Below are 144,179 nucleotides of genomic sequence, written 5' to 3'. Positions count from 1 at the left end.
GTTCATTTGAAACTTTATTATGAAACTTGATAAAAGCGGGAAAGGACTCATCTTTGTGTGCAAGGAATGAAACCCATGTAAAACGTGAAAAATCATCAACAATGACAAGACCAAATTTCTTACCCCCTAGACTAGCAGTTCTAGTGGGTCCAAACAAATCCATGTGAATTAGTTCTAAGGGTTTTGACGTTGAGACTATGTTCTTAGACTTAAAAGAACTTCTTGTTTGTTTTCCTAATTGACATGCCGCACAAATTTTATTCTTTTCAAAGTCTATTTTCGGTAGTCCTTTGACTAGATCCTTTGTAATCAATTTAGAAATTAAATCCATGCTAGCATGCCCTAACCTACGATGCCATAACCAACTAGTCTCATTGACTTTAGGATTCATGGCTACAAGACATTGGCCATCCTTCATGGTGAGATCATCAAGATCTACCATGTAAACATTTCCATGCCTATGTCCTATGAGTATGATCTCATTATCAATTGGACTACTAATTATGCATAGTGACGATTCAAATGATACTTTAAAGCCCTTGTCACAAAATTGACTTATACTTAATAAATTATGTTTCAGTCCATTAACTAACAATACATTATCAATAAATGAGGAGGATGATATGGAGATTTTACCGACACCAATGATTCGGCCTTTAGCATTGTCTCCAAATGTGACTACTCCTCCTTCTTTTGATTCCAAGGTGACGAAGAGACTCTTGTCACCGGTCATATGCCTTGAGCAACCGCTATCAAGATACCACATTCTCTTTTTATTTTCGGCTGCAAGGCATACCTGCAAAATGATCATGTGAAGCTCTTAGGTACCCAAGTTTTCTTGGGTCCTTCGTGGTTAGTGTGGTTGGTTTCCTTAGGCACCCATACTTTAGTTATGTTTTTGGCTTTCACAAATGTACTCTTGTTAGTTTGGATTTTTCTTTGAATACAAGAGTAGACTTTATGTCCAGTCTTTCCACAATGAAAGCATGTAGGTTTTTCAGTTTTTACATCTTTCGCTTTTACAAAGAAATTCTTTAGATACTTTTGTTGTTTATTAGTTTTATAACCTAATCCGGCTTTATTAAAAACGGCTCTTTGATTTGAAAGAATGAGATTTAATTTTTCAGAACTTTGTGTGAATTTTTCAACAATTGGTTTGTACTTATGTACCTCATTCTTAAGATTCAAATTTTCTTTGACTAGTTCTTCCTTATCTTTTTTAAGAGATTCAACATTTTGTGCAAGTGAGGTATTAATATCGAATAGGGATTTTAATTTTAGATTTAATTCCTTAATTACTGTTTTTCCCTTTTCATTTTCAATACTAAGTTTTGAATTCTTAATTTCTAGGTTAGTAGTATTAATATTTTTAACGCTCTCCTTTTCAATTAATAGGTTTTCAATGTCTTCCTTTAGTTTTTGATTGGAGGCTTTTAATTCTTTATTTTTTGCTCCTAACATACTACAATCACCCATAAGTTCTTGAAAAGCTTCATACAATTCTTCTAAAGTAAAATTTATGGTTGGGTTTTGACATACCTCGTCGTCCTCGAACGCCATGAAGCATAAATTGGCGGTCTCTTCCTTCTCTTCCTCGGAGGATGATGTGTCACTATCATCCCATTTGCCTTCAATGCCTTCTTCTTCTTCTTTCCAAAATACTTGTTTTGTTGAGGGCATTCGGAACGAATGTGTCCCGGTCTCTTGCAATCATAGCATATGATTGGATCTCTTTCTTTTTCCTTTTCTTTTTCCCAATCATTTCTACCTCCAAATTTCTTTCTTGGGAAGGGTTTCTTCCTTCTCATGAATTTCTTAAACTTCCTAACTATCAACCCCAAGTCCTCATCTTGGCTTTCTTCTTCACTCCCACTGCTCTCTTCTTCACACACACTTGAGGTAGCCTTGAGTGCGATTGTCTTTTTCTTCGGCAACTCTTCTTCATGTTGCTTCATCGTGAGCTCATGCGTCATCAATGAGCCCAAGAGTTGCTCTAGCCCCAAGGTGTTGAGGTCTTTGGCTTCTACGATCGCCGTGACCTTTGCTTCCCATGCTTTTGGCAAAGACCTGAGAATTTTACTCACAAGTTCCGGGTTAGTGTAGGATTTACCCAAGCTTTTTAAACCATTAATTATATCCGTAAAGCGTGTAAACATGCATGTGATGGTTTCATTGGGTTCCATCTTAAACAACTCATATTTGTGAACTAGAATGTTCACTTTGGACTCCTTGACTTGATTTGTACCCTCGTGGGTAACTTCAAGCTTATTCCATATTTTCTTAGCGGAACTACATGTGGAGACTCTATTAAACTCATTTGCATCTAAAGAACAAAATAATGAGTTCATGGCTCTAGAATTGAGTTGAGCCATCCTATCATCATTCTCATCCCAATCCTCTTCAGGTTTGGGAACTCGAATGCCATTAACTATGTGTGATGGTTCTTGTGGTCCCTTGACTATAACCCTCCACAAGGCATAGTCTTGTGCTTGAATGAAGATTTTCATTCTAGTTTTCCAATAGGTATAATTTGTCCCATTGAAGAGTGGAGGTCTATTGGTTGCTTGCCTCTCGGCAGGAACATTGTTAAAGGGTGTTCCCATCTAGATCTTTGGCTAAGACGGTTAGGTCTTTCAAGAAATATAAGAGCACCTGCTCTGATACCACTTGTTGCCCAAAGATGGTCACCCAAGAGGGGGGTGAATTGGGTGTTTTAAAAAACTTTTTGACTAATTTAAGATTAAACCACACAAATATATAAACTAAAGCAAGGATAAAGGGATAAGAGAAGACAACCACAAGCACACGATTTTATAGTGGTTCGGAGCCTTCACTGCTCCTACATCTACTCCCCAAAGCGCCTTTGGGTATTTCCACTATAATCCAAGATTACAGTACGGTAGTTTTGCGAGTTCACTACCCAACTCGTTGTTTTACACCGGGCTCACAACAAACCCTAAACCCCCAATTTCTCTTAGGCTTGGGACGCCTTTCCCTTGTTCCAAGTCCCTTGACTTGAACAAACACCACGATAAAAGAGTGTACAAAAGAATATAAAAGCTCTAGAAAGCAAATATAGCACTTATGAACAATGAAACCCGGAAGAATCTTTTTGCCGTTGGAAGCGTGGGAGATGTTGATTCTTCCAAGGTAGACCGCGTAGGGTTGAGTGTGAGCTTTGATTCCCGAGCGCGCGAGAGTGGTTGAGCTTGAAATCACTTGGGAGACTTGAAAGTACTTGATTTCCTTCCTTGGATGCACTCACTCCCTTGAGCTTTTCTTTCAAACTTCTCTCTTGAATGATTTTGCTTTGGGTTGGTGAAGAGTCGTTGAGAACCACTTAAGAGGTCCCTTTTATAGCCCAAAAAGCAAATATAGCCGTTAGAGACAAAAAGAGAAGGATTTGAAATTCAAAATCAAACCTGAAAAGCTGTCAGTCGCGTCCCAGGCACTCCGGGGACGTCTCCGCTACAGCGAGAGACGTCTCACCTACAGGATTTTACTTTTTACTTTATCTGGGGTCGACTCGGCACTTTACGGGGACGTCTCGCCTTGTCTGTGCTTTTTGAGTGGGGACGACTCCGCTTCTTTGGGGACGACTCCACTTCTTTGTCTCCGAAAAACTTGCCCTCTGGAATTCCCTGAGAGAGTCGTCTCCGCTCTTTCAGGGGACGTCTCCGCTTGTGTCCACTTTATGCGTGGGGACGACTCCGCTATCTCAGAGTCGACTCCGCTTCCTTATCACCGCAAAAATCATTCTCTGGAAAACCCTGAGAGAGCCGTCTCCGCCATCTTGGGGACGTCTCGGGGAGTCTCCTTTTTGCTTGTGGGGACGACTCCGCGTACAGCGGGGACGTCTCGCGCATATCCCTTGAGAAACGTCTTTCTGCCGCCACTGAGAGAGTCGACTCCGCTTCTGAGAGAGTCGACTCCGCTAACGCGGGGACGACTCGGCAGGTGCCGGGGACGACTCCAAGTGTGCCAGTTCTTCCTGTTTGTGCCAGAGACGTCTCTGAAACTATCAGGAGACGTCTCGGCTGTCCCTGAACTTTTTCTTTAGCTCAAAATATTCTTCAATAAATTCATAAAAATTGTGGAAACTTGCCTAGACATTTCTTAACAATTTTCTAAGTAAAACACATGAATTCCTCAATCGAATTGTTAAGATATAATGGAATTTTACTCTAGTGTTTTGTATTCATCAAAATCCATTAGGGGGTCAACAAAAGGTCGGCGCCGGTCCGCAGCGACGGCCTCGACCTTTAATACTTTGGTTGAGCTCGGGAGTGCCAAGGCACCCATCATAAATCTCTGCCCCACTTGTTGGTACCTCAACTAAGCTCGAGGCCAACTATCGCGAAGGCCCCAACAACAGCACGATTTTGATCTACGGTCTCCTCGGAGATTGACCCCGAAACCTTTCGTAAATCCACGACCGGATAGCCGAATTCAAAGGCTCAGCTGAGTTTCTCAAAATACAAACCTGAGGGCCTGATGAAACCTCTTCGAGGTTCAAGAGCCGAACCTAAGGGCTTGGTAAGATTCGCATCCGAGCTCGAAGACTCGATGAATTTTTCTAAAATCTAAGCTTGGAGCTTTCCTTAGCGAATGCAGTCGAAACCTAGGCCCACGGGACTTAAGTTTACAAACCTGGCCGAGCTCTAGGACTTAGTGAATTCCCCTAGGATCTGAGCTGGGCGCCTAAAATGCTATCCTTGTCGGGGCTAAGCTTAATAGTTTAGAAAAAGTGCCTCAAACCTAAGTCTACAGAATCCAAGCCTGAGAGCTTAGCCGAACTAAGAAACTTAGAAGAAATTATTGAGAAAAGTTCGACGCGAACAATTAAAGTAAAAGTTCACTTATTGCGCAAAGGAGAGAAAGGAAGGCGAGTACAAATTGGCAAAAGATGTTCTTTTATTAATAAAAAGCCCGAAGGCAGGGGTACAAAATTGAGGGTCGGCCGAACAACAAGTTTGAAGGCCGACCTCGCTTACAATAAAAGAAAAACAAAAAGAAGACAAGTCCTAGGGGGCTGCAGCCTCATCGGTGCCAGGATCATCCACGACGATCACTTGGGGAACCTCGGCAGGAATCGGCTCGGGACCCCCTGTGGAAGGCTCAGGTGAAGCTCCGCCAGTAGTCTCAGCAACTCCCCCGGCAGCCTCCCCAGTAAGAGCCCCTCGAACCAATGGATCAGCCTCGGCGGCCTCGGGCTCGGCAACCTGTCCCCCGACCTCGGTTTCGGCGGCCTCCTCCTCATCCTCAAGTGCGGAGGGCAGATCGAACTCATCGCCGAATCCCGATTTTGGCCGGATCCCGGACAGATCGTACTGGGAGCAATACCGAGCCATTTATCTTCGAAAGTTTTCAAAGCCCCGGAGGAACCCGTCCACGGTCTCCTCCAACATGTCGCGGAACTCCTCTGACTCTTTGAAGAGTTCACGGCATTCTCGGCCTGTTCGAGTGCCCTCTTCTCTCGGGCCTCGAGTTGCTCAACCTTAAGGCGGAGAACCCCACCCTCATACTTGTGGCCGGCGGCTTCAGAGCGAGCCTCGGCAAGATGCGCCTCGAAGGTGCGCAACTCCGATCTCGCCAAAGCGTGCGCAGCCCGCTCCTCCTCGAGCTCGTCTGCCATCGCTCGCCGCCCGGCCTCAGTGGCCTCTCTCCGTGCCACTACTTCCGCCAGCGCGGCCTCCAACTCGGCGATCCTCTTCTTGGCCGGCTCTAGTTGTCTATAGAGTGGCCGAGACTCCTTCTGGCATTCCGAGGCGATGAATACCAGGGTATCAACTTCGTGGATGTGCTGCAGGAAAAGCGGCTATAAGTAAAAATTAAGAAAACACTAATGACTAAGGGCAAAATGAAAAGGTGACTTACCCGAGCAATGTTGCAGTAGGTCTGGTCGACGACCTCCTCCAGCGTAAAGGTCCAGAATTCAGCTCGGTCCGCCGAAAGCATGGCGCGGCGGAATACTTCGCGCGCGACGTCGGCGTCCCGGAAGGCCGAGCTCCCCTCGTGTATTGGAGACTCTGGCTCGACTGACTCCCTCCCTTCGGCCCCCGAAGAACTCGGCCCAGCCGAGCTCGTGACGATAGGGCGGGACCCCGGGGCCCCTGCTCGGCTCGAGCCCTGAGTGTCGCAGGCGGATGACCAGCCGACCCGCCCGCTGAGAAATGGGGGTGAAACAGGTCGGAGACGCCGACCCAGACGCCCCCCCGGAACCCGAGCTCGCATGCTCGGCAGCCGAGACTCTCCCCTGGGCGGACCCCGAGACTCCGGCTTCGGAACCCCTCACCTCGGCAGGGGCGGAAGTACCGACCGACTTGGACTTCTTTCGGGGCTGGGGAATAGCCCCGCCGGCCTCGGCTGCCCGCCTCTTCAGCCGAGAGAAGAGGGATGTGTTGCTGGTCGACATGTGGAGAATGTCTGAAACAAAGAAGGGAAGAAATTTTTTTAAATATCAGACCAACATCAAAAGAGCAAAGGAAAGAAACAGATCAGGCAAAAACTAAAGAATGAAGGAGCAGTACAACTGCCCTTACCCTCGGGATGCGCCGAGCTCAGGCCGACCTCCACCAGAGCTTCCTCGGTCAGAAACTCGGTCAGAAGGATGCCCTCTCGAGATCTCGCTGGGCATCAAAAGCCCTCTGATCGTCCACCGAAAGTCTGTTGAGCCTATTCAGGGCCTTCAGCCCGGGACGCCCCCATCTCGAATCTGTTGGGAATTGTATCCTAAATGTCAATCGTCAGCATATTGATGATTGAATATTGTAAATAAATTGACAAATTAATAAAGTATTATTCGGCATTATTCATCATTTCATCTTCAAATGAACTCTTATATGATGAAGTCCTTAGGACTTATGTTATGATAAAGGAGGATTTATCTTTGAGTCCTTAAACTTTTTCGCGACCAAATGATATGTTGTTACTAGGACGACAACATTATCGAGATTAGGTCGTTGTGTGACATATACGTTGGTTGTCCTCTTAACCAAGGAGTGTGGAGACACTGGTATGCCATACAGGTGAAGTGTAGGAGTACATTTCACTGAACGTGACCAATTCCGGAACGCTCTACTGTCAAGAGATGTTCCGAGTGGATATGGGTATAAGTTTGGCCCTCTGACCTGAGACCGCAACCTGTGACTAGCAAGCAACTCACTGTACTTTGGTACCGGACTACCTGAATTTCTAATTCAGTGACGGAAGGTCACTGGGTGCAGTCAAGTACTTGCGTAGTCAGTTGTGAGTCAAGATGGAATTGACCCCTCCTGCAAACAGGAGATAATGTCTTGTGACTAATTTAGCAAAACCTTGGCCAGGGTAATCTCAGTGAGGAGTCACGGGATATCTAAAGTTAATCACATAATGGATGTACTAATTATAGGGTTGACAGTGAGCTCTAAGTCATCCTGGCATTAAGAGTCAAAGGGATTGAATTATACAGTAACCATAGTTCAGGATTCCAGAATATTTGCTTCGCATATATTCGGCCTATTCGGACGTCGGGTACCATTGCTAGATGGTCACATCGATTAGTGTAGGAAGTCGTTCCTATACTACCGGCTTAGGTTCGAACCTATGAGGTCACACGCATAGAAGATTCCTGATTGATCAAGAAGGCTGATGAATGATTAAGAATCATTCAGGGGTAATTTGGTCAATTCGATTGGCAAATTATCTTATAAAATAATTAAAGTAATTATCGGAGGATTAATTAGTAATTAGATTGCTAATGAACTCAATTGGATTGAGTAATTAGACTAAGGATGAGCCAAATTGAATTAGATTCAATTCTGGGCTCAATCAGGGTTTTTGACCTGATTGGATTAGGTCTGAATCAAGAGGACTTAGGTTGACCAAATTAAATTAGATTAAATTTGTGCTTAATTAGGGATTGACCTAATTGGATTAGGTTCAACCCATGGTAATTGAATCATTCTAATTGTTAGGATTTAATTAAATTAAATGGGTTTGATCTGAAACTATTCGGATCTTGAAATCCACTTGTCACATATCCATGCATGGCGCCATAAATTGATTTTTAATATGATTAAAAATTAATTTAATTTATTTAATGGTGCCATGGGACACTTGGCAACATCAGGGACCTCTTTCATCATTAGATGGGTCGAAATGGAGAGATAAATTCATGAAAAGAATTGGATAAGATCAAATTCTCTCTCTTCATGACATATGCCATCCTTATCTTTATCTCACTTCTAATTAAGGTTGAATTTCGAATTTAATCACCACAAAATCACCACGTGACCCTCTAATCTGATTAGGGGCATGGGAATTTCGAAATTGAAAGAGGGAAGTGGCAACATGATGAATGGTTTTGTTGCCCAGATAGACAACCCAAGAGGGGGGGGTGAATTGGATTTTTAAATTAACTTAGCTAATTAAAACTTTGTGGATGATTAACTAAATACTATAGCCAGTTATTTAATTAAAGCTAAGTGCTGTGAGTAATGTGTGGGGAAGAAGATGAGAGACAATGCACTACAAACACAAAGTTTTATAGTGGTTCGGAGCTAACCCTTGCTCCTACGTCCACTCCCCAAGTCTCACTTGGGAATTTCACTATAACCCCCTTGGATTACAGCCGGTTGTTTTGCAAGCTCACAACCGAACTTGTTGTTTTACGAGCTCACAACGAACTCGGTCGGTTTTTCCAGGCTCACCGACTAGAACCAACCCCGATTGTTTTCCCGGGCTCACAATCAAACCCTTACACTCGTTGGTTTTAAACCGGCTCACCAACCAACCTTAATCCCCTTGATTCAATCCCCCGATTGAATCAAGTAAATACACGAGATAGAAGAAAACAGAAAATAGCTTCTTAAAAAGCAGATTTAAAACAATATAATCGTAAAGGAGTTAGAAGCCCTCAAACACTTTTAAGATGGTGAAGAGGTGTGGCTTCTGGAACTCCGGTCTCCTCTTGAAAGAGTGATCGACTTGAAAGCAGGAGGAGGAAGCTTTGAATGCTGGGAAGATGTTGGTGGAGCAGTAAATGCAGATCTTCCCTTTTTCTCGTTGAAGAGCACTTAGAGAGCTTGAAGACTTGAATGCTAGGAGTGGAATGTGTGTTCTCTACCTTGCTACAGTCTTCTGTGGCTATTTAAGCCAACCCCCACGGAAACTAGCCGTTACTCTGCTTTTTCTGGCCATTCTGCACACTCTGCGCAGCCTGACAATGTGACCGTTGGTGGGTTGGAGTCGACTCGCGCGATCAGGAGTCGACTCGGCTGTAGCAGGAGTCGACTCGAGCTTTTCCGGAGTCGACTCGGCAACTGTTCCCAGTTTGAATTAAAGTTGCCGTCTTGACTGGGAGTCGACTCGTCTTGACCCGGAGTCGACTCGTCAACTTCTGGCGCTGACCTGGCAATTTTGGAGTCGGCTCATCCTCTGTAGTCCATGGATCCAAATTTGAATTTTGTCCACTTGAGTCGACTCGACTGTCCTGGAAGTCGACTCGAATCTCAGAGCCCGAACTCCCGATTCTCTGTCTTTTGGCTCATCCAGTCTTGGAGTCGACTCGAACTTCCTTGGAGTCGACTCGGCTCTCAGTTTCCGAAAGTTGGTCTTCTGCCTTTTGACGTGAAGCTTGTCTTGGAGTCGACTCGAGCTGTCTGGGAGTCGACTCGAATCTCAGAGGCAGTAACATGGTCTTCTGTCTGTCGATGGTCGCACAGTCTCGGAGTCGACTCGCGTACTGCGGGAGTCGACTCGAATCTCAGAGTCCATAAAACACTCTCTGACTTTTTCTTTGTGTACGCTGGGAGTCGACTCGCGTTCCACTGGAGTCGACTCGAATCTCAGAGTCCATAAAACGCTCTCTGACTTTTTCTGTGTGTACCGCTGGGAGTCGACTCGCGTTCCACTGGAGTCGACTCGAATCTCAGACCTGAAAAACTGCTCTTCTGTCCTTCTGTCTGTTTTCAGTCGGAGTCGACTCGTACTGATCAGGAGTCGACTCGAGCTCGTGCCAGTGACCTTGATACGCTTGGAGTCGACTCGTGAAACTCGGGAGTCGACTCGTATCTCAGACATTGGTTCATGCAGACTTCTTAACTTATCCAAAATGCTATGAACCAAGTCTAGAGACACTTGGACAGGATTTTCACTGAAACACTCAATTGAATTCATTAGTAATCACAAGATATACTCCAATGCTTTGAGCTCATCAAAATCAAACGGGGTTTTAATCGATCACTCCACAATCTCCCCCTTTTTGATGATGACAAAACTTTGAGTATATGTAAAATGAGTTGCTCAGTAAATAATGAAATAAACTCCATAAATGAATTCAAATGTCTGATAATTTAATTTATCCAAGTTTGAAAGGAGTGAAACATTAAATTTTGGAGTTAAAGTTCCCCCTTTCATTTGGAATTATATAAGCCTTCATATTCTGCAATCAATTGTTTGGCTTATATGACATTAATGATTTAGCTTGATTAAAATTCAGATTCTCCCCCTCAACATATGCATTCAACTATGTTTTGATTTTCTGAATTTCCTTTTAATGCTTTGAAATTTTTGAACTAAAATTTTTGTTTTTAGAGGGAAAATCTGTCAATTTGTTCTTGAGTAGGATTCAGCTAATCTCCGAATATCCCTTGAATAGATTCTGGAGATTACTCCATTAGGAGCCCCAAAAGAGAGATAATGAGCCTCGAGGTACCGAATCTACTTAGAACAAATTTATGTGTGTTTTTAAGAGTTTATCGTTTTATTTATTTCCATTGATTTCTTTTACATATTTTTTAATATTTCTCCCCTTTTACATTTTATACTTACACATTTCTCCCCCTTTTTGTCATCATACCAAAAAGGAGGTAATCACACACAATCAATGGCACAAATGGCACAGTCAATCATCAAATGGCACAGAAATGAAGATAAGATGTCTACTCATTGTATTGATATGAAGGTGAATACATTTGAGCATACAATAGGTAAAGCAAGAACAATACAAAAGAAGACAAAACACAACTCAAAATCATCTATGACCTCCTCGAGGATGTGGCTCCCCCTCTCGAGGATACATCTCCTCCTCTGAAGGATGTGGCTCCCCCTCTCGAGGATACATCTCCTCCTCTGGAGGATGTAGCTCCTCCTCTCGAGGATGTGACTCCTCCTCTCAATCGGCTCTGCTCCATGAGGAGGGCGACTGCCTCTGTAACATGGCCCAGCTGCGTGATAATAGACGTGGTGGCTCTGCTATGTGTAGTGGAGAGCTCAGTCACCGACGTCTGAAGCCCAGTCACCGAGGTCTGAAGTGCGTCCAGCTTGTCGATGAGCACATTCGACAAGCGCTCGGCCCCCTCGGTGGTGGTGTGCATGTCACGGCGGATGTCATCCCGCATCCTCCTCGTGGTGCTCGTGACCTCGCTCATGCTGTGGAACTGGGCCTGCACCAGGGTCCTAATGTTGTAGATCTCCTGCCGCACCTCAGCCGTCATGTCTGTCACGGCTGTCAAGGATGGGACCAATGCTGAGGATGGAGTGGGTGCAGGAGTGGGAGCTGGCACGGAACCTCGGAGCTCCCGGAGCAGCTCGTCCCTCAAATCTCGGACGATCTCCTACCGCAGCTCCCGGAGCTGCTCTGGATCAATACGGACCTCCATAGATGGTGGAGCTGAGGAGGAAGGTCCGGCAGAGGTGGTAGGAGCAGGAGGAGTGGATGGAAGGTCTGGATGGTCTGGGGACTCTGGGTAGTCAGAATCTGGCTCAGGACTGGGTGATGGTCTGGTGGTCTGAGCGGTGAGAGTGGACTTCCTAACCCAGATCCCTTCTCTCTTCCGAAATCCCATCCTGTGCATGGTCCCCGTACCCAAGCGATCAGTCCATCGCAAGGCACGAGAGGGTTCCTTCTCAGGAATGGAAATTTCGTACTGCCTAAAGAGAAGAGTGAATATCATTCCGTATGGGAGGGAGAGCCTAGGTCTATCCAGGGGCTCACACATATACCTATAAATGAGCTTGGGGAAGTTGACCGGGGTGTCCTGAAGAATGTAAGACATAATAGCTAGGTCCCTCTCATTCACAAAATCAAATCTCCCTGTCTTAGGGAAGATGGACCTGGACAAAATGCTCAAAAGGATTCTCACTTCAATAGGAAGTGAGCTAGCAGATACCTCATCTAGGGGAGACTGAGGTGGATGCCCTAAGACGATCGTAAGGGCCTCAAATCTATCCTCAGGATGTGCAGGAGCCACCCCTACTAATGGAAGGTGGAGGATATGGGCAATGAGGTCCTCTGTGACACGCAATGGGACACCTAATACCGTGCCCTCAATACCTCCATCTCCCCGATGGACGGTACTGTAGAACTCTTGAACTAGGCCAGGATAGGTGGGAAGGTCCAAGGTGAGGAAGTACTCTAGACCCTGGGCTCTAAGCCTATCGCCTATGGTGAATCCTTCCCGGGAGAGATAGTCGAAAGTGACATACCTCCCGGAGGTGACGGCCTTTCCGGCCAACGGCCTAACATGAACCACCCTAGGCGGGGAACGATCCGGAGGAGGTTGCCTCGCGGGATCGTGCCGCGCCTTGGAGCGCCGCTCGGGACCGGCCACGGGACGGGACCTCTTTCTAACAACTCCCTTGCGAGGCATCTTGACCTAAACGAGATGAAAACCTAGAGAACGAAGAAGGATCGATAGAGGAAGCTCGAGACTGACCTGAAAAGACCTAGGAACGGACGGAAACTCAATGTCCGGCGAAGAATCGACGGGAAAAGGGCTTGGAGACGATCGAGGATGACCTAGGAGTCGGCTCTAGGGCTTTGTGAACAGTGGCGGCTTGAGAAAAAGTGTTTGCGAAACGACAAACCTAGGGTTAAAAAGTCGGATCCCGACTGCGAGTCGACTCTCCTGAGTCGCGAGTCGACTCGACCTCGAGTCGACTCCAGAAAATGCGCGAGTCGACTCTCCTTATGCGCCTGTAGACTTCGAGTCGACTCCCGACAATGTGCGAGTCGACTCCCCCTCAGCTGCCAACTTTGCGAGTCGACTCCCCCAAATGCGCGAGTCGACTCCCCCTTAGGAGCCGGCTCTGAAACTTACTCGAGTCGTCTCTAACCTTGGCACGCACTTAAAAATCATGCTATAACCGTGCCAAATGAGGGAAAATCACCTAGTTGGGATCTGATTTGATGATCATTGAATAGAAACTCTATTTTAACCTCATTTTAACCATCAAAATCAATTAATCTAGTGGAAACTCCCACTAGGATGGGTCAATCACTCCTAATCCCCTCCTAAGTACACTGAACCTCTCTTCACTTAGGGGTTTTGTGAAAATATCTGCTAATTGATTATCAGTACAAACAAATTGGAGAGTCACATCACCATTCAATACATGATCTCTTATGAAGTGATGTCTTATCTCAATGTGTTTAGTTCTTGAGTGTTGAATTGGATTTTTAGTTAGGTTTATGGCACTTGTATTATCACAATTAATGGGGATTTTATCTTGTTTAATGCCATAATCTTCTAATTGTTGTTTAATCCACAAGATTTGAGCACAACAACTCCCGGCTGCAACATATTCAGCTTCTGCAGTGGATAATGCAACCGAGTTTTGTTTCTTGCTAAACCATGAGATTAGGTTTTCTCCTAGAAATTGACAAGACCCGCTGGTACTTTTTCTATCAAGCTTACATCCAGCGAAGTCTGAATCTGTGTACCCTATTAAGTTTAGGCTAGATTCTTTAGAGTACCACAGCCCTATGTTCTTAGTTCCTATTAAGTATTTAAAGATTCTCTTAACTGCAGCTAGGTGTGATTCTTTAGGATTAGCCTGATATCTAGCACACATGCACACACTAAACATAATATCAGGCCTACTTGCAGTAAGATACAGTAAAGAACCTATCATACCTCTATAAAGTTTTTGATCTACAGATTTACCTGATTCATCTTGGTCTAACTTACATGATGAGCTCATGGGGGTGCTGATTGACTTGTTTTCCTCCATATCAAACTTCTTGAGCATCTCCTTGATATATTTGGCTTGATTGATGAAGATGCCTCCTTCAGATTGTTTGATTTGAAGCCCGAGGAAGTAGTTCAGCTCTCCCATCATGCTCATCTCAAACTCACTCTGCATCAAATCAGCAAATTCCTCGCAGAGGCGATTGTTAGTAGCACCGAAAATGATATCATCAACATAAATCTGTACTAATAACATATCCTTATTTTTCTTTTTCAGAAATAATGTTGTATCTACATTTCTCCTAGAGAATTCATGTTCTAATAGAAATTTACTAAGTCTCTCATACCATGCTCTAGGTGCTTGTTTTAGTCCATAAAGTGCTTTGTTCAGTTTATACACATGATTGGGGTATTGATGATTTTCAAAACCAGGAGGTTGTTCCACATATACCTCCTCATTAATAAATCCATTTAGAAAAGCACTTTTTACATCCATTTGATATAGCTTGAAGTCCTTAGAGCATGCATATGCTAATAATAGTCTAATAGCCTCAAGTCTAGCTACGGGAGCAAAGGTTTCATCAAAGTCTATACCTTCTTCTTGATTATAACCCTTTGCTACTAGTCTAGCCTTATTCCTTATAGCAATTCCATTTTCATCTAGCTTATTTTTATATATCCATTTTGTACCTATAATTGGATATTCAGAAGGTCTCTCTACTAGATCCCACACTTTGTTTCTAGTAAATTGGTTTAGTTCTTCTTGCATTGCATTTATCCAATTTACATCATTTTCGGCTTCTTCTATATGTTTGGGCTCAAAGTGTGAAACAAAAGCTAGATGGTTATTCAAATTTCTAAGGGATGCTCTAGTCCTAACGGGTTGGGATGGATCATCTAGAATTAGTTCCTTAGGATGCCCATGAGCATACCTCCAAGCTTTAGTTAGCCCATGATCCACTATAGGCTCTTGGTTTGATGATTCTCCTTCAATCAACTTTTGATTATCATCTTGTAATCCCATCTCATCTATCTTTTCTTCAAGTATTTCAATATCATCATCAAAATTAACCTTCTTACTAGATGAGATGTCACTAGAGTCATCAAAAACAACATGTATAGATTCTTCTATAACTAGGGTTCTTTTATTAAAGATTCTATAGGCTTTACTAGTTGTAGAATAACCTAGGAATATTCCTTCATCAGATTTTGGATCAAATTTCCCTAGATTATCTTTCCCATTATTATGTACAAAACACCTACATCCGAAAACATGAAAATAGTTAACCTTTGGTTTTCTGTTTTTCCACAGTTCATATGGTGTTTTCTTTATGATGGGTCTTAATAGAACTCTATTTAATACATGGCAAGAAGTATTAATGGCTTCTCCCCAAAAGTACTTAGGGAGGTTACTTTCACATAACATCGTTCTAGCCATTTCCTCTAGGGTTCTATTTTTTCTTTCCACAACTCCATTTTGTTGTGGTGTCCTAGGTGCTGAGAAATTATGGGTTATCCCCTTTTTACTACAAAATTCATCAAATAATTGATTTTCGAATTCGGTACCATGGTCACTTCTAATAGCTATAACTGAGGACTCTCTAGCATTTGTTACTTCCTTATGGAACTTCTTAAACATAGAAAATGCTTGATCCTTATGCGCTAGAAACATGACCCATGTGTACCTAGAGTGATCATCTACTATAACTAGACCATATTTATTTCCACCTAGGCTTGTTGTTCTAGTTGGACCAAATAGGTCCATGTGTAGTAATTCTAGAGGCCTAGAAGTAGAGACACATTTTATGGATTTAAAAGAGTTTCTAGATTGTTTGCCAAATTGACATGCTTCACATATTTTGTTCTTTTCAAATTTTAATTTTGGCAAACCTATCACGGAGTCTCTTTTAACTAGTTTAGTTATTGTGTCCATGCTTGCATGACCTAACTTACGGTGCCATAACCAACTAGCATCATTTTCTTTAGTTTCATTAACAACTAAACATTGGTTATGTTTTGTAAGGTCTTCTAGATCTACCACATATACATTTCCACGTCTCATCCCTTTAAAAACTAAACTATTATCATTAGGATTTGTTATAATACATAGTGATGGTTGAAACATAACATCATATCCTTTATCACATAATTGACTAATGCTTAACAAGTTATGCTTAAGACCATCAACATATCTAACATTATCTATAAAGGTAGAAGGGGTGATTTGAACTTTATCAATACCAATGATGTGACCTTGGTTGTTGTCTCCAAAAGTCACAGCACCTCCCTTCTTAGCTTCAAGGGTGAAAAATTGATCTTTATCACCCGTCATGTGCCTTGAACAGCCACTATCCAAATACCAGCAGTTTTTGTTGACCTTGGCTGCAAGACACTCCTACACAAGCAAATCATGTCATCTTAGGTACCCAAGTTTTCTTGGGTCCTTCATGGTTAGTCAAGTTGGTTCCTTTTGGAACCCATACCCTTTTATTTTTTCTTTTAGTTTTACTTTTCCTAAAATTACATGCATTTGCTTTATGTCCTACTATTCCACAACAAAAGCAAGTTATTTTCTTAATTTTAGTTTTCCCAGCTTTAACAAAGAAGTTACTAAGAAGTTTTTGCTTATTCCTTGGTTTATACCCTAAACCCGCTTTATTAAATACGGCTCGTTGATTATTAAGTATCATGTTTAACTTTTCAGAACTATATGTGAATTTTTCAACTAAGGGTTTGTATTTGTTTAGTTCTTTAGTTAATGTCTGATTTTCGGTTTTTAGATCATTTAGCTCTTTAGTTAGATCCTTGTTTAAGACTTGTTTATGGTTTTTGAGATCTGAAAATTCCTTTGTTAGTTTCTCAATATCTTTCGTTAAGGTGTTAGTCTTCTTAATTAGGAGTTGGTTGCTTGTCTTAAGTTCTAGATTTTCTTTGGTGAGATTATCTTTATCCTTAATTAATGAATCATGCTTATGAATATAACTTTGGTTAGTTACTTTTAGTTCTCTGTTTTTAACATTTATATTCTTATACTCAATCATTAATTCATTGAACGCATCATAAAGTTCATCAAATGTAAAATCAAAATGCGTATCGGAAATTACCTCATTTTCGTTGGCCATGAAACAGAAATTGGCCTTCTCTTCTTGTTCTTCATCCGATGATGAAGATGATGCGTCGGAGTCCGATAGGGTGGTGACAAGTGCCTTCTTCTTCTTGTACTTACTCCCCTTCTTCAGTAAGGGGCACTCTGCTCTTATGTGTCCCAGCTTCTTGCACTCGTAACACCCAATCCCCTCATTTTCTCTTTCCTTACCTTTGTCTCTGCGGTAGGAATTTGAGGGACCTCTCCTTTGATGATACGTCTTCTTGTGGTTGATAAACTTCTTGAACTTGCGCACAAGAAGTGCCTCACCACCATCTTCCTCATCTTCTTCCTCTTCACTGCTGCTGCTGCAAGACAGGTCCTTGTTAGAAGAAGTAGATTTTAAAGCTATTACCTTTTTCTTATGGGAGGACTCTTCCTCGTTGTGTTGTTTCATGGTAAGCTCATGCGTCATCAGGGATCCAAGGAGCTCTTCAAGTTGAAGCTTGTTCAAGTCTTTAGCTTCTTGGATCGCCGTCACCTTGGCTTCCCACGACCTTGGTAGACACCGAAGGATTTTCCTGACAAGTTCACTGTTAGTATAGTTCTTGCCAAGGCTTTTTAGGCCATTGACAATATCAGTAAACCTAGTGAACATGCTTGTGATTGTTTCATTTGAATCCATTTTAAATAGTTCATATTTATGAACCAAGATGTTTATTTTGGATTCCTTGACTTGATTCGTGCCCTCATGGGTCACTTCAAGTCTGTCCCAAATTTCTTTTGCAGAATTACAAGTTGAAACTCTATTGAATTCATTACGGTCTAAGGCACAATAAAACACATTCATTGCTTTAGAGTTTAGTTGTGCCTTCCTCATGTCATGTTCATCCCAATCCGTTTCTAGTTTGGGTACCTTAACACCCTCTACATATGTGGATGGGATGTATGGGCCATTCACTACAATGGTCCACATCTCATAGTCTTGGGCTTGGATGAATATTCTCATCCTAGCCTTCCAGTATGAGTAGTCGGATCCATTGAAGAAAGGAGGTCTTTGGGTGGACTGACCCTCAATGTGAGAAGATCCAAATGGGGTTGTCATTTTGATCTTTTAACTCTTGAGTGGAAGAGTTTTTGGTTCTGATACCACTTGTTGCCCAGATAGACAACCCAAGAGGGGGGGTGAATTGGGTTTTTAAATTAACTTAGCTAATTAAAACTTTGTGGATGATTAACTAAATACTATAGCCAGTTATTTAATTAAAGCTAAGTGCTGTGAGTAATGTGTGGGAAGAAGATGAGAGACAATGCACTACAAACACAAAGTTTTATAGTGGTTCGGAGCTAACCCTTGCTCCTACGTCCACTCCCCAAGTCTCACTTGGGAATTTCACTATAACCCCCTTGGATTACAGCCGGTTGTTTTGCAAGCTCACAACCGAACATGTTGTTTTACGAGCTCACAACGAACTCGGTCGGTTTTCCCAGGCTCACCGACTAGAACCAACCCCGATTGTTTTCCCGGGCTCACAATCAAACCCTTACACTCGTTGGTTTTAAACCGGCTCACCAACCAACCTTAATCCCCTTGATTCAATCCCCCGATTGAATCAAGTAAATACACGAGATAGAAGAAAACAGAAAATAGCTTCTTAAAAAGCAGATTTAAAACAATACAATCGTAAAGGAGTTAGAAGCCCTCAAACGCTTTTAAGATGGTGAAGAGGTGTGGCTTCTGGAACTCCGGTCTCCTCTTGAAAGAGTGATCGACTTGAAAGCAGGAGGAGGAAGCTTTGAATGCTGGAAAGATGTTGGTGGAGCAGTAAATGCAGATCTTCCCTTTTTCTCGTTGAAGAGCACTTAGAGAGCTTGAAGACTTGAATGCTAGGAGTGGAATGTGTGTTCTCTACCTTGCTACAGTCTTCTGTGGCTATTTAAGCCAACCCCCACGGAAACTAGCCGTTACTCTGCTTTTTCTGGCCGTTCTGCACACTCTGCGCAGCCTGACAATGTGACCGTTGGTGGGTTGGAGTCGACTCGCGCGATCAGGAGTCGACTCGGCTGTAGCAGGAGTCGACTCGAGCTTTTCCGGAGTCGACTCGGCAACTGTTCCCAGTTTGAATTAAAGTTGCCGTCTTGACTGGGAGTCGACTCGTCTTGACCCGGAGTCGACTCGCCAACTTCTGGCGCTGACCTGGCAATTTTGGAGTCGGCTCATCCTCTGTAGTCCGTGGATCCAAATTTGAATTTTGTCCACTCGAGTCGACTCGACTGTCCTGGGAGTCGACTCGAATCTCAGAGCCCGAACTCCCGATTCTCTGTCTTTTGGCTCATCCAGTCTTGGAATCGACTCGAACTTCCTTGGAGTCGACTCGGCTCTCAGTTTCCGAAAGTTGGTCTTCTGCCTTTTGACGTGAAGCTTGTCTTGGAGTCGACTCGAGCTGTCTGGGAGTCGACTCGAATCTCAGAGGCAGTAACATGGTCTTCTGTCTGTCGATGGTCGCACAGTCTCGGAGTCGACTCGCGTACTGCGGGAGTCGACTCGAATCTCAGAGTCCATAAAACGCTCTCTGACTTTTTCTTTGTGTACCGCTGGGAGTCGACTCGCGTTCCACTGGAGTCGACTCGAATCTCAGAGTCCATAAAACGCTCTCTGACTTTTTCTGTGTGTACCGCTGGGAGTCGACTCGCGTTCCACTGGAGTCGACTCGAATCTCAGACCTGAAAAACTGCTCTTCTGTCCTTCTGTCTGTTTTCAGTCGGAGTCGACTCGTACTGATCAGGAGTCGACTCGAGCTCGTGCCAGTGACCTTGATACGCTTGGAGTCGACTCGTGAAACTCGGGAGTTGACTCGTATCTCAGACATTGGTTCATGCAGACTTCTTAACTTATCCAAAATGCTATGAACCAAGTCTAGAGACACTTGGACAGGATTTTCACTGAAACACTCAATTGAATTCATTAGTAATCACAAGATATACTCCAATGCTTTGAGCTCATCAAAATCAAACGGGGTTTTAATCGATCACTCCACAGGTTTAGATTAGATCAAGCTTCATCATGTAATGGCACATGAACTTGAATTTTGAATTCAAAATTCAAAACCCCACAAAATCCTCCACAAATATGGGATGGATGGCATGAAGTTAGGTAGGAGAGCAACATTAAAAGGACCTCCATCATCTGGTGGTCGAATTCAAGGAAAAAAGAGAGAAAAAGAAGAAGAAAAAAGGGAAAAGAAAAGAGAGGAACCCTAGTTCATGCATGGAAAAATTCTGCATTCAATCTAGCTGACTTCTTCCTCCTCTAAGTCCATCGCGCCATTAGTGTTAGGGGTCCCTGATAAGAGTCTTTAGATCAGATCTAAGTCCTCTTCAATCCCTTTAAACCTTTCCTCCAAGTTCTTCCAAGAAGGCGGATCAAAAGTTGATAGTGTTTGGAAGATCAAATTTCAGCCTCAAGAAATTCTGCGCAAGCTAGCACTTCCGCAGGATTGGATCTCTTCAGGAACTTCGCGTGGACTTCTCGTAGAGGCCATTCGTGTGCGTGGCTGCGAAGTCGAGGATCAGATCCACAAGTTTCATCCATCATAAAAGGTATTAATCCTACATTAATCTTTTATTATGGTGTCAAGATCTAGGTCTGATTTCCCGAGGTTTTACCCTCTTTTGGGGCTCCTCACGGAGATATCTCCAGAATCCATTCAATGGATATTCGGAGATTAATCGGAATAGAGTTCTTAAGTTTCAGATCTGATAGTTAATCATGCATGAAAGTTTTAGCATAATTGTTTAGACGATTCCGGCATAATCCTATGTGTTCTTAAGGTGCTAATTTCTAGATTTGATCTTGTAAGCATGTATGAATTAAATTGTTTGATTCGATTTTTCCGCTGCGTTTTAAAACTTAAAAAGAACTACGTATGGCTTGATCCCCCTTATGAAGGGGTACGTAGGCAACCCGATCAGGTTCAGCCATGGTTTTTAAAAAAAAAAAAAAAAATCCGCATGCTTAACACCGAAGAACCTAGGATTCACTTTCAGAATCGAACCCCCATGAGAGCTCGGAAGAAAAAAAGAAAAATCTCCCCTTCCACTCATGAATTGAGGAAGGGGCACCTCGGAAGAGCGACATACCGCTCCTCCAGACGAAGTACAACCATTCTACATCCGTCGGGTTCGTCTTTAATATGAAACACCGGCGGAAGACATTCACCGAGGTCGGGATCCCGTGCACAAAGCAGAGGGACACGAACCCGACGATAGTTCTCCATGAGTTTGGAATGAGCTGCGCTGGGACGAGCTGGTACTCCACCAGCAGGTCATTCACAAACTCATGAAGGAGGAACCGCAGGCCGGCCCAGAGCGTATCAACGTACACTCCGATCCGACCTGGTGGAGGCCTAGTCACCCGGTCTTCCGACCCTGCGAGCTCGAGGCGAAATTCGGGTTGGAAGAAGAACCGGGAACGGACTAGCTCCAGTTCCTCCTCGGTCAGGGTAGACCCAACTTCACCGGGACCCAGACCCATCTCGAAAGAAAGAAGAAGAAGGAAGGAAGGAGCAAAAAACGAAGACAAAGAAGAAGAAGGAGACAGGAATTTAAAGAAAAGAAAAAAAAAACTTCCGAGCTAATGTGGGAAGACGACCTACTATAGGGTCACCGGAAACCGTCTCTGGATGCTGCCGGAAATCGCTTCTGAACGTCACCGGGAAAGCTCAGTCGCAACCGGGAGAGAAGAAAGAAAAGATGGCAGCAATAGCAAACAAGCAGGACCTTTCTAGGGCTAACGCGAGGGGTTTTATAAACCCTCCCGACGGCCCAGATCGGCGGAGCTGGACCCCGCCCTCCGTCCGGATTACGCCGCGTGTCGGCTCCGAAAGCCGAAGCAGCGCATTTATTTAGGACGGATGCCTCGAGTACGGAATCGAGGCACCGTCCTGTTGGATCTCGGGGCCTCATCATGAGCCTGCTACACGAAACGGCCTCGAAGAATGAAAGGGCGTCGCCCCCCACTTCCCCCATTAAAAGCACTCCGAAGCGCGCGGAGCGCCGGCATAATTTAACTCTCCCTGACCCCCATCACTGCAATAAAAGCAACTACTTCCTGCGTCCGAGCTCGCGAGCAACCCGAACTCGAAAGTCGGGGGTAGTGTTGGGGAAAATACAAGTCTCCCCAAGTACGTGGGCGCATCGCCAGTACGGGATTGGAAGCGCCCTAACCCGGACGTCCGACCTCGGACGGCCGACCTGGCGCCCAACCTCAGACGACCCACCTGGCGCCCGACCTCGGACGCCGGCGCCCGACCTCGGACGACCGACTTGGCGGACGACCAGGCGTCCAACCCTAGAACTCTTAACCTCGGAACGTCCGATCTTGAAAGGTATCCGATCCCAGAAATCGGACCTCACCGACTGCCCACTGCAGTCACGTCCTCCTACGGCCCGATTTGGGACCACACCCCGAGCGACTTATTCAACAATTAATGTGCATGGTCTCTGCAGACCTCCAGCTTACTCAACAATTAATGCGCATGGTCTCTGCAGACCTCCAGCTTACTCAACAATTAATGCGCATGGTCTCTGCAGACCCCCGACTTACTCAACAATTAATGTGCATGGTCTCCGCAGACCTCCGGCTTACTCAACAATTAATGCGCATGGCTCCTGCTGTCTGCGGATCTCCAGTCCTCCATAGCAAGTCAGCTCGGCTACGTTCAATCAACCGTGACAACTCCCTGATTCCGACCTCATCCTCTACGACAAGGCATTAATTCACACGATCGTGTACTAATTCACGCGACGTGCTCAGTCATACGGCAGCCTGGCCCCGTCACGTCACAGGTAACCCGACACCTCTCTATAAAAGGAGAACCCCTCTACCTTAAAGGGGGCTGGACGCGGAAACTCTGGGTATATTATTGATTCTACTTATATCTTTCCCCTCTGACTTAAGCATCGGAGGGCCGGCGCCGGAAACCCCGGCCATCGGCTTGTTGCAGATCTACCGGAGGACGCCGCTCGCCGACGGACCGCCTCCTCCCGCCTATCCAGCACCGGAGCTCCTCCTTCTCAGCCGATCGTCGCCCCCGGGTCCAATTTCCAGCAACAATCACCATTAATAGATTGATGATGGTAAGATCTAGTACACAGCTTAGAATTATATTGATACAGGTTTGGTTTTCTAGCCATAATATTGTCATCCAACCTCTGATTGATGCTATTCAACTTGCATCGGAAAGTTTGCTAGATGATGGACACGTTGGAAGTATTTCATGCCAAAATACTATATGTGAATATATTTAGTGAATTTTTAAAATTCTGCTACTAATGATACATTTCTAAGGTTGCAAACATTTAAGCTCCATCGACACTTTGTGAGTCAAGTGTCTTCACATATTCATGCTAAGTCATCAATTTAGGCTTCTCAAGGTTACCCAAAATGGTCTAGGGATGACTTTTGAGGTAGGATATTTCTGACCTATAGGAATCTCATGGGATTGAAAATTTTGGCTTCTGAAAAATTATACTGAAATAGCTTGAATTGGCAACTTCTTCTGGTGCTTTTTGGGTTGATGAACCATAAGTGACAAAGTCTTCGTGTTAAATTTGTTAGACGTCTTTTGCTGAGGCCGAGAGTGATCTTCTAGCTTTTCAAGGTAAAGCTGTACATGTGCTGTCACATCCCTTGTATGTGACATCATGATCAAGTAGCCATGACCTGCTTAGTAGAATGTGGCATGTTTTCATGGGTAGGACATTACTCCATGATTTCTTGTCCCTTTCCCCATGAAAAATTGACCAAACACCTGCAACTAGCAATGAAAGTTTGATAACCAACCTAGGCAACTCTATAAGGTTTGTTGATTTCGATAGTTTCAAAACCCAACTTGTCAACCAATTCTTGCAAAGTCATGCAATCATTGGTGTCGCTATCTGCGATGACATTGATCAACTTATTATTGCAAATGGTGCAATGCTAGAAGATGTTCCTTCCTTGATAAGAATGTTCTTTCTCTAGAGCAGAAAGCACTGATTTAAGGATATGAGAGGAGCTGGATTCATTATCATCAAGGATAAGTGTCCCTTCTTTATCTTCAGGTTCTGGTTCTATATCTTCTTCTGCTACTTTAGTTTCAACATCGGTGACGGCCAAGGTCCTTTATGGGAAATTTGATGCATAATGGCCAAACTATTCACACTTTTTATAGGAGCATTGCTTCTTTTCTACCCTGACTCGTATCTTCATTGGTCTCTAGCAGGAATAATGTTCTGATCAAGTGCCGTTCAAGTGCAACTTTAGAGGCATTGTGCTGGAGAAGATACTCCTTTAGTGGAGCAGTGGTGGTGATAGTTGAAGAAGAGGATTCCCCCTTTCCCATCTTGAAGGCGAACTTCTTGCCTTGGGTCTTCACGAAGACTTCGACCCTTGAGGATAGAAGATGAGTCCTCATCAACCATCATTGGTTCTGGCACGAGCATCTCCTGCTAGATTTCAGGATGAAGGCCTTTCCTGCATAGCCTTCTACAGCTCAATCTCAACAAAGTTAGTTATGATTGTCAAGTCCTCTAGCTCATTGGTGTATCCTTAGACTAACATGCTGCCTCTCTAGGGATAGCATTCATAAGTATAATCATTGGGAATAACTGATGGAAAGAATTCTTCTTTTCATGCGTCCCTATGTGGCAATTCGTGGCTCATAGGTCACCACGTAATTGAGCTCTAGGGTTTCCCAGCAAAAATGAGGAGAACTCCTGAGCTTGGACTTTACAAATTGGACCTTTCTTATCTCAAGGATATCATGCCAGGCAAAGTAGCCATCAGTACAAAGGATCCAATCTTAGAAGGCAGCTAGATCTAAGGCTACAAATGGTGACTCGGGCTGACTTGTGACCCGTCTCGCCCCAACGTGCTTAGTCTCGATCCCGGGCGATTTAAAGGATTCGTGGGGCCAGGTCGGATTCTAACATTGGATCTGTTTTATTTTTTGGGTTGAATTTGGGTTTACTAAATTCTGACCCGACTTAACCCATTTGATTTTTGGAGCAATTTTAGATTTTTTATCCTATGATCCGACCCGAACTCGGTACACCGTTAGGGCTGGCGAGAGTGCTTAAAGGTCTCTAACTCTCTATTCCTCTAATCTTTTCTTATGTCTGAGGACGAAAAGATTGAAAGAGCCTAGTCTTGTGTATTATCGAATAGCATGAATTTTACATTAAATCTTAAGTTGGTTACATTAAATAGGAACAGTGTTCTTCTAAGAAGAAAGTTCAAACTAATGAAAATAAAATAGGGTATAACTTTGTTATGTCGAAGAAGATGTGTTTATGATGAGTTCTTTACCATCATTAAACTTTGCCGTATGTTAATATCAAAATTATATTTCATCATTTTGGCCTATGCTTTTCTAATAGTATATTTATAAAAAATAATAATCGATGGATTCTAACGAAATCAAGAATTATCATTGCCGGGTAAAAATAATTAATATAGGTGTAATTCTTTTTTACTAAAAAAAATATTGTATATATAAATATATTTTTTTTCTCGTTGCTAACTATGTTATTATTATTAAATTAGTTTGTAATGATATCTCTCTCCCCTGGCACTCGTATGGTCCTGCATAGCCGCTGACTAAAAGAAGCACAGGTCCATCTCCCACTGTCACCACCAGTTTCGCCACCGCGACCGTCGCCATGCCTTCGCTAGCCGATCGGTCTCCGCCGATCCTCCTCCTCCTCCTCCTCCTCCTTCTCTTCTTCTCCGCCGCCTCCGCCTGGAAGAAGGACGAGTTCCGGAACTGCGAGCAGACCCCCTTCTGCAAGCGCGCCCGCGGCCGCAAGCCCCACTCCATCCCCTCCCTCTCCGCCGCCGACGTCTCCCTTTCCGATGGAGCCGTCTCCGCCCGCCTCCTCCCATCCCAGCCCCTCCGCCAGGCCACCGCTGGCGACGACCCCGAGTCCGACCGCGATCCCCCCCGGCCCCTCCTCCTCCGTCTATCCGTCTATCCGGGCGGCGTCCTCCGCCTACAGATCGACGAGGACCCCTCCGCCCCCCGCCGTCGATTCCAGGTCCCCGACGTTCTCCTCCCCGACCTCGACAACCGCCGGCTCTGGCTCCCCCGCCTCTCCTCTCCCGCAGCCGGTTCCTCCTCCTCCTTCTACCTGGCCGACGGCTTCGAGGCCGTCCTCATCCACGACCCCTTCGAGATCCAAGTCCGCTGGAAGGGATCGGGCGAGCCGGTCCTTTCCCTCAACTCCCATGGCCTCTTCGACTTCGAGCAGCTGAGGGCCAAGAAGAACGATGACGAGGACTGGGAGGAGCGGTTCCGCGGCCACACGGACACCCGGCCCCATGGACCCCAGTCCATCAGCTTCGACGTCTCCTTCCATAGCGCCGACTTCGTCTACGGCATCCCCGAGCACGCCTCGTCGTCCCTTTCTCTCCGCCCCATCAGCGGCCCTGGCGTCGAGCACTCCGAGCCTTATCGTCTCTTCAATCTTGATGTCTTCGAGTACGTTGCCGATTCCCCCTTTGGGCTCTACGGCGCCATCCCCTTCATGCTCTCCCACGGCGCCGGATCCTCCTCCGGCTTTTTCTGGCTCAATGCCGCCGAGATGCAAATCGACGTCCTCGCTCCCGGATGGGACGACCCGGCCGCGCCGGCAAAGGGGAGGATCGACACTTTGTGGATGAGCGAGGCCGGGGTCGTCGATGCCTTCTTTTTTGTCGGGCCCGAGCCTAAGGACGTTCTGCGGCAGTACACCGGCATCACCGGGACCCCCGCGATGCCGCAGGAGTTCGCTGTGGCTTACCATCAGTGCCGGTGGAACTACCGGGATGAGCAGGATGTTGCGGCCGTGGATGCTGGGTTCGATGAGCATGATATACCATATGATGTGCTGTGGCTTGACATCGAGCACACTGATGGGAAGCGGTACTTCACGTGGGATCGGGTGCTGTTCCCCAACCCCAAGGAGATGCAGGAGAAGCTGGCGGCGAAGGGGAGGCATATGGTGACAATTGTCGACCCTCACATCAAGCGGGATGATTCTTTCTACATACACAAGGAGGCCACCGAGAGGGGTTATTATGTGAAGGATGCCACAGGGAAGGATTTTGATGGCTGGTGCTGGGCGGGTTCCTCGTCGTATGGGGATGTTTTGAATCCAAAAGTGCGGGAATGGTGGGCTGAGAAGTTCTCCTTCCAGAATTATGTAGGTTCAACTCCCACGTTGTACATATGGAACGACATGAATGAGCCTTCAGTCTTCAATATCCCTGAGGTATGTTACTGTGCAGCTGTGTTGTGACTTGTTAACTCTATGGTCTAAAACAGAACATAACTATGGGCATATTTCTAGAAAGAATTTACTTCTTTGTCATCAGGTTGATGTTGTGCCATATTTGAAGGTTGGGCAATTTACAAGGAGATGATAGACTGTCCTAATGGTGGATTGAATTCAAAGGCTATTGGCTTTTTAAAACAATTCTGGAATTACCAATTAGATCAGTATAACAAGGAGCGAGCAACATGAACCAACATATCAAATGCATCAGTCTTCTAGTCGAAGTGGTTCTCCCCCTAGTTAATCACACAGATGCTCATGTCCAGTGTTTGGTGACACACCTAAAACCCGACCCTTAGATGTAGAAATTTATGGATATGTGATTGATACACAAACTTAACCATCTGAACAGTCTTTACATTGGATTTAAATAGTATAGTTGACTGCAAAAGTTATTCTAAAACCATGGAGCAAATTTAAAAGGAAACAAATCCAATCATATCTCACAAAACTTTTATACAGCTTCAATTGGAATACTACTATCAAACTGTTAAATTTCCATGCAAAAATGACAAACATAGGGAAAAACTTTGCATTTTGGATTTTCATCACCTATTTTACCTTATTCATGCTGTCTATTTTTTACAACTGCAACAGCAGCAAAATGTTTGTATTTAGTGCAAACTAGCTTTATTAAAATGCATTTGTCACCATAATCGAAAAAATGATAACTACAAATTGTGGGCCTCCTAATTTTTCCACAATTTGTTGCTCACATTCCTGCTCACCCAATCCTATAGCCTGTAGCAGATTTTTATACACATTCAAACTTCCGATCATACCCTGGCGGGGAACTTTTAACCAAAAGATGATCCATATAAGAAGGTTACCATGGTTGCATATTACCAGAGATAACCTACCATGTCATAAAAAATTGAACATATTAATACAGATTTTAGCAAAAGTGAGAATTGAAATGAGATTTACTCATCAAGTTTCAAATCCATGAAATGAAAAGCTAAATAAGTAGAAAGTCATCTCAAATGTATCTTCTTAGATACAAGTTTTGAAAGCTCGACTATAGTTTTGCTTTTTGCTAGTCTTTGGGATTTCAGTTTTGGCAGATTCGATGGTTTTAGAGGTTTAACTCCAAGTTTCGGACTTTCAATCAAAAAAATAAGAAAAATCAATAATGGAAAGAATAGGAAAAATTTTATAAAAGAAAAACTATTATAACATTTTAGATTATTTTGTATTACATAGGTTCATTACTTGTGTAGTTTCGACAATTCATGGCTCAAGTTGATGTTACAATAAGTGAAATTAAATATACTGGTGTTTTATGTTGTGAGTTATGTGTAACTCCTTGAGCTTCAATTTTTGCAAATTCATTATCATTTTTAGTTGAACTCACAAATATATTGAATTTGGCTTTTTTTTAGCATTTTTGTTGTTAAGCAATTGTTCAATCAAATGCATGTAGTCATAAACTATTATATTTATTTTATATAAAAAATATTAATAGGATGAAATGACTTGCAATGAGTTCTTCATGTTATTCTTTATAAGATACTATAATAAGTGTTCTTTTCTGCATGGCCGGCTTGTCAAGTGTTAAACCTATTAGCCATCTCCTCTTTTAACTCAAGAAAAAGAAATAAAAAATACAAAATCACAATCTTCTATCTAATATAGCTGATGTACTTAAATAAATAAATGAATAAAACTCAATGTATGTAAACACTAACATTAAACGTAGAAAGGTTATGTAGGCTAGTTTTGGTCGGTTTTACTGAAAATGAAACCCATTCTAGTTAGTTTCAGCAGAAACTGACCTCACCAAAATGAACTAAAACTCATAACTTGAGGTCAGCATAGGTTCATTCTCAGCTGAAAAGGATCAATTTGGACCAACACTTGAAACTTTGCTTAGATAATATGTTGTTGGAATTTTTGTACCACTGTTTATCTTTATGCTTTTGAGTACTTGCTGAAGAATAACTGGGGTTGAATCGAAGGATCTTGTGTTAAATCTAAATTGAACAAAAAAACAAAAAATCGGTATCACATATTTTTCAATTTGCTCCCTCACCCATATAGAACAGTGGGTTTTTACAAAATATGAAGTATAAGTGTGGTGCATATTTACTTCCATTAGAACATAGTTTGTAAAAATACGAGCAAACACATGGAGCGTCAAAAAACAGTTGTCTCTTTTGCTCTAGAGTCTTATAGAAAACCATATAATTAAATGTAGTTTTGATCCTTAGCCTGGATCTTCATGTCATATGAGTTTTTACTACGTGCTATATTTAGACTACAAATGTAACTCTTAACCTATTTCCTTTCACTGGTCAGTAAGTTTACTGTTATAGACCTGGTTATTTACTACATCAGACTACTTCAAACATGGAGTGTTGCCTTTTTGACTCAAAATGAGCTGTTTGGCATTTATTCATTCAATTGCTCTTTCTTTTGGCATTTAGCCATATCAATTTATCAATTATCAAACACTATGCTGCAGTGCCTTGTATGAACACTATGCGTATGTGAGTTTCCAGCTTTAAAGCAACATATTTTATTAATGCTGCTATCTAAAAATTATATTTGGTTTTATCAGATTACCATGCCGAGGGATGCCATACATTATGGAGATGTAGAGCATAGGGAGTTACATAATGCCTATGGATACTACTTCCATATGGCTACATCAAATGGACTTCTAAAGCGTGGTAATGGAAAGGATAGGCCATTTGTCTTGTCAAGGGCTTTCTTTGCTGGAAGTCAACGATATGGTACAGTTTGGACTGGAGATAATTCTGCAAATTGGGACCAACTCAGAGCTTCAGTTCCCATGATTTTAACACTTGGTCTTACTGGCTTGTCATTCTCTGGTGATTAACTTGTTCAATAGACTTAGCTCTTGCCTACTTTTCGATGGACTTATCTGATATTTGCATTTTTTATAGGTGCGGATGTTGGTGGATTTTTTGGCAACCCAGAACCTGAACTCTTAGTGCGTTGGTACCAATTGGGTGCTTACTATCCTTTCTTTAGAGCTCATGCCCATCAAGACACTAAAAGACGGGAACCTTGGTTATTTGGGTAATTTATTCATAGATGTCCCATGGAATCTGTATGTCCGAATTGATGTAGCTTGCTAGTATGCCATATTATTCACAGAGGCTTAGCAACTGTGAACTTAGGTTGTCATACCAACTTAAATCTTGCTTTAGCTTTTACACTTGCTCCCTGACATTTTTTCCTAGCTATTCAAGCAATCATCTTTTATCGCTAGAGTTTGACATGGCATACTATTATTTTGTTATTTCTTCATTCATTTCTTTTTGTTTGATGTACCATCAGCGGATTCACTTATGAAGTGTAAAACTACCACAAATAGGTGAAATTTACTTATTTTTGAATTTTGAAATTATTTATATGGATAAATGTTACTTTCTGGACCAAGGATCACTGAACTGGTACCGAAACTCATACCGGTCAGCGGCCGGTACAGTACGATACTGTTTGGTACCATACTGACACACGGAACGCAATGGCGTGCCGGTTTCGAGCCAGCACACTAATTTTTTTCAATATTTTTTAAGTTTGAATTAGTGGTAATAAATTTTTTTCAATGATTTGAAGTATAATTTGATGTTTCTTGATTTGTTTTGATATTTTTTGATGTTTCAATGGTCCTGATACATTCTAAATGATGCATCTTAATGTTTTAGAGTGATGCAAAATATAAAATGATTAATAAGATGTTGCATGCTAGAAGAAGCAACATAAAATATCCTAAAATCAATTAGTGAGATACAAAATATAAAATAATATAATTAATTACGTATATTTAAATTACAATATACATACTGATTTCTAAAATCTCGTCGAGTGGCGATGTCCCTTGTAGATATCTAGATTATTAGCATAATCAGGAGGCATATCAGTTCACACTTCTAACCAAGCGGCGTTATAGTCTTGTACGCTCATTGTATAAAGAACACGCTCTGGATTTTAACCAATCTTGGATCTCTCACTGTAGCTCTGGCTCTGAGAGGTGTCCTCTACATCTCAGGCCTTGTCACTACTTAAAAAGAGGGAGGAGAGAGGAACTAGTTTGAACCCGTGCGAACCGCTCGGTTTACACAAGTTCCATTCCAAATCATCCGGTTCGAGGCTGGTTCTGAATACCACAGCCGCACTGACCCAATCCTTGCCAGTTTCGCTCGGTACAACCCAAACTGGGCGGTTCAGGCTAATTCAGCAGGCCTTGTTTTGAATTTTCAACAGCACTGCTTTCTTGCATTGGCCCTCAAATAAGCTATTGTACCATCTTATGTTCACTTTACTCATCAAGTAGTATAAGTAGCTAACTTGATTCTGCACAAGATTTACTAGGTATATTGGCCCTAACCCTGTACCAACCAATATGGTTGAACAAGTACTTTTGGGCCTTAATAAGCCTAGTATATATATAATTTGCAGCCGAACCACCCAGATTGTGCCAGACCGGGGCAAATTGAGGCTGAACCTCTTGGTGTTGAGTAGGAAAGCTATAATCCGCCTACTTTGTTTTCAATATCATGTGAAGGCGACATAGGGAGATGCAGCGAAGAGCTCTCCAAGTGCTAGATTGTGCTGTTTTGCTTTGTATAAATGCACAAATATAGTTGTCAGTTGTCTAATATAATTTTTATGATAAGTTATATGAAAATATGTATTACACCATAAGACACATTTAAATAGCAATGCGAAACTTCAATACAGATAAGATAGAATGATTCTAGTGTTTAAATCACTACATTTACCATATTTTTGTAGAAAATGATCGCTGCATCAAGAAAAAAAAGAAAAATTGGAGGCTAATAATGGCTGTATTAAGGGTTGGTCAGCCCAAGGTTGATAAACAACAGTATCTACTGTACTGACCTGGAACCTGCATGGTCCAGTCACTTGATATTTGATACCAATTGCGCATCATAATAGATTTCATGCATCAGTTATGCATCAACTTTGGAATATCTAAACAAACCCTGCTAAAGGTTGTTACTTGTCAGAGCTATTTGGATCATTCCAAGGAATAGACTTATACTAGCAAGGTAAGTTGGGCATCTTAGAAGCTCCCATTGGTTCATACTAGCTAGATTATTGATCATTTCTTGGATCGGCGATGGTTTATGGAACACATCTATTTTGGGAATCCTATCCATCATATCAATCTTCATCTTTATGTGTTACTTTCAAGGAATGTTGAACCGGCCCGTAACGGCCGGTTCGGCCCGTAACAAATCGGTTCGGTTTCTGATCGGTCCAGTTCGGCGTTAAAAAGCGGTACTAGCCTGTACTGGCTGGTACCGGCTAGGCTATTTTTTTCTTTTGGGCTTTTGGATGCGTGAGTCAGGCCGAACCAGTGGTACCGGTTCGAAAACCGGTAGCAAACCGGTCTGGTGGCCCACCGGTATGCCTACCGGTACCAGTTCGGCGATCCTTGGTTACTTTAATCATCTTACCATTCAAATGAAGAGTAATGGTACCACCTTTTGTTCAAAGGAGCTTTTTGTTTAATAAAATGTTTTTAGACCTATTTGCCTCATATAAAGTTAAATGAGCCTCATATTTGGATTCTGGTCAATTTTTTCTTGCAGTCATTTTCAAGTAATGTCAGATTTTTCTTGCCTTGGAAAATGGCATAGGCAACCGCTTAGACTACATAGACTACATCTATATTTTTATGTTTAATAACAAGACAACAATCTACTTGACCAGTGTGTTAAGTGGACAATACTTATGAACAACCAAATGCTTGAAATTGGTGGATCTAGGTTTGGGGAAAAAAGCCTTTTGTCTTCAAGGGAGCCCAATGCAATTTGTAACATTTGTAATGATGAAGGGGACCTTGTTTACTTATAGTTTGTTTGATGACAATTATTGGTACTTCAATCTATTAAATCTGTCATTTTAGCCTTTCCATGTTGACTCTTGTTTCTTTAACAGCTAAATTTGTGCAGAAATTTAATAGAAAGACACCTTGATATTAACTTTTAAAATGATTTAATGGTGTTAAGCATTTCCAAGGGTATATATTTTTGTGTTCACCAAATAATTTGTAACGTTCTTCTATTTTTGAAATTAAAGCATAATCTTTGTTGGCCCTAAAATTAACAACCAATAGGTCACAAGGTCCGCCGTCTTGGTACCGGACCCGTACTGGTACTACCCTATTATAGTGTTGGTACACGGTATGGTATGGTAAGGTTTAGCATACCGAATGTCGGTACAGTAGGGCACCACGTACTGGTTCAGTACTAGTACGGTACCGATTGTTATGGCAAATCTTGGTAGGTCATATCATGCATGTAGTGAACTTACGGATCTAACAAAGAAATAAGAAAACTCCTTTTTTATGGTATTATGGAACACAGAAGTTTTGAGTCTGGCTTGATTGTACCTTTCAAAAGTTGGAATACACTCACAGACTCACATATAAATAGTAAAATACCACCACGATGTGGGAGGGAATGAAAAAAAACTTTAGTATCAAATTTTAATAAATAGGATTAAGATAAGTAAAAATTAAAAATAAAGATTGAACTATTAGTATATGAAAGATATTATCTAACAAAAGTGTGTATATACATACATACATATATAGATATACATACATACATACATACATATATATATATATATATATATATATATATATATATATATATATATATATATATATATATATATATATATATATATATATATATATATATATATATATATATATATATATATAACAACAAGCAAAGTACTATCTTTATATATGATGGAAAGTCTTGTAGGGCGGCACATACATGTTGGACTCCGAGGCCGCCATACTATGCCTACAAAGGCTAGGAGTCTAGTGCCTCCTAGACTCCAAACTTTCAGATGCCTCGCTTCTCTCTCTCTCTCTCTCTGTGTGTGTGTGTGTGTGTGTGTGAAAAATAGAGTTCAGCATGTGCTAAACTTTTTGCTCATGACTGGGAAATCTCATCCAAGAGATATTCTTTGCATATGCATCGCACATGATAGCCACTAGTTCTAGCAATTAAAAATATAATTTGAAAAATAAATGAAGGCTTTGAAGAAATAAGTTAATATCTTATTTCTAGGAAAAATCAATATTATTTTATCCGAGATATGATAAAAATAACAATTGTTAATAGGCATAATGTGATAATTGTGCAAGTTTGAAATGAATAGGACTGAGGTTGGTTTCTAATATAGTTGGTTAAATAAATTAATGTGTTGGACCATGTAAAGATTGTTTGCGTTTGGTTGTCCATACTTGAACAGGCTTTACGTTTCATCCAAGAAGAAAAATGTGTAGGAACAAGGAAGAGGAATGATGCTTTTTCCTCCTTTTATCCTTTTGCTTATCTCACTTTCTATAGAGGGTGGTTTCACTTTCCTAGTTGGGGATGGAAAGAAGGACAGACGTAGGAAATGATTGGAGTTAGTAGGAAAAGTTTGGGTTGGGCTTGATTGTTCCTAGCTTAAACTAACCCCATTGTTGTATACAATAGATGAAGCCACAGGTTTGACTAAGAGGAACGACATTTTTTCTCCTTTTTCTTCTGCTTTTGTCTGAATTATGAGAGGGTAAGGAGTTACAGCCATTCACATGTTCTCTTGTGTACAATCCGTTAAACTAGTAGAAACAAAATGCGATATAACCTTCTGATGGAATAAGGTTATAATTTATCCATTACAGTGGTGGATCCTTTGGCACTTCCCTGCTCTGTCATTTTCTAGGACCAATGCTCACTGCTATTTTACGTATATTAGTTCCATCTCTACACTTGCTTTGCATAATTATGATCTAGAAGTGTTGGGAAAGAAAAACATATCTTTGTATGGGTTGCTGGCATGCAACTTAGTGTTAGTTTAGTTGGGCAACAACTTTAGCAGATTCCACCTCAAGCAGCTGATAGCAAAGGTGAAAGGGGGTTGGACTGCCACAGACGAAGGCTTAACCAGCAGTGACTAGCTGACATTTAAGTTCTTTAGTTAAATGACAGTTTATATTACCAGTATCTTCATCGAACACTACTTATTGACAGACATGTCGGTGACTGTTGGAATTTTGGCAAGGAAGTTATATATTGTCTGACTTGAGGGGTGCCCAACATGCTTTTGCACATGTTTCCTCAATTGGTGTCATTGTGTTTCTCATAGTTATGAATATTAGTTGGAATCAAGGTTCGCCGTCTCGGTACTAGACCTCGTACCAGTGCTATGCTAGCACAGTGTCGGTACGGTATGGTACAAATTTTTTTTGGCGTACCGAGTATTAGTACGCCACATGTACCAGATACAGGTACCGAACCGATATGTTACGATACGCCCCGTACCGTCTGGTTCGAACTGGTATGGCATACTATGGTTAGAATGTTATGTACATTAAGATACTAAACACAAGTTTGCAATCTCTACAACAAAGAAGTTGCTTAGTTCAATGATTCTCATCTATGTCATCAACGCATCAGGTTTACTTAACTAGAAATGGCAGCCCAATGCTTATGGCTCCTACAATTTCGGGATCTAGGAAGGGTGTACATAGCCTTAACCCACCGTACAGAGTGGGTGCTTCTATGTTTTGAATCCGTGACCTCCAGGTGCTAATGAAGCGACCTTACTGTTGCGCCAAGGCTCACCCTCTAGACATAACTAGAAATCATCTTTATTTTTTATTTTTTACCAATTACTTCTGAAGGCTATGTTTTCTCCCTATTTTGAAATATTGCTATTTGGATCACTAAAATAGTAGATGGGGAATTGGAAGTCATTTATTCAAACTAAAGGCTAAAAGCCCCAATCCCTGCCTCTTCCTAATTTACACATATGCTTGCGGGAGTCAAAGTTTTTCATCCATGTTCAATAATACATATTTCAAAACAACCAGAGACCTACTTTAGGTCAAAGTTTCATCCATTGCCATCATAAATTATCTTGACTCAATATGTACTTAGTTCTTTCAATTCTCACTACATCAAAATCTCATGTAGAATACTGTGCAACTCAACTATGCATTCTGTGTGTTTCAATGTGAACCTTCTTTTGCAGTTGGTCTCATACAACTATGGAGTTATCATAATTAAACAAAAGTATCATATAGTGTGTTAGATGCATGTTGCAAACATGCCCAACAAATCCTTTGCTAAGTTATTCTTGTCCTCTAGTTACTATTAAATGTATTTCATAGCATATATTTTGCTGAAAATTCTTTGCTAAGTCTTTATTGCTGAAAATTTTAAAGACACCACTCTCTCTATGTATCTATGTTTCATGCTTCCAACTTTGTTGAAAATTGTAACATAAACTATTGCCTATATATAATAACAGGGCCTTTTGTTTCAATAGGATTCCCCTATGTTGACCCCAGCATGTCAATACTTGACATTGAGGTCTCTTGGTGCTCCGGCTGTTCTTTTATCGTTGGCCATGCAAGGGGTCTTTCGAGGATTCAAGGATACAAGAACTCCTTTATATGCAACTGGTATGAAAGCAAATGATATTCTTTCTCTATTTCCAGCAAATTTTTGTAGTGCTTTTTTTTGTTGCTGAAGAATGGCCCTCTTACATCAACACATATTCCTATTGATTGGTTAAGTCATACTGTACTTTCATATTTCAGTTGCGCATATATGAACCAAAATTATAATGTCTACCTAGGTTATACATTATCCAATAACATGGAAGCAGGCCACGGATGTGAATGCTTAGCACTGAAATAGTAGATATCATGCATCTCTTTAGGTATTGAATATTCAAACAATGCTTAAGAATTTCATGCAATTCTGCTGATATTCTCTAGAATCAAAAGCATGACTTGCAAGTTGTCCATTGTTTAATTATCCAAGTATTCAATTTTTATCTATAACATAGATGTGTATACGATTACCTAGAAGGGCATCTTCACCACCATGACAACCAAATTGTGAATAAATTATTAGTTAATTATGCAACTTTTATTGAATGCAGAATGTAGACGAACAACAATTATATCATAAGTATATCCAGCATTATGTCTGCAGTTAATTATCTTTCCATATGCTAGTCTATTTTTGGCTTTCATTTCTATCTTTTTTTTTTGTTATTGAAGTAGCCTTTTGTTTCTATCAATAGTCGCTATGCCATCAAACTGTCCCTTGTTGTCCAGTCAGCTCACTTCAATCCTGTATATTTTTTTTAGGCCTATGACCCTTCAATTGTATCATATATCTCCTTAGAAACACATATTGTCTCATTGCATATAAAGAAATCATTTAATTTGACAATCCATTTCTTTGTTCTTTTGAGGGAGTTTTGGCCTAGATTGGCTTTACCTCAAGAGTATGCTAAATTATTTCTTCTTCCTCCAGACCAAAGTTTGCCCTACCGGCTCGTACTGCCCCATACTGATTGTACCGGTAAGGTAGTTTTGATTCAATTTATGAGTTGTTTATATGGGTCAAAATGAGCGGAACCATCTCGTACCACTTGATACGAACCTGCGACACTGGTTTCGGGTGGTACCATGGTTAGGAGAAAGGTTTGCTAAACCAGTATTAGGACTTGTACCAGTGACCGGTTTAATACGGTATGGGTCTGTATGTGCTGTGTCGGAGCATACAGAAATAGGAAGAGGGAGGGGGAGAGGGACAGGGAGAGGGAGAAGGAGAGGGAGGAAGAGAGCGGAAGGGAGAGAGGGGGGAGAGAATGGAGAGGGAGGGAGAAAGGCAAGGAGAGAGAGAGAGGCTAAGGCCTTTGCACTTACTTGAGAGAGAGAGAGAGATGAGGTCAAGGCATTCGATGACAAGGAGTGAGGGCTTGAAGTAGCTTTAATCCATGGCCGAGACTTCATGATGGGGACAGGGACTAAGATAGAGGGGGAGCTGACCTTGAGCATCGCAAGGTGGAGAGAGCGAAGAGAGAGCGCGAGAGAGACCTCAAACGATCTCGAAGCTCTCGTTCATCCTGAGGGAGGTGAGGGATCCTTTTATAACCCAAATTAAAGAAATCAGCAAATTGTCTGGGCTGGCATCGGTTCGGGTTGGTTCAACATTCCTTGAAAAAAATGTTGGGAGCTTGTATTGGTATAGGGTGTGTGCCATCCCATAAAAATCAATAATGTATCGGTACAATTTTCGGTACTAGTTTTGTAGGCTTGCTTTAGACTCCTTCCATGGCATTGATGAGCTGAAATAATATAAGAAATAAGATATCCCAATTTATGTTTTTGCTTTGATGGCAGGCTTCTCTCTTGACCATAATTTTCTCATCAGGAATTTGACACCAATTCATGGATTGTTGATTACAACATTCTTAACTTTGATGATCATGCACTCATTTCATAATAGATCCTCTTTAGGTTTGATTCCTACCTCAACTAAATTCTGATCCTTGTTCACTACCTAAGGGCCTGTGGCAATTCTGATTTTTTTTATTTTTTTATAAAGGAAGAATGGTAGATTAATTCTCCTTTTACTTGAGTTGCCCTCATGAGTTTGCCCTGTTTGGAGAGAGCTACAGACAAGAAAGTGAGAATGTAAGAAAGTGTGTATGATAACATTTTTTTAGTGATAATTTTTCCCATAATTTTGTTGCATGCCAATTTGTATGAGGTCATGGGGCTTACCTTTATAGCTTCCTCATATTCTTTAGTTAAACTAACTACCTTCACACCCCCCCACACCAACTCCCTTCCTGCCCCACACTCCCTCCCTCCCTCTCCTCTCCCCACCAACCCAGCTATTTATTTCTCTCCATGTAATATTTTAAAGGAGACACACGAAGAATGCCAAGTACATTTGGGTGTATCAATCAATCCTTTTACGTTGAACTATCTCATGGTGAAACATTAACCTGAAAATTTTTACAAGTTGATGAGGACACAGTTATCATACAATCATTCACTTTAGATCCATACATGTATTGCACGTGCCAAGTATTAGTAAAAATATCCACGTTGCCCACCTAATAAGGATGGATATGTTCTGTTGCTTAATGTTTTGCACCACCATTAGTGTCACGATCCAAATTTGGACATAATTTATCGCGCCCCAGATCCGACCCGTGACACGGTCGTGCTACTGTAGGGTGTTGCCCACAATAACACGAAGCCCGTGATAACAATAATTCTTATATGTAATATGATAAAATTTCATCAATTTCATTTTCAATAGGAAGCAGGTACACAGCATCTAAATCAAGTATTTGAGTCTGCAAGATTACAAACCAAACTCATTAATATGGCTACATCTATGAAATCTTGTATCTATGCTTCAAACCCCATTTTCTTTTGCTCTTCTTCGCTCCTAGCAATCTTATTTAACTGAAAAAACATAAGGAGACAAATGAGCTATGTGGCTCAGTAAGCAACCATGCACCATCTTACCAAATCAAGCATCAGTGTTCCATGTCAATGCATCATTTCAAGAAAATAACAGTTATAGCAAAGTAAAGCATTTTATAGACAATATACTCAAAACAAGTCATAAAGCAATACATGCTCCAGCCATGCAAGTTCATAAAAATGATAATGCAATTCATATAAAATGCTGCCATCTATCCATGCTTTATAAATCGTGCTCTCAAACGAATGTGCTGCTATGGTCACTATAATCCCATGACAGGGCTGTATTCGTAGTTGACGAGTTTTCATAATTCATATTCATTGCCAACTTTAACCCATTGGCAGAGGGCCGTATTCGTCGGATGCTAGCTCCAGGGTGTCGACTAACCTCTATTTCTAGAGGCGGGCATAGCTATCTGAGAGTTCATAAATCATTATTCTTTTTCATAAATCATACCTTCATAAATAGGTTAGAAAATGGCAAATGACATCGTAAAGTTTTAAAATGCATAATCATACCACAAATATTATTTTCATGCAATTTATCATAACCATAATTCATACCCAATTCATGAAGGACGCAATTTAATCAAATTCATGAATCACATGCAATCATATGCTTGATACTACTTTGGAGAAAATACATCATAACAAATATATATTTCTTTATTTTATACTTATATTTAAACAATGATTTGAAATCAATAAGATTTGTGCCAGGGTTACTTACCTTGATCCGTTCCCAAATCTCTAGGCTCGGATGATAAATCCACTATACCTATCAATATCATAGGAAACGGATTATTTGCCACTCGCTTTTTTTATATTATTACTATTATTATTTTATTTTATTTTTATTATATTTATTTATTATTATATTTATTTATTTATTATTCATTCATTCAATATATATATATTTATTTATTTTTTGTTCTTTTTCTTTTGTTTTCCTTTTCTTCTTTTCTTCTTTTCTTCTTTTTTTTCTTTTCTTTTCTTCTTTTTCTTCTCTTTCTTTTCTTTTTTTTTTTCTTTTCTTTTTTTTTCTCCTTTTCTTCCCAAATCTTTTTTTCCTTCTCCTTTTCTCTTTTCTTCTCCTCCATTCCCGATCCGCCTATTTTCTCCTCTCTTCTCCTTTCTCTTCTTTTCTTCTTCCCTTCTTTTCTTCTTCTTCTTTTCCTTTTTCTTCTCTTTTTTTCCTTCTACTTCTTCTCTTCTTCCTCTCTTCTTCCCAAAGCTGCTTCTTCTATCTTTCTTTCTTTCTTTTTTCTTCTCCTCATTTTCTCTTTTCTTCTCCTCCTACTAACCCAAGGAAGGGGGAAGATCCCCCTGTCAGAATCGCGCAGGAGGGGCCGACCGAGGCTGGTGAAGCCTTGACTGGCCAGCAACGCCCCGTGGCGACCGCGACTCGGCCTACAGCGACCGACCTCCCTTCCTCTTCCTCAGCAGTAGGGAAGGAATGATGCTCTCCTCGGTCGGAGCACACAGAAGAAGCCGGCCGAGGCTGGCGGCGCCCACAGCCGGCCAGTGGCGCCCGCAGCACCCGCCGGGCACCTGCGGCCGAGGATCCCAGTAAGCCTTTCTTTCCTCTTCTTCTTCATCCGTCTCCCTTCTCTTCACCGAAGGGAAGAGGTGAGGGCCGCCCTTCTGTCCCACCGGAGAGAGTAAAGGGGACGACACTCCGACCCGACTGCAGTCCCGGCCGATGGCTGGTGGTGGCTGCGGCCGAGAGCCGTGGAGTCCGTTCTCTGTTTCATCTCAGAAACAGAGAAGAGGGAAAGAGATTGCTAGCCTCCACCCTAGGTCAGTTGCGGCCGAAGCCCAACAGTGCTTGTGGCCGAGGGCCGGCGACCTTGATGACCATATGTACGCCTCTCTCTCTCTCTCTTTGTTTCTTCTTCTTCCCCTCTATTTCTTTTCTTTTCTTTTTGTCTACTATCCCGAGTAGATCAGGAGGAGAGAAGGCAGGGAAGAGATCGGGACTCTTACCTAGTTCCGGGAAGAAGCTGCGACCACCCACTCCGGCGGCATAGTAAGGGCTCTGAAAACCCTAGCCGAGGATGGAGGGAGAAAAAAAGAGCGGAAGAGTTGGAAATGACTGGGATGGTGAGCGATCGGGGTTCTTTCTTTTTTTTTAATAGGGAATATTCGAAATGGCCTAGCTCGTTCATCGCCATGATGCTTGCGGTGGTTGAGCGGGATCGGAAGCCATTCAAGAGGCAGCGGAGCTGTTTTGGCGTCTCCGCCTCCGTAACGCGATCGCGATCCTCTATTCTATATTTTTTTGGGCCTAGCCGACTTCAGCCCTTTTTGGGGCCTGTTCTCATGTTCTCCCCTCCTTAATAAAATTTCGAGGCCTAGCCGACTTCAGCCCTTTTTGGGGCCTGTTCTCACGTTCTCTCCTCCTCAATAAAATTTCGTCCTCGAAATTTGAAAAACCTTGACCTTCTAAATTGAGGGATGCTCATCTCATTATGTAACATAATCCAAGATCTCGTTCTCCTCAATTAAAATCAGTGTGATAGGCAATTTGGATCAATTATCAAAAATTTGATATAAACTAGCAAGATTAGCACTAGATAAGTGTCTAACTAAAATCTAAGATTAATGCAGGTTCACTCCAGATTGGATTGGGATTAATTCACAACAAGATTGACTAAATTGTATTTGGGGTAGAACATGAAATAAAATGGATTCGATACACTTGTTATGGTAGGATGCTGATTCACAAAATATAATGACCAACCTTAATCAGAGTCAAGTCATTAGATGGTCAGGAATGGAATTCACAAAATGAACATGTAATGATGATCATTAGACAACAATGGTCTATCTCAAAATAATTGGTATCAAATCACAAGAGCAAGTCTAAGAAGACAAAGTATTGATGGCTGATGCTATGGTTCAATATGTCACGAGGCTTAATTTATAACTCATAAACTATGGACAATAACGCATGGTTTATTTGGATACTTAAAAATTTAGATCATATCTAATCAATGATCAACCCACCGTAGTCATGAAATGCTCAAGACTTTACTTAGCATACCAACATTAGAAGAATCTATTAGAGAGATAACATAGTCATATCATGATTATCCTGAGAATCAACAGTATTCACCTTCCCTTATTAACAAAATCCTTATTTATTGAAAAATCAAGTCTTCCATAATATATTTCAAAATACAGTCAATGTTTTTGACTAGTTTAAAAATGACTCGAACCACCATACTTTCGTTGCACAACTCTGATCATTATTTTCCAAAATTTCTTAATGACCCCATATCATCATCCCCCCTTTTTTTTAATAATATCCAATCAGAATTTTTTTTATCCTTACTTCCCACACTAGATCCAATTCAAGCTAAGCCAACTCTAGATTCCCTTGACAATTTCATTCTACAATTTGATTTTGATCTCTTTTTTAAGAATATTATTTGTATGCTCTGTAAAAATTCTAGATTAACTTACTCATTAGCATATTCAACCACCTCAAATCTTTACTTCTAGATTAAACACATTGAGGACTCTCATGAAATTCCGCTAGGATTTCACCTATGGTGATACAAAATCCATGATCAATATGTAGCCTTTTTTATATAATATATATATATATATTCAACTCACAAAAATCTAATAATCTGGTTTAAAGATTTAGCTCCATGATTTTACCTTAAGATCAAATCCACCAATAAGGATTTTTTTTTTATTTGCAATATTGCAAACATACATGATCTCGTAAATCTAAAGAGGTCAAATTATCTTAACATGGAGGATCTTCTCAAAACATCATAAATTTATTAAGTATTTCATATTTTTAGTTATAGTCATCCTTTTTTCTTCAGCTCTTTTTTTCTCCAAAAAACTAAATTGTTCCAATTCCCCCAATTTTGAATCACATCCAAAATTTGCAACATGATTTTTTTTGTCAAAGCATCAACTAATATTCATTTAATTGATTTATCGCAGGATCATAAACTATTGCTCTTTATCCATAGTAGAACATTTGAGCCTAAAATATTCTTCAAGATTGATAATTATTCTCAGAATTTACTAAATGACTTCCAATCAAAATACCAATTTGCCTTGTAATTTGAAAAGATCTAATTTTCCATATTCCAAGTAAACAAAGGAAAAACTCTTAGATCTCATTCTGAAATATATTTTCTTTCTATATAATGTTTCATGCATGATTGTCCAAGCCTTAAACAACTTATGAATGAATCCTATCTTGCCATCAATATTATTAACTTCAAACACAGTACCGGGTATCAAGTTGAACTTCCAAAATCACTTATATACTAATAAACAAATAATTACAATGTACTTTAATATTCAATGGCTAGTACTCCACTTAATATTAGTCAAAATCTAATTTAATCATAATCTAAAATACAAATTACTTCATCGAGAAATCTCCAAAAAAATAATTTATTCACATTTTGGCACAGTTTGCTAGCATTCTGATTCTGCATTTCAAAATTCAAATAAAATAACACCAATTTATTCATAACATAAGTAAATAAAGACATTTGTCTTCTTTCCTAATTTCTATCCATTTCTCCAACTTTTCGACGAATCTTAACGATCCTATAGCTTAAGACCTAATACCTCTATTTTTCATAATCTCTTACAGTTCTATTGGTTTTAAACCTGTGCTCTGACTCCAATTTTGTTACAATCCCCAATGATCTTAAACCTAAGCTCTGATACCATTAAATGTCACAACCCAGATCCGGACCCGATTTGCCACGCTCCAGATTCGGCCTGTGGCACGACCGTGCTACTACAGGCTATTGCCCACAGTAACACGAAACCACAAAATCAAGTCATGACAAAGATAGTATTTATTTATAAAATGTTTTCCAAAGACATCGGCACAGAGCTTCTAAAATCATCCGGAATATCCAAAGTACATCACCCCAAACCCTAGACTTCGGGCTCTCTGCTCCTAGCATCTTACTGATCTGAAAAAGAAACCGTATGGAGTGAATGAGTTTTATGACTCATTAAGTAATTATGTACTATCTTATTTGATTAAGCATAATATTTCTCATGCCAATGTATCATTTAAAGAAGACAACAGTTATAGCAAAGTAAAACATTTCATAGACAATATACTCAAAACAAGTCATAAAACAATGCATGCTCTAGCCATGCAACTTCATAAAAATGATAATGCAATTCATATAAAATGCTGCCATCTATCCATGCTTTATAAATTATGCTCTTAGACGGATGTGCTGCTATGGTCACTATAATCCCATGACAGGGTTGTATTCGTAGACGACGAGTTTTCATAATTCATATTCATTATCAACTTTAACCTATTGGTAGAGGGCCGTATTCGTTGGATGCTATCTCTAGGGTGTCAACTGGCCTCTATTTCTAGAGCCAGTTATAATTATCTGAGTTCATAAATCATTATTCTTTTTTATAAATCATACCTTCATAAATAGGTTGGAAAATGACAAATGGCATCTTAAAGTTTTAAAATGCATAAGCATACCACAAATATCATTTCCATACAATTTATCATAACCATAATTCATACTCAATTCATGAAGGATGCAATTTAATCAAATTCATAAATCACATGCAATCATATGCTTGATCCTACTTTTGAGAAAATACATCATAACCAATATATATTTTTTTATTTCATACTTACAATTAAATAATGATTGAAATCAATAAGATTTGTGCCCTGGTTACTTACCTCGATTCGTTCACAAATCTCTAGGCTCGAATGATAAATCCACTGTACCTATCAATATCATAGAAAATAGATTATTTGCAACTCTCTTTTTTATGTTATCATTATTTTATTTCATTTTTATTATATTTATTTATTATTATATTTATTTATTTATTTATTATTCATTCATTCATATATATATTTATTTATGTATTTATTTATTTATTTTCTTTTCTTTTCTTTTCTTTTTCTTTTCTTCTTTTTTTCTTTTGTTTTCTTCTTTTTCTTCTTTTTCTTTTCTTTTCTTCTTTTTCTTTTCTTCTCTCCTTCCTTCTCTTCTTCCCGAATCTCTTTTTTTTTCCTCTTCTTTTTTCTTCTCCTCCATTCCTGATCCCCCCTATTTGCTCCTCTCTTCTTCTTCTCCATTCTCTTTTCTTCTTTTTGCCTTCTTCTTTTCTTCTTCTTCTTTTCCTTTTTCTTCTTCTCTTCTTCCCGAAGCTTCTTCTTCTTTCTTTTTTCTCTTTTTGTTCTTCTCATTTCCTCTTTTCTTCTCCTCCCGCTAACCCAAGGAAGGGGGAAGATCCCCCTGTCAGAATCACGCGGGAGGGAGGCCGGTGGAGCCTGCGACCGGCCAGCGGCACCCCACGGCGGCCGCGGCCTGGCTTTCCTATTTCCTCGGCTGCAGGGAAGGAACGATGCTCTCCTCGGTTGGAGTGCATGGAAGAAGCTGGCCGAGGCCGGCGGCGCCCATGGTCGGCCTGCAGCGCCCGTCGAGCACTCACGGTTGAGGATCCCGGTAAGCCCTTTTTTCCTCTTCTTCTTCATCTATCTCCCTCTGTGCCACCGAAGAGAGAAAAGGGGACGAGACTCCGGCCCAATTGCAGCCCCAACTGGGGGCCAGCGGCGGCTGCGACCAAGAGCCGTGGAGTCCTTCCTCTGTTTCATCTCAGGAACAGAGAAGAGGAAAAGAGAAATTGTTGGCCTTTGGCCCTACGACAGTTGCGCCCGAGGGTCGGGAACACCTGCGGCTGAAGCTTGGCGATGCTTGTGGCCAAGGGCTGGCAACGGCGACGATCACAAGTATGCCTCTCTCTTTCTCTCTCTCCGTTTCTTCTTCTTCCCCTCTATTTCTTGTTTTCTTTTCTTTTTGTCTGCTATCCCGAGCAGATTGTCATCATCGATGAAGGTCCCGTAAATCGGATCTATATACTTGAGCTCCGCTTCCTCCTGAATGCACTTTAGCCTCAACCACAAATTGTAGGCACATAAACAAGGTCGTTAAGGCGCTTTTGCGTCAAACGGTTTCTTTGTTTGTTGTGGATAAGGGCGAAGGTGGACCAATTGCGCTCACAGCCACTAGAGGAGACTGTTTGAGAGAGGATCCGGATAGCTATCCGCTTTAGATTTTTCGCGGACCCGCCAAAATGCACCCACAATTCAGCCGCAAAAATATTTATGAAAATTACATATATGATAGTTCCATATTAGTAACTAAGTAACACCAGGTGAATGTTTTTCTGATGTGTCATGTACCTGGATTCATATTGTGTTTGCTGACGACAGCCGCTCGTTGGCCAAAACTGTAGCTGCCCTCTCTAAATAATTTGCTCTGTGAAAAATAAGCATGTTCTACCATGTTAATAATTGAAGATGCCGGTATACTTACACATGCTGGTAATTACTAAATCATAATTACCTCTTCAAGACATAGGGCCGCTTTTTCTGGATCATGCTCCATCTTGTAAATCACATTACGCAAAGCATCCAGAAGTATTTCATCCATGCCAATTCCATCTATGCTGTACTGAAATCGGGGGTTTAGGTAGTATGCTGCACATATACGAGACCATCTTAGCATAATTATATAAGTACATTCATCACTATAATTGTGGAAATATAATTATATCTTAGCTTACCTGCTAGATGCAATTCCTTACCCATTTGCGCTTTCCACCGTCGCTTAATGATGTTGATGTACGACCGGCCATATGCTGGATCTGCCTCCATAATCTGATCCTTTGCCTTGACCATCATGTGATACAAAAATCCCATCTGGGGGTATATCTCGCTATCTACCGCTCGCAGCACTTCATATAATGGTTTGGTAGCCTTGACTATTGTAGTAGCCCGCTGCCAAAATGACTGTCTCGTCACCAAGTCTTCTATCTTGCTTCCTTCAGTGCCGGCATAAGAATATCTACTATCATACCACTCGGGACTGGCAAACATCTGACGTAGGGCTCCTCTCTTCTCGAGTATGCTATCAAGTGCGATGAAGTTGGTAGCAAACTGTGTGACTCCTGGTCTAAGAATCTCTCCCCCTGCATACTTTTTCATCAGTGAAAGGACCCAGTTATAGTTATAAATATACCTGGTAATGCGTTGGGCTGTCTCCACCGTTTGTTGCACCCTACGGATCTTTTTAATGTCCTTCAGCATGAGATCAATACAATGTGCAGCACATGGGGTCTAGAAAATATGGGGTCGCCACTCCATCAAAACCTGCCCGGCATCCTTATATTGCAGCCCATTATGCGTGACGACCTGCACGACATTCTCCTCTCCTACCAGATCAATCACATCCTCCATAAGTTTCAGCATGTACCCGGTGTTATTCACATAAGTCGAAGCATCAACCGACTTGTGGAAGGTCTTCGCATCACATTATATCAGGAAGTTGATGCTCCGTCTGGTCGGACCGGTCCAACCATCACACATGATGGTTAGTCCATATATAGGCTACTTGCTCTTGTAGAAGTCAATCCAATTCTCCAACTCCCCGTTATTGTTGTCAAGAAGCTCACCGTATATGTCCTTCGGGCCTGGAGGAACTATACCGGGATCGGCAGCTTGTATGGCGGCAATAACAGACCTGTAGTATGTATTGTCTCCCACATTCGCTGGGATGTGGCTGAAGTGAAACCAGGATCCAATAGCTCGCCACATAGTTTTCTTCTTATCCTTCATCCACATTGTGTCTACCCTCTTCTGCCTTGAATCTCTGCTGAGGAGAGCATGCGGATTTACATCATGAATTATCGTTCCTTCTGGAATTCCTCTAGATAACTTCTGTCGGTTACGAAAACTACCCAGCATAGATGCAATCTGGCCACGTTCTTTACCGATGCCCTCCCTGACTGAAGTTGTCCTCAAGAACTCTGGATCTTGTCTAGTGCTTCCATAACCGCCGCCCGACTCGTATGCAGAGGGCCCAAATCAAGCCTTATGCCTGGCCACCTCCTCCTGCTGCCACTAATCATCCAGGCTTGCCTGCACGGCCACCTAAATATCTGCCTCCTCCTCATCTAGATCCTCAACCTTCTCTAGCTTCCTAGAGTGATAGGAAGGTGGCTCTGCCGCTCGGTGATCAACCTCCGTCCTCTTCTTGGAAGCCCTCTCCTTCGCTTCTTTGACCTCAGCGAGATTCTGCCTCATCAGCACACGAATCTCGCCGGGACAATTCGGGCACGTAGCAACCTTACCGGAATTTTCGGCTAAGTGTTGCTTCAACCTGGTTATCCCTCCTTCCTTGAAAATCTTGTCGCAAAAGTTGCATTGAAACTGGTGTCGTTGTCCCTCTCTTCTAAGTCTTCACCCATAAGACCAGCCAATATCATGCTTTGTAGGGTTCGTTTTTCTTGATGGCTTCATTTCTACCATAAATGTACAACATATCAAAAAATTAAGTTAATGAAGTAAATTTTTGCATGATCTTATTTTTTAAGTAATTTCTAAACTATTTTTTTTTAAGTTACTTATTAACAAAATTAATGAAATAACATAGGACAAAAAAGCCGCACCTTAAATAGTCTCTGCTGGATTTTTTGGGTAGGACTTCCTCCTGAATTTGTGGGCTATCTCTCAAATCTTCTCTTCTCTGATTACTCCTCAGAGGCTCACTGAATTTGAGTTACTCTGAAGTTTGAATTGAATGCTCTCGTTCGGTTTTTATAACGGAACGAGTGAGGCCGAGGCGCAGAACCATAATCTCTCTCGGCCATCAAGATCCATTTTGAAAACTCGGCCACTTCTGCTGCTTTTGAAAAGAAAGAAGTGGCCTCTCATCCACTTCTTTTTTTTTAGAAAAAAACAAAAAAAAAGAAAGTGGCCGAGAGGCCACCTCTTTTCTTATTTTGACAAGAAAGAAGTGGCCGAGAGAAGGCCACTTCTTTGTTTCCTGAAAAGAAAGAAGTGGCCGAGACCATCAAAAAAGGCTTTTTTTTTTTTAAAGAAGTGGCCAGTTGGGCCACTTCTTTGTGAAACCACGAGCGGCGCGCCGCGCAGTGGCTTCAAAAACCATAGCGCAAGGCGCTGTGGTTCTTAAAAAAAAAAGCGTACCGGTGCGAACCGGCGGACCGGTACGAGGTTGGTACCAAGTGGTACCGGCCGGTACCGACCGGTACGGAGCACGTACTAGTCGGTTCTGCTAAAAAGACAATCCGGTACCGGATTCCATGCGGATCCGGTACCGGTCTAGGGCCGGACTAGTATGTACCGGCCCGTACCGGCCGGTACGACAGTCCATGGGTATAAGTGACCATGACCATGCTGTGATTTGAACTAAACCTAACCAGAAAAGGAAAAAGAGAGGGAAGAAGAAAACCTAGGATGCCTCAATGAAAACACAAAATTTCAAAGGAATGCAGTCAAAGTGGAAAGCTGTAGGATATAAAGTTTCACATGGAACATCAGGAAATATAAATAAAACTAGAGAGCTTTGCTTGGCACAAAAGTGTTTAGCAGTAAAACAACTTATGAAACAATACTCAGGTCATGAGTTTGAGCCCTATGTGGTCAGATATGGAGTGGAAGAGGTGTGTCCGGCACCTTCCCAAAGAATCATCGGTAACACCAGAGAAAAAGAAAAAAGGTGAAACATTGCCTGCAATGTAGATGTTCCAATAAGCTTATAGCTCCATTGATTCAACGTGATCCAGATTTGTGGATGACTTCTGCTGGTTGATTTGCATCAAATCTGCTTGGTTTGAGGATGCCTGAAATGGGCATATGGCAAGAACGGTTAGATTTCTTAATGATCAACTGATGTTCTTTGGTAGGAAACTCTGCAGTGCCATCCTATCAATAGATATTGATAATTCAGTCGTGCATAGTAATCTTCGAATTTATAAGAAGCTTTAGGAGCATGGAATCAAGCTCTGATAATATGAAACTGCTGGAGCAAGGTCCAATGGTTCCAAATTGCTGCAATAATCTATTTTGTTAGGGGAAATGCCAATTTTGTATTATCAAAAATGGCTACATTCTTATGCATAATCTGTTAAAAGTATACATAATACATGTAATGATGACAATGTTTCTTTGATAAGGACAAAGCTTACTAATTATGGCTTCTTTCAAGGTTTCTTAGATACTGGTACTGAACCTCATCCCATTTTCCCATCAGAATGGTATGGTACAGCACCAGAATTGATGGTCTGTACCAAAATTGAAAACATGAAAAATTGAAAGATGTTGGTACCGGCTGGTACGGACAGAGGTTTTGGTGTCCCGGGACCCATATTGTTGCCGGGTTCGTGTTGGAATGGTACGGTACCAATGTTACCATCCCTTTCCTATGGTTTTGTATCCGTGTTTCTTTTCTTGCCGCTACATTGTCCTTTATAATGGGTGACATTCAAAAATTTCTTCTCTTTATTCATAGTATTACTATTTTAATCAATATGTATGGATCAGGTGATCAACAAATGCACATTCAATTCAAAGGTATGGAAATTGTAATACCATTCTACTACTTTCTTTGTTATCATTGGCAGTTTTCTTATAACTTACAGCAGACATTACATATCTAATTGAGGATGATTAACAGAAGTGGAAAGTGCATTACTTTCATTGAGGAGATCTTCATGTATTAAATTTATTGGTACATTTTGACACTATTGCTTTTTAATTTTCAGCTGATACATTTTTATCTTTGCAGATAATTGGCGAATTGTTTCCCTTTATGTTTTCTTTATTAGTTCTGAATTCTACACTAGTAGTATTCAATGGCCCCATGTGTATTGAAAATTTATTTGTGGATTCTATATATATTTCTGTCTAACTCAAATTAATTTTCTCTGATAATTCAGTGGCTGGAGATGCGACCAATATAATCTTGGATCCCATATTTATGTTTACTTTCCAGTTAGGTGTCAGTGGCGCAGCTATTGCTCATGTTATTTCTCAGTAAGCATTAACTCACTATTTTCGCATGAACTTTACCAAACGATATATTTTATCTTTTTGCCTTATGCAAATCGATCAAATACCTTTTTTTCTTGTTTATTGATGATACATTGCTTATTTTCCATGTTTTCTATGTTGTAGATACTTGACTGCATTAATACTTTTGTGGAGATTATTGAGAAAAGTTGATGTGTTACCTCCTAGTATCAAAGATCTGCAGTTTAACCGCTTTCTGAAAAATGGTAAGAAGTTTTCCTTTTTAACTAGAATCGACGGTACGCTCATCACTGATTTCTTTGAATGTTATAGAATTTGTTCACCCATCCTGCACTAATGATAACTATTATAGGACTTGGCGCTTTACTAAAAGACTTGGATATTTATCATATAATTTAATTCTGTCTTCAGCTCATAGAAAGCTATGATACTACAAATCTCTCGTCATCTAATATTCTAATGAATAAACTCCCTTTATTTGATGTCCTTCCTGCACATGATTATTGAACAATCACATCTCTTATTACTTTGTGATCTTTCCTTCTCCTCAGTTATATTATGTCATGCAGTTTAACTTGCTCTAATGTCTTGAAACTGCCAGAATTTAGTGCTTTCTGGAAACTTTATTTTCATTTAGTTGTGTCACTATGCTTTGTCTCAGGTTTTCTATTACTTGCGAGGGTAATTGCTGTCACATTCTGTGTGACACTGGCAGCATCAATGGCTGCAAGACAGGGCTCAATTCCCATGGCTGCATTCCAGATCTGCCTGCAGATTTGGTTGGCGACATCTCTTCTTGCCGATGGATTGGCTGTTGCTGGACAGGTTGAGAATCCACTGTTTCTTATATTTGTTCGTTGCTTGATAAATATATACTTGAATATAAATACAAAGAGAACCTATATGCCGAGTTCTTTGTTATTATTCTTTGTCAAAAGCACTTATGCGTAGTTTCATAATGTTATCAAGGATACTTATTTAGATCATTGGTTACTCAGATGACTAGATAACTAATGGATTCAAAAGGTGAAGAATAGCCATTTACAATAGTAATTACACTTCCTGCTAATCCAACATCATCCTACCAGGGCATATTAATCATTCTTATGATAATAATTACCCATGGGAACATAGTTCGCCATACCGGGCAGAACGGAGCATACGGTACCGTACCAGTTTGGTACCTGTGCATGGTACAGAAGGCGTATCGACACTCGGTACGTAGAAAAGACCCTATATCATACCATACTGATACAGTGTTAGTGTGGTACTAGTACGGGGTTCGGTACTGAGATGGCGAACCTTGCTTGGGAATAAGATTTTTCACCTCTATTATTGCAAATATAGGAAAATCTAAGAGGCGTTTGGATGAACCCAAGTAACAGGAATCTTCTGCTTAGGGTGGTCCACTCACTTCAAAATCTCCTTAGAAACTCATCCTAGCATCCACTTCCTGGTTGCTCCCTTATTGGATATTTTTTAAGAGACCTGCTTCCTAGACCCTCACCGAAGTCCACTCCTTCATCCAAACCCACTTTTGGTAACTCAAGGGTGACCATATTATACTATATGAGCATAGCATGTTAACCTCCAAGCTCATTCTTGTATGGAATCTTAATGCTAGAGAAATTTTGCTGCAGACATGGTCTTTTTACACACACAAACTATATGCGCAATGTTTTTCCAGGGCTTGTTAGTACAGTGTACAAAATCTGCATGCCAAGTTGCCGACAAAATCCAACACCCAAAGAGGAAAATTTTATATTGGTTTTCTGGTTAAATGCTCATGCTTGGAGAATCATGGGCACCTAAAACTGAGACATACACCACGCACTCTGGGCCTGATTCCCAAAAAATTCACTGGATGTTCTGAAACCTTTAGGCAGAGTTCCTGTTGATTAGACATTTAAGACTGCCTCCCGCAAGCAATTCATTAAAAGGTTCATTCAGCTGGTCAGATTTATGGTATAATGTGGGGCATCACTGGTCCTAACTTTTATTGTAAACAAACTCAGTTAAATCCGAATCTTCACAGGCAATTCTTGCGAGTGCGTTTGCTCAAAGGGATCACTCCAAAGCAAGAGCTGCTGCATCCCGTGTTTTGCAGGTAAATATTTTCTAACCAATAGTCATTCACTTTTCCATAGTGCACATATTTTACAGATTTCATTTACTCTCAAGTCTCAACCAATAATGACTTTGCTATACTATGTTTTCCAGTGGAGTTTGATTCTAGGTCTGGTCCTGTGTGCCATACTTGGAATTGGCTTGCAGTTTGCATCAAGATTATTTACCAAGGATGCCAATGTTCTGCGACTCATGCATATAGGAATACCGGTATCTTAGCACCTTCAGTTTGGAGAAATACCTTTGGATGGAGTCTGTTACATTTGCATTTTAATCCAGGAATCTGTTGGTGCAATAAAACCAAATTTGAATGTCTTCAGAATCCATGCACCAATATGTCCTCCTTGAATATATTGCTGATGATAGGTTTCTGAGAAAATTCTATATCATCCAGTCTCTAATATTGACTAAATATTTGCTACTTTCATTCAGTTTGTGGCGCTTACTCAACCAATTAATGCTTTGGCTTTTGTTTTCGATGGCATCAATTTTGGAGCATCAGATTTTGCATATTCTGCATATTCTATGGCAAGTTAAGAGAACTGGTTTTGTTTTGTGATGGAGATAAATTTTCTCTACTTCTTTTACTTATGATGCTTCTTTATATTCAGGTCCTGGTGGCCATTGTCAGCATCTTATGCTTGATTGTCCTCTCTTCTAGTCATGGTTTTGTTGGAATCTGGGTAGCTCTAGCGATCTACATGAGTCTACGAACGTTTGCTGGTTTTTGGAGGTAAATTTCCAAATATCATTTGTGAATATGTTTTACATGATTGCTGGTTTTATTTATTTTTAAATAGTTAAAAAAAATAGTAACTGCATTTGCAGCCTACATAACAAATATGTACTATGCAGTCTCTTGATCACTAGCATACTGCAACCACCTTCTAAAACTGTGTGTAACCATAACCATAGCCATCCGGTCAGGGTCTGCTGAACCGACCTGTACCGGTCGGTTCAGCTCGTACCAGGTACAGGTCGGTTCAGCTCGTACCAGACCGGTACCGACTGGCACCGGTCCGGTATAGGGATATAAAACGGTTCCGACCCATATCTGTTCGGTTTGAGCTTCGTACCGGTGCGAACCGGCTCGGTTCGTACCGGTTCGCTGCTGAAATTTAGTGCCAGCGCTGTGGCACTTTCAAAGTGCCTCTGGCTGGCCACACTGGGGCACTTTCAGAAAAAGTGCCACACTGGGGCACTTTCAAAGTGCCACTTTGTGCGGCACTTCGAAAGTGCCGGTGCGGCACTTCGAAAGTGCCGGTGCGGCACTTCGAAAGTGCGGCACTTCGAAAATGCCGCGCTGTGGCAAAATGTGGCACTTTTCAAAATGCTACAGTGCCTCAACGGTTGGTTATAAAAGTCGACCGAATGCTAAAGCCAAATCCGTCAGCTTAGATGAAGAAAAGGCAGAGAGAAAAGAGGAGGAAAAGAAGAGAAAGGAGGAGGAAAAGAAGAGAAAGGTGTGAAAAAAAATCAGAAGGGTCGGAGAACGTCGTTTTTCTTGAAGAAAAATCCAGCAAAAACTAAATAAGGTAAAATTTCTTTCCCCTACATTGTTTTTTTAATATTTCATTTAAATTGCTTAAAAAAATTACGTCAAAAATTACCAAAAAATAGGAAATGATTCAATGATTCCATTTCGTCTTGAATTTTTTATATGTTGTCGATATATGGACGATGTTAATGGTGACATTAACTTTTGTTTTTACAGAATTTATATAATTTATAATTTAATTAAAAATTTAAAAATTAATTTTTAATTACAAAAAAATAGAAATTGAAAAAAATTAGTGTGGTCGTAGGAATGGAGCCATCAAGGAGAGGGCAACCCCAAGAGCATAATATTGGTTGGGAGCATGGGAAGATGCTCGGTGAACGGCATCAGTTTCAGTGCAATTATTGCCACAAGTGCTTCAAAGAAGGAGGAGTAACCAGATTAAAGCAGCACTTAGCCGGTAATTCTCGTGAGATATCTGCATGCTCGGAGTACCCACCGAGCACCCGTCAGCTGATGAGGAAAAACCTCGCTGAGATCAAAGCAGCCAAGGAGAGGGCTGCCAAGCAGAAAATGGAGGTGGAACGCCAAGCTGCAGAAGCACCTTCCTATCACTTGATGGAGTCACAGGAGGTCGAGGGTCCAGATGAGGAGGAGGCACAGATCCAGGCTGCCATGCGGGCGAGTCTGGATGATCGGTGGCAGCAGGAGGTGGCGAGGCATCGGGCTCGATTTGGGCCCTCGTTTTTCGAGTCGGGCGCCGGTTCTGGTGGAAGCAAATAAGATCCAGAGTTTCAAAGGACAACCTTAGTCAGGGAGGGCGAGGGCAGAAGACGTAGTCGGATTGCATATATCCTGGGTGGTTTTGGTGGCCGAAAGAAGTCTTCCAGAGGGATCCACCAGGTGCGTCAATCCATGATGTAGATCCGCATGCCTTCTCCAGGAGAGATTCGAAGCAGCAAAGGGTAGACACAATGTGGAAGGAGAAGAAGAATATGTGGCGAGCTATTGGATCCTGGTTCCACTTCAACCACATTCCAGCGAATGCTGCAGACAATACATACTACAAGTCTGCCATTTCTGCCATACAATCTGCCGGTCCCGGTGTCGATCCTCCAGGCCCGAGGGACATCTACGGTGAGCTTCTTGACAATAATAAGGAGGAGCTAGAGAATTGCATTGGCTCATATAAGAGCAAGTGGCCCATATATGGGCTCACTCTGATGTATGATGGTTGGACCGGTCCGACAAAGCGGGCAATCATCAACTTTCTGACATACTGTGATACGAAGACCTTCTTCCACAAGTCAGTTGATGCTTCGGATAAGGTGCACAACGCCTCATACATCCTCAGACTTATGGAGGAGGTGATTGATCAGATTGGAGAGGAGAATATCGTGCAGGTCGTCACTGATAACGGGCCGCAATATAAGTTGGCCGAGCAGGTCTTGATGGAGCGGCGACTACAAATTTTCTGGATCCCATGTGCTTGCACATTGCATCGACCTCATCCTGATGGATATTGGAAAGATCCGTAGGGTGCAACATACGATGGAGATAGCCCAACGCATCACGAGGTATATTTATAGCCATACTTGGGTTTTTTCATTAATGAGAAAGTATGCAGGGGGAGAAATTCTTAGACCAGGAGTCACACGGTTTGCTACGAATTACATTGCACTTGATAGCCTTATCGAGAAGAAAGGAGCCCTACGTCAGATGTTTGTTAGTCCCGAGTGGCAGAAAAGTAGATATGCCCAGGCCGGCACTGAAGGAAGCAGGATGGAAGACTTGGTAAGCAGGCAGTCATTCTGGTAGCGGGCCAATGCGATAGTCAAGGCTATCAAACCATTATATGAAGTGCTGCGGGCCGTGGATAGCGAGAGGTACCCCCAGATGGGCTTTTTGTATCACATGATGGAGAAGGCAAAGGCTCAGATCATGGAGGCAGATGTAGCCCATGCCCAAGAGTACATCGACATCATTGAGCGGCGGTGGGGAGCCCAAATGGGTAGGAAATTGCATCTAGCAGGTAAGCGATAATATTGATAATTATACTGATTGATATATTTGTATAATTATACTAAGATGGTGTCATGTATGTGCAGCATACTATCTGAATCCTCGGTTTCAGTACGAGAGTGGAATTGGTATGGATGATGAACTTCTTCATGCTCTGCATAATGTTATTTATAAAGATGGAGCCTGATCCAGAAGTCGCCGCGTCATGTATAGAAGAGGTAACTATGATTTAGTAACATATGTAAATATATCGGATCTTATATTATTGACATACTACAACAAGCTTCTTTCCACAGACCAAATTATTTAGAGAGGGCAGCCACAGCTTTGGACAGCGACCAGCTGTCATGAGCAAGACAACTATGAATCTAGGGACAATACAAATCTGCAAGACACCTCTGCATCTGAATTATCTTCAACTATGAGGCCATCATATATGTAAAATATAATTATCTTCAATATTTTTGCAGCTGAATGGTGGATTCATTTTGGCGCATCCGCAAAAAATCTTAAGCGAATAGCTATTCGGATCCTCTCCCAAACAGTCTCCTTGAGTGGCTGTGAGCGCAACTGGTCCACCTTCGGCCTCATCCACAGCAAACAGAGGATCCGTTTGACACAAAAGCGCCTCAACGACCTAATTTATGTGCACTACAATCTGCGGTTGAGGCTAAAATGCATTCAGGAGGAAGTAGAGCTTAAGTATGCAGATCCCATCTATAGAACTTTTATAGATGATGATGATAATCCTATGCTCGACTGGCTTGCGGCCCAGCAGCAGGAGCCCGAGCTTGATGAGCCAGGATCGCCTCGACGACCAGCCAGCATCATAGCCACCGAGGCCATGGTCGATCCACAGCAATAGGCTAAGCGCAACATTCCACGCACTCCTATAGCTGATATGACGTGGCTAGAGGGGAGCCAGTCATCGTATGACTGGTACGACGCTTCCGTTCAGAGAGATGATCCTCTCATGCGAGGACGAGGACGCTCTAGTACCCAGTCGACTCGATCAGGAGGGCATCAATCCCAGCAAAGAAGAAAAGGAAAGGAAATGGCCCCAATGGAGTGTCGAAGAGGAGACTTGGACCAGCAGCGATGAAGGTTTTGGTGGTGATGGATCTACTAGCCATGGAGGAAGTGGAGGACAGTATGGTACTACTTATGAGACACAGCCAGAGGGAGATTTTCGATACACCGGTGAGTCTCAGTTTACGCATGCTACACAAGATACGGACCACGGTGGGTCGTCTGATATAGGCTGGTCGGATACCATTTCATATCGAAGAAGAGCTCCTCAAGGTCGTTCAAGAGGCCAGGATGCAGCTGCAGATGATCTTCCATGTGGAGTCGGATCCATTGATGTATCAAGTTCCGAGTCTTCCTATTATCCGCGGCCTCAGCCAATCTATGGATATGGTGCATCGTAGTCATCTTTCGGTGGCTACTATCCTGCGCAGCCCGGAGGGTCTTACGGGTCGGATTTTGGTGCCGGCATATTCGGATGGGCCCCTTATCAAAACACCTCTCAGAACCAGAGCTTCAGCGAGAGATCCGAGAATTCTTATGACCCGACGCACATTCCTCGAGGATTGAGCATACAAGACTACAATGCCGCTTGGTTAGAGGGATGGGTTGATCTGCCTCCTATTATGCTGATGATCCGATCTTAACGAGAAGCATCGCCACTCGACCCGATTTTAGATATCCGAGAGTGCTCAAACCTAAACATAAAAACATCAAAAAAATATCCAAAAGTGAAAGAACTCCAAAAAAAAAAAACGACAATGAGGTCGAAACCAGGCCGAATGTGCCCTATCGGTACAATATCAGTTCGGCTCGGTTCGGCACCGGTACCGTACCGTTACCGGAGCCGACCGGTACGTCGGTACGATCGGTACCGCGAACCTTGCATCCGGTCTTATCTTGACTGTTAGGGAATGGCTTTAAGGATCTTTATTTGCCAAGCATTCCTATTTAGGACCATCTTTGGTATTATTTCAACCTTTCTGTTTCTGTTCTCACAGCTACCATTCATATTACTTGATGTCTTTTTCTTCTTTTCCTGCATTCTCTCCAATCCTTACTAAGGCCCCTCATATTTTTGCTGTATATGCATGTACTATCTCAATTGATTTTCCATTGTGTTGTCCTCAATTTGTGCAACTCGTACAGGTTGCATATATTCTCATTTCTTAATATAAAAATAGGGGATGCCTTAACATTCATGCATTGTCATGCCTATGATCCAATGGCATGCTCTGAGGGATGTGGCAATCTGCCGCACATGCAATAGACTGGGTCCCATAAGCATGCGAGGTGATAACCAGCCAAACAAAACAAATTAAGAATAGCCAATAACATGTAATAATTTCCAAAACTAACTAAAATTTTCAAACTTCAATTAGATGCAATGCCAATCCCGAAACTACTACAAACAATGCCATAACTATACCTTAAGCAATTTACAATATACCTGCAGAATAATTTAAATTGTTTAACTTTAAAGAAATTTTTCAAGACCACAAGGTCATGTCCAACAAAATTCAAGATCTCGCTCTATGGTCACATCCCAATCACAACTCATCACTTTCTAAACCTCAGGCTTTGAAAAGAGAAAAAAGACGAGCTAAAAAGCCTACTTCTAATAGTTGGTGCCATTAAAAGTGGTGGCCTATTTGTAGATTGCCTCTTTGATCTTTAACTCTTGATGGTTAGATCAAAGAGGGTTGAGTTCCGGGCTCTGATACCACTTGTTACCCAGATATGCAGCCCAAGAGGGGGGGTGAATTGGGTTTTAAAAACTTTTTAGCTAGAATGCAGTGGATTAATAGAGATTTCAGTTTGAAAGATATTAATGCTAAAGCAGTGAATGAATAATGGCAGGAATTAAAGAACAGAAGTGTAAAGAGACAAGCACACACAAACACAGAAAATTTATAGTAGTTCGGTGTAACCCACACCTACATCTACTCTCCAAGACTCTTGAAAATTTTACTATAATCTTCCTGATTACAGCACGGTCGTTTTTCGAGCTCACAATCCAACTCGTTTTTCGAGATCACAACGAACCCAGTCGGTTTTCACAGGATCACCAACCAAAATCTTAACCCGTTTATTTTCTGGGATTACAAACAACCCGGTCGGTTTTCACAAGTTCACCAACCAAAACCTTTACACGTTTGTTTTTCGGGCTTACAAACAACCCAGTCGGTTTTCACAGGTTCACCAACCAAAACCTTTTCCTTTGTTGAATCTTCTGATTCAACAACTTCCAATTCAGATTTGGAAGAACCTTTACCAGTTTCAGAACAATTGAAACTGTTACAATAGAATTAAAGCTAAGTAATAAATGATGTAACAATGTAAATTAAGCTTCAAAATAGATAAAATAATAAATGTAAATATAAAGTTTTGAAGATGGTCGTTGGCTGCAGCTAAAAGTCTTGATAGCACACCAACAACTCTATGTTGAATATCCCAACTATTTCCTTACACAATGGTTTTTCTCTTTGAGTTCTCTCTTGTGAGGATTTGATCTTTGGAAGCTTAGATTTTTGAGTCTAGATTTTCTCTTTTCTTTTCCCTTGTCGTTCTTTTGAATTTATAGGCTACATACTGACCAGAAAGTACCAAATAGCTGTCACACCAAGAAATTATCCATTGGCACCCAGCAAAAGTACTGTTGAAAGTAGCCGTTGGAGCTGTCAGGATAACAGGGGTCTGCTCTCCAAGTTCAGGGGTCGTCCCATGTATTGAGGAAGATGGCTTACTAAGCATAGGAGTCGGCTCTTTCCTTCAATCCATATTAAATTCCTACTCTAGCCTCAAATGGTCGACTCTTCAATGTCGGGGGTTGACTTATGTAGATAACGAGTCGGCTCTTTAACCACAAAGGTCGGCTCATTTCTTCAGTTCATATAAAGTTCTTGCGCTGGCTTCGAGAGTCGACTCTTCCATGTCGGGGGTTGACTCATGTAGATATTGGGTCGACTCCTAAAGCACAAGGGTCGGCTCATCTAGTTAGTCTCAGGCGGTGATTCTTCTCTGTTTCTTTTGAACTACACGAGGGTCAACTCCTTAAACATAAGGGTCGGCTCACGCAGTTTACAGACAAAATTTTCAGATTTCTTGATTTTGTTTTTCTTGATTCTTTGGAGTTTGTAGGTGCAATTTTCGTCTAGAGATTTAACCCTTCACATTTAAACCAACATCATTAGAGTACATATTTAACTCAATTATTTTTGTGATCATCAAAATTCATCTTTTAGGGTCAATAGTTCTGGTACTGGTTCGATGGACCTTGCATTTTACAGATATATAATGCAAATATTCTAGCTAGGTTATGATTACTTACCGAATGCTAAGTTCAAACAAGAAAGCCCTTCTCAAGCACAATCTTCTCTAATACATAGAAAGTATAGATAATTTCAAAACATAGCCACTAAAGCCCTTACCTGGTTAATAATGGTTCTAGAATAAAACTCTATAGTGATAAAATGAGAAGAAAAGCACAAATTGAGTTCAAGAATAGAACATATATGTAGTGGCAGTTGGCTCATTGTAGCTTATAATGTGACTTGGCCTTTGCATATGTTTATTATTGAGAAAGACAATCAAGCTTATTGTACAAAGCATAGTCATGAAGTGTTTAGGCAGTTGGGGAACTGCAGCTGGACAGGGTTTCTAAAAGAATATATTGGCTGAGTGACCCATCCGTAAGAAAACCATCCTAGTTGGAAAGTAATCAAACCCTAAGTTAAGGCTCCTATTTTGTGTCTTTTAGCAAAATTGTAAAACATCAATAAAAATTTGTTGGCAAGCTCTGAATACTGTCATGATTTATTTGTACCAAAGCTCTAATCTAGCCAAGCCTAGTCTATCATAAATGTAGCTCTATGCACGACCTAACCTTGGTCAATCGCTTCACTGACCCATGAGGAGTCAAGTGGTCCACTCAATCTTCTAGGCAATTTCCCATAATCGAATGGCTTGCTGATCTCCTTCAACTTGTAGACATATATATTTCAAGTGTCTCTTTTAGTGGGTATGCTCTAGTTTGTGCATTTATCTTTTGGCTTTTGCATCATGCATTGCAATTAGCATAAAGAATGAATTAAAAGAATCCAATCCAAATTACTATGAAATCAATAATCACATAAATACTGCTACCAAGCACTCAAATTTGAATGGCAACCATGACAAGTTATGCATTATCCGATCTCTATAAGAAGGATTGATGCCTCTTACCAATGCAAAAAAGTATAGCAAACAACCATTTAATGCATATATAGCACCAAATCCACAACTTTCCTCTCTACTCTTGCTGCGCTCCCTGTAGGCATAACTCTCTATCACCTTGTAATGGAGGCTCTTGAGCTTAGTGCTGCCATTGCTCTTGCTCGCAAACTCCACTTTTGTCTCAGCCTTTTCGGAGCTTGGTAGCCTGGACCAGAGGAGCCTTGCCATTCCAATCCTATTCTATATTTTGGAGCTTGGCAACCTGGACCAGAGGAGCCTTGTCGTCCCAATCCTATTCTATACGTGGCATGGTGGGATCAGATCCAAAGCCCTCAATGTTAAAGAAAATCCTAGGTGGAAATTACTTTCTCTAAAGAAGACATGCTCCCTAGCTCCACATATTATCGATAGCAAAGCTATGATTTGAGAAGAGGTGTGGAACCACAATCCAAAACTTAGAGAGTATGCAGATGGGGATGAGAGAGAGAGAGTGTGTGTGGAAAAGATATTGTGAGAGAAGGAGAGAGGCGGTGGATATGGTGGTGTAAAGAAAAAAAGGGCATGGCCCTGGTTTTGATTAAAGAAGGCATTGCCTCAAATTGTAGCGGCTCATGTGGTGGGCTGGGCCATGGACCTAGTCCATTATGTATTTCATTTCGGTCCATTTCATAGTTTCTTACATGAGTAAATTTGATCAAGGAAAAATTAGCTAGACACCTTCAACTTAGGATCAATTTTACTTAGTACCTCTCTAGTTTAAAACGTTTCAAAGTGGTCCTTGAAGTTAGTGGTCCTAAACCCTATTTGGAATCCAACACCATCAGAGTACTATCATAAAGGATAATTTTTTCCTTACTGGAATGGATTATTTATCAAAAAAATGCCCTCTTGTGTCCTCTTATCATCCCTCCTCACTTCCGCCAACTCCTTTTCTAACATATCCTCCTCCTCTTTAAACCCCACCACCATCTTCATCTCTCCTTTCTATCCCTCCTCTATATTTAACCTGGTTCTAGTTGAGCTCCATCCACTCCCACCACCTCCTCTTCTTCCAACACGTCCTCTTCTCTAAATCTGGTATTTCCTCTCCATCTAACCTGATCTTGTGCTCCACCAAGTCTTACCCAGTCCCACTACCTCCTCTTCCAACATATCCTCCTCTCAAATTCTGCCATCATCTTCATCCCTCTCCATCTAACCTAGTATCGAGCGTCACCCACTCCCACCATCTTCTCCTCTTTAAACCCTATTGCCATCATCTCTTCTCTATTTAACCTGGTCTCAAGCCACACCCACTCGCACCACCTCCGCCTCTTCCAACCCCTCTTCCTCCTTTTTAAACCTCATCCCTTCTCTCCATCTAACCCGGTCCTGAGTCCCACCCAATCCCACCACCTCCTCTTCCAACATTTCCTCCTCTCTAAATCCTGCCGCTATTCTTGTCCCTTCTCTCCATCCTTCTTCATCTCTTCTATCCATCTAAATCACTCCTCATAAGGGTATCTCAATCCTAAAAGTCTCATATGACCATCACATGATGGAATCCCTTGAGCTCGGGTAAACGAAGATGGATGGCAGGATCATATTAAACTACTTAGCTAACTTCAGGGACTACTTTGAAACCTTTTAAACTCGGTATGAAACTAGCTCTAAGTTGAGGGGGTGTCAAAATAATTTTTCCATCGGTAAATTCTACCACCTCAGTCCACTTAACTTTTGAGATTCTATTGCTAATAATATTATCTTCTAATAGTTTTTAATCATCACCACATTAGTTGCCATATCAAATCACTAAAGTCCCTTGATGCTGAGCGGCAACAAATGCCTTTTCCGTCTTAGAAGTGTAATCGTAGAACAAGTACTCTTTACATTTTTTAAATAAAATCATGAATATATAAATATCTTATATTCAATTTTGAAATAGTGAAATGGTTAGCAACTTTAAAATCGACAAGTGATCTGGCTGATCTTTCAAAATGTTATAGCCAAAACTCAGTGATAGGGTTTGGAAGGAAATGGTTGGTATTTTTGAATATGTCTGGTATTATATTTTTAATGCAGTAAGAAATCTATTTTTCTACCAGCTAGCCATCCTCTTGTTGGTTAAAAAGGAAGAACAATTCTTCGTCAGTCTTAATATGCATGACAGTAGTGTCAATCCTGGAAAAATCCATAATTCATCATAGTGTTCAGAGTTCAAAATAGATTTGTTGTAACAGAATGATGCTTTGACAACATGGAATATGAAAAAAATATGTTGTTAATCTCCATTCCATTGAAAACAAGGTTTTGGCAATGTCATTATCTTATCATAACTGTTCACTTTTGAATCTGCTATTTACTATTTGAATGGAAAAAATGGTCGTTTATTGCCTAGTCCAGTCCCTGATTGAGTTCTCTGGAATAACATAATTGCTCTTTTAACAACCATTACTAACCAGTAGTGTTATGGAAATTAATAATGAAATGTTACTTGATCATGCAAGTCTTGACATAAGATAATATTTTCAGTTGATATGGAAGTTTTATTTTTTTAAAAGAAATAATGTATTGATTAGATGAACTGTACAAGGTCAAGTGATGGTTGTTATTTCATAGTACTAGAGCCATCACCCATTACATACATGTATAACATAAGGCTCTGCAATTGTTATAACAGCTGTTATAGTAAACCTTGAATTAAAATTCTGTTCATAGGTCCATAATGGCACCCTCCACTAGGTATGGGACCATCCCATTTACATTACTCAGAGCCGACAGCACTTCTCTATGGGACCATTGAAGTGGTATCCTGTCATAATATAATGCATTATTATATCAATATGGCGTATAATCTAAAAATGGACAGAATATTAACCATATCATCGTTGGTGCAAGAACCATAGAATAGGATATCAAACAGAAATCACATCAGAAGTCCAGAAGATGAGTGTACAAACTTTGGGTTTTTGACATTTTTTTAATTACTGTGCTGCACCTTGAGTATTTTCTCTGCTTCCTTATTAAATGTTCAACATGTGCAGGATAGGGACAGCAAGAGGGCCATGGACATTTCTCCAGAGTGTTTAATCTTTACATTTGGGATTCCCTTTTGTCTTGCAAACTCAAAGTCTTAAAGGTGTGCACACTTGTATTGCTATAGCTGCTTTAACTTTTTTGGATCATTTTTGCTTCCATGATCTGTATAAATGCACACTATATCTTTTACTAATATACTCTTCAAGTCATATCTTTTACTAATATGATCTGTCATAAATCGATACCAGTTGGTCAAATACTTAACACATAAAAGGATTTTAAAAAAAATTAATGCTGTCAGAGACTAATGTTTCCTTTAACGGGTTCTTGTCTGAAAGCTAGCCTGAGCACAAAACGAGAGCATTACGACTTTCGGTCAGAGGCACCAGCAGTTTCTGCGATGGTAATAATCCTTCATACAGGCTATAAAAAACAACCCTCTAGACACTCTGATGCCATAATATTCATGTAATCAAGCTGTTGCAAATGGCTAAAACTTGGTGCACATAGTAGAGATTATTAACAGTGTTTCAAAGATTTTTATGTTGAGAAATAGATGCATGTGCCCTTATGCAGGATCCTTGTAAGATCATTTGGAGGAACATCGGCCCCATTTTCTTCCCCTTTAGGTGTAAGGTCACTTGTTATCTGTATTTGTAATTTATAAAGTTAATTCAATGGTTGTGTTTTACCACAAGAAATCTGAGAAATATTAGGATATATTTATAGATTTTTACAATGGGTAATCATCAACAAATGATCAAAAAAATTCGGTTATGTACACTTAGAAGGACAATCATGGTATATTTCCACCTGGTCTTGAGGAATCTTGTGAATGTGACTCAGGGGCGGCCCAATGTATTTGGGGGCTTAAGGCGAACTTACTAAGAGAGGCCTTTTTAAAAATAATAATAATAATAATAAATTTTTAATAAGTGTAAAATACTTTAAAAATTTATTTAAAAATAATCCGTCTAGCTTTTTGAGATGCAAAATTACTAATCAAATTTTTGTACTCAAGATTCATTAAAATACTATTTTCAATCGATAATATAACTAATCCATTTAATCTTTCTTGGGACATAGTTGACCGCAAATAAGATTTTATCAACTTTAATTTTGAAAAACTTCTTTCAACAGAAGCAACTGTTACAGGTATTGTTAACAATATCCTGTAAGTAATGCATGCATTTGGAAAAGAATCTGTTTTTTTAATAAAACTTAAAGTATCAATAGGGGTACTAGTTTCTATTTGTAAAACTTCTTTTAAAACGTTTAACTCCGAAAACAGATCAAGACCATCAATATCAGAATATTCAGCGTGCTTTAAAAAGTTTTCAAGATTAAGGCAACACTTTTAAATTCTCTTCATTCAAAGATTTTAACTTTCTAAAATTAAACAAAAAACCAAAAACATCTTCATATATGGTGAATTGTTCAAACCTATTTTGAATTGAAGAAATAGCTTGATCTACTATATATAAAAAGTAATCAATTCTAAAAGATTCTTCAGCTAATCTTGTTGTCTCATCATCAGTATTTTCATCAAATTGTTTTTTTCTACGGGTCACACGTTTTTCACGAAATGTAGGTTCTATTTCCATTTCATTTGCAATTTCTTTAGATGAAATCAAAGCATTCATAAATCCATTTTTCCTATAACTTTTCAAATAAAAAAGAAGTCCTTTTAATTGATCTATAGCAACATCAATATGCATGTCTTCAGATTATAAGTTCTTACTAACTGAGTTAACAGCAAACAATATATCGTACCAAATATTTATGCCTAATAAGAATTCAAAATTTTCAATCTCATATGTAGCTAAGCATATGGCTTCACTCTTTATTTTAGGATCTTCACTAGTTTCCGCTAATTGAACTAAGGCATCTCTTATTTTAGGAGCTTGATGTTTAATTGTTTTGACACTTTCAATACGACTTTCCCAACGTGTTTGTGACAAAGGTTTAAGAGTTAATGTAGATACATTATCTTGTAAAATTTTCCATCGTTTTGTAGAAGAAGAAAATAAGGTATAAATTCGTTGTATTGTTAGATGTATGCCCTAGAAGCCAATCTGGCTGACACATTGTTAATTCTAGGGACATAATTTTGTACTTGACTATTTATTATTGAATAAATGAAAGGCATCTTTTTCATTCATATTGTTATTGTGTCTATGAATCGTCCAAGGAATTAATAAGATGATGATGCATATTCTCAAGAGTTGAGAATTTGAGCCATGTATCATTAGTGATTAATTTCTAAACGCTCCTGATCGATGGATCATCACGAGGACGGTGATCGATCCGATGAGATCAGTACACACATTACTTTCCCTATGGATGGACGAGACTCGAGTCCACGGTGTGGAGACACTGAAGTAATAGTACAGGTGCTTGTAAGAGAATAAGGGTACTGAGCGTGACCAAGACAAGAAGTCACTTGGATGTCTATCCACTCGTCAGTGACTTGCTTGATGTTGCAGTAGTGTGACTGGTCCTTTGACCTGCGATGCTTCGGCTACTCACAGTGAGGTTATTGTAGTTTGACTGCACATATACATGGTCTCTAGCCATATGGGTCCATGCAGTGTAGATTGGCTGCAGTAGGTTCACTGTAGGAGTAGGGTATGCACCTATAAGGAATCTATCGACTTTGATAGATAAGGAGAGATCCTATGTGATTTATAAGACTGAGTTCGTAAGACCTCGGCCGGAGCAGATTGCACAGTGGAGAAAGAGTTCTCCGCTCTCGAACTTAAGTCGAATATATCTTGACATATAACAGACGAAGGGGTTTGACGAGTTATCCATGACCTCCGTCCTGTAGGGATCCACGATAGAAGGACTGTATCACATAATAACTGCACCTAGAGGTTCATCAATCTATTCTGCTGGGTAGCCACTACATGCTGCTAGGTGTCACTGGTGGATGGTGAGACTCACAAGGAATATCTCGATGATCGATAAATCCTAATGAGTTGAGTTGGAATCGTTCCAACCCATTGAAAGGAGTTTTCAATGATATTGTGACAGAGATCGCAATATATCTCACTACCAGTCAGAATAGAACCTATGGGGTCACACACACTAGAAGTATTGACCGATCCGATGGTTGAAATGTGATTATGAATCACGAGTAATCAATTCGATTGATAATCAGTTGAAGAAGGAACACTGGGGATTGATTAGTTGGACTTAAAATACGAATCCTACTTGAAGAAGGATTCCTAGAGTCCTAATTGGATTAGGATGTCACGACCCCCGCCCCGCTTCCGGCGGGCCGCCGCGACGGTCCTAGGGTGCGGGTAGGCATAAGGCCACTAGCCACCACGTAGAACCCTACTACCTATCAATCATCAATAAATTCTGAAAAATTTTGGCATGATGCATGCACAAAATGATCACCTTTTCTATGGTGACCTGTCAGGATTATCTCAATACATACAACAACACTCCCTATCAGAGCAGCAATCACATAATCTGTCACATAATGAACCTGGACAATATATATCAATACATCATCACAGGCATATAACTCGTCTGTATAAAAATCTGGTTTCCATTCCATCCATGGTCAAACCCATATCCACAACAGGATCTATGACTGTAACTATACACTATATACAATAGAAGGTTTATAATACACCAAAAGGGTATAAACCTCTATCTACATTATACTATACTATGGAGCGGCACAGCTAGCAGGCAATCTCTAACCCTGCTCCTCTCTATACAATACCTGCCCTGCAATCAAAAACACCAAACTGGAGAGTGAGTATATGAATACTCAGTGAGTGGAGTAGAGAGTACTATGCACATGAGACAAGATATAATCATGGCTCGAGGTAAAATCTCAAGAGCATATGAGCAGTCGTCAAGAACAGGATACACATAACTCAACATAAGAAATAAGGAGTAAATCATCACAATCCCAATCAACTCATCTGGAGCATATATAAAATAATCAAATAAGTATGTATGATAACATGAATATGCTCAACAGGTCATAGTACTGAATCATATAAATCAGGTGTCAATAGGCTGAATCATCAACAAGACAGCTATCGGGAGGTGGGTTTTACGCCCCAGGCGAACCAGCACCAACTTCCTACTGTCATATGCATATGCAGGATAAGACACCATATCGATAATGTAAATGCTAGACAGCTGTCGGGAGGTGGATTTTACGCCCCAGGCGAACCAGCAACAACTCCCTACTATCACATGCATATGCAGGATAAGACACCATACCGATAATATAAATGCTAGACAGCTATCGGAAGGTGGGTTTTACGCCCCAGGTGAACCAGCAATAACTCCCCTCTATCACATGCATATGCAGAATAAGACACCATACTGATAATATAAATGCTAGACAGCTATCGGGAGGTGGGTTTTGAAGGAAAAATATCCCGCAAAATCCGATAAAAATGGATGCCAGGTCAGAAAATCAGTTTTAAAATTTTATCTATTTATTTATAACAGGTATAAATAAATAACATAACTATATTATATTTACCATACCTCGATCCCGCAGTGGAAGATGGTCGAGGTACTCTGGAACAGAATCTGGTACAGGGCCAAGTGCTGGATCAGATACTGGATCGGATGCTAGATCTGGTACTGGATCGGGAACTGGATCTAGAACTGGATCTGGTGCCGGATCTGGTACTGGTGGATCTGGTGCTATGCGAGGCCCGGATGTACGGACGCTCTACTTCACACGCACGCCAAGAAATGCAGGAAGGTAGGATGATGTCTGTATAGTGCAAAAACCCTTTTGCAAATAAACCTCTGGAAGAAAAGAATTTCAAAAATTCTTTCTTCCCTTCTTTTTTTTTTTTTTCTTTCTTCCCGTTTCCTTTTTCTCTCTTTTACAGGCTACTCAAAAAATCATGAATCTCCCCTCTCCCCAAATAAAATTTCTAGCTATGAATGAAGAGAAAGCTAGCCTATTTATAGGCAAAGACAAGGCTGAACCAGGGAAGAGAAAACGCCAAAAGGGAAGAGTGAACGCCAAACGTTTCATGATTTTATTGAATTTTTTGAACCGTTTGATTTCATTTAAATCAGCACTATATTAAAGAGATTTGAAAACCGAAGAGACACGTCTCTTCGGATCTTCAAATGGTTGCAGGATGAGGAAGATCAAGCGGTCAATTTATGTGTTCGGAAGAAGGGAAAAAACGTGGTTCACGGGAGAATGTTTCAGCAGAAAAAGTGGTTCACAGGCTTATGTGGACCGAAGAAGAAACACAGAAACGAGTCAATTAATTTAGGAGGGCATCTAAGTAAATTCCCAATTCAAATTGACTTTTCTTAAATGGGTTAATTCAAATGGGCTGAATTAAATGGGCTTGGGTCCATTATTGGTTCTAAACCAAATTGAAGACCAATTTGAAAGATTTTGGATCCGAAAAAATTCCACATGAATCTGATTCATGTGAACTCCAATTAGTTCAATTTTCAGATCAATCCGAGTCACACTTGAACTAGAATAAATATGGAATAAATCATCATAAAGCCCAATTACATTTATTTGAATCCAATTCAAAACCATACTCAACAAATGAGCCCAAATCAATTTCAATTACATTAATTGAAACTTGATTAAGCCAGAATACAGACATAATGAAATACACATCCATGAAATTCAGTATGTACCTCATGTTCAGTGCTAGCTGAACATAGACAAAACCAAATCTCACATGACCCACAATTTAATTCTCAATTAAATTGGATCAAGTCCTTCCTACTTAACTTGACTTATGTGCGTGACTCCGATAGGTTCGAACACTAAGCCGGTAGTACATGAACCACTTCATGCACTAATCGAGGTGACCATCTAGCAATGATACCCGACGTCCGGATAGGTCGAATATGCAAAGCAACATTCAAGAACCCATTCATATGGTTACCGCATAATTCATCCTTTTGACCAACGATGCTCAAGATGACCTAAAGTGAACTGTCACACTTTGGTCCGGTCATCCATATTGTATTTCAATTAATTAAATTCAAGTGACCAATCACTTAGTTTACCCTGGCCAAGGTTTTACTAAATTAAAACACAGCGAAACATCAACTCCTATAATATGGAGCGGTCAATCCCTTCTTGACTCATACACAGACTTCGCGAGTACTTGACTGCACCCAGCAACTTTTCAATATCTGAATTAGAAATTCAGATCGTTCAGTGCCAAAGTACAGTGAGCTGCTTGCAAGTCACCGTGATAGTCTCAGGTCTAAGGGATACTTATGCCCATATGCTTTGTGAGCTAACTCCTGACAGTGGAGTGCTCAACAGGTGAGTCACTGTTCAGCGACGATGTACTCCTACATCTCACCTATATGCCATACCAGTGTCTCCACACTCCTTGGTTAAGAGGACAACCAACTAAATGGCATACAACGACCTATACTTGACATAGCTATTGTCCAATTAATAGCTTGTCAATCGGTCGCGAACCAATTTAAGGACTAAATGATAAAACCTCCTTTATCCACTAAATTAGTCCTAAGGACTTCATCACAATACACAGGAGTTTCTATTTGAAGATGCAACACTTGTGATGAAAAGAATGCCAGAATAGATTTTATTATTCATTAAATAAAACATATACATTATTCTTACAATAAAAATTGGCTTTGGGACACAATTCCCAACAACTCCCACTTGAACTAAAGCCAATTTGTACGGTATCTAATACCCATCTTCGATTTGTGATAATCGAACTCCTTTACAGAAAGGGCTTTAGTGAATGGGTCAGCTAGGTTCTCCTTTCCATCGATCTTTTGAAGATTGACGTCACCTCGTTCCACAATCTCTTGTACAAGGTGGTAGCGACGCAAAATGTGCTTGGTCTTATAGTGAGACTTTGGTTCCTTCGCTTGTGCAATAGCTCCAGTATTGTCACAATACAAAAGAACTGGACTGTTGATTGAGGGAGCAACACCAAGTTGATTTACAAACTTCTTGATCCAAACAGCTTCTTTTGCCGCATCTGATACAGCAACATACTCTGCTTCGCATACAAAATCGGCTACTGAATGCTGCTTGGAACTTTTCCAGCAGACTGCTCCTCCATTCAGGGTAAACACAAATCCTGACATACTCTTACTGTCATCATGGTCTGATTGAAAACTAGAGTCTGTAAACCCCACAAGTTTTAAGTCAGATTCTCCATAGATTAACCATTGGTCCTTAGTATTTCTTAAATACTTAAGGATGGTTTTTACCACCTTCCAATGGTTCTCACCTGGATTAGACTGATACCTACTCGCTACTGCTAGTGAGTAAGCAACATCCGGTCTTGTACATGTCATGGCGTACATAATAGAACCTACTGCAGAAGCATATGGGATTCTACTCATACGCTCTCTTTCTTCGGAAGTTGTCGGATAATCTTTCTTAGAGAGAGAAATTCCTTGGCCTATCGGAAGATAGCCCTTCTTGGAATTCTCCATGTTGAACCGCTTCAACATAGTGTCGATGTACGTGGATTGGGACAATCCAAGCAACCTCTTAGATCTATCTCTATAGATTTTCATCCCTAGGATGTAGGATGCTTCTCCCAGATCCTTCATGGAGAACTGTGATGACAGCCAGAGTTTCACATTTTGTAATGCAGGAATGTCATTCCCAATTAAGAGAATGTCATCCACATACAACATAAGAAATGTGATCACTGAACCGTTAACCCACTTGTAGACACAAGGTTCTTCTTCGTTCTTAACGAAGCCATATGTTTTGATAGTTTTATCGAAACGTATGTTCCAACTTCGAGAAGCTTGCTTAAGTCCATAAATGGACTTTTGTAGCTTGCATACTTTGGACTCGTCTATGGATGTAAAACCCTCAGGTTGTATCATATACACCTCTTCTTCCAGCTCTCTATTTAGAAAAGCTGTTTTCACATCCATTTGCCAGATTTCATAATCCATATATGCTGCTATAGCTAGCATGATCCGAATAGATTTTAGCATTGCTACAGGGGAAAAAGTTTCGTCATAATCGATACCATAACGTTGACGATATCCCTTGGCAACCAGACGGGCTTTATAGGTCTCCACCTTTCCGTCTGCGCCTCTCTTTCTTTTGAAGATCCATTTGCACCCTATGGGTTTTATCCCTTCGGGTGGATCAACTAGTGTCCATACACTATTGATTTCCATGGACTCCATTTCGGATTTCATGGCATTAAGCCACAACTCAGAGTCGGACCTCTGCATAGCATCCATATAGGTGATCGGATCCTCATTGTTCTCATCGAGCTCAATAGGATCCGCGTCATGGACCAAAAAACCGTAGTATCTATCCACTTGACGCGGTACTCTACCGGATCGCCTTAATGGTGCTTCTACATTGGGCTCCGGATTTGATCTAATCAAAACCGATTCTGTGGGTTCAGTAGATTGTGTTAAATCTTCCACCTGCTGAACTTCACTAAGTTCAACCTTAGAGGCAACAATTCCTTCACCAAGGAATTCCTTTTCCAAAAATGTTGCCTTAAGTCCTACGAACACCTTTTGTTCATTAGAAAGGTAAAAGTAATAACCCCTAGTTTGCTTGGGGTACCCTACAAAATAACACTTATCGGACCTAGGACCCAGTTTGTCAGTTTGAGAACGTTTAACATAAGCCGGACATCCCCAAACCCTAAGGTATGAAAGTGTCGGCTTACGCCCAGTCCATATCTCATATGGAGTCTTCTCAACAGACTTACTTGGAACCTTATTTAGTATTATACACGCAGACTCTAAAGCATAACCCCAAAAAGATAGAGGCAGACTAGTAAACCCCATCATGGATCGAACCATGTCTAACAGAGTTCGATTCCTCTTTTCGGATACACCATTGTGCTGAGGTGTTCCTGGAGGGGTCCATTGTGAGAGAATCCTATTCTCCTCTAGATAAGTCAAGAAATCACTGGAAAGGTATTCTCCTCCTCGGTCTGACCAAAGGATCTTAATACTCTTTCCAGTCTGTTTTTCTACTTCATTACGAAATCGTTTGAACATTTCAAATGATTCCGACTTATGCTTCATCAGATAGATATACCCAAACCTGGATAGGTCATCTGTGAAGGTTATGAAGTAGGCATAACCACCTTTGGCACTTACGTTCATAGGTCCACATACATCAGTATGTATGAGGCCAAGAACATCGCTGGCTCGTTCACCCTTTCCTGAAAAAGGTGACTTGGTCATTTTACCCAGAAGACAAGATTCACAAGTTGGCAATGATTCACAATTATTGATTTCTAAAATGCCTTGTTGGGCTAACCTGTTTATCCTGTTTTTGTTTATATGACCAAGCCGGCAATGCTATAAATAGGTTTCATTGACTTTATCTAATTTAGGGTGTTTATTAGATGTGTACATTACATTCACAGGCAATGATAGAGTATAAATGCCATATTTCATTTGTCCACTGAAAATTTTAGTATCATTCAAAATGATATCACAAAGTCTTTCATTTATATAAAAGGTATAACCATTCTTGGCCAAAAAGCCTACAGAGATGACATTCATCAAGAATGCTGGACAAAAGTGACAATCATCTAACATAACTACTTCAGACTCAAAAAACAACTCAATGACTCCTAAAGCTAGGACTGGAACAGATCTTCCATCACCAACATTTAGGAATCGATCGCCGTTCTTGAATCTTCTACTTACTTGAAGTCCCTGCAAAGAATTGCAAATATTAATTGGACTTCCGGTATCCAATACCCAGGTAGTAGAATCATAAACAGAAAAATTACAAGGTGTTATCATATAATTACCTTGTGCAGCAACTGTTTGCTGCATTTTCTTCTTTGGCCTATTTGGATCAAGGGACGCTAAATAAGCCGGACAGTTCCGCTTCCAGTGACCCTGCTTTTTGCAGAAGAAGCATTCTGCCTTACTCTGATCAGATTTCTGCTTCATAATCTGTTTGGGCTTAGAAGCCCCAGCACGAACTTTATTTACCTTCTTTTTCTTTCCTTTCTTAAAGGAAGAACGACCTGCAGAAGTTCCACCCACCACATTCACCGACCCCTTAAAGAGTTGGTGATCCTTCTCATAGGTCTGCAGTAAACCTAGCAATCCATGATAGGATACTGCAGGTTTAGTCATTCTATAATGACTAAGGAAGGTCAGGTAGGATTTGGGAAGTGAGTTCAAAATAGCATCCTTGCCCAATTGCTCGTGCAAAGGAAAACCAAGTTTACTCAGGAGATCAATTTTCTCGACCATGTACAATACATGTTCTGTGATTGATTCCTCTTCCCTCATGCGGGCATTGAAAATCACACAGGAGGTCTTATGTCGTTCGACATCATCAGGTGTCCCAAAAGACTCTTTCAACATTTGAAATATTTCCACAGGCCGTGCTTCTTCGAATTTACGACTAAATTCGTCATTCATCGAAGCCCTCATGATGCAGCGTACGGTAGTGCGATCATTAAGCCACTTCTGATAAGCGTCTCTGATTGCACGTGGTGCATTTGCTGCAGGTTCCTCAGGTGCTGGATCCAATATCACATATAGGATCCGCTCGTGCTCTAATATAATTTTCAACTTCCGATACCAGCTATCGAAGTTAGGTCCATTAAGTTTATCATTGTCTAAGAGTGTTCGGAGGGACAAAGAGTTAGCCATATCTGAAAGGAAAAACCAAAGCTAATTAGTATATGATTTATTTTAATTCTAAAGACTTGGACTTCAGTCTAAAGATTTCTCCCACTATTTTAGTCAAATTTTTAGCCTCTACCTTTAATTCGAGGAATTACTTTAATTCCTTAGCGGGTACTAGAATCCACATGGACTGTATACAGGCCCGAGGAAAGCTCGGCCAACCCATATGCATCTAAGGGTAGGTACATTACCAATTATTTCTCTAAATAATTTCTAGTATTTTATTTTGCCCCAGGTGGTAATCAGTAGGCGGAGGCCTCCACTGAAAATCCTGGTCAGATCCAACCATTAATGAACTAACTCGATGACACTACCTAATGTATGATCAGGCCCGAGGAAAGCTCGGCCAACCTAATCACAATCAGATAGCTCAAAGAGCTATCATATAATGAAGGATAATTCCAATATTCAGATGAACACCAGACGGAAGCGTCCTGCATGTCCAACTGAAATACTGGACCAATTATCATCCATTTTAATGGGAGGCTATGACCTAGTTATCTATATAACTATATCATTTTAAGGACCTAATAATTTAGAGAATTTTAGAGAGACCGATAATTCTATATCCTCCCACTGACTGCACTGAGTCATATAGAGGACATAGAATTTCATTGGTCTATGGACATCTAAATCAGTCATACTGATTTTCTTATTGACATGGGTGAGTACCAAGTCTCAAGATATCTAAATCAAAGCTTGAACGACCACATTGGCCAGGTAAGAGAGATTACGGGAGGGTTCTGCCATTAACCGTCTTTCCTAGACACCAACAGAGTTGGCCAGGAAAGAGGTAGCCCCAATTAATAACCGTAGATCCAACTTGCCTTAGACACCAAATGGTATGTCAAGTTGATTTAGATAGTCATTGAGAACTCAGGCTCGACCACTGAGCCACAATCAGATCCAATTGAAGTGTTTGGACATGATCAACTAAACTATTGAGTTTGATCAAATTAGAAAAATGAATTTAGTCTAATACAACTATTGATTCCAATTCAATTCTAACATTAGGTCTAACCTAATCAACTAATCTGATTGTGCTAACCCATGCCCCAAAACCCATGTTCAAATTTAAATTTTAATTCGAATTTCAAATTTTGAATTTTAAATCTTTATTTGAAATTCAAATTTTAAATTTTAAATTCAACATTTGAATTCTTTATTAAATGTATTATGATCATGGATTCAAGGTGTCAATTTATTCCAAATATAAACAATTTATATTTAAACTTTGTGGCCATAATAAATTTAAAACTGAAATTTCATAAACATCAATTATGCATAATTTCACAAAAATAAACTATTTATTTTATGATACAAATTAATCTCAATTTTGTGCTAGGACAACCTTTTCACTATAAGGGGTTAACCTTATAGCAGGACAACCTTATAATTCAGCACAAGATTGATATTTTATCAATAAATCTAGATCTAATCTAAATTTAAAAATTAAATCATGCATAATTTTAGATATTATAGGCCAATTCCATCGGCCAATCTGGCTCTGATACCAATTGAAGGAAAAATATCCCGCAAAATCCGATAAAAATGGATGCCAGGTCAGAAAATCAGTTTTAAAATTTTATCTATTTATTTATAACAGGTATAAATAAATAACATAACTATATTATATTTACCATACCTCGATCCCGCAGTGGAAGATGGTCGAGGTACTCTGGAACAGAATCTGGTAGAGGGCCAAGTGCTGGATCAGATACTGGATCGGATGCTAGATCTGGTACTGGATCGGAAACTGGATCTAAAACTGGATCTGGTGCCGGATCTGGTACTGGTGGATCTGGTGCTATGCGAGGCCCAGATGTACGGACCCTCTACTTCACACGCACGCCAAGAAATGCAGGAAGGTAGGATGATGTCTGTATAGTGCAAAAACCCTTTTGCAAATAAACCCCTGGAAGAAAAGAATTTCAAAAATTCTTTCTTCCCTTCTTTTTTTTTTTCTTTCTTCCCATTTCCTTTTTCTCTCTTTTACAGGCTACTCAAAAAATCATGAATCTCCCCTCTCCCCAAATAAAATTTCTAGCTATGAATGAAGAGAAAGCTAGCCTATTTATAGGCAAAGACAAGGCTGAACCAGGGAAGAGAAAACGCCAAAAGGGAAAACGCCAAAAGGGAAGAGTGAACGCCAAACGTTTCATGATTTTATTGAATTTTTTGAACCGTTTGATTTCATTTAAATCAGCACTATATTAAAGAGTTTTAAAAACCGAAGAGACACGTCTCTTCGGATCTTCAAATGGTTGCAGGATGAGGAAGATCAAGCGGTCAATTTATGTGTTCGGAAGAAGGGAAAAAACGTGGTTCACGGGAGAATGTTTCAGCAGAAAAAGTGGTTCACAGGCTTATGTGGACCGAAGAAGAAACACAGAAACGAGTCAATTAATTCAGGTGGGCATCTAAGTAAATTCCCAATTCAAATTGACTTTTCTTAAATGGGTTAATTCAAATGGGCTGAATTAAAATGGGCTTGGGTCCATTATTGGTTCTAAACCAAATTGAAGACCAATTTGAAAGATTTTGGATCCGAAAAAATTCCACATGAATCTGATTCATGTGAACTCCAATTAGTTCAATTTTCAGATCAATCCGAGTCACACTTGGACTAGAATAAATATGGAATAAATCATCATAAAGCCCAATTACATTTATTTGAATCCAATTCAAAACCATACTCAACAAATGAGCCCAAATCAATTTCAATTATATTAATTGAAACTTGATTAAGCCAGAATACAGACATAATGAAATACACATCCATGCAATTCAGTATGTACCTCATGTTCAGTGCTAGCTGAACATAGACAAAACCAAATCTCACATGACCCACAATTTAATTCTCAATTAAATTGGATCAAGTCCTTCCTACTTAACTTGACTTATGTGCGTGACTCCGATAGGTTCGAACACTAAGCCGGTAGTACATGAACCACTTCATGCACTAATCGAGGTGACCATCTAGCAATGATACCCGACGTCCGGATAGGTCGAATATGCAAAGCAACATTCAAGAACCCATTCATATGGTTACCGCATAATTCATCCTTTTGACCAACGATGCTCAAGATGACCTAAAGTGAACTGTCACACTTTGGTCCGGTCATCCATATTGTATTTCAATTAATTAAATTCAAGTGACCAATCACTTGGTTTACCCTGGCCAAGGTTTTACTAAATTGAAACACAGCGAAACATCAACTCCTATAATATGGAGCGGTCAATCCCTTCTTGACTCATACACAGACTTCGCGAGTACTTGACTGCACCCAGCAACTTTTCAATATCTGAATTAGAAATTCAGATCGTTCAGTGCCAAAGTACAGTGAGCTGCTTGCAAGTCACCGTGATAGTCTCAGGTCTAAGGGATACTTATGCCCATATGCTTTGTGAGCTAACTCCTGACAGTGGAGTGCTCAACAGGTGAGTCACTGTTCAGCGACGATGTACTCCTACATCTCACCTATATGCCATACCAGTGTCTCCACACTCCTTGGTTAAGAGGACAACCAACTAAATGGCATACAAAGACCTATACTTGACATAGCTATTGTCCAATTAATAGCTTGTCAATTGGTCGCGAACCAATTTAAGGACTAAATGATAAAACCTCCTTTATCCACTAAATTAGTCCTAAGGACTTCATCACAATACACAGGAGTTCCTATTTGAAGATGCAACACTTGTGATGAAAAGAATGCCAGAATAGATTTTATTATTCATTAACATATACATTATTCTTACAATAAAAATTGGCTTTGGGACACAATTCCCAACAGGTTTTACGCCCCAGGCGAACCAGCAACAACTTCCTACTGTCACATGCATATGCAGGATAAGACACCATACTGATCATGTAAATGCTGGCCAGTATCCAGAACAGAAATCTATCTCATATCTATATACTAAACGGCACCTCGCAGGAATTCTACATCCGCGGAAAGCCATACTGCACCTCGCGGGGTCTTACTATGCCCGCCGGCAAGCAGAATATAAGTCGTAGGACCGGCCGATCCTACGCCTAGGGCCGTGTCCCTCCCTAGGAAGCGACTGGGCTCCGCCCACCCAGAAGGCTACTGTGTGCACACAGGCCGATGTCTAACCCCCATCGACTATAGGTGTCCTGCAGATACTGCCAAGCCATGCATAATGCCATAATGCACCCTCCCAATATTCTACTAAAAAGGAGCATAATCAAGACTACCACTCACTCGACTCCGACCCAATCATAAATTAACATCAGGGTTGGGAGTGAGGGGTTAAAGGAGTGCAATGCAACTCAATATACCACAAAAAGAGGCTCTACAAGTCTTTGAAATAGAGAAAATGAAATCAATTTACAAAAGAAATCATTTCACAATTCGGAATCAATTTGATTACTCATCAACTCCTCGTAATTCCTCTCAATGTTTCCTCAAATGCATGTACAGAATAATCAAGCATGGAGAACAAAACATAAAGGAATCTACCATAACAATTAATCAATAAGCTCAGGTGGAATCAAGTCACACTTGGCAACATTCATGAAAATGAATAAAGAATGTGCTCATGGTGCAAAGTACAAACTCCCACTCACCTGTCAATCCGGCACAGCCCTGATACGCCTCCAAAAATCTACAGCAGATAGTGGAAAACTTTCTCCTCTTGTTCCCTAGCTTCTTGCCCAACTGATACATGCATTTACAATACATTTAGTCTTGTATCAAGGGCCATAATCTACGTGCCAATCATAAATATAGGAAACTTTAATTGATTCAACTCCCCTTTTTCTAAATCCTTTCCTTTTTTCCGTTATTCTTATTAAATTAATCCTCAATTTACATGAATCATGATGCAAGAGTATCCTACACACACCGTGGGACCAATGCTATAGGGTCATGGTGTGCGAAAGGATCGAATCCCTTTTAATCCAAAATTTTACTAAATCTTGGGTTGACCCCAAATTTGAGAGTCGACCCCAGCTTACCCTGAGTCGACCCCCAGCACAGAGCCGAAAATCCCCATTCTCTGGGATTTTCTGAGAGAGTCGATCCTACCAAACTTGGGTCGACCCCACTCAGCCCTGAGTCGACTCCGGCTTACTTTGAGTCGGCCCAACACCACTTTTTCATCTTTTTTATCTCGGATGAACAGTAATCCGGACCGACAGTGGGTCACTTCATCCCAATTTTTATCCACTTTCCGAACTCCAATTTTTATGAAATTTATACCCAATGTTCTACACTCATAGGGGATTCCAAAAAGGTAACATGCATCACTATCGGAGGCCGTTTGACCCCCGAAATAATTCGCCGAAGTTGGGACTTCGACACAGTTTTTCCGTAGTGCCGGAAAAATTTGTCGAAATCCGATTCTTCCCCTTTTAACACCCTTTACAACTGTCATCTACCCTTTCTATAGCATAAATTCTTTAGAATACTAGGTAGGGACGGGTATTTACCTTTTTCTTCTTGTGAAACTTGGGTCCTTGCGTAGAGGAGAAGGAGACCTACGTTTTTCCCTTCAGCTCGCAGTGCAATCGGAGCTCCCTACTACCTCGAATCCCTCTTCCTTCTTCTTTTTTCTTCTTCTTCTTCTCCTTCTCTTTTTTTTTCTCTCTGTTTCACGCCTGAGACCCCCTCTCTGTGACTCTCTCTCGGTTTCCATCCCAACGCCAGCCAACCAACTCAAAACCCTTCAATTAAGTCACATCAAGCACTATTCACCCTTTGTTTAATATTATTAAATTTCCATTTTACCCCTAACACTTCTACATATCTACTGTTATGCCATTAACTTTTGATTCCTTCCAATTTTACCCTTGCCACTTCAACGCATCTACAACTATGCCATTATCTTTTGATTCCTTCCAATTTTATCCCTTATATCAATTTTAAAGGACTATTCTATCCCTTTTTATATAATTTTTTTTTGGGGTTATTACATCCTCCCCCTATATAAAATTCGTCCTCGAATTTAAAAGAGTAAATTACCTGATTACTCAAAAGGGTAAGTAGAGCAACAATACTACCAGAAGCTTTTCTGCTCGGTGTGGTATTGGAAATCAAATCAATTGGAAGTGTTTTACCTTCTATCTCTACCACACAGGTAGGATACACATACTTCGCTTTTATACTATCCCCTACAGGTGTACTAATAGCTAAGGGAATATGCATTAATATCTTATCCTTAGCTAACTTCTTAGCAAAATAAGGGGACACAAATGAATGGGTAGCTCCAGAATCAAATAACACTCTAGCTTTAATCTTATCAATGAGGAGCATACCTGTCACAGCTGCATTCGATGCCTGTGCCTCCTGTGGATTTACCGTGAACACCCTTTCTTGCCCTCTGCCTACTGGAGCTGACAGTTGAGATGGTCCAGCACTCTGCTGTGATGTTTGTGCTTGACCTCTGCCTCTGCCTACAGGCCCCCTACTACTAGGCCTGTCCATCTGCACAGAAGGGTAGGATGCCAAAGGCACAAACTGCTGGGTGGCACCCTGCGGGCATTCTCTGGCAAAATGACCCGGCTGTCCACATCTGTAGCACACTCCCTGACCCATTCTGCATCTGCCAGGGTGCTGCTTCCCACATATGCCACATACTGGCCATGATTGGAACCTAGATTCAGTTCTGGCCATAGTGACTGGAGGACGAGGTACTGATGGTAGAAAAGTATCTTGTGATTGACCTCTTTCCCTCCATTTCCTCTTACGTGGGGCAGGTGGAGCTGAGCGTACAGACTGCTCCGTCGGGCCCTCCGAGAGATCTACTCCCTCAGATCTACCTCTACTGCTTTGCTCCTTCTCCACACTCATTTTCCTCTGTTCTCTTTCAGCTCTTTCCTCTTTGTTTCTGGTCTCCCACTGTTTTGCTTTATCTATCAGCCTAGACAAGGTGGGGACCTCTACTGCCAGTATTGCATTATAAAGCGGGGAAATCAGACCCCGCCTGAATCTTTCTATCCTGGCAGCTTCAGTGGGGATGATGTAAGGAGCATACTTCCCCAATCTAGTGAACTCACGAGCGTACTCAGATACGCTCATTCCGGGCATCTGCTTCAGCCTCTCAAACTGAAGAGCCCGATTTTGCCTCTCAGCCGGAGACAAAAACTCATCCATCACTGCTTGCCTGAACTCTTCCCAGGTTGGAGGATTCCTACTGTACAATCTGTCCTCCACTTGTCTCTGGTACCAGTCCCAGGCATCTTCCTTCATTGTAAGCCCTACAAGCTCTATTGCCCTTGCATCAGAACAGGGCAGTCTCCGTATCATCTTTTCAGTCTTCTCAAGGAATCTCTGAGGATCTTCGCCTTCTTCCCTCTTAAACTCCGGAGTTTTGAGCCTAAGAAATTCCTGTACAGTAATCCCCTCATCATCTAGAGCCCGCCTGGCCAAACTTCTTGGCACAGGTACCGGAGGTGGGATAGATACTACTGATGGGGCAAGAGGTTTTTCCTGAGCAATCTGCTCCCTCAGAGCCTGATTCTCCGCCAGTAATTATTCCATCAATGCATCTCTACTTCCTACCTCCCCTTGATCATCAACTCTCTGCCTGTCTGCAGGAGGAGATTTTTCTCTCTAGGGCTCAACGTGTGCGGAATCCGCATCCAATGCTATATCTGGCTCCATCCTCCTTCCAGGACGAGCAGGTCCTCTCCTTGGAGGTATTCTTTATATGTCTCTAAAAGAGTTAAAAAGAGAGGGCAATCGTTACACACTGAGTCATAATATATTTTACTGAATTGTAAATGACTCATAAATTAACATACAGAAAAACCCTATGCTCCATAGTATAATCCTATACTTAATCCTGACTCACCCTATTGCTCTGACAGGACTCTTCTTAACCTTTGCTCTGATACCACCTCTTGTCACGACCCCCGCCCCGCTTCCGGCGGGCCACCGCGACGGTCCTAGGGTGCGGGTAGGCATAAGGCCACCAGCCACCACGTAGAACCCTACCACCTATCAATCATCAATAAATTTTGAAAAATTTTGGCATGATGCATGCACAAAATGATCACCTTTCCTATGGTGACCTGTCAGGATTATCTCAATACATACAACAACACTCCCTGTCAGAGCAGCAATCACATAATCTGTCACATAATGAACCTGGACAATATATATCAATACATCATCACAAGCATATAACTCATCTGTATAAAAATCTGGTTCCCATTCCATCCATGGTCAAACCCATATCCACAACAGGATCTATGACTGTAACTATACACTATATACAACAGAAGGTTTATAATACACCAAAAGGGTATAAACCTCTATCTACATTATACTATACTATGGAGCGGCACAGCTAGCAGGCAATCTCTAACCCTACTCCTCTCTATACAATATCTGTCCTGCAATCAAAAACACCAAACTGGGGAGTGAGTATATGAATACTCAGTGAGTGGAGTAGAGAGTACTATGCACATGAGACAAGATATAATCATGGCTCGAGGTAAAATCTCAAGAGCATATGAGCAGTCGTCAAGAACAGGATACACATAACTCAACATAAGAAATAAGGAGTAAATCATCACAATCCCAATCAACTCATCTGGAGCATATATAGAATAATCAAATATGTATGATAACATGAATATGCTCAACAGGTCATAGTACTGAATCATATAAATCAGGTGTCAATAGGCTGAATCATCAACAAGACAGCTATCGGGAGGTGGGTTTTACGCCCCAGGCGAACCAGCACCAACTTCCTACTGTCACATGCATATGCAGGATAAGACACCATATCGATAATGTAAATGCTAGACAGCTGTCGGGAGGTGGATTTTACGCCCCAGGCGAACCAGCAACAACTCCCTACTATCACATGTATATGCAGGATAAGACACCATACCGATAATATAAATGCTAGACAGCTATCAGAAGGTGGGTTTTATGCCCCAGGCGAACCAGCAACAACTCCCCACTATCACATGCATATGCAGAATAAGACACCATACTGATAATATAAATGCTAGACAGCTATCGGGAGGTGGGTTTTACGCCCCAGGCGAACCAGCAACAACTCCCTACTGTCACATGCATATGCAGGATAAGATACCACACTGATCATGTAAATGCTGGCCAGTATCCAGAACAGAAATCCATCTTACATCTATATACTAAACGGCACCTCGCGGGAATTCTACATCCGCGGAAAGCCATACTGCACCTCGCGGGGTCTTACTATGCCCGCCGGCAAGCAGAATATAAGTCGTAGGACCGGCCGATCCTACGCCTAGGGCCGTGTCCCTTCCTAGGAAGGGACTGGGCTCCGCCCACCCAGAAGGCTACTGTGTGCACACAGGCCGATGTCCAACCCCCATCGACTATAGGTGTCCTACAGATACTGCCAAGCCATGCATAATGCCATAATGCACCCTCCCAATACTCTACTAAAAAGGAGCATAATCAAGACTACCACTCACTCGACTCCGACCCAATCCTAAATTAACATCAGGGTTGGGAGTGAGGGGTCAAGGGAGTGCAATGCAACTCAATATACCACAAAAAGAGGCTCTACAAGTCTTTGAAATAGAGAAAATGAAATCAATTTACAAAAGAAATCATTTCACAATTCGGAATCAATTTGATTACTCATCCACCCCTCGTAATTCCTCTCAATGTTTCCTCAAATGCATGTACAGAATAATCAAGCATGGAGAACAAAACATAGAGGAATCTACCACAACAATTAATCAATAAGCTCAGGTGGAATCAAGTCACACTTGGCAACATTCATGAAAATGAATAAGGAATGTGCTCATGGTGCAAAGTACAAACTCCCACTCACCTGTCAATCCGGCACAGCTTTGATACGCCTCCAAAAATCTACAGCAGGCAGTGGAGAACTTTCTCCTCTTGTTCCCTAGCTTCTTGCCCAACTGATACATGCATTTACAATACATTTAGTCTTGTATCAAGGGCCATAATCTACGTGCCAATCATAAATATAGAAAACTTTAATTGATTCAACTCCCCCTTTTTCTAAATCCTTTCCTTTTTCCCTTTATTCTTATTAAATTAATCCTCAATTTACATGAATCATGATGCAAGAGTATCCTACACACACCCTGGGACCAATGCTATAGGATCATGGTGTGCGAAAGGATCGAATCCCTTTTAATCCAAAATTTTACTAAATCTTGGGTTGACCCCAACTTTGAGAGTCGACCCCCGCTTGGATCGACCCCAGCTTACCCTGAGTCGACCCCCAGCACAGAGCCGAAAATCCCCATTCTCTGGGATTTTCTGAGAGAGTCGATCCGACCAAACTTGGGTCGACCCCACTCAGCCCTGAGTCGACTCCGGCTTACTTTGAGTCGACCCAACACCACTTTTCCATCTTTTTTATCTCGGATGAACAGTAACCCGGACCGACAGTGGGTCACTTCATCCCGATTTTTATCCACTTTCCGAACTCCAATTTTTATGAAATTTATACCCAATGTTCTACACTCATAGGGGATTCCAAAAAGGTAACATGCATCACTATCGGAGGCCGTTTGACCCCCGAAATAATTCGCCGAAGTTGGGACTTCGACACAGTTTTTCCGTAGTGCCGGAAAAATTTGTCGAAATCCGATTCTTCCCCTTTTAACACCCTTTACAACTGTCATCTACCCTTTCTATAGCATAAATTCTTTAGAATACTAGGTAGGGATGGGTATTTACCTTTTTCTTCTTGTAAAACTTGGGTCCTTGCGTAGAGGGGAAGGAGACCTACGTTTTTTCCTTCAGCTCGCAGTGCAACCGGAGCTCCCTACTACCTCGAATCCCTCTTCCTTCTTCTTTTTTCTTCTTCTTCTTCTCCTTTTTTTTTTCTCTCTGTTTCACGCCTGAGACTCCCCCTCTCTGTGACTCTCTCTCGGTTTCCATCCCAACGCCAGCCAACCAACTCAAAACCCTTCAATTAAGTCACATCAAGCACTATTCACCCTTTGTTTAATATTATTAAATTTCCATTTTGCCCCTAACACTTCTACATATCTATTGTTATGCCATTAACTTTTGTTTCCTTCCAATTGTACCTTTGCCACTTCAACGCATCTACAATTATGCCATTATCTTTTGATTCCTTCCAATTTTACCCCTTATATCAATTTTAAAGGACTATTCTATCCCTTTTTATATAAATTTTTTTTTTTGGTTATTACATAGGCCTAGGAATCCTACTTGGACTAGGACTGGGAGTCCTACTTAGAGTAGGATTCCTATAATCCTAATTAGATTAGGATTTTGAATTCAATTTGGATTTCTACTTAGAATAGGATTCCTAGAAGTCCTAATCGGATTAGGACTTCGGATTCAAATTAGAGTTCTAATTGGATTAGGACCAAAATTAAATAAGTCCTAATTGGATTAAGGTTTCTTAAGTCCTAATTAATCATTAATCTAATGGATCAACATGACTCCTAATTGGATTAGGATTGAAGGGTTCAATTGAGTCATGGTTCATTCAAGTTCTAATTGGATTAGGACTAGCATAGATTGAACCTAATTGATTCATGATTTGACTTAAGCCTAATTGGATTAGGACTAAGCCACAAGAGGGACACCTAATCCTCCTTGGAGGAGGATTAGGTTAACTAAGTGGGAGGGGCATGAGCCCCTCTCCTTTTCTTGGTGCAGCATGAAGAGAAGGGGCCGGCGCCCCCTCTTAGGAAATAAGTCAAGGGCTCCTAAATTGTAGGAGCCCTAGATGGCTTTATAAGGAGGCAAGGGGCCGGCGCCCTAGAAAATGTAAGCCCTCCTCCTTTCAGCCGTGGCCTCCCTCTCCTCCTTCTCCATCTTTAGCCGCAAGCAAGGAAGAAATAAAGAAGGTGTTGGCGGCCCTCTTCCTCCCTCATCCTCCTTCCAACGTAGGGAAAAGAAAGAAGGCTGCAGGGGCTGTGTTCTTCTTCCTTGAGTTCTCCTTCTTCTTCCTCCTCCTCCCAAGGACAATCAAGGGTTGATTAAGAGGGAGGACATCAGCCATCAAAGTTATCTCTGCAAGGAAACTAGCACCCCGGGGAGATAGAAAGCTTGGATCGGTTCCTGCTTCGTGTGGATACCCGTAGAGGCCGGGCACTTGAACGGCTTCAAGCGAACCTTCATCCAAACCACGATCATCAGTTTGCGGTGATCATCTACCCGCACAAGGTGAAGATCTGATCTTCTAATGTTTTTAAAAAGGTTTTTAATCCTTATCTATCTACGAACGGTTTTAAATGTTCATGCGATGAACGGTTGATCCCGCGCATGCCTCTTCCACTGCATCTGAAATTTTTGAAATTTTTCTGCGGCATGGGCGGGTTCCTAACAGTGGTATCAGAGCCTAGGCATCGTAGATTAAGGTAAGGATTAATTATTAATAGGCTTATTAGATCTGAAATTTAAATGATTATGCATGCTGAAAATTTTCTGCATGCAGATTTTTTCTAGGGTGCTGATTTTTGCATGCTGATTTTTATGTGATAAAAAGATGATCTAATCGCATTATTAATGGGATTACAAAGTTTAGAATCATGATTAGCATGATCAGCAACCTATGTCATGAGATAATCAATTAGATTTCAGATCTAAAAATATAATTGCTGCATGTGGTGATAATCATAGGATTCATACCCTTTTGGTATCAAATGTAATGACCTGCGATGTGATCTGTAATGTCATGTAATTTTTCAGATGCTTGCATGCATCTTATTTGATGTTTTGAAAGGCCTGCGTGCCTTCTAAAAGGGGATATAATTTATTATTATTTTTATTTTACATCTGGTTGTATTTCTGTGATGTGATGTACGTCAACGATCAAGTTGAAGACATGGCATGAGATGAACGACGATCTAAGTGGTTGATGGCGATTGGATCAAGAGTTGATCAAGGATCGAATCAAGGAGGCTTGAAACCAATTCAAGAGTTGAAGACCAATTGATCGATTGACGTGCATGTGCTTGTAATACGACCTAATTAGAATCCATGATCATCACCTATTTAAAATTTGGTTTTATTTGATGCTGCAATTATAACTGCCTGTGATGTGCCATTTGCATGTGATGTGAATGAGAGCAGGGGTAGATAGGTTTACATGTGATGTAACAAACCCAATTGAGACCTAAATTAAAAACCTCCTCAATCAACTCGAGAGTGAACCAACATGAGCAAGTCATATTAGATTAATTGATCTAATTGGTGTCTAGGAAAGCATGAAAGGTGGTTACTTAATTAGGACCTTACTCTCTGAGTAAGGGGAGCCTCCCACCTACTTACCTGGCCAATTGTTCGATTACCTCTTATGAAGAGCTCAAGTTGCAAACACTAAGACCTGATTAACCAATATTAAGTCAATAGCTCTTCTACTGTAGCAGAACTGCTAAGGTCTTTCTGATGTTGATTTGTCTCGGCTGGATACAGTGGGCAAGTTGCATCGGGGGGCTGGACCTCTCTATAGACATGAGATGTTGTAGGGTAAAGGTGGGGTTGGGCACCAATAACTGTTAGGTGAGGACCCAATGACGACTTTATTTCTACGGTTATACGGTGGGTCTGACTTAACTAAGAAATGGAACCAATAACTGTTAGGTGAGGTCTTCATGGCTTAGAGACCAAGTTGCACTGCAACATGCTTGAGAAGCATTGTACAAGAGTTATACACTCATCCATCTATGTGTCACCAATAACTGTTAGGTGAGGTGCCATGTAGATTGGTGAGACCGCAGTACCTACTAGAAATCCTAGTCGCGTAGGATTTCCGTTTTCTTACCAGGGGAGTATAAGGGATTCGAGAAAATAGTGGGAGGTACATTTGTTCTAAAAGATCTTAGAACAGATTAAGGATCAAGTACAAAAGTCTAACTAGAATCTTTACTCTCTGCGGATACAATGTCAGCTTCAAATCCTTTGACCCGTATTCTTGAGACCAACCGACTGACCGGAACCAATTACAAGGACTGGCTTAGAAACCTCAAAATTGTTTTGAACTGTGAAAAAATAGGCTACATACTCGATTCAGATATCCCCACACTACCAACACGTGCTACTGATGTTCAGCGTGAGATGCATCAAAAGTGGATGGATGATGACATTAGAGTCAAGTGCTATATGATGGCATCCATGTCCAATGAACTCCAATGCCAGCATGAGAATATGAAGACTGCTAGGGACATACTAGCACACCTGCAAGAGTTGTATGGTGAGCAGAGTCGCACAGCTCGTTTTGAAGTGTCCAAGAGGCTCTGTTGCCCAGAGATGGTCACCCAAGAGGGGGGGTGAATTGGGTGTTTTAAAACTTTTTGTCTAATTAAACAAAACACACAAGTGTATGTGCAAAAGTAAAATTAAAGTTGTAAGCACAGTCAATCGCAAACGCAAAGGTTTATAGTGGTTCGGAGCTTCCACTGCTCCTACATCCACTCCCCAAACACCTTTGGGAATTTTCCACTATAATCAGCGATTACAGTCCGGTAGTTTTTCGAGTGAACTACCCAACTCGTTGTTTTACCCCAGGCTAACAACGAACCCTACAATCCCCCAATTTAACCTAGGCTTGGGACGCCTATCCCTTGTTCCAAGTCCCTTGACTGGAACAAGCACAATATTCAAGTGTTTTACAAGGATTTAAAAGCTCTTATGAAAGCAAATAGAACAATGAAGAACAACAAAATCGAAAGAACCCTCTTTGCCGTTAAAAGCGTGGGTGATGGTGGTTCTTCCGATGTGGATCACGTTGGCTTGAATGCGAGCTTTGACTGCCGAGTGGGAGTGAGTAGATGAGCACGAAATCAGATGAAGAAGACTTAAATGCACTTGATTTCTCCTCTTGAAAGCACCAACTCCCTTGAACCTCTTTCTCTTTCTTCTCTCTTGAATAATCTTATGTTTGGTTGGTGAGAAGTTATTTTAAAGCCACTTAAAAGCTCCTTTTTATACTCCTACATGGCAATAGATCCGTTAGACACAAAAATATAGCCGTTTGAAATTCAAACAAACCTGCAAAAGTGTGTCAGTTGCGTCCCAGGCGTTCCGGAGACGTCTCCGCTTGAACGAGAGACGTCTCGGCTGTATAAAAAATCTTTTGACGATGTTGGAGTCGACTCGGCGCTTTCTGGGGACGACTCCGAAGAAGAACAGCTCGATTTCTTGTTTTTCTGTTTTTCTGAGAGAGTCGGCTCGGCGCTTTTTGGGGACGTCTCGGGATGTTTGTGCTTTATGCGTGGGGACGACTCCGCGACAGTCGGGGACGACTCCGACGTTTTCTCAACGAAAAAACAAATCCTCTGGAATCCCTGAGAGAGTCGACTCCGCGTCCTTCGGAGACGACTCGCGCGCATCCCCTGAAATCGGCCTTTCTGCCGTCTCTGAGAGAGTCGACTCCGGAAAGCCGGGAGTCGACTCCGACCCTGCGAGACGCCTCGGCAGGTGCCGGGGACGTCTCCAGACGTGCCAGTTTCTCCTCTACGTGCCAGAGACGTCTCTGGAACAAACCGGAGACGTCTCGGCTGCCCCTGATCCGTTTTCTTCATTTCAAAAAAATCTTCAATAAATCCTCAAAAAATATGGGAACATGCCTTGACAATTCTTAACAATATTCTTAGTTAAACACCTGAAATGCTCAAGTAAATTGTTAATATAAGGGGAATTATACTCTAGTGTTTTGTATTCATCAAAATCCATTAGGGGGTCAACAATCTCCCCCTTTTTGATGATGACAAAACACTGAGTATATGCAAAATTTAAAATTTAAACATATACACAGTATTTGATCAGATGTACAAGTATTGTGTTTTAGTTAGAGCTAGATACAGTATGCATAATTCAATATAGTCAACTGTCAGTTTTATCCTTATGCATAAGTATTGATCTTAGTAGCTCTTGGAGCAATTTTGGCATATCATCTATCACTTTTAGATTTGAATCAAGTTAAAGTGTAAATTAATGAAATATTGATGCTAACAACAATTAAAAACCAAATACTTTTGACTCCCCATTTCTTTTAGATTTTGGCTTAGAGACCAAGTTGCACTGCAACATGCTTGAGAAGCATTGTACAAGAGTTATACACTCATCCATCTATGTGTCACCAATAACTGTTAGGTGAGGTGCCATGTAGATTGGTGAGACCGCAGTACCTACTAGAAATCCTAGTCGCGTAGGATTTCCGTTTTCTTACCAGGGGAGTATAAGGGATTCGAGAAAATAGTGGGAGGTACATTTGTTCTAAAAGATCTTAGAACAGATTAAGGATCAAGTACAAAAGTCTAACTAGAATCTTTACTCTCTGCGGATACAATGTCAGCTTCAAATCCTTTGACCCGTATTCTTGAGACCAACCGACTGACCGGAACCAATTACAAGGACTGGCTTAGAAACCTCAAAATTGTTTTGAACTGTGAAAAAATAGGCTACATACTCGATTCAGATATCCCCACACTACCAACACGTGCTACTGATGTTCAGCGTGAGATGCATCAAAAGTGGATGGATGATGACATTAGAGTCAAGTGCTATATGATGGCATCCATGTCCAATGAACTCCAATGCCAGCATGAGAATATGAAGACTGCTAGGGACATACTAGCACACCTGCAAGAGTTGTATGGTGAGCAGAGTCGCACAGCTCGTTTTGAAGTGTCCAAGAGGCTCTGTTGCCCAGAGATGGTCACCCAAGAGGGGGGGTGAATTGGGTGTTTTAAAACTTTTTGTCTAATTAAACAAAACACACAAGTGTATGTGCAAAAGTAAAATTAAAGTTGTAAGCACAGTCAATCGCAAATGCAAAGGTTTATAGTGGTTCGGAGCTTCCACTGCTCCTACATCCACTCCCCAAACACCTTTGGGAATTTTCCACTATAATCAGCGATTACAGTCCGGTAGTTTTTCGAGTGAACTACCCAACTCGTTGTTTTACCCCAGGCTAACAACGAACCCTACAATCCTCCAATTTAACCTAGGCTTGGGACGCCTATCCCTTGTTCCAAGTCCCTTGACTGGAACAAGCACAATATTCAAGTGTTTTACAAGGATTTAAAAGCTCTTATGAAAGCAAATAGAACAATGAAGAACAACAAAACCGAAAGAACCCTCTTTGCCGTTAAAAGCGTGGGTGATGGTGGTTCTTCCGATGTGGATCACGTTGGCTTGAATGTGAGCTTTGACTGCCGAGTGGGAGTGAGTAGATGAGCACGAAATCAGATGAAGAAGACTTAAATGCACTTGATTTCTCCTCTTGAAAGCACCAACTCCCTTGAACCTCTTTCTCTTTCTTCTCTCTTGAATAATCTTATGTTTGGTTGGTGAGAAGTTATTTTAAAGCCACTTAAAAGCTCCTTTTTATACTCCTACATGGCAATAGATCCGTTAGACACAAAAATATAGCCGTTTGAAATTCAAACAAACCTGCAAAAGTGTGTCAGTTGCGTCCCAGGCGTTCCGGAGACGTCTCCGCTTGAACGAGAGACGTCTCGGCTGTATAAAAAATCTTTTGACGATGTTGGAGTCGACTCGGCGCTTTCTGGGGACGACTCCGAAGAAGAACAGCTCGATTTCTTGTTTTTCTGTTTTTCTGAGAGAGTCGGCTCGGCGCTTTTTGGGGACGTCTCGGGATGTTTGTGCTTTATGCGTGGGGACGACTCCGCGACAGTCGGGGACGACTCCGACGTTTTCTCAACGAAAAAACAAATCCTCTGGAATCCCTGAGAGAGTCGACTCCGCGTCCTTCGGAGACGACTCGCGCGCATCCCCTGAAATCGGCCTTTCTGCCGTCTCTGAGAGAGTCGACTCCGGAAAGCCGGGAGTCGACTCCGACCCTGCGAGACGCCTCGGCAGGTGCCGGGGACGTCTCCAGACGTGCCAGTTTCTCCTCTACGTGCCAGAGACGTCTCTGGAACAAACCGGAGACGTCTCGGCTGCCCCTGATCCGTTTTCTTCATTTCAAAAAAATCTTCAATAAATCCTCAAAAAATATGGGAACATGCCTTGACAATTCTTAACAATATTCTTAGTTAAACACCTGAAATGCTCAAGTAAATTGTTAATATAAGGGGAATTATACTCTAGTGTTTTGTATTCATCAAAATCCATTAGGGGGTCAACAATCTCCCCCTTTTTGATGATGACAAAACACTGAGTATATGCAAAATTTAAAATTTAAACATATACACAGTATTTGATCAGATGTACAAGTATTGTGTTTTAGTTAGAGCTAGATACAGTATGCATAATTCAATATAGTCAACTGTCAGTTTTATCCTTATGCATAAGTATTGATCTTAGTAGCTCTTGGAGCAATTTTGGCATATCATCTATCACTTTTAGATTTGAATCAAGTTAAAGTGTAAATTAATGAAATATTGATGCTAACAACAATTAAAAACCAAATACTTTTGACTCCCCATTTCTTTTCCAGAAGGACAATTGTCTTAAAGCCAATATTCTTCAATTTTATCTTTTCATTTTGTTGATTCTAATAAAACTTTCAAGTATGAGTTTAAATTTTGCATTTTGCATTCCATATTGGTTCTACTCCTCCTTTTTGTCATCAACAATGAAGGGGACAAATTTTCCTTAGGTGCCTAAAACACGATGCCTATTAGAATTCAGCATTCATATTACCATGCAATATCCAATGACTTGGGAAGGTGAAATCTACTCTCCCTTTGTTTTGGAATTCATTTCAGACCTTTTAAATGTAGTTATTACAAGTTGTGCTCCCCCTGTTTCATATGCATTGTCAAGTTGGAAAAATAGTGAAATGGTTGCACATTGTCAAGTTTGAACATTCAAGGTATGTTATGGCATTTCCATGGCACATCACAGAATTAGAAATATACTCCAAGATTCAAAAAGAAGGGTTATGACATTCATATAGCATTACAATCATTTGAAGCCATTACAAGGATAAAAATCCATTACAAGGATTGATTGCTAATACAAAAGAAAGAGTTTCATATAAGCCTAGGGTTTTACAAAAAGATGAACCCTAGATGTCCACAAAATGTGCCTCACCGGCGACCACGCTCAATAGCCCCAGCAGCAGCCTCTACAAATCTATTTATTGCATCCATTAGACTTCTAAAGTTGTCTTTCTGAGATTGATTGAGTGCTGTCACTAATGCTTCAAACTCATGGGTTGCCCTGTCAATCCTTCCTCTAAGCTGGGCAGCCACACTGCCCACATTGCCTTCAGGGCTCGTCAACTCTTGAAGACCATCCGATATGATCTTCAATTCAGCCTGTATCTCACATGATCTTCTAGTTTGGTTTGTTGCCACACAAACTAATTCTGACCCTATAGCCTCCATTTGAATTTTGATTTCTTTCAACTCTTCCAAGAGTGCTTCATGTGAGGTGCGGATGGGAGCTAACTCAGCAGAAATCACTGATCTCATTTCTTCCCTCATCTGCTGGCACATCATAGATGCTAGGGTGTGCATCTGCTCATCTGATAAGAACATCGATCCACAAGCTGGAGGAGGAGGCATGGAAGTGGATGGTCCAGCCGAGCTGGAAGGTACATCAGGAAAGGGCATAGGTCTATGTGGAGGAGAGAGGTGGACAGGCTCCTGATGATGGATCTCAGGCTCTATAGTTTGGGATTTTCTTTTACAGACCTTAACCCAAGATCCGTCTTTCTTGTGAAACTCCATCCTATGTAGTGTGCTCTCATTGTAGAAACCAGTGTTTCTCAAGGGTTTCTCTGGCTCATTTTCAGGGATAGGAACCTTAAAATGCTTGAAGAGTAAGGTGAAGACCATCCCATATGGTATGCTAAATCTAGAATACCTATGACATATTGAGATGTAGTTCAACATGAGCCTAGGGAGGTTTAGGGGAATCCCTAGCAAGATGTGGTGCATAATGGCTAAATTTCGCTCCGAAACGAAGTCGAAGCGACCGATTTTTGGGAACAAGACCCTGTTAATTATGCTCAAGAGCAATCTCATTTCAGCATTGAGGTCTTGGGACTTAACTATGTCAAGAGGACCGCAGTCCTCTCTACCTAAAATTAGGTTTAAAGCAATCTCCCTTTGGGGATGTGAGGTCGGAGCCTCACCGTACTTGGGTATTTGTAACAAACTAGATAAAATGTCCTCATTGATTTCTACCAATGTGCCTCGGACATATCCAGTGTACCCCGAGCTCCCTAAGGCCAAATTACTAAAGATTTCTCTCATTAGGCCGGGATAGGTAGACATGTTTAGGGAACATAGGTGTTCCCAACCTTGGGCACGGAGTCTCTCTCCAATAGAGAACCCCTCACTCGCTAAAAAATGAAAGTCTATGTGCCTACCTGTTGTCACTGTGCGATTCGCACAGGAGGGAGTCACGGTTGGCGGAGCAACCAGAGGAGACGACGCAGAGGACTCTTCCCTCCGTTCCTCGTCGTTTGCCACCCTAGGACGCCTCCCACCACTACGCCTGGCTTTCTTAGGTGCCATTGATCGGAAATCTAGGGAAATGGGGAGTGATTTTGGTTCGATTTGTGGTGGAGAAAAGATGGATGCTAGGGTTTAGGGTTTCGTTGGGGACGAAGGAAAGCAGCTTGGGACGGCTCGAGCTGTTTCGGCCTATTTAAAAAAAACATTCATTCCTTCCCCGAGACGTCTCCGCGACTAATGCGAGACGTCTCGCCGGGGGGACATCTCTGTGATTTGCCAGAGACGTCTCCGGCACTGAAAAATTTCAGAACGATTCCTATCTTTTCCCAATTTGTTTTATTCAACCTCAATGATCAGTTTAATTTCTTTTGGCGAATATAAAGTGAGCTTGCTTGTGATCCTTCCCCTTAATAATACATCCTATAAAAGCTTGACAATGATTTTTGAATTATCAATATTGAAATGAGGAATGTTTGACCAATTTCGAATGCCTATGGAATAGGCTCTGAAAATATCTCTATGAAGAGTCCAAGGGAGGGTAACCATCCTCCGGAAAGTCAAACAATTTGTCATCTAACTTTGATAGATTCATGTTTCCACTTATTAGGCACTAGGTTTGCTATATGTGACCTTGAAGTGTATTATTAGTTTGAGTAGCATTCACATGTATTTCTAGAGCTTACAAAGCATTGCATATGCTTGACAAGTTAAATCATTTAAGCTATAGTGTTGAAATCAAATCATGCTTGCATTACAAATTCAATCTACTTGCTAGGATCATACAAGCACAAGGCATTCCTTAAAAAGTTGAACCTATCTTTACAAAGGGGCTTTGTAAAGATATCGGCCAATTGATTTTCAGTGCATATATACTCGATCAATACATCATTTTTCAGCACATGATCCCTTATAAAGTGATGCCTAATCTCTATGTGTTTTGATTTAGAGTGTTGTACAGGATTTTTTGTTAAATTGATTGCACTTGTTATCACATCTAATTGGAATGTTGTCCATTTTGATACCAAAATCTTCAAGTTGTTGCTTAATCCAAAGAACTTGGGCACAACAGCTTCCGGCTGCAATGTACTCAGCCTCAGCTGTGGACAAGGCAACTGAATTCTGTTTCTTGCTAAACCAAGAAACCAAGTTTGCACCCAAGAATTGACAGGTGCCACTTGTGCTTTTTCTGTCGAGTTTGCACCCGGCAAAATCAGCATCGGAATAAGCAATTAAATTTAAATCAGATTGTTTAGAATACCATAAACCTGCATTAGATGTCCCTACTAGGTATTTGAATATTCTTTTAACAGCTTGCAAGTGTGATTCCTTAGGACATGCTTGGTATCTAGCACACATGCAAACACTGAATAATATGTCTGGTCTACTAGCAGTAAGGTAAAGTAAAGACCCTATCATACCTCTGTACAATTTGCAGTCTACACTTTTACCTTTTTCATCTTTGTCAAGCTTGCAACTTGAGCCCATGGGTGTGCTGATTTCCTTTACATCCTTCATCTTGAACTTCTCCAACATTTCCTTGATGTATTTGGACTGACTGATGAAGATGCCTTCCTCTGATTGTTTTATTTGTAGCCTAAGGAAGAAGTTTAGCTCACCCATCATGCTCATTTCAAATTCTCCCTGCATAAGCTTAACAAACTCTTGACAAAGACTATCATTAGTAGCACCAAAGATTATATCATCCACATAAATTTGCACAAGCAATAAGTCATTCCCTTTTCTTTTGATGAAGAGTGTTTTGTCTACATTTCCTCTTTTAAACTTATTTTCAATTAGGAAATTACTTAATCTTTCATACCATGCCCTAGGGGCTTGCTTAAGTCCATACAATGCTTTATGCAATTTAAAAACATAATCTGGATGTAAGTGGTTTTCAAAATCTGGAGGTTGTTCTACATAAACTTCCTCCATTATATAACCATTTAAAAAAGCACTTTTTACATCCATTTGATAGAGTTTGAAATCCATGAAGCATGCATATGCCAAAAGTAGTCTAATAGCCTCTAACCTGGCAACAGGAGCAAAAGTTTCATCAAAATCTATGCCTTCCTCCTGATTGTAGCCTTTGGCTACTAGCCTAGCTTTGTTTCTTATTACTATTCCATCTTCATCTAGTTTATTTCTATATACCCACTTGGTGCCTATAATTGAAACATTAGGGGATCTTTTTATTAGAGTCCAAACTTGATTTCTTTCAAATTGGTTTAGTTCCTCTTGCATAGCATTTATCCAATTTTCATCTTTTTCGGCTTCTTCTAGTGATTTAGGCTCTATCTGTGAAACGAATGCAAGATAATTACTAGTATTTCTTAAAGAGGATCTTGTCCTTATCCCTTGTGAAGGGTCACCAAGGATTAGATCCCTTGGATGACCATGTGCATACCTCCATTCCCTAGGAAGATCTTGATTTCTCGCTGGAGGTTGATCTTCTTCATCTTGCTGAATCGTATCTTCTTTGATTTCATCCTCATGTTGTTTGTCTTCTATGGAGAATTCCTTCATTCTGTCTTCAAGTATACCTGCATCATCATCTTCTTCTTTTCTAGAACAATCTCCATTAGCTTCATCAAAAACAACATGAATGGATTCTTCAACAATGAGAGTTCTCTTGTTGAAGACCCTGTATGCTCTACTAGATGAGGAATAACCTAAGAAGATCCCCTCATCTGATTTAGCACTAAACTTCCTTGGATTGTCCTTTCCATTGTTTAAAATAAAGCAGCGACAACCGAAAACATGAAAATAACTTATATTGGGCTTCTTATTTTTCAACAACTCATAAGGTGTTTTCTTTAAGATAGATCTAACTAAAGCACGGTTTAAAATATGGCAGGCAGTATTGATTGCTTCAGCCCAAAAATACTTTGGTAGATCCGATTCGCACAACATGGTACGAGCCATATCTGCTAGTGTGCGATTCTTCCTTTCTACCACCCCATTTTGTTGGGGTGTCCTAAGGGCCGAAAAATTGTGATTGATACCGTTTTCTTCACAAAATTTTTCAAAATGCTGATTTTCAAACTCGGTACCATGATCACTCCTAATTGCTTTTAGTTTAAGATTAAGTTCATTCGAAATCCTATTATGAAACTTGATAAAAGCGGGAAAGGACTCATCTTTGTGGGCAAGAAATGAAACCCATGTAAAACGTGAAAAGTCATCAACAATTACAAGACCAAACTTCTTACCCCCTAGACTAGCAGTTCTAGTGGGTCCAAATAAATCCATGTGAATTAGTTCTAAGGGTTTTGATGTTGAGACTATGTTCTTAGATTTGAAAGAGCTTCTTGTTTGTTTCCCTAGTTGACATGCAGCACAAATTTTGTTCTTTTCAAAGTCTATTTTTGGTAGTCCTTTGACTAGATCTTTTGTAATCAATTTAGAAATTAAATCCATGCTAGCATGCCCTAACCTACGATGCCATAACCAGCTAGTCTCATTGACCTTGGCATCCATGGCTACAAGACATTGGCCATCCTTCATGGTGAGATCATCAAGATCTACCATGTAAACATTTCCACGCCTATGTCCCATAAGTATGATCTCATTGTCAATTGGACTACTAATTATGCATAGGGAAGATTCAAATGACACTTTAAAGCCCTTGTCACAAAATTGACTTATACTTAATAAATTATGTTTTAATCCATTAACTAACAATACATTGTCAATAAATGAGGAGGATGATATGGAGATTTTACCAACGCCAATGATTTGACCTTTTGCATTGTCTCCAAATGTGACTACTCCTCCTTCTTTTGATTTCAAGGTGACGAAAAGGCTCTTGTCACCGGTCATATGCCTTGAGCAACCACTATCAAGATACCACATTCTCTTTTTACTCCCGGCTGCAAGGCATACCTGCAAAATAATCATGTGAAGCTCTTAGGTACCCAAGTTTTCTTGGGTCCTTCTTGGTTAGTGTAGTTGGTTCCCTTAGGCACCCACATTTTGGTTGTGTTTTTACCCTTTACAAGTGTGTTCTTATTAGTTTGAATCTTTCTTTGAATGCAAGAATAAGCTTTATGTCCACTTTTCCCACAATAAAAGCATGTAGGTTTTTCAGTTTTGACATCTTTTGCTTTTACAAAAAAGTTCTTTAGATATTTTTGTTGTTTGCTAGTTTTGTATCCTAATCCGGCTTTATTAAAAACAGCTCTTTGATTGGATAGAATAAGATTTAATTTTTCCGAGCTATGTGTAAATTTCTCCACAATTGGTTTATACTTGTGTAGCTCATCTTTAAGGTCCAAATTTTCTTTAGCTATTTCTTCCTTATCATTTTTAAGGGACTCAACATTTTGTCCAAGTGAAGTATTACTGTTGAGTAGGAATTTGACTTTTAGATTTAATTTCTTAATGAGTGTTTTTGCCGTTTCATTTTCAATGCTAAGTTTTGAATTTTTATCCTTTAGGTCAATGATGCTATCATTTTCATAGCTCTCCTTTTCAATCAATAGGTTTTTAATATCATCCTTTAGTCTTTGATTGGAGGCCTTTAGTTCTTTATTTTTTACTCCTAACATACTACAATCATTCATGAGTTCTTGGAAAGCTTCATATAATTCTTCTAAAGTAAAATTTGTAGTTGAGCTTTGACATACCTCATCGTCGTCGAATGCCATGAAACACAAGTTGGCGGTCTCTTCCTTATCTTCCTCGGAGGAGGATGTGTCACTATCATCCCAAGTCACTTTCAACGCCTTCTTCTTCTTCTTTCCATAGTGCTTCTTCTGTTGAGGGCATTCGGAGCGGATGTATCCCGGTCTCTTGCAATCATAACATATGATTGGGTCTCTTTCTTTTTCTTTTTCCTTTTTCCAATCATTTCTCCCTCCAAACTTCTTTCTTGGGAAGGTCTTCTTTCTTCTTATGAATTTTTTGAACTTTCTTACTATTAAGCCCAAGTCTTCATCTTCACTTTCTTCTTCACTTTCACTGCTTTCTTCTTCACAAACACTTGAAGTAGCCTTGAGGGCGATTGTCTTCTTCTTTGGCACATCTTCTTCATGTTGCTTCATTGTGAGCTCATGCGTCATCAATGAGCCCAATAGTTCTTCAAGTGCCAAGGTGTTAAGGTCTTTGGCTTCTACGATCGCCGTGACCTTCGCTTCCCAAACTTTTGGCAGGGACCTGAGAATTTTCCTCACAAGTTCTGAGTTAGTATAAGATTTACCCAAATTTTTTAGACCATTTATTATATCAGTGAAGCGTGTGAACATGCATGAAATAGTTTCGTTGGGTTCCATCTTAAATAACTCATATTTGTGAACTAGAATGTTCATTTTAGACTCTTTGACTTGATTAGTACCCTCGTGGGTAACTTCAAGCCTATCCCATATTTCCTTGGCGGAACTACAGGTGGAGACTCTATTAAACTCATTTACATCTAGAGCACAAAACAATGAATTCATGGCTCTAGCATTGAGTTGAACCATCTTACTATCATTCTCATCCCAATCCTCCTCAGGTTTGGGAACCTGAACGCCATTAACTATATGAGATGGTTCGTGTGGTCCTTTGATTATAACCCTCCACAAGGCATAATCTTGTGCTTGAATAAAAATTCTCATTCTAGTCTTCCAATAGGAATAATTTGTCCCATTGAAGAGTGGAGGTCTATTGGTAGCCTGCCCCTCAGCAGGAACATTGTTGAAGGGTGTTGCCATCTTGATCTTTGACAAAGACAGTTAGGTCTTCAAGAATACACAGAGCACCTGCTCTGATACCACTTGTTGCCCAGAGATGGTCACCCAAGAGGTGGGGTGAATTGGGTGTTTTAAAACTTTTTGTCTAATTAAACAAAACACACAAGTGTATGTGCAAAAGTAAAATTAAAGTTGTAAACACAGTCAATCGCAAACGCAAAGGTTTATAGTGGTTCGGAGCTTCCACTGCTCCTACATCCACTCCCCAAACACCTTTGGGAATTTTCCACTATAATCAGCGATTACAGTCCGGTAGTTTTTCGAGTGAACTACCCAACTCGTTGTTTTACCCCGGACTAACAACGAACCCTACAATCCCCCAATTTAACCTAGGCTTGGGACGCCTATCCCTTGTTCCAAGTCCCTTGACTGGAACAAGCACAATATTCAAGATTTTACAAGGATTTAAAAGCTCTTATGAAAGCAAATAGAACAATAAAGAACAACAAAACCGGAAGAACCCTCTTTGCCGTTAAAAGCGTGGGTGATGGTGGTTCTTCCGATGTGGATGACGTTGGCTTGAATGCGAGCTTTGACTGCCGAGTGGGAGTGAGTAGATGAGCACGAAATCAGATGAAGAAGACTTAAATGCACTTGATTTCTCCTCTTGAAAGCACCAACTCCCTTGAACCTGTTTCTCTTTCTTCTCTCTTGAATAATCTTATGTTTGGTTGGTGAGAAGTTATTTTAAAGCCACTTAAAAGCTCCTTTTTATACTCCTACATGGCAATAGATCCGTTAGACACAAAAATATAGCCGTTTGAAATTCAAACAAACCTGCAAAAGTGTGTCAGTCGCGTCCCAGGAGTTCCGGAGACGTCTCCGCTTGAACGAGAGACGTCTCGGCTGTATAAAAAATCTTTTGACGATGTTGGAGTCGACTCGGCGCTTTCTGGGGACGACTCCGAAGAAGAATAGCTCGATTTCTTATTTTTCTGTTTTTCTGAGAGAGTCGGCTCAGCACTTTTTGGGGACGTCTCGGGATGTTTGTGCTTTATGCGTGGGGACGACTCCGTGACGTCGGGGACGACTCCGACGTTTTCTCAACGAAAAAACAAGTCCTCTGGAATCCCTGAGAGAGTCGACTCCGCGTCCTTCGGAGACGACTCGCGCGCATCCCCTGAAATCGGCCTTTCTACCGTCTCTGAGAGAGTCGACTCCAGAAAGCCGGGAGTCGACTCCGACCCTGCGAGACACCTCGGCAGGTGCCGGGGATGTCTCCAGACATGCCAGTTTCTCCTCTACGTGCCAGAGACGTCTCTGGAACAAATCGGAGACGTCTCGGCTGCCCCTGATCCGTTTTCTTCATCTCAAAAAAATCTTCAATAAATCCTCGAAAAATATGGGAACATGCCTTGACAATTCTTAACAATATTCTTAGTTAAACACCTGAAATGCTCAAGTAAATTGTTAATATAAGGGGAATTATACTCTAGTGTTTTGTATTCATCAAAATCCATTAGGGGGTCAACAGGCTCTTCAAAGCAAAGATGCGCGAGGGGCAGTCTGTCCATGATCACGGTCTGACTATGATCAAGGACCTAGAGGAGCTTGAGAAGCTCGGTATGAACATGCACAAGGAATTGCAAGTAGATCTGATCCTTCAATCCCTACCTGATTTATTTGGACAGTTTATAGTAAACTACCACATGAATAAGATTGAATGCACTAAGACTGAACTGATAAATATGTTGGTAACTGCTGAGGGAGCCTTGAAAGGTTCAAGGGGCAATGTTCTTGCTGCTGAGTTGACTTCTGGTTCCAAGAGAAAGTCTACTTGGAAGAAAAAGAAGCCTGCTAAGAAGCAGAAGAAAGACAAGAAACCAAAGAAGGAAGTTCAAAAGAAAAAGGCTAATGACAAAGGAAAATATTTCCACTGCAATGTCGACGGCCACTGGAAGAGAAACTGTCCTTCATACCTCGAAAGCCTGAAGAACAAGAAAGCTGACACACCTTCAGAAGGTATAGACTTGCTCATAATTGAAACTAATCTAACGGTTTCTTCTACTTCTAGTTGGGTTATAGATTCTGGTTCTAATGCTCATTTATGCACTACCATGCAGGGTCTAAAGGAAAGTAGAAGGCTGGCGGAAGGTGCGGTAACCCTTCAGGTTGGCAACGGGGCAAAAGTTGCTGCTGTGGCTGTAGGCACCTACAATCTGCGACTACCGTCTGGTTTTAGTTTATTACTTAGAGACTGCTATTATGTACCTGCTGCTAGCAGAAATTTGATTTCTGTTTCATGTCTAGCACAGGAAGGTCATGTTTTTACATTTGACAAAGACTGCTGTTCTATTTATTTCAGAAATAAAATAGTCGCACGTGGTTTTATGATTGGCAGTTTCTATCATTTGCATATGGATGTATCTGTAAATGTGTCTGAGCAAGAAGTGAGTGCCAAAGGATCCAAGAGATCCAGGGATGAGATAAACCAAAAATATTTGTGGCACCTCAGGCTTGGCCATATTGGAGAGGACAGAATGAACAAAATGGATAAAGATGGGCTTCTCGGCTCGTTGACTTCCGAGTCATATCCAGTTTGCAAGTCCTGTCTTCAAGGAAAAATGGCTAGATTGCCCTTTGTAGGACATGGGGAGAGGACCACTGAAATACTTACCCTGGTACATACAGATGTGTGTGGCCCATTCGATGTGCAAGCCAGGGGACGTTATTCGTACTTCATTACCTTTATCGATGATTATTCACGGTATGGGTATGTGTATCTTATGAGACACAAATCTGAATCTTTTGAAAAGTTCAAAGAGTTCAGAAATGAAGTAGAAAAACAAACTGGAAAACCTCTTAAGGCTCTTCGATCAGATCGAGGAGGAGAATACCTTAGTGGAGAATTTCGGAACTATCTCAAGGACAACGGCATAGTCTCACAGTGGACACCTCCGGGTACACCTCAACTCAATAGGGTGTCAGAGAGGAGAAATCGGACTCTATTGGATATGGTCCGGTCCATGATGAGCTTCACTGATTTACCTATGTTTCTTTGGGGAGATGCCTTACTTACTGCAGTATATCTGCTGAATAGGGTTCCCTCTAAATCCGTTCCTACCACACCGTATGAGATATGACATGGTAAGAAACCAAGTCTTGGTCATCTCAAGATTTGGGGATGTCCGGCCCACGTCAAAAGACTACAGGCGGACAAGCTAGAGGCTAGGACCATAAGTGCTCATTTTATAGGTATCCTAAAGAGTCATTAGGATACAATTTTTACGTCTCAGAAACATGATGATAAGTCCGTCCAACCTATTTACTTGGAAGTAGAACGAGATTTTCCATTGAGGGGAGGGCATGTGTTTGTGAGCCATCACGCCATCTTTTTGGAAAACCAGTTTATCCTTGATAAAGGCAGTGGGAGGAAAATTGAGCTTGAAGAGAAAGTCTCTGAAAAGCAACGAGTCATGGATCCTATCGAACCCATTCATACAGAGCCAGTACACGATGTCCCTCAACCACCTCGCATATCTAGTAGGGTCTCCCATCCTCCCGATAGATACTTAGGTATACTAAAAGAGGATACCGAGGAAATGTTCTTAGTGGGAGATAGGGATCACACACAGGATCCCAAAACCTACGACGAGGCGATATCTGATATCGATTCCGAGAAATGGTTAGAAGCTATGAAGTCAGAGTTAGACTCCATGCATTCCAACTAAGTCTGGACCTTAGTAGATCCACCAGAAGGTATTGTACCTATTGGATGCAAATGGATCTGTAAAAGAAAGATAGGTTCGGATAGAAAGGTAGAGACCTATAAAGCAAGACTAGTGGCGAAAGGGTATAGTCAACGCGAAGGCATTGACTATCAGGAGACTTTTTCACCTGTAGCCATGCTGAAATCCATCCGAACATTGCTTGCCATTGCAGCATTTCATGATTATGAAATCTGGCAGATTGATGTGAAAACTGCTTTCCTGAATGGATATCTTGATGAAGATATCTATATGGAACAACCTTTGGGTTTCACTTCCAGTGATGGAGATCACAAGGTCTGCAAGCTGCAAAGGTCCATCTATGGACTAAAGCAAGCATCTCGGAGTTGGAACACTTGTTTCGATGACGCAATCAAAATGTTTGATTTCATCAAAAACGAAGAGGAACCGTGTGTTTACAAAAAGGTTAGTGGGAGTGCTGTTGTATTTCTTGTACTATACGTGGACGACATCCTCCTGATAGGAAATGATATTTCCATGCTAACCTCGGTCAAGCTCTGGTTGTGAAAAGAGTTCTCCATGAAATATCTTGGGGAAGCATCCTATATTTTGGGAATAAAGGTCTATAGAGATAGATCTAAAAGGATGCTTGGCCTATCACAGAAGATGTACATAGAGGAAGTGCTGAAAAGGTTCAGCATGGAAAACTCTAAAAGGGGTCTCTTACCCCTAAGGCATGGAATTCATCTCTCAAAGAAGATGTGCCCCAACACATCTGAAGAGATTCAACGCATGAGCAAGATCCCCTATGCATCAGCAATAGGGAGCCTCATGTATGCCATGCTATGTACACAACCTGATATAGCCCTTGCTGTGAGTGTCACAAGTAGATATCAGTCGAATCCAGGTGAAGAACACTGGACAGCTGTAAAGAATATTCTTAAGTACTTGAGAAGAACTAAAGATTTATTCTTGGTCTTTGGAGGATCATCAGAGTTAAAGGTAGAAGGGTACACAGATTCAGATTTCATGACTGATGTCGATGATAGGAAGTCAACATCTGGATATGTGTTCTTGTGCAATGGTGATACGGTGAATTGGAAAAGTTCTAAACAACCGATCATTGCTGATTCTACTATGGAAGCTGAATACATCGCCGCCTCTGAAGCTACTAAAGAAGGCTTCTGGTTCAAAAAATTCATTGCAGAGTTGGACGTGATGACATCAGATGCCATAACACTCTACTGCGATAATAATGGCGCTATAACTCTTGCTAAGGAGCCAAGGTCTCATCAGAAGTCCAAGCACATAGAGCGGCGCTTCCACCTCATACGCGACTATGTTGAGAAGAAGTATGTCGAGGTGCAGAGAGTAGACTCCGCGGACAACGTGGCAGACTCATTCACTAAGCAGCTGAGTCAGCAAAAGACTGAAGCCCACCTTGAGAAGATGGGCCTAAGATATATGACCAATTGGCTTTAGTGCAAGTGGGAGATTGTTAGATGTATGCCCTAGAAGCCAATCTGGCTGACACATTGTTAATTCTAGGGACATAATTTTGTACTTGACTATTTATTATTGAATAAATGAAAGGCATCTTTTTCATTCATATTGTTATTGTGTCTATGAATCGTCCAAGGAATTAATAAGATGATGATGCATATTCTCAAGAGTTGAGAATTTGAGCCATGTATCATTAGTGATTAATTTCTAAACGCTCCTGATCGATGGATCATCACGAGGATGGTGATCGATCCGATGAGATCAGTGCACACATTACTTTCCCTATGGATGGACGAGACTCGAGTCCACGGTGTGGAGACACTGAAGTAATAGTGCAGGTGCTTATAAGAGAACAAGGGTACTGAGCGTGACCAAGACAAGAAGTCACTTGGATGTCTATCCACTCGTCAGTGACTTGCTTGATGTTGCAGTAGTGTGACTGGTCCTTTGACCTGCGATGCTTCAGCTACTCACAGTGAGGTTATTGTAGTTTGACTGCACATATACATGGTCTCTAGCCATATGGGTCCATGCAGTGTAGATTGGCTGCAGTAGGTTCACTGTAGGAGTAGGGTATGCACCTATAAGGAATCTATCGACCTTGATAGATAAGGAGAGATCCTATGTGATTTATAAGACTAAGTTCGTAAGAACTCGGCCGGGGCAGATTGCACAGTGGAGAAAGAGTTCTCCGCTCTCGAACTTAAGTCGAATAAATCTTGACATATGACAGACGAAGGGGTTTGACGAGTTATCCATGACCTCCATCCTGTAGGGATCCACGATAGAAGGACTGTATCACATAATAACTGCACCTAGAGGTTCATCATTCTATTCTGCTGGGTAGCCACTACATGCTGCTAGGTGTCACTGGTGGATGGTGAGACTCACAAAGAATATCTCGATGATCGATAAACCCTAATGAGTTGAGTTGGAATCGTTCCAACCCATTGAAAGGAGTTTTCAATGATATTGTGATAGAGATCACAATATATCTCACTACCAGTCAGAATAGAACCTATGGGGTCACACACACTAGAAGTATTGACCGATCCGATGGTTGAAATGTGATTATGAATCACGAGTAATCAATTCGATTGATAATCAATTGAAGAAGGAACACTGGGGATTGATTAGTTGGACTTAAAATACGAATCCTACTTGAAGAAGGATTCCTAGAGTCCTAATTGGATTAGGACTATGAATCCTACTTGGACTAGGACTGGGAGTCCTACTTAGAGTGGGATTCCTATAATCCTAATTAGATTAGGATTTTGAATTCAATTTGGATTCCTACTTAGAATAGGATTCCTAGAAGTCCTAATTGGATTAGGACTTCAGATTCAAATTAGAGTTCTAATTGGATTAGGACCAAAATTAAATAAGTCCTAATTGGATTAAGGTTTCTTAAGTCCTAATTAATCATTAATCTAATGGATCAACATGACTCCTAATTGGATTAGGATTGAAGGGTTCAATTGAGTCATGGTTCATTCAAGTTCTAATTGGATTAGGACTAGCATAGATTGAACCCAATTGATTCATGATTTGACTTAAGCTTAACTGGATTAGGACTAAGCCATAAGAGGGACACCTAATCCTCCTTGGAGGAGGATTAGGTTAACCAAGTAGGAGGGGCATGAGCCCCTCTCCTTTTCTTGGTGCGGCATGAAGAGAAGGGGCCGGCGCCCCCTCTTAGGAAATAAGTCAAGGGTCCTAAATTGTAGGAGCCCTAGATGGCTTTATAAGGAGGCAAGGGGCCGGCGCCCTAGAAAATGTAAGCCCTCCTCCTTTCAGCCGTGGCCTTCCTCTCCTCCTTCTCCATCTTCAGCCACAAGCAAGGAAGAAATAAAGAAGGTGTTGGCGGCCCTCTTCCTCCCTCATCCTCCTTCCAACGCAGGGAAAAGAAAGAAGGCTGCAGGGGCTGTGTTCTTCTTCCTTGAGTTCTCCTTCTTCTTCCTCCTCCTCCCAAGGACAATCAAGGGTTGATTAAGAGGGAGGACATCAGCCATCAAAGTTATCTCTGCAAGGGAGCTAGCACCCCGAGGAGATAGAAAGCTTGGATCGGTTTCTGCTTCGTGTGGATACCCGTAGAGGCTGGGCACTTGAACGGCTTCAAGCGAATCTTCATCCAAAACCACGATCATCAGTTTGCGGTGATCATCTACCTGCACAAGGTGAAGATCTAATCTTCTAATGTTTTTAAAAAGATTTTTAATCCTTATCTATCTACGAACGGTTTTAAACAACATTCATGCGATGAACGGTTGATCCCGCGCATGCCTCTTCCGCTGCATCTGAAATTTTTGAAATTTTTCTGCGGCATGGGCGGGTTCCTAACATATATTACTCCAAAAAAAGATATAGCCTTAGGACATGAGTTAGCAGTATCACATAATACTAAATTTAAGTTATGACATCCACATGGTGTGTAAAACGCTCTAGGATTTATATCTAATAATCTTCTTTGTACACCTTGATGTTTTTCTTTCATATTAGACCCGTTGTCATACCCTTGTCCTCTTATATTATTAATCTCAAGTTTATATTTTTCTCTTATATTTATAAGTGCACCAAAAAGGCCTTTTCCAGAGGTATCATCTAATTCTAAAAATTTTAAAAAATATTCTTCTATTTTTACTGGACTTGTTGAAGTATCTACACATCTTAAAACTAGAGTCATTTGTTCTTGATGGCTTGCATCAGGAGTGCAATCAAGTATTACGGAAAAGTATTTTACTTCTTTAATCTTTTTAATTATTATAGTTTTAACTTCAGATGTTAACATTTGAATCAATTCATTTTAAATCTTATGACCTAAATAATGATTGTGAATTTCACCATGTTGAACGCGTCGAACATGTTCTTGCATTACTGGATCAAATTCTGCAATCATTTCAAGAAAACTTAAAAAATTTCCATTATTGTTTTGATAGATCTTTTCATTCTTTTTCCGAAATGCTAAATTATTTTTTGCGAGATTTTTTACGATAGCAAGAATTCTCAATAATACTTTTTTCCAATGATCTTTCTCTTGGTTTATTTGTTCTTGGAGACTTTTGTCGATTGTCTTATTTTTCAACAATCTCACTTCTAAATTAATCCACTTATTCATGCTAGTAATATGTTCACTAGTTATTTCATGACTTTTGAGTATAACACCTAGATTTTTCCAATTCCTAGTTCCTTCATTGACTAAGTAACTCGTGTTAGGTGTTGAATCAAATAATTTACAACGAAAGCAATATATCCTATCCAAATCCTTCGAATAAACTAACCATTTTCTATCAAGTTTTTCACCATTAGGTAATTTACAAATATAATGTAGCATAGAGAAGTGTCTATTATTTTCATCCCTAGGAAAATGAAGATCATAATCTCTAATTGGACCTCTTTCCACTAATAGATCTCTCAACTTTGTATCGATTTGTTTCCATTGACCAGGATCGTATATATTTGTAGAAATAGAACTAGTTTCATTAAGCTCTACACTATCCTTATTTATTCTATCTCCTTCTAATATCTCATTGTGTTCTTCACCATGAATATGGGGGTCAATCTCATTTTGTTTCATTCTTTTCATGTCATCTTCTAGCTCTATTTCGGGTGCTTATTCTGTTGCTAATTCCTGAGTTAAACTTGATGTGGTGTTTTGTTTGTTTGTGACAACAAATCTATCTAAAGCTCCTTTTTGAGATTGAACGAGTTTTTCGATTTTTCTTTTCTTTTTGAGTTTTTCATATCCACATTCATATTTTCTATTAGACATTTGAATCTAAAAACTATATTATCAATCAAAGCAATTAAGACAATCACTATAAACAAAGCAAAATATAAAAGAGTCGAAAATGATAAAATTTGATAATGTCAAGAAAAACGAACTCAAGCTCCGACAAGCGGTGTCGGAGACTGATGGGTGGAGTTGAAGAAGAGACCGAAGACGCAACCGTCGAGATTCAAGAACGCCCAAGATGCAAACTATTCAAAAACGGTAAGATGAAACCAACAATCAAAATTAAAAGAGAAAAATTGTAATAAAATTATAGGAATTGTAACAAAATTAGAGGAATTAGAAGCAGGAGATTATAAATTAAAAAAGTATGTTTCTTTAGAAACAAAAAATAGTGAAGGAAGTTTTATTGGAATAAAAAGGGGATCAAACTATTCTAGTATAACAGCACCTGAGCCCATTCAATCAGAAATTCATGTGGAAATTGGTGTGGCTTCAACTTCCATGTAGAACCATTAACCATATTACCTCATGGATAAACCATGATCCCACATGCGACAATACCGTGTGATTCACCTGACTACTGGTTTCCAGACCCTCAGGTGAACTGATCTATATCGTATACCTATATTACCATTTACCACATTATGATGCAAGGTAAACTGTTAATTATGTGGAGCCCAACCTATGATCTTGGTTGTGCTTGGGTTGACTGTTGACATCTACCATCCTGAATCTCAAAATGTTGTGCAACCAAAATGCAGCTTTGAAGTTCTTCAAGCAAACCAAAAAATTAAACCATCATGCTTAGACATCAACCAGCTTTGATTTTAACTTGTTTTTCTTTCCTTTTCTATCATTCTTCATCTCATATTCTTATATAAATCATAAATGCAATGAATCCAATGGACTTTCCCATCCTTTGCCTAAAAAACAGAAAGAAATAACATATAGTTTACTGGTTTAGGCATTTCATCAAACATCTTTAAGCCAGAGAGAGACTTACAAGTTACAACTCAAATGCAGCAGCCAGCGGGTTGACGAATGACGACCTGATCACCTGACATAAAGAAATCAAAAAGATGGGGTCGCACCATCGCAATCTCACAGACGTGAGTCAGGGGACGGCCGGACGAGAGCCGAGAGGGAGGTGAGGAGGTCGCGGGATGCCGGGGAGGCGGGGACGCTGGGGAGGCAGAGGAGACGACCTCGCCGGCTCTCTAGTGCGGTGAAGACTTGCAGGCAGCCGGGAGGGAGGCGAGGAGGTCGCGGCCTCGCGGGATGCCGAGGAGGCGGGGCGGGGAGGCGGAGGAGACGACCTCGCCGGCGAAGAGGATTTTAAACTTTAAAGGCTTGGGCCGATGTTGCAGACTTGCAGCATGTAGAGCACTAAGAGCAGTAGAAGAGGAGCTCAGCTGCAAAAGAGGATTGAGGAGGAGTGGAGCTGTGGAGGAGGATGATGAGGATTTTAAAGAAAAGGATGATGGGCGATGGCCGATGGGATTGGGACGGGAGTCACCAGTCACAGGATGGCGTCGCGGCGAGACACCCTCAGTAGCTCAGGCGTCTTGTCGAGGTAGCCGTTGGCTCCTACGGCCCTGCCTCAGGCGTCTTGTAGAAGCTCTACGTACACTGTAGGCTGTAGCTAGGACAGGGGCGGCCCAATGTATTTGGGGGCCTAAGGCGAACTTACTAAGAGAGGCCTTTTTAAAAATAATAATAATAATAATAATAAATTTTTAATAAGTGTAAAATACTTTAAAAATTTATTTAAAAATAATCCGTCTAGCTTTTTGAGATGCAAAATTACTAATCAAATTTTTGTACTCAAGATTTATTAAAATACTATTTTCAATCGATAATATAGCTAATCCATTTAATCTTTCTTGGGACATAGTTGACCGCAAATAAGATTTTATCAACTTTAATTTTGAAAAACTTCTTTCAGCAGAAGCAACTGTTACAGGTATTGTTAACAATATCCTGTAAGCAATGCATGCATTTGGAAAAGAATCTATTTTTTAATAAAACTTAAAGTATCAATAGGGGTACTAGTTTCTATTTGTAAAACTTCTTTTAAAATGTTTAACTTCGAAAACAGATCAAGACCATCAATATCAGAATATTCACCGTGCTTTAAAAAGTTTTCAAGATTAAGGCAACACTTTTTCAAATTCTCTTCATTCAAAGATTTTAACTTTCTAAAATTAAACAAAAAACCAAAAACATCTTCATATATGGTGAATTGTTCAAACCTATTTTGAATTGAAGATGTTACGGGGGAACTTAGCCACCATGCCCCACGTGACCGGCACGCGCGCCCAGGAAGACTACGGCAGCCCCTTGATCCAGCAATCCGACCCCGAGTCGGACATCTTCGGCTCCGCAGCCCGACCCCGAGTCGGCTGCCCCTTGATCCAGCAATCCGACCCCGAGTCGGACATCTTCGTCTCCGCAGCCCGACCCCGAGTCGGACATCTCTCGACAACGACAGGCTATTCCCCAGAGGCACGCCACAGCCTCCTGCTCCACTACTCCCTGCAATGGTTGTATCTGGCGCTGCTCCACGATCCCCTGTAACAGCCGTACAAGGCGGAGCTCCACTACGCCCTGTCATGGCCGTACCCAGCGCTGCCCCACGACGCCCTGTAACGGCCGTGTCAGTGGCAGCTCCATCGTGCCCCACGATGACGAACCCCCCTGAAAGACCCCCCAGCCTGGTATATATGCAGCTGGGGGGAGGAGGGGGGGTAAGCAGGAACTTCCAGTGCATTCTCTTACTTGCTACTATTATCTCTCCTTCTCCTCCAATCTCCTCTGACTTGATCGTCGGAGGGCCCCCACTACCCCAGTGGTGGTGCGAGGCTTGCTTGCAGGTTTCTCGGTGGAAGGTGGAGCGCAATCAACACCAACCAAGGCAACTCAAACGGAACCCCGTTCACACCGCTGTGCCAATCGTTCTCGGTTTGGACCACCAGCAACAGTTGGCGCTAGAGGAAGGGCCGAATCTCAGAGCGATCGTAATGGCACGGCGAGGTGGTCGTGGAGCTTCCAATGCCTCCGGTCGCGGGGCCTCTCGCGCCTCCGGCCGGGAGGCCGCTGCGTCTCCAACACATTCTCAGCAACACTCCACCGCTCCACCTCCCATTCAGATGGTCGAAGCCGCTCAGTTCGACCAGTTAGCCCAGCAGGTTCGCACCCTCGTGGAGGCAGTGCAGAACCTGCAGGGTGTGATGTCTCGGGCGCCGCAGCGGGCCCAGGAGCCGCTGCTCCCTGAGCGCTCACCTGTCCTCCTCAACCCGCGCTCCTTCCTCTCCCATGGGGAGGAGCGCCGGCGCGAGGAAGATTCTCGAGCACGGTCCATTCTGCCGGGACCTTCCCATCGGAGCTGCGCGGGGTACGACAGGCGGGCCCGGGCGCGTTCCCAGACCCCCCAGTCCTCAAGGAACCCGCGCTCCAGTCGGTCCCCCTCTCGGTGCTCCTTGTCTCCCACCCATCGGTCGCGCTCCCTGGACCGGCGGGTGGACGATCTCCACCGACAACTCCAGGTCCTGAAGGGCCACTCCAAAGATCCCTTCGCCGACTTGGAGATCTCCTCCCAGCCGGCGCTTGCCTCGAGGATCCTGCGGACCCCGAATCCGCCGGGGTTTAAAATGCCGGCGATCGAGCCCTATGACGGGGCGGCGGACCCGCGGGATCACGTCGAGAGTTTCAGGACCCTTATGCTCCTCCACGGAGCATCAGATCCTCTCCTCTGCAAGGCCTTCCCGGCGACCCTCCGTGGCCCGGCAAGGGCGTGGTTCGTCGGCTTGGAGGCTAACTCAATCCAGTCCTTCGACCAGTTTACTCGCCTCTTCATCACCCATTTCGCCGTCAGTAGCCGGCGGCGACTGGTCTCCGACTCCCTCTTTGATGTCCGGCAAAACGAGGGAGAAAGCTTGCGGGATTATCTTACCCGCTTCAACAAGGCTACGCTGGAAGTCCGGAACCTGAGCCAGGAGGTGGCTCTTTTAGCCCTGAAGCATGGCTTCCGAAAGGGCAGACTCACCTTCTCCCTGGACAAACGCCTGCCGCGGAGCTTCCCGGAGCTGTTGTCCCGGGCGAACCAGTATGCGGACGCCGAGGAGGCGGCCGCCCACCGGAGCAAGGAGGCCGCCGAGATCCCTCCAAAGCTCGGGAAGAAAAGGCGAAAAGAGGCACGCCAGAGGAGGAGCCCGACGCCTCAACGTCGGCGCAGAAGCCTGTCGCCGGCGAGGAACCACGGCGCCCTACGCCCTCGTTCTCCGCCCCGACGTTTCAACCGGTACACTCCTCTCCTGACTCCCCGGGCCCAGATCCTCATGGAAATCAAGGGGCGGGAGGACCTCCCGGTCCCGAGACAGATGAAGAAGATTCCTGGGAGGAGGCCCTCTCGGGCGTACTGTGAGTACCACCGGGACCACGGCCACGACACCGAAGACTGCTTCCAGCTTCGGGACGAGATCGAGGCTCTCATCCGCCGAGGGCGTCTCGGTCGATATGTGAACGACCGACGTCCCCCCGCAGACTCGCGTCCGGCCGACCCGGCCCCTCAGGAGCCTCGGGAGCAGAATCGACCCGTCGCGGGCGTGATCCACACTATCACTGGGGGCTGCCCCCGGCCCGAGAGGAACGCAGGGGGCTCGACTGAAGCGTCAGGGGCAGCCGTCGCGAAGAGGCAGAGGGTCGGTAATGTAATCACTTTTTGTGATGAAGATGGAAAGGGGGTTCAGACCCCCCACGATGACGCCATGGTGATCTCCCTCACTATGGCAAACTATGATGTAAGGCGTGTTCTTGTGGATAGTGGAAGCTCAGCTGATATTTTGTTTTACGAGGCCTTCCAAAAGATGAGCTTGTCCAGACAATTGTTGCACAAAACATCCACCCCCCTCATAGGATTCACTGGTGACGCTATCTCGGCCGAAGGTGTCGTTGAGCTGCCTGTGACTGCGGGCGTTGCACCCGCAGAAGCCACGGTGCGGCTCGGATTCTTGGTCGTCCGTGTTCCCTCGGCCTACAACGCTATCCTCGGACGACCCGGACTGAACGCCCTTCGCGCGGTGGTCTCTACGTACCACTTGCTCATGCGGTTCCCCACGGCGGCCGGGATTGGAGAGGTCCGAGGTGACCAACCGACCGCAAGGCAATGTTTCCTAGCAACTCTCAAAGGGAAGAAGCCCGTAGAAGCCTTAAGCGTCGAGTCCCTCGACGCCAGAGACGAGGTGGCCTTGCGGCACGGGGAGCCGGCCGAGGGTGTGATCGAAGTTCCCCTCGAGGAAGGTCGCCCGGACAGGACGATCCGGGTCGGCGCCAATCTCGACCTGGGAGCTCGGGCCCGGTTGGTGGAATTCCTCCGAGCCAATGTCGATGTGTTTGCCTGGTCGGCGGCCGATGTACCTGGGATCGACCCGGAGGTCATTTCTCACGCCCTCAACGTCGACCCGACCCACCGACCGGTAAAACAGAAGAAGAGACACTGTGCCCCGGATCGGATCCGAGTGGTCGACCAGGAGGTAGACAAGCTCTTGGAGGCAGGATTCATAAGGGAGGTCAGCTACCCCGAATGGCTGGCAAATGTCGTACTTGTCCGGAAGGCGAGCGGAAAGTGGAGGATGTGCGTCGACTACACCGACCTGAACAAGGCATGCCCCAAGGATAGCTTTCCGCTTCCGCGGATAGACCAACTGGTCGACGCGACTTCCGGATATCAGCTGCTGTCTTTCATGGACGCCTTCTCCGGCTACAACCAGATAATGATGGCTCCACAGAACGAGGAGAAAACTGCCTTTATAACAGACCGGGGGCTGTACTGTTACAAGGAAATGCCCTTCGGTCTGAAGAACGCTGGCGCCACTTACCAGCGCCTCGTCAACAAAATCTTCAAAGAGCAAATCGGCCGGAACATGGAGGTGTACGTGGACGATATGCTGGTGAAGAGCCGCCATGCAGACCAGCACATCGCGGATCTGGAGGAGACTTTTGCCACCCTGCGGAAGTTTCGCATGAAGCTGAACCCAGCGAAGTGCGCCTTTGGCGCTTCGGCCGGGAGGTTCCTCGGTTTCATTGTCAACCAGCGGGGGATCGAAGCCAACCCGGACAAAATCAAGGCCATCCAAGATATGTCCCCTCCGACCAAAGTGAAGGAGGTTCAGGAGCTCGCTGAGAGGGTCGCCGCGCTCGGACGATTTGTGGCAAATTCGGCCGAACGCTGCCAACCTTTCTTCAAGGTGTTGAAACGCCCGAAAAACTTCCTCTAGACGGCCGAATGTCAAGCAGCATTCGACCAGCTCAAGGAATACTTGGCGTCTCCTCCCCTGCTGTCCAAGCCGCAAGAAGGGGAGATGCTCTACCTCTATCTGGCGGTCTCCCCAACCGCAGTCAGTGCGGTACTGGTTCGGGAAGAGGCAAAGCTCCAGAAGCCTGTGTACTACATCAGCCGGGTCATACGGGATGCCGAGACGCGGTATACGAAGGCTGAAAAGATCGCCTTCGCGCTGCTGACCGCGACCAGGAGGCTTCGTCCCTATTTCCAGGCCCATTCTGTCACCCTCTTGACCGATCAACCGCTGCGGCAGATCCTCAGCAATTCTGAGAATGCGGGACGGCTGGTGAAGTGGGCAGTAGAACTTGGTGAGTTCGACATCCGCTACCGGCCCCGACCCGCCATCAAAGCCCAGGCGCTCGCGGATTTCCTCGCTGAGTGCACGGTGCAGGAGGCGGAACCTAGGTCGCCGGAAACACCCAGCCTCGACCTCCCGATTTGGACGCTTCACATCGATGGGTCGTCGAACCCCGAAGGTGGAGGGGCCGGGCTGGTCCTTACCAGTCCAGATGGAGTGATAGCCAAGTATGCCTTGAGGTTCGGATTTTCAGTGACCAACAACGAGGCGGAGTACGAGGCCCTAGTCACGGGACTCAAACTCACCAAGGAGCTCGGCATCCGGCGCCTGAAGGTCTTCACCGACTCCCAGCTGGTGGTCGGGCAGGTCCGTGGGGAGTTCGAGGCCCGGAACCCGACCATGCAGAATTACGTCCGGAAGGTGCAAGCACTCATTCCCGACCTCGGCAGTGTCGACATCCAGCAGGTCCCAAGAAGTGAAAATGCCAGGGCCGACAGGTTGTCCCGCTTAGTGGGCGCAGACGCGCACAACTTGTCGAGGGCGATCTACCTGGAGACCCTGGATGCCCCGAGCATCGGCGAGGCTGGAGCGGTGATGGCGATTGATCCGGAGCCGTCTTGGATGGACCCGCTTGTCACCTACCTCGCCGAAGGGATCCTCCCTGAAGACGAAGATCAAGCTCGGCGACTTGTTATGAAGTCCGCCCACTACGTATTCTATGAAGGGAGGCTGTATCGGACCTCGTTCACCGCCCCCCTCTTAAAGTGCCTCCGCCCCTCGGAAGCGGCCTACGTCCTCGGCGAAGTCCACGAAGGTGTTTGCGGATCACACTTGGGGGCTAGGTCCTTGGCGCACAAGATCATGAGGCAAGGCTATTATTGGCCTACCCTGTTGGAGGACTCAAAGGATCATGTACGGAAATGCGATGCCTGCCAGCGCCACGCCAGCGTCCAGAGAGTCCCTTCTGTCCCCTTGGCACCAATCACTGCACCCTGGCCCTTCGCCCAGTGGGGAATGGATATCCTCGGACCATTCCCCGTCGCTTCAGCTCAGCGGAAATTTTTGATTGTTGCAATCGACTACTTCACCAAGTGGGTGGAGGCAGAGCCGCTGGCCACTATCACGGAGGCGCAAGTCCGGAAGTTCGTGAAGAAGAACATCATTGTCCGATTTGGGGTACCTCGGGTCCTCATCTCGGATAATGGTCGACAGTTCGACAACAAGCATTTCCGTGACTTCTGCGAGGAGTTCGGGATCGAGCATCGGTTCACATCTGTGTCGCATCCCCAAACCAACGGCGAGGCCGAGGTCACAAATCGGACAATCCTCCAAGGAATCAAAGCGCGAATCGGTCGGACGGGGCAAGCTTGGGTCGAAGAACTCGAGAATGTCCTTTGGGCGTATCGGACCACGCATCGGACCCCTACCGGGGAGACGCCTTTCAGCCTAACCTATGGCATGGAAGCCGTTGTCCCCGTGGAGCTCGGACTCCCCTCACCTCGGGTGGCCGCACACCGACCCGAGGCCAATTCGGAGCAACTCCGAGGGAATCTGGATCTCTTGGAAGAAGCGAGGAAAATGGCGCAGGTTCGGATGGCGATGTATCAGCGGAGGGTGGCCCGATATTACAACTCCAAGGTCCGACCGAAGCTTTTCAGAATCGGAGACCTGGTGGTAAGGCTAGCTAAAGCATCTCAACCTGCGGAAGGTGGGAAGCTAGCGCCAAATTGGGAAGGCCCGTATAGGGTTCGCTGGGTAAACCGACCTGGCTCCTACCAGTTAGAGGCCCTAGATGGTCGAAAAATTCCAAGGAGCTGGAATTCCGCTAACCTGCGGATGTATTACCAGTAGAACGACAATGCCAGAAAGACAGTTCAAAAATGTATAACACTTTTCATTTCAATAATTTCTGGTTACAACGGCGTGCTCGTGTGATTACAAGGAATTCCCAGAGGGGAATTAGGGTGTAAAGAAAGTAAAGAAGAGGTGGAGACTCCGAGGAGCTGGAGATCTGGGATCCCGAAACCTCCATCCGAAGCGGCTGCAATCCCACCGGAAGTGGGTGCTTCCAACCGGAGGCGCCATCGACGTCTCACGAAAAAGACGAAGAGCCAGCGCGGATGAAGAAGAAGTGGACGAAGGAGAAGTCCACACTGCTCCTACCCAGAGGCGCCATCCACGCCTCACGAAAAAGACGAGGAGCCGCCGCAGAAGAAGCTCCCGCTGCCTCCAGGGGAACGCCACCTCCAAGGGATATTCCGGTCCTCCCCAGTGTTAGGGGAGAGAAGGAATACAAGGGAGAAGAGCATATGGAGGTGCGGTCCCGGATCAAGCGCCTGGTGCGGAGCTCAATCGGGAGGCCGAACTTCAAGGAGGGGAGACGTGATCCCGGATGAAACGCCTAGAGCGGAGTTCCGCCGGGGAGAACCTCCTTGTTGATCCCAGATGAAACGGCTAGTTGGCGGAAGTCGCGAAGGGCGCGCCTCCCGTTCCTTCGGTAGGGGTCTCTCAACCATGCGCCGGAGAGGAGGCCCACGATCCATGGCAACCTGAACAGCTCCGGCTTGGCAGGCTCCATCGCACCTGCACCTATATTTATAGCCAAACTGCGGCCCCCCGGTCGTTCCGATGCGGGTGGCTCCAATAAATGCGGGCGCATTGAATCCGGAGCCGATCCGGCTCTCGAGGCGTATCTTCCCGCGATTTTCTAAGCGTTATTCTCCTTAATCGCATTCTTTGTGCAGGACACTCCGGGTGGCCTGTACCCCTAGGTCCACATATCTCCGCTCGCGCCCAGGCCGCATCCGCCTCGAAGAACGCGCGTATCGCGGCCGCTTAACTGACACTCCTCGCAAGCAGCAACTGGCGATCCGATTTCCCAGGTAACCCCTCAATTAGCATTTAATGCCCATCTGGTGTTCCCCAGGCGACGCTTGGAGAGGAGGAGAAACACGATCGCAGCTGGCCACGGAGAAATCCCGTCGGGCGGCAAGCGACAGGCGCACGACCAGCGAGCGGAATTTCCCGAGGCTCGGCCCTCGGATGCCAGGCTAACCCGATGATCATCCCGGGAGCAGACTAGCCAGAAGCCCCGACCGGTCGCCTCGGCTTGCGCCAGCCTTGGCCGACCAACGAGCGGAATTTCCCGAGGCTCGGCCCTCGGATGCCAGGCTAACCCGATGATCATCCCGGGAGCAGACTAGCCTGAAGCCCCGACCGGTCGCCTCGGCTTGCGCCAGCCTTGGCCGACCAACGAGCGGAATTTCCCGAGGCTCGGCCCTCGGATGCCAGGCTAACCCGATGATCATCCCGGGAGCAGACTAGCCTGAAGCCCCGACCGGTCGCCTCGGCTTGCGCCAGCCTTGGCCGACCAACGAGCGGAATTTCCCGAGGCTCGGCCCTCGGATGCCAGGCTAACCCGATGATCATCCCGGGAGCAGACTAGCCTGAAGCCCCGACCGGTCGCCTCGGCTTGCGCCAGCCTTGGCCGACCAACGAGCGGAATCTCCCGAGGCTCGGCCCTCGGATGCCAGGCTAACCCGATGGTCATCCCGGAGCAGACTAGCCTGAAGCCCCGACCGGTCGCCTCGGCTTGCGCCAGCCTTGGCCGACCAACAAGCGGAATCTCCCGAGGCTCGGCCCTCGGATGCCAGGCTAACCCGATGATCATCCCGGGAGCAGACTAGCCTGAAGCCCCGACCGGTCGCCTCGGCTTGCGCCAGCCTTGGCCGACCAACGAGCGGAATCTCCCGAGGCTTGGCCCTCGGATGCCAGGCTAACCCGATGATCATCCCGGGAGCAAACTAGCCTGAAGCCCCGACCGGTCGCCTCGGCTTGCGCCAGCCTTGGCCGACCAACGAGCGGAATTTCCTGAGGCCTAACCCTCGGATGCCTGGCTTAGCGCCGGAAGAAGTTCCTGAGGCCTAACCCTCGGATGCCTGGCTTAGCGCCGGAAGAAGTTCCTGAGGCCTAACCCTCGGATGCCTGGCTTAGCGCCGGAAAAAGTTCCTGAGGCCTAACCCTCGGATGCCTGGCTTAGCGCCGGAAAGAATTCCTGAGGCCTAACCCTCGGATGCCTGGCATAGCGCCGGAAGAATTCCCTGAGGCCTAACCCTCGGATGCCTGGCATAGCGCCAGAAGAATTTTCTGAGGCCTAACCCTCGGATGCCTGGCTTAGCGCCGGAAGAAGTTCCTGAGGCCTAACCCTCGGATGCCTAGCTTAGCGCCGGAAGAATTCCCTGAGGCCTAACCCTCGGATGCCTGGCCTAGCGCCAGAAGAATTTCCTGAGGCCTAACCCTCGGATGCCTGGCTTAGCGCCGGAAGAAGTTCCTGAGGCCTAACCCTCGGATGCCTGGCCTAGCGCCGGAAGAAGTTCCTGAGGCCTAACCCTCGGATGCCTGGCCTAGCGCCGAAAAAAGTTCCTGAGGCCTAACCCTCGGATGCCTGGCTTAGCGCCGAAAGAAGTTCCTGAGGCCTAACCCTCGGATGCCTGGCTTAGCGCCGGAAGAAGTTCCTGAGGCCTAACCTTCGGACGCCTGGCTGCCGAAGGGTCGCTCGCGCCCCAAAGGCGAATCGACGCCATTAAGGAAGGATGTCCGCCGAAATCCTCAGACTGCCAGGTCAGCAACAACCGCCATACGCCATAAAGAAGGCAGGGAGCTCGAAGCGCGCGCGCCTCTCCGAGGGATGGCGGCAATCTCGAAGCATCACTCCCTTCACCCGTTCCCCTTCTGGTTCCGGGCTCGGAAGTGGGGGGCTACTGTTACGGGGGAACTTAGCCACCATGCCCCACGTGACCGGCACGCGCGCCCAGGAAGACTACGGCAGCCCCTTGATCCAGCAATCCGACCCCGAGTCGGACATCTTCGGCTCCGCAGCCCGACCCCGAGTCGGCAGCCCCTTGATCCAGCAATCCGACCCCGAGTCGGACATCTTCGGCTCCGCAGCCCGACCCCGAGTCAGCTGCCCCTTGATCCAGCAATCCGACCCCGAGTCGGACATCTTCGTCTCCGCAGCCCGACCCCGAGTCGGACATCTCTCGACAACGACAGGCTATTCCCCAGAGGCACGCCGCAGCCTCCTGCTCCACTACTCCCTGCAACGGTTGTATCTGGCGCTGCTCCACGATCCCCTGTAACAGCCATACAAGGCGGAGCTCTACTACGCCCTGTCATGGCCGTACCCAGCGCTGCCCCACGACGCCCTGTAACGGCCGTGTCAGTGGCAGCTCCATCGTGCCCCACGATGACGAACCCCCCTGAAAGACCCCCCAGCCTGGTATATATGCAGCTGGGGGGAGGAGGGGGGGGTAAGCAGGAACTTCCAGTGCATTCTCTTACTTGCTACTATTATCTCTCCTTCTCCTCCAATCTCCTCTGACTTGATCGTCGGAGGGCCCCCACTACCCCAGTGGTGGTGCGAGGCTTGCTTGCAGGTTTCCCGGTGGAAGGTGGAGCGCAATCAACACCAACCAAGGCAACTCAAACGGAACCCCGTTCACACCGCTGTGCCAATCGTTCTCGGTTTGGACCACCAGCAACAGAAGAAATAGCTTGATCTACTATATATAAAAAGTAATCAATTCTAAAAGATTCTTCAGCTGATCTTGTTGTCTCATCATCAGTATTTTCATCAAATTGTTTTTTTCTACGGATCACACGTTTTTCACGAAATGTAGGTTCTATTTCCATTTCATTTGCAATTTCTTTAGATGAAGTCAAAGCATTCATAAATCCATTTTTTCTATAACTTTTCAAATAAAAAAGAAGACCTTTTAATTGATCTATAGCAACATCAATATGCATGTCTTCAGATTGTAAGTTCTTACTAACTGAGTTAACAGCAAACAATATACGTACCAAATATTCATGCCTAATAAGAATTCAAAATTTTCAATCTCATATGTAGCTAAGCATATGGCTTCACTCTTTATTTTAGGATCTTCACTAGTTTCCGCTTATTGAACTAAGGCATCTCTTATTTTAGGAGCTTGATGTTTAATTGCTTTCACACTTTCAATACGACTTTTTCAACGTGTTTGTGACAAAGGTTTAAGAGTTAATGTAGATACATTATCTTGTAAAATTTTCCATCGTTTTGTAGAAGAAGAAAATAAGGTATAAATTCGTTGTATTACTCCAAAAAAAGATATAGCCTTAGGACATGAGTTAACAGTATCATATAATACTAAATTTAAGTTATGACATCCACATGGTGTGTAAAACGCTCTAGGATTTATATCTAATAATCTTCTTTGTACACCTTGATGTTTTCCTTTCATATTAGACCCGGTTGTCATACCCTTGTCCTCTTATATCATTAACCTCAAGTTTATATTTTTCTCTTATATTTATAAGTGCACTAAAAAGGCCTTTTCTAGAGGTATCATCTACTTCTAAAAATTTTAAAAAATATTCTTCTATTTTTACTGGACTTGTTGAAGTATCTACACATCTTAAAACTAGAGTCATTTGTTCTTGATGGCTTGCATCAGGAGTGCAATCAAGTATTACAAAAAAGTATTTTACTTTTTTAATCTTTTTAATTATTATAGTTTTAACTTCGAGCCGGGGCCTAGGCGGTCGCCTAAGGCTTGGGCCGCCCCTGAGCTAGGAGTGGGACTGTGGGTGTGGGAGCTGGGAGGCTAGGACTAAGAGTCGTGGTCTGCGGCGTCTGCCGGTCTGGCAGGGGCCTTCCTTCGAGCCGAGGCCTTGGGCAACCGCCTAGGTCGCCTAAGGCTTGGGCCGCCCCTGATGTGACTCTTGTGTACTCAGTATGCAAGGATATAATGTCAAAGTAAGTTTCTTTCTTTTTCAAAATGTGGACTAAATTGTTGAAACAACTTGTCTTTATCCAATACATCTTATATTGCAAATCTGACATATCTCTACAATAATATGCACCTGTCAGTTTTTCTAATCATACAGAAATGTGGCAGCAAGTGAGCTTGAGGGTCGCACAAAACCTCCATTAACTAATTTCTGCGTTTCACCTTGTCTTGCCTCTTTCCTTTCTGAGGCTAATTATGAGATATGGTAGGTCAAGTGAACTAGTGCTAATGATAGGATTATTATGATGCTTGGATGTCCCTTATACGATGTCAAATAACAAGAACATTCTCTTTGAATCTGTCCTTACCTAGGTTCACATAACAAACTCCTCTCTCTCTCTCTCTGAAATCTATTGGAACTGATCCTTCGAAAATTTATTAAGGGTTTTAATTTCTAAGGAATCTACATTGGCTCTGTAGCATGGTATGAAAATGTTCTGGGGCTTCCTCTTTAGCTACCAAGTTATTTATCTCGCCTGTATGACCTAAAAAACCCTTAACTAGGTTCACCTGTATCCCCCGCCGTCACCCCCCCCCCCCCCCCCCCCCCCCCCAACCACCAAAATCCTTAAAAAAAAAAAAAACAAGGGCCACGCCATCCTTGTTTCTTGGTACTGTCATTGGATGATAAAATATGGTCTTGTTTTTCTACATTGTGCTTAGAAAGATGTGTCAAAGTAATCCAATCCATTTAATGTTGTTTCTTCGCCTTCATTTTGGATGCATACTGGCACTATTGGTATTGGATGACTTTTACAGTTTTGTTTGAAAATATTATGTGTTTCATAGTAGGATTTAATTGTTCAAATTTTTGATGCATTAATCATAGCAAATCAGCATTTGTGTCTGCTAAAGGTTTGTGTCCTGTCATCCGCTGACTTCTGTTCAGATCTTTGACTTCATTTGATATCGGGCTTATAAAATGGACAGGTTTGGATGTGAACAAGATACTCCTTTTGTAATGGAGATAGTTAGACCTATTCTGTGCTGAATGAGTGATATATTTTCCTTTTTGGAAAAATAAGCAGTTGGATGTTTTTGGAGAGTGAGGAAGAGAAACTGACTGTATTGTGGCATACCATCAAAGAATCAAACACACGAGTTGCTAAGCAAAATGGTGTGATCATTAGGGTAAGCCTCAGTTGACTAAAATAAGCAGCCGGATGTAAGCTCATGCTAAAATATGTATTGTTCATTTAGTCCATGGCAGGTAAACTATCTTAGGAAGTACCAAACCATGACGCCACTAGCCTGATACTCTATATGATTGAAAGCATGTGATCCTTTTCAAAAATTGGGTCAGTAAGCAATCTATCTTTCATTTAGTGCATCACATCCACACCAAGCATCCAGTATAATTTAAATCGTTATATATGCATATAATACACATCATCATAAATTCACCACATGACTTATGGTCCATGTCTCACTATTAGGATCTAGATCTATTAACAATTACCTTTCGGCTTTGAGCTAATCACGGCCATGCTCCAGCCTGTAAGTGGCAAGCTCAAGTACCATGTTCCTATCGGTGGTGGAACTATCGATAATGCCATGTTTTTGCCCATGGTGAGTTGTCTATATTGTCACGTTTTTGCCTGTGATAAAGCTATCTAGAATGCCACGTTCCTGCCTGTGACAAGGCTATCCATAGTTTAATGTGGATAGTCCAAACTCTTCTTTCTTAACCATCAAATTATTAAATATTTTTATACAAAGTAAATATAACATAATATTATATTCATTTCAAAATTCATGCAATAAATGCCATAATCCATTACATCAAAAAGCCATCAATATTTGGTAATATGCATATAATATGGAAAACATAATAATAGTACCAGCGCGACATATCAACAATAATCATCCATGCATAACCAAAATCATGCAAAGCATAAATATACATACATACAAGTGATTGTGTCTAGAGATTCTTACTTTTACTACATCCCAAGGCAGCTATAGTGCTACTAGTGCACAACACATTCAATTAGAAGTTAATATAAAATAACTTGCCCTTGGTCAATCCTTAGCAATAATAATTAACTAATCATTGCTAAGTTTCTAATTCAAAATTTCTGATTTCTAAGTTACCCTTATCTCCTATTTCTTGATCCTACCTATACGTAACTAATTAAATAGAAAAATTGGAGATTTACCTTGATTTAGGGATCAAAATGGAAATATCCTTGCTCCACGCTGCTTGTCCATTTGATCAATAATTAGAAAACTGTAATAATAATGATAATTAATGGCCGAACAATTCAATAAACGACACGGGAAGCCAGGTAGCAATGTCTAACAGTCCGAGGGGTTCCGATCTGAGCAACTGGTGGATCGTGAGCTAGAATCAAAATCAGTTCAAAGATGGTATGACGGGAATTGTCAATGATGAGGTTCATGGGTGCTTGACAAAAGCCGAGGTGAAGTTCAACACGGTGGATGATAGCAACTATGTTGGTATGAGACAATCTACTGGGGTCAACCTAGCTTCACCTCTATAGAAACTGGCTGTCCACAGATGGAGACTTCCATCGGGACTTTGTTTCTATAAGCTCATGCGAGCTCATGCTAGCCCACTCGATTAGGTTTGGGCCTTCTGAGAGCCAGGCCAGTCAATGGACCAGGCCTGGTATAGGCATTCGACCAGCCCAATGGCCGGCTCTCCCACATTGAGCTTAAGGAATTAAGAGCTAATATCGATTATTTTCCAAGTACCAGCACTACCTCACTACTAAAGGTCATGTCAATACTTGGAAACCACCAAAAATCTTTGAAGAGCGGAACAACTTGCTGGAAATCCCCCAACTAAGGCACAAAATATTAAAAGATGAGAATTTTGGAACTAATTTTGCACCCTAGAGGATAAAAAAACAATATGATGGTGGCTATTATGCCTACACCCTCAAATTGAACTGACGACACCCTAAATGTTGCTGCATGACTCTATGGTTGAGAGGAATCAAAATATATATGAAGGCATGGTTTCTACCATCTAACAATGATCTAATGGCTGTTAAACTTCCATTGCAAGATCCAATTGATACAATTCAAGATATTTTGGAAACTTCCTTGATGCTGGATGCAATGAAAGTATTTGAGATTCAAATTTCATTTTAATGACCTTGGTGAAGTTATCTTCTAGACAACTTTTAACATTGCAACTTAATGTCTACTATTGACCTGGTTTACAAAATTTGAGTTCATTGGACACTTTTGGGTCAGTTGTTACCTCATTTTCTAACCAGTCTAGGAGTAATCTTGGTGGAAAGGGACATGGCCCAAATATATTGGCTTCCCTGGGCTTGGAAGATCTTTGATTCAACAAACAGCACACTTTATATTCCTCATTCTAGTCTGGATTTAAGCACTGTAGATCTTCAATTGTTAAATGTGTTATCCCTAACTCACAAGCTTGTCCTTCTGCTTGACCAAAAACCCGGATAGTCTCAACTTCTGGTCAACTGCAAATCATATCTCTCTTTATTCCCTTCTTGTTTGTCGAAGCTTGGTATTAGATTAATGATGTTGAAAGCTAAGCCCGAAGTAGTCATCTTCTAAAAGGTCAAGCATATAGGCATTCTCTCCTACCGGTTTAATAATATGACATATTCCAAAATGCTTCTGTAGAAATTTGCTAAATGATCTGGGTGGGAATTACTCGAGTCAATTATAGTAAGATAAGCCATTGAATAGGCCCTTTTTACGTTTGTTTTTTCTTCTCTCTTTTTTAGCATGGATGTTCTATTGAGGTTCAAAACATTTCTCATCTTCTTAATGAAATAATGTAATAGTACCAACTATGAAATATTTTTTTTAGGAAACGAATGCCTTAAATCATATTGTATAGTTTCTCCCAAAAGCCATATTTTATATTTACATCAATGGTTCACATCCTTATTAGAAGGGTGGGTTAGTTGTCCCACTCAACTTAAGGACTTCACTATTAGTTCTACTTTTTGCGTTGATTGTAGTGGCTAAAAGTTGTTCGAGCCTGAGAGGCACCAAGAATCCTAGGGATCATTGGAGTACTTGGAGCATTTTAGGATTCTTATTCATATTATTTTGACATAAATAAGCAAGAAGTGTCATGTCTCAAATTCGAGATATAACACGGCCATGCTATCGAGGCATACCGCCTACAATAACATGAAGCCAATAATCATAATCTGTATACAAATTCACATCAATTAAATTATAACAAAAGAATCCAAATCCTTCATACCTTAAATAAATAAATACGCAGAGTGTCTAAATCTAAATATAATACCAAAATCCATAATTCTCAAAATTTAGAAAATCACTAACTACAAATTTATAGTCAATTAAAATAATAAAATTCTTCTACAAAATTACCTAGCTTGTTAGTGTGAATTTCAAGTATGGATCATTTTTTATACCAAGTGATTCTATTAATTTAAAAAAAAAAAATAGAAAGAGATATGTGCTACATAGCTTAGTAAATAAACTGTATATTATCTTATCGGATCAAGTATAAATTTTTATATGAATTGATGCATCGTATAGTAAAAACAACAATCATTTCAAAATAGAATATTTCATAGTATCATAAGATGAAGCAAGTCATAAAACCAATCATGCTTACATAAATCATCAATATTTCATAAACATAGTTCTAGGTGTATAGCATAAATAAAATTCTAAATTATTTACTATTTAACCATGCCATAGATCAAATTACTTCTCTCAGACTAATCTTTAAGGTTATTATTATACTCGTGACAAGGCTGTAATTAACAAAATACTAACTACTATTACCCTCTAGCAAGATCATATGCCAACTACTATTTTCTACTGTAGAATCATATGGAATTAGCTCCGAATCTCGATCTACTGTATCTTTATGAGCCATATATAGCTATCTGAGAGTCTTTAGCCATGTATCTTAAAATAATTTTTCTTAAGTTATATTTTCTTAAATCATACATGAGTAAATCTTTACAAAGATATAAAAGTTCCTAGTCCATAATTAAATCTTTAACATAGAACAATCATAAAATTATTCTTTTCACAACAAAAATATAAATGTTCACAATTTAGAGTCTATATAAGGAAGTCATTAGCTTTAGAATATTTATGGAACCAATCTTTCATAACAAACATAATTTTCATAACGTCTTATACTCAATCCTTAATTTTAAAAAAATATGATATCATCAATATTATAATTTTTGTACTTTCATACAAATTGCAAGCATGAAAAATATGTAAAAATTTGCAAAGCAATAAGGAGTTTCAGAATTACTTACCGCTTCCATCTTAGATCTTCAATTTTACTAGGCGAACCTACTAAATCAATTTACAACATTAAAAGCAAAATTAATTTCTATTCAATGATTTGAATAGAATTAAAATATAAGAAACAAGGATGATTGGCTGGGTGACGATATTCGGTGGCTCTGGATGGCTCAGATCTAAACGATCAATGAAGTATGAAGCATGGACTGGATCAAGGCTACGATTGTTCGATAAAGTTCATCAATGACAGTTTTTAGAGATTCTTAACAAGATTGGCAGGACTAGTCTGATAGGCTGCTCAGGCACCAGGGTGGTTTAGGGCCTCTTTATGGAGGTCAACTCGGATCCATAGAGCAAAAAGATGGGACCCTATGCTGGGGTCCATAGGTCTATTATAGAGGGAAAGAGGGAGAGGACATAGAAAGGAGAGAGAGAAGAAAAAGGGAGAAAGCAAGGAAGGGCCTTCTCTTTCATCTCTCTCCTTTTTCTTTATACTTTCTTTTTCTTCTTCGCCTAAATAGGGGAAGAGGAAGAAGAAGAAGAAGAAGAGAAAGGAAGAGAGTGGTGGTGGCTCGGCAAGGCATGGCGACGGTGGGCAACTAAGAGTAGCCAGTGGTGGTGACCGACTGAAATCAGCCCAAAAATAGGGCCGAATAGGAAAAATTCTTGGCTCGATGATTTTCAGGTCCCAGCCTGCTCGCCGATGGCTGGAGCTCCGATAAAGGCCAAAGACTGATGCAGGGGAGAGGCTGAGGCTCTCGGTGATGAACGCTTGCTACATGGCCGAAAAAAGAAAGAAAAGAGGAGAACAGAGGCAGAACAGGGGAGGGGTTCTTCAGCAAAATTTGGTGACCTTCCAAGAAGATTTTGGCCGGCAACGACTCGACAATGAAGGGAAAGAATAGAGGAAGATATATATATATATATATATATATATATATATATATATATATATATATATATATTCGATACAAACGGCTGCTCATCCTACTCTGGTGTAGGAATAGCCAACAGAATTAGAGGCAACAACCTGGCTCATGTGCAAGGAAGGGGCCCTCCGGTGTGACCAAAGTACCTCTCCGGAGTGCTGCGCAGCATAGGATGCAACCCAGTCTGCGGCCTTATTTGCCTCCCGATACACGTGCACTACCTAGAAGGTGTTACAATCTCTCAGCATCAGTCTGATGTCGCAAAGCAGGGGACTCCCCTCTCCCTCCATCCCTCCTCCCGTATCCAGTCGATCGCTGTGGCTGAATTTTTCTCCAAGATGATGCGTTCCATCCCCAAACCTCCATCTCATATAGGAGACACCCTCCCATGCTGCCCTGAGCTCCGCCCCTATAGCTGAAAGCTCATCGATCCACCGCCTGCCAGCAACAATCAAGTGTTAGTCGTGATCTCTAATTACAAAACCCACACCACCTCTACCGCCAGCTCCTGAACCACTACCATCGAAGTTCACCTTTAGATAGCCGGAAGCTGGGGGCTCCCAAGAAATAAGGAGAAACCTGGGTACTAAAGCTGCCGCTGAAGCTGCCGAGCGAGGGTCTCAGATGCCCCTAGATAGCTCTAATGATCTCGACCGCCTGGAAGCGGGCCCTCTCTACAATGCGCCACGGAGGCTCCCGTCTATCATCGAAGACTCGAGCATTTCTGTCTAACCATATATAATATGACACATAGGCCAGCCGAATCTCCCACGCCACTGTCCACGAGCACCGTACCGCCTGTTGGAAAGTGTGTCCTGAAAGATAATCATCAGCCTGTTGATGATTGAATTGTATATGAATTAATAAAATTAATAAAAGTTATTTAGGTTCGATTAATTGGGTCGAGCCTAATCAACTCGGATCGAACCCAATCCAATTAGGTCAAACCCTGATGTAGTCTAAATTGAATTTTATTCATTTTGGCTTAACCTAAGCTCAATCATTCAATCAATTGAGTTCATTAGCAATCTAATTGCTAATTAATCCTTCAATAATTCAATAATTATTTTACTACAATTTTTGTTTAGGATAATTTATCAATCGAATTAACCAATATATCCCTGGACAATTTTTAATCGCCGATCAGCCATTTGATCAACCTAGAAACTTCTATACGTGTGACCCCATAGGTTCGAACCTAAGCCGGTAGCATAAGAACGACTTCCTATACTAATCGAAGTGACCATCTAGCAATAGTAGCCGATATCCGGATAGGCCGAATAATTGCAAAGCAATATTTTGGAATCCTTGGACTATGGTTACTGTATAATTACTCCCTATGACTCCAAATGCCTAGGATGACTTTAGAGTTCTGTCAACTCTTTAATCAGTACATCCAAAATGTGTTTCAACTTTACAAATTTTGTGACTCCTCACAAGGATTACCTTGGCCAAAGTTTTGCTAAATTGAACACAAGGGCATTATCTCCTATCACCAGGAGGGGTCAATTCCATCTTGACTCACGCACCGACTTCGCAAGTACTTGACTGCACCCAGTAGCCTTCCATCACTGAATTAGAAATTCAGATAGTTTGGTACTAAAGTACAGTGAGTTGCTTGCAAGTCACCGTGGTAATCTCAGGTCTAAGGAATACTTATAACCATATCCACTCGGAACATCTCTTGACAGCAGAGCATTTCGGAACTGGTCACGTTCAGTGAAGTGTACTCCTATACTTTATTTGTGTGACATATCAGTGTCTCTACACTCCTTGGTTAAGAGGACAACCAACGTATATGGCAGACAACGACCTATTCTTGATAATGCTATTATCCTAGTGATAGCATATCATTTGGTCGTGAATAAGTTTAAGGACTCGTAGATAAATCCTCCTTTATCGTTTAATAGAATTCTAAGGATTTCATTACATTACTTAAGTTCATGAAGATGCAAAATATATAATGAAACATTGCCAAATAACTTTTATTAATTTTATTAATTCATATACAATTCAATCATCAATAGGCTGACGATTGTCTTTCAGGACACAATTTCCAACAGGCACAACATTAAAAGGCATGCATTGAGTATAAATCTCATTATCCTCTTCTTCCAACCCTTTTTTCATATCATACAAGTCTCTAGGTTTAGTCTTAATGACAACAGACCAATCTTTATCTTTTAAGTCTTATACAAAAAATACTTGTCGAGCTTGAGATGAAAAAACGAATGGGTCATCTTTCAATAGCACACTGGTATGTATCAAGCTTGAAAAATTTACAAGTGTGAAACTATTTATGTCTTGCTTCAAATCTCTAGATGAGTTTATATCCACCCAATCACATCGAAATAATATTACTTTAGAATTTTTATAATAATCCAGTTCATAAATATATGTTAGGGCACCATAATAAGTTTTTTCGTCCACCTCAACTATCACCTCACTGTTTTAAATTTTTCTAAATTTCTCACACTCTTTAGTATGAAATTTAAAACATTTATAATGAATCCATCATATTTATTGATAATATTGTTCGGACCTCGAGCAATGACTATTAATTCATTGGAACAATTTCTCTCCATCATCATGGGTACCTAAAAAAAATTATAGAAGTAATGATTAATTATTCAATAACAATGTCCACAAAAATTACAAAAAGACCTAATGTATTAAATGTCTAACCTATTTCAATAGCCATTCAGAAAATAACTCAACCAACCATCTTTGCTCAATCCTTGGGGTAGGACGAATGTTATTGTTGATGCTTTGTTGAGTTACTAAAAATTCTCTATACGACCAAAAACTCTTTAGTTAAGAATATTATATCTGATATGACAGCTAAAAATATTATAACTATATTAACCTGCGATACTCAGATATTAAGTCACTGTGAAGTAAAACATAGCGATGTGCCTATGCCAATGATTTTTGGTCAAGAACAACACTTTTGACCGTCCCCAGAACTCTTCCAGTAGATGAGAACTTGTAAACTTCTGCATTCTCTACAATATCACAATTCATTTGAGGCTGATTGAAAGTAGTTTCAACACCTTCAAGATATCTCGAGAAAAATGTTAAATACTCCTTAGCAATATATTCTTCAACAATCGAGCCTTCGGGATAGGCACGATTGCGTACATAATCCTTTAAGCACATAAGAAACCTTTAACAAAAAAATTTTAAGATCAATATCAACACCGATATGATTTATAAATATGGACATTAGAGTTTAGCAAAATCACCTCTCAATAGGATACATCCATCAGTAGTGAACTGATCTACCAAGTTTAGCTTCTGCCGCTAAGTAAATGAGTAGATGAACCATAATAGTAAAAAACCCAAAAGAAAATATCTTTTTCATATGGCATAATGTAAGTGCAACATTAGACTCCAATTGATCAAGCTCCCTAAGATCAAGAACTTTTGAATATAATGCCTTAAAAAATGATAACAACTGAGAAACATTTGTAAAAACTTGTTTCGGTGTTGACGGTCTTAAAGCCAATAGAAAGATATCTTGTATCAAAATGTAACCATCGTAATTTTTAAGATTTGAAAGTTTTCGCTCTTTAAGATTTACACATCGTGAAATATTCGATGCATGCCCATTAGGAACCTTCATATTTTTTAGAACCATTAGAAAAAGATCTTTCTCTTGAGTAGATATGTGTAACATGCATGAGGTATAAATAATTTATCGTTAGCAAGCTCTTTTGGATGAAGCTCTTGTTTTATACCCATGTCTTTTAAATCAAGACATGCTTTCAAGTTGTCTTTGGTCTTTCCATCAAGATTTAACAATATGCCAATCAAGTTATCACAAAAATTCTTCTCTATGTGTATGACATCAAAATTATGTCGAAGAAGATTATACTCCCAATAAAATAAATAAAAAAATGCTCATTTTTTTCCATAACTATTTTTGTATAGATGCTACAATTGTGTCATCGTCATTTTTCTGTTCATATACGTTGTCATCATTCTCGAAAAAGTTGTCAGCATCCTCAAAAACCCTTGATATTAACCCTTTCTTCATTGAGCTGCCAACATTCTCCCTTTCCCTCTTCTTTAAACATTTGGAGACTTTACCAGGTATATAATTGGTGTCATGCATTTGTCTAAGAACTTTAGTTCCAGTTGGTGGAATAGGGGCAGATCGCAACTCTTTGGTACCATCAAATAGGTCATTCTGAAATCGAAATGGATGGTTTGTTTCTAACTATCGATGATAACCCATATAACTGAACTTTTTTCTATGTTTTAACCAATACAAATGGATTGAATCTCCATAAGAAGGACATGCAATATGCTCCTTAGTGCTCCAACCAGATAAATTAACATATGCAGAAGAATCATTGATAGTCCAGATAAAAGCCGCACACAATTTGAATGTTTGGCCAGCGAAAGCATCAAATGCATTAATATCCTCCCATAACTGTTTCAATTTCTCTATTAAAGGTTGCAAAAAAAACATCAATATTATTATCTGGGCCTTATTACCTAGAATAACCATTAATAGAATGAGTGAAGACTGTTTCATACACATCCATAATAACAAATTATATGGAACCAAAGCAACCGGCCAAGTGTTGTATGTAGAACTCATCGTTCAGAATGGATTAACCCATCAGTAGCTAAACCCAACCTAACACTGCGAACATCAGAAACAAATTTGTGATGCCTATCATCAAATGCTTTCCATGCTAAACTATCTGTTAGGTGTCTTAACATTCCATCCTTTGTACAACCTTCGTCATGCCATTTTATCGAAGAAGCCATCTTTGATGATGCATACATCCTTTTCAATCTAGGTATAAGAGAAAATACAGTCATTCAAACAATTGTGTATATTCTCATATCCAAAATCTAATTATTTTACTAGTTTTTTGGCTTTATAAGAAGATGATAGCAAAGTAACACCTTCCAGAAATGCATCCTTTAATAATTGAAGAAGCATAGTAAAAGACTTGCCAGACCACCCATTTAAATATTTCAAATGGAATAAATGTACAAGAAAAGAAATCTTCATAAAATTCTTACAACCCGTATATAGTTCTTCATCACAAGCTTTCAGCAAGTTATGATACTGAGCTGTGTCATCATCAGAGTATATAGGTTCATCAACATGCATAAAATCAATAACTATATGCTCATCACCTATTACAGCTGCTTCTTGTCCTCCATTAAAATCTGTTAAATTTCTAATACTATATCCAAAAGCATCTCTGAATAAGGCCCTTATATCATTTTTTCCTATAGAATTTTTCTCGTATTACTGGATCCAAAACTAGAGGTGTGTTCTATATACGAGGGTTGGTTATATGTAGACGACAATATGGACTCTCCATAAAATACCCATTCAGTATAAGTCCTCGTAAAAACATTCCACACCAAATGTTCTTCAATAGTTTTTGAAGCGAAAAAAGAAGAATTTACACATTTTCGACATGGACATAAAATCTTCCTATTCATATTAGATTTCTCAAAAGCAAATTTATAAAATTTTGAACTCTATTCAAATATTCGATACTGGATCTCGACTTATTTATCCAACTTTTGTCTATTCTATTAAATACTGCTTGAACTGCAACTTATCTAATAAAGATAAACAAAACTAGGATATGAAGAAGGATGGCATAAAAGGGATTACACAGGGTATCTTAGGGCTTAACATTAGAATACATTGGTTTATCTATCTAGAAAGAAGGTTTTGTTCAATTAAAGATCGAAGCAAGAGAAGAAGATCCCAAATCTGGCCTTGTCCTTGTCCTTGCCAGCTCCAAAATGCAAACGTCGTGTGAGTGCAAGGTAAGAAGTTTAGAAGGAGGAGGAGAAATGGGAGGATAAAGTTGGCCAAGGAGAGAAGGCCAACGGAGAGGGGGAGGACGAGAAGGAGATGTGGCAGAGGAGAGCAATTTGGGGTCGGTCGGTGGAGGAAAAGGGCTGAGATCGGTGAAAGGGGCAGAGGAGAGGGTCGATCGGCGTGGGTTAGAGATTTGGGGCTAATGGAAGGGTCAGGTTTTGTTTGGGGGAAGATGGGAGTCCAACGACGCTTCTAAGTGTCGTCGGATTTTGGCTTCCACTGACGCTTATAAGCGTCGGTGATTAACCCTTTTGACGCTTATAAGCGACAGTAATGGGCGGCTTCCTGCAATGCTAAGCAAAGCGTCGATGGAACCTATTTTTTTTTTGACGCTTTTTAGAAGCATCAGCATTCTTTGTCACTGGAAAAAAAAATATGCCGATGTTTCTAACTAGCGTCGGCAATTATAGTTTTTGCTGTAGTGTTACTCTAATTTTCATAACACCATTAAGCTCCTTGTTTCTTCTTTTTCTTTCTCATCTTCTACCAAACTCCTCTCTGACTTAAGCATCTGAGGGCTTGGCTGGAGGAGCTCTCTGGCCTCATTTGTTTCCTTGTAGATCTATGGAAGCAGCCCACATCATAAATCTGAGGATCGACATTAACACCTTCCAACCATATTTTTGTTATTTTAAGAAAACTCCTTGAAAGTGTCCCATAAAAGTGAACACTTTTCTAAGTATGAAGCCTTGTTTACATGCCTTAACCTTTTTCCAAGTAAGAAGGTATTATGTGGCCAATATAATTGGTTTAACGTTCCACGTTTGTACATGTGAGATGAAAGTGATGATGGAGCTCTCTAAATGGAAGGTGATCTCCATGTAAAAGTCTCTCATTCTCCGCATGGTGGTGATGATGAGGGAAGGTGGCAACACCACTTGATCTAAGCTTGGGGCTGGTAGTGGCGAACGATGTTGCAGGAGAGATACTCCTCGCAAGCACAGATGGCTTCGTGGAGGGCGCTCCAGCCCTGATCATTGTGGAGGCTCTAGTCAGTGCCGACAGCCATGAGGAGATTGGTGGTGGTAGGGGACCTCATCGTGGTCTGGGACGTTGAGGCAGTCTAGCGTGGTGGATATGGCGTCGGTCTTAGCCTCATCACGGTTGGGACCTGGCAGTGGTCAAGCGAGATGGATGATGATGCCGACGAAAATGCTCCTCATACGCGAAGATGGCCTCATGGAGAAAGCTCCAACCCTACACGTTGTGGTGGCTCTAGGCACTGCTGGCGACAATAAGGAGATCGGTAGCATCACGGAGATGGTATTGGCCTTCGCATCATCGACAAAGGAATCTTCTCGGTGGAGGTCCGGAAAGCTTCATTAAGTGGGGCATGGAGGAGGTTTACTTATGGGCATTGTAGTTGCCGCCTTACGTGGACTTGATGTTTCCCAATCTTATTTTAAAATGTATTTAAATTCGAGTAGAGAAATTAGAGTTTTTTAAAATATATTTAAGTAGTAATTTCCTAAAAGGAATAATTTTTAACAGAAAATTAATATATTAAGAAGAGTCAACTTAGTTTGAAATTTATGATATGATATATTTGATTTTTGATGGACTTTAAATAGTTTTTGATAATAATTTTTTCCTAAAATAAAATTTATTTTTCTATGGTACTTTCTATGATGTTTCCTTCCTTTTTTTCTTCATGGTGATATTTCTAATTATTTTTCTTGAAGTTTCAAATTCACACCACTCCAAATTTTTAATTATTTTTTAATAGGAATTCCTATCTTAAAATACTTTTCTAAAAGGAAGTTAATTTTTTCCTTCTCATCTTTTTTCTCGTGCGTGGAAGAAAATGATTTTTTACTAAAATATTTTTTTCCTAAAAGGAAGTTAATCCTAAAAGGATGTTAATTTTGTTTCCTTTCCATGTTTTTTCTGCATAGAGAAAATTAATTTTCCTAAAATATTATTTTCTTAAAGAAATTTTGTTTTAATGGTATATTCTATGATTTTTCCTTTCTAAGTTTTTTTCTTGCATGGTGATTTAGTTATAATAGATTTGGTTGGTTTACAGATATAACATATTCAGATAACTTTTAACATATTTAGGAAACTTTTGGTTTTTTTTTCTGGATGTTTTAGATGAATTTTGTATGATTTTTTAATTTTTTCTAAATTTTGAAGAGGGGTTGATTTTTCTCTCTCCTTTCTATTTAATAGGCATAAAGATATCATAAGGGATTTAATTTGTTGGAGATTGTGATGAAATTAAGTGTAGGAGCTTGCTTTTTCTACCCAACAATTCTAGTTCAGCTGTTGTTGCACAAGGTTGCATGAAAGGTAAGTTCTATTTATCTTTGCAGATGCTCTCGACTTTGTAATCTTATTTACTAAAATATTTCAAGAGCCATTGATTGAGATCTTCAAAGATTTTAATTTCATTACCTATTAATTAACAACATGGATTACCCTTTGTGTCATGCAAGAAACTACATTCAATTTGATAATGATCTTTGCCGCCAAGGGAGGTATAAAAAGCAAGCTTCATGCTCCCACCACTTTTCCATTTTAACGGATTCCTCATGATTGCTTTATTTGGTTGTTATGCTCCATGTCTTAGCAAATGGAAAAGGTATTATGACGCACTTGGAATCCAGCTTTATGGCTAACAACCCAAATGATGAGAAGTAGATGTCACCACCAAACGAAAGACTTTTAAATGTTTTAGGTGTTTATGCCTGTTTTTGACCCAACTTGAAGGAAGCAAGCTATTCAACAAAACTACCTTTCCTTTATGAGGAGCTGCATATTTTATATACATTGGTGCATATGAAAGAGAGAAGAGACAGAAAGAGAGAGAGAAAGAGAGAGAGAGAGAGAGCTCATGATCCACTATAAATTACAGAGGTATATGTGCTCTTCCGATGCTTTCCACTCCCCATGTTTCCTTTTGTACACGTCTAATTACACCTTGTAACGACTTTGATGCAACCTTTGTTGGAACGTCAACTACTAATATTCTGTTCAATCATGAAGATTTTCCTTTAAGAAAATGCCCCTTCAACCTCCCAACACCATGTTATTATCATAATAACTTCATTCTCAAGGCAAAGAGGTGCTGACAATGGAGAGAGAGCTTTAGAAAATTCAGGATCATCCATAATCAAAATTTTCCGGACCTTTATTGGTATGGACTTCATTGGGGAACCAAGAAGCTTCTAAGCGTTCGAAAATTTGAGCAACCTGGGAACCTACAACATAGAGGATGTAATTTGGACATCATTTTGAATGGTGGGAGAGAGAGAGAAGAAGGGCCAATCTTTATTTGAGGAAGGAAAAGAGAAGAACCATGAGATCTTATATCCTTGGAATGCCCAATCATTCGGCTTGGAAATCAAGGAAAGGAAAAGAAGTCACATCTTTCATCAAGTCCTCAAAGTCCCACTCCTCCATCTTCATGTTTCCACCCTGCCAATATATCCCACTCCCAACAGCATTATCACTATTAATCTTATTCGCATCATTATTGCTGCTGTGGTGGGGGTCACTTATATTTCTTGTAGTATTATTACTAGTGCCACTCTCCTCTATATTTGTACTCTCTAAAGGAGGTACAAAGAGCTCACATCCTCCTCCTCCTCCCACGAGGTCTCCCTCCATCATCATACCATGACTCCCATAATACCCATTTCCGAAGCCAACCTGTGGGAAGGATGTGGGTTCATGGAAGTAGCTGGTTCCTAGACCATTATTCATGCCACAACTGACATCGGGCAAAGGCAATAGATCGTACTGGTTGCTTATGGACAAACCTTGCATAAATGATGATGAAGACGCTGAATCGATGCACATTGTCTTGATTTCTTGTTCGTTTAAGGTTTCAAGGCCCCCCATGCCAACCTTAGGTTCAGGAGATCCGCTGTCGTTTGGAGACGGCGACGATGAGTTCTTCAGCCTCTTTTTAATGGTGGAGTTCCAAAAATTCTTTATTTCATTGTCTGTACGGCCAGGCAAACGTGCTGCAATTTGGGACCACCTACAAAATGTATCAACTTTGAATTAGGCCCATAGAAGAGTCACTGCTGTTTAAGAGAGAGTTGACATACGCCTGCTAACCTAACTGGTCTGTCTTCAGCTCATAATTTTGGAATTTTTGATGAATAACATGAGAATAAACTCCTCCGGTCCAACTATTTGTTAAAAAAAAAATCCTCCAATATTATTGTGAAAAAGTGGAAAGTAGACTAATGTCCTATTCATTTTATTATTATCTCAGACTACATTATGAGGGAGATCGTAATGCTTAATGTAATACTCAAGTACTTCAAGTATTTGATGGCAATGACTAGGACACCAAGAAATAATGCATGGAAAATGCAATAATCTAGTTACTCTAGATGCTTCAAGTATAAAGAAATCTAAATATTTTTGGTCCCTAATGATGCACACATCCGCCAAGTCTAAACTAGCTGCATGCCTTCGTTCACAGCTTAATGCATGGATGCAACATTCAGCAAGTTATTGCCAAAATTATCATGTATGAACTAAAGCATTCAAATTATCATATAGTGTTCCATAGATAACTATAACTACACACACAGAGAGAGAGAGAGAGAGAACCGATTGCCAAGAATAGAATGCAAGTGGATGATAAGCTCCTCTTCTTTGGGCGAGAAAGCGCCACGCTTGAGATCGGGCCTTAGGTAATTTATCCAACGGAGCCGGCAGCTCTTGCCACACCTCTGCAGGCCTGCGTTCCTCGCGACGTCGCTCCAACACCCCTGCCCATTTCTAAGCATGTAGCTCATGAGCTTGTCATCCTCCTCCGGCGACCACAATCCTTTCCTTAGCTTACTGGCTCCATTGATGTTGTTATTGGTCGGATTGTTCTTTGCCGGAGGATCCAGCTTCCTCATCATTGGTGGCGTTCCGAGAAATCTGGTAGCTAGGGGTGAGGCTTCTTCAAGTGGGCTGAGAGGAATATCTAAGAATGCTTATATGAAAGGTGAAAGAAGAAAAGGAGAGGGAGATCGTAATGATGATGGTGATGGCCGTGAGCTTTGCTTAGAATGCGGAGAAGGAGATGGGGAGAAGGGAATGGAAGGTCTGTGTTTGTTGTTCGGTCGGACAGACAACGGTTTGGAGGGGGACCCCTTGGGTGTCCACGAGAGAAATGGATTGGAGAGTTCTTGTCTTTGACTCCGGTTCTTGTCCTTTTCGATGCATTTTTCTTCACTCACAAGGTAATTATAGTATATACGCGGGGGGGGGGGGGGGGGGTGGGGGGAGGGGGCGAGAGGGAGAGATGTGGGAGGCGACTAAGATATTGAGAGAGGAGAGAGCGGGTTGTTTAAAAATGAAGGTAAGCAATTTGCTTGGACTTCACATAATCGATCTCTTCCCTTCTCTCTTTCTCAACCATCATGTACATGCATGTGTATGACACAGCCTTTGCATGTAGTGTACGCATGTATTTCATCTCCATGGTATACCACAATTCAGAGGTCAGAGAAAAGATAATAATGAAAGCTTGTAACAAAAATTATATTCATATCCATATGAATAACAATTGTGAATTGACCTTACTATTTTGAGTTGCAGTTTTGAATCAAGCCAATGTTTTGTGGACTACAGCCACTACAATAAAATATGAAAATACCGACGCTTTTTTCTGACGCTAGAAAGGAGCGTCAGAAAAGTTTGGCAAGGCACCAAAATTTGCCGATACTTCTAAAAAACGTCGGCAAGCGATGACGCTTTAAAGTATCGGCATAGGCTACAAACTCTACCTACCCAATACTTATTTTCTCGATGCCCTAGCTAGCCCAGTCAATTCCCTCTTCTCCTCCCTTCGGTGCTGAGCGACTAAGCCAATCTCCTGTCCTCCTCTCTCCTCTTCGGTGCTGAGCGACTGGCCCCAAGCTCCTATCTCCTCCCTCCTCTCTGGCGACGACCAACCGGCCCCAAGCTCCTCTTCTTCTCCCTCCTATACGGTGCCGACCGACCGGCCCCAAGGTCTTCTTCTCCTCCCTCCTCTATGGCGCCGACCGATCAACCCCAAGGTCCTCTTCTTTTTCCTCCTCTACGGCGTCGACTGATCGGCCCCAAGCTCCGAGATTTCCTCCCTCCTCTGCGGTGCCGACCGGCCGGCCCCAAGCTCCTCTTCTCCTCCCTCCTCTGCGGTTGCGAACGGAACCTGGACTCTTAACCCAGCGATTTTTGGGGACAGAAGGTTGGATCTTCAAAAACCCTTACCCAAACCCTAATTCCTTTCAATTCTCCAATTCTCTCTTTGAATTGTTGTTTTTTTTTTTGTGATTCTCTCCTCTGCCAATTGATTGAGATGTAGATGGAATCGGCGATGGCAGTACATGAAGATGGGAGAGCTTCCGAGAAGAGATTGCACGGAGATGGCGATGACATGCCTATCTTCAACGCCGAGAATCTTCAGAGCAACACGAAATCCATCTACTATAGGTCCAATATTTTTTTTAAAAAAAAATCAACTCTCTACGCTTTACAGCGGCATTAAAAAATCCTACGCCGATGCTTTAAAATCGTGGGAAATCACTAGTTGCCGACGCTTTTGAAAAGCAACAAAAAAAAATTTTTCCACTCAGGTATCGCAGACGCTTCGGCGACGCTTTGGGTAGCGTCAGACGTATACTTACCGATGCTTATAAGCGTCGGTAAAAAATATAAAAAATGTTGAAAAAGTTCACTTTTTTCTGTAGTGAGCCTACATCAGCTCTTTCTGCTCAGCTATTCTCTTTTGAAATGGCTCATTCAAATGTGCACTCATCTCTGACCTACATTGTTTATGACGGAACCACATTGACTCAGCGCACCATTTACCAACTATTTATTTTCATCTGCTAGCACTTAAATGTGGGACCGAACTTTTTGTATTGTAGCCGGGCAACACTTATTAACAAAAGGTAAATAGAGGAAAATTATTATGTAAAGATGACGTACGTCTAAGAGCTTCAAGCATTTTCGATAGCGCTGGGGTGCGCTGCTCGTGCAAAAAGCTAAAAAAACTTTAGAAAAGAAGGTGACTGACGGAAAGAGACATGACAAAGCAAGTTCAGATTATCATGAATTAGCCTACGCAAAAGGGAAAATGGTTGTTGCTTATGCTCTGAGAAAGATGCATTGGTCCTTTTCATCTTTGATGCACCTTTTTGTAGCACTCTCCAATGTATGGTTCTGATACAAGTCTAGAACATATCAAAATCAATTAAAGTAGGATTTAGAGTGTATCTATGTCCAAATTTTATGTTTGACTTGATTTAAACCTAGGTATTCAAGCAAATTAAGCTTCCCAGCAGGTCACACATGAATGGATTTCATCAATTGAGATTTGATTTTTGAAATTTGATTCTAATCCAACACATTTCTTGATCTGGGTGGGATTGATAGAGTGCATGGAAAAAAATTGTGCGCATTCGTGCATGTTAGCTCTACATGGCAAGCTCAACACCTAATTTGACCAAATATTCATATCTATAGGGAGGGTGGGCTT

At 41.8% G+C, this 144,179-nt stretch overlaps 4 protein-coding genes across 15 annotated transcripts; 2 read left to right on the top strand and 2 right to left on the bottom strand.

Annotated features, from left to right (window-relative positions):
- Nucleotides 1-25,642: 25,642 nt before the first annotated feature.
- On the top strand, nucleotides 25,643-125,883 carry LOC103697189 (putative glucan 1,3-alpha-glucosidase). 11 transcript variants are annotated; one of them, XM_089927639.1, is made up of 15 exons: nucleotides 25,646-27,330; nucleotides 29,954-30,227; nucleotides 30,303-30,438; nucleotides 36,736-36,871; nucleotides 51,099-51,128; nucleotides 51,232-51,285; nucleotides 51,494-51,590; nucleotides 51,732-51,832; nucleotides 52,249-52,412; nucleotides 53,623-53,694; nucleotides 53,808-53,924; nucleotides 54,147-54,242; nucleotides 54,326-54,447; nucleotides 65,499-65,593; nucleotides 104,340-104,621. In XM_089927639.1, the coding sequence occupies exons 1-4, from the start codon at nucleotides 25,741-25,743 to the stop codon at nucleotides 36,749-36,751; spliced, it is 2,016 nt and encodes a 671-aa protein (XP_089783765.1). In that variant the 5' UTR covers nucleotides 25,646-25,740; the 3' UTR covers nucleotides 36,752-36,871; nucleotides 51,099-51,128; nucleotides 51,232-51,285; nucleotides 51,494-51,590; nucleotides 51,732-51,832; nucleotides 52,249-52,412; nucleotides 53,623-53,694; nucleotides 53,808-53,924; nucleotides 54,147-54,242; nucleotides 54,326-54,447; nucleotides 65,499-65,593; nucleotides 104,340-104,621. The 11 variants fall into 11 exon arrangements, with proteins under 11 accessions (XP_088568001.2, XP_088567992.2, XP_088568000.2 ...); XM_088711871.2 differs by lacking the exons at nucleotides 51,099-51,128; nucleotides 51,232-51,285; nucleotides 104,340-104,621 and adding an exon at nucleotides 125,579-125,883; XM_088711866.2 differs by lacking the exons at nucleotides 51,099-51,128; nucleotides 51,232-51,285; nucleotides 104,340-104,621 and having other exon boundaries at nucleotides 25,645-27,330; nucleotides 36,718-36,871; nucleotides 65,499-65,715.
- LOC149751195 (uncharacterized) lies at nucleotides 46,511-47,995 on the bottom strand. Its single transcript, XM_089927608.1, has 2 exons — nucleotides 47,277-47,995; nucleotides 46,511-46,852 (listed from the first exon to the last, which is right to left on the bottom strand). Exons 1-2 carry the CDS (start codon nucleotides 47,841-47,843, stop codon nucleotides 46,649-46,651), a joined length of 771 nt encoding a protein of 256 aa, XP_089783734.1. The 5' UTR covers nucleotides 47,844-47,995; the 3' UTR covers nucleotides 46,511-46,648.
- LOC148699833 (protein DETOXIFICATION 42-like) lies at nucleotides 50,205-54,451 on the top strand. The gene is made up of 9 exons (XM_088711933.1): nucleotides 50,205-50,274; nucleotides 51,343-51,399; nucleotides 51,494-51,590; nucleotides 51,732-51,832; nucleotides 52,249-52,412; nucleotides 53,623-53,694; nucleotides 53,808-53,924; nucleotides 54,147-54,242; nucleotides 54,326-54,451. The coding sequence occupies exons 1-9, from the start codon at nucleotides 50,205-50,207 to the stop codon at nucleotides 54,449-54,451; spliced, it is 900 nt and encodes a 299-aa protein (XP_088568059.1).
- Nucleotides 125,884-139,428: 13,545 nt separating the features above from the next.
- On the bottom strand, nucleotides 139,429-141,864 carry LOC120107107 (transcription factor MYB83-like). 2 transcript variants are annotated; one of them, XM_089927626.1, is made up of 3 exons: nucleotides 141,275-141,864; nucleotides 140,003-140,690; nucleotides 139,429-139,905 (listed from the first exon to the last, which is right to left on the bottom strand). In XM_089927626.1, the coding sequence occupies exons 1-2, from the start codon at nucleotides 141,571-141,573 to the stop codon at nucleotides 140,033-140,035; spliced, it is 957 nt and encodes a 318-aa protein (XP_089783752.1). In that variant the 5' UTR covers nucleotides 141,574-141,864; the 3' UTR covers nucleotides 139,429-139,905; nucleotides 140,003-140,032. The 2 variants fall into 2 exon arrangements, with proteins under 2 accessions (XP_089783752.1, XP_038976197.1); XM_039120269.3 differs by having other exon boundaries at nucleotides 139,429-140,690.
- Between the last annotated feature and the right edge of the window lie 2,315 nt (nucleotides 141,865-144,179).

The sequence above is a fragment of the Phoenix dactylifera genome, chromosome 15, assembly GCF_051530095.1.
Source record: "Phoenix dactylifera cultivar Ajwa chromosome 15, Ajwa_hap1_PhDact_Kaust_v1.1, whole genome shotgun sequence".
In the NCBI taxonomy this organism is placed as follows: Eukaryota; Viridiplantae; Streptophyta; class Magnoliopsida; order Arecales; family Arecaceae; genus Phoenix; species Phoenix dactylifera.
The sequence above is the reverse complement of the archived record's forward strand: the minus strand, read 5'-3'. Positions and strand labels throughout refer to the sequence as shown.

Excerpts from the sequence above, each read along its gene's own strand:
- LOC103697189 (XM_088711866.2), top strand. The coding sequence starts at position 25,741 with ATGCCTTCGCTAGCCGATCGGTCTCCGCCGATCCTCCTCCTCCTCCTC. Across the intron at positions 30,228-30,302 it reads TACTGGCTTGTCATTCTCTG|GTGCGGATGTTGGTGGATTT; the intron begins GTGATTAACTTG and ends CATTTTTTATAG. Across the intron at positions 30,439-36,717 it reads CGGGAACCTTGGTTATTTGG|GGCCTTTTGTTTCAATAGGA; the intron begins GTAATTTATTCA and ends ATATAATAACAG.
- LOC149751195 (XM_089927608.1), bottom strand. The coding sequence starts at position 47,843 with ATGCTGAAGGACATTAAAAAGATCCGTAGGGTGCAACAAACGGTGGAG. Across the intron at positions 46,853-47,276 it reads CCACAATTATAGTGATGAAT|TTTGCGGCTGAATTGTGGGT; the intron begins GTACTTATATAA and ends TTCATAAATATT.
- LOC148699833 (XM_088711933.1), top strand. The coding sequence starts at position 50,205 with ATGGAGTGGAAGAGGTGTGTCCGGCACCTTCCCAAAGAATCATCGGTA. Across the intron at positions 51,400-51,493 it reads TAGTTCTGAATTCTACACTA|TGGCTGGAGATGCGACCAAT; the intron begins GTAGTATTCAAT and ends CTGATAATTCAG. Across the intron at positions 51,833-52,248 it reads TAACCGCTTTCTGAAAAATG|GTTTTCTATTACTTGCGAGG; the intron begins GTAAGAAGTTTT and ends GCTTTGTCTCAG.
- LOC120107107 (XM_039120269.3), bottom strand. The coding sequence starts at position 141,573 with ATGATGAGGAAGCTGGATCCTCCGGCAAAGAACAATCCGACCAATAAC. Across the intron at positions 140,691-141,274 it reads CATTCTATTCTTGGCAATCG|GTGGTCCCAAATTGCAGCAC; the intron begins GTTCTCTCTCTC and ends TACATTTTGTAG.